This window comes from Cryptotermes secundus, unplaced genomic scaffold, assembly GCF_002891405.2.
Source record: "Cryptotermes secundus unplaced genomic scaffold, Csec_1.0 scaffold6, whole genome shotgun sequence".
In the NCBI taxonomy this organism is placed as follows: domain Eukaryota; kingdom Metazoa; phylum Arthropoda; class Insecta; order Blattodea; family Kalotermitidae; genus Cryptotermes; species Cryptotermes secundus.
The window spans coordinates 898,484-1,042,662 of record NW_019725001.1 but is presented as its reverse complement, the minus strand read 5'-3'; the positions used below and the strand labels follow the sequence as shown (position 1 = coordinate 1,042,662).

Genomic DNA, 144,179 nt, shown 5'->3' with positions numbered 1-144,179 from the left:
CATCTCATCTGTTCTTCCAACATGTCAGAAGTGAAAGTGAATTCTGGTTTGCACCACTTCGCAATACAGGGTCATAACTTCTGAGCAACATGGTCAGTCTCCTAAGCAGTTGAGCGCAACAATTTTGGGATTGATGCACGCCATCTTGCCCATGTCAGCGACCAGAAAACAGCTCAATTACAACCTGTAGAGATATTTCGAGTCTGCTGTGATACAGCCAGCATCCAGGTAGCGGCACGCCGGCACGCCAGCACGCCAGTACGCCTCATCAGCTATGCACACCGCGTGTGTCCATCAGTCTACTGTGTGTCAGCTGCCTGGGGCTCTCTGCAGGCACCAGACATCATCATTGAGAAACATCTCACACCTGCATGGTACACGAGTTCAGTGTTGGAGCATCACCTCTCGGGACATGAACCAAGGAAATACTTTTTTCATTATATATTGCCGCGTATTTTAATTACTAGTTACGGGGTTTTGGTTGGTAATTGAATTTATTGAACTCTGATAAATAGTAACTGCAAGTAATTCTAGCGATCTAGCTAATTCCACACGCTTTTCCGTTCACAGTATCACACACTGCTTCTTCTTAGTTTGCCTTCACTAGTAGTTGTCTGGTAACGGATCCCAACAATGTTTTCTGATCGCGTCGTAACCGGGTAGCGACTCTCTAGAGTCTGACCAATGGTGACAAGCAGTGACTGAATCGCTGTAAAACCTCGGCACGGATCCAGTATAAAACACTGATTCCAACGGTTCTGATTAAGCTGGCATGTCCGTTGCAGCAGTAGCTTGTTTCACTTTCCGTGGAAACGTGTCTATTAAAGTATTATTAAACTATTCATGCTTTGAGCTCTCATGTCAGAATATGTTAAGTCTTGCATCTGCTGTGCTCGTGAGGGCACGTGACATTCTAGAGGCAACCACGTGGGAGAAGAGTGTTTCGAGTTCGGGATTTTGTTTCCATCCTACGTTGCAGATTGAATTTCGTAACTTTCAGATTTTGTAGCGATCTACTCCTCTATCTGCTGTTAACGGACATTGAGAGATGTTTTAAATCCAGGATATAAACTCATTAAATCGAATCTGGAAGGTTGTGAGGCGTATATTATTCATGGGAGAAAAGAGAAATGCATAAAGCATTGTAATCTAAAAACTTATTGGAAGAAGAATTTTTTAAATGCTAGGCTTATATGAGGGGCCAATTTTAAAATCTTTCTTAATGTAACTGTGTGGAAGGATGTGGTTCAAGGTAGGGTCCAGTGTTGGAATCTCGTGAAAAAGGAAATTGGACCTTCGGGGTTTCATACAAGGCAGAGAACTTCTTGGGTACAAGCGCAATTATTATCATATGAAGATGGACAATTCTCCGCGGAGACAGTAAGTTAGTTGGTTGACTAATCTCCTTGTTGCACTCTTTGTCAAATATTATTATGACTATCAAACTCAAGGATAGTGATGGGCAGGGCTATGTAGCAGACATGGGAGAGACGAAAATGCATACCACGTATATATTAAAAACCCTGAAGGGAAGAAACCACTTGCAAGACGTGAATATAGATGGGAAAGTAATATTAAAGTAGCTTATAGAACAGTAGAATGTGAACTCATCTGGTTCAGAAAAAGGCCCAGTGAGGGATTTTGTGAATGCGGTAACGGATTTTCGATTTTCGAAGAAAATGGATATGTTTTAGGCCAACTGATTCGGCATTGCTCTTATCCTGCTGTTCGTTACATTCTGACGGCTCACCAAATTGAAGTTCTTACGGTGATCACATAAGGAAGATGATGGGTGAGGGCATTCAGAACCCATTGGAGAGACAAGAGGTGCATACAATTTTTTTTTTTTGCGAGAAAACCTGACATAAGAGTCCACATGAATAATCAAGAAATTCATGACGTTAGATCTTAAAGAAACACGTTTGAGGATGTGAACCGGATTCACATGGCTCAGAACAGGGTGTAGTTCTGAGAGGATGCGGCACTTGAGGTTCTGGTTCCATAAAAGGCGGACGGCCTCTTACCTATCTGAGAAACTGTTAACTTCCCCAGAACTCCTCTAGATGGAGATAGATACCACTTACATATGCCGGTGGCTACGTTTAGGATAAATTTATACTCGTCAGGTAAAAAAGGTAAAGTTGTCACTGTGTTTAACTTATTAAGCACTACGCCAAGGAGGCGTATTGGGGAGAGAATGTATAGATCCACCTTTTCTTGACCTCGACACTAGTTGAAGGTGAGTGTTCAAATTCAATCTCCCGCTGTTTTACCTCAGGAAAAAGAAATTTACTCGTTCCGTTGCTGAATGTAAAGGATTGAACGGCGGTAAGAGTAACAGTAAACTGCATCCGAGAATGGCAGAAACTTGTGGAATATGTTACCGTGCAAGTTTGAGATCTCCAAGACACGTTAAGAATCATTGCAGGCTAAGCTTCTTGTTATAATACAGACTTCAGAGTGATCACGAGGTTCGGGATTGCATACTCGAAACTGATTGCAAATCTGGTGCATAGCCGGATCTGTCTGTGTTGTTGCCTTGAAAAGGACGGGTCCTTCATCTCAAGACTTTATACAAATATCAGGTATATTAAATAATGTACGAGTATATAAACAGTACATAAAACGTATAAGGTAAATTGTTTCCTGTGTTCAAATAATTATGCACGAAGTCATGATAACGTAGGAGGAAGATGAGGTATAACTTCACCATTCTTGACCCCGGCACTAGATGTAGGTGGTTAGTTTCACGCTACGGCCGGTATACCCCCAGTGAAAATTCCGCCGTTATATATGGGATAGGAGGCTGGATGGGAAACAAACCGGTCTGGACGCAGTAGAAAACAGAAATTGCCTCTACCGGAAATCGAACCCCTGTCGTCCAGCGTGTAGTCCGTCGTTATACCGACTGAGACATCGCTGTTCCCTAAGTATAAGTAAACATCCTAAGAAAGTTTAGGCTTACTGTGTGAATGAGCCTAATATATTGTCAAGTGTTTCAGTGACTAAGGCGCGGGTTTGGTTTGAATTGGTCAATCGGTGTATTGGATCATCAGTAGTCGTAACTACAGTCTCTTCTTACACTCTCAAGATTGCTGTAACTACAGCACATGTAACGTCACACAGCAAGTCTTCTGCTTCTTCTTCTGGCCACATTGCTCTTCCCTTGGAACTTCAGAACTCAAGCGAAGTCAATTCTCATGCCGTATTCTCTTATATCCTCTCGGCACGGACCACACACAGAAAACACAGCCCCTCTATTGTTGCGTAGCGTAGATCACACAAGAAACAAATCACAAGATAACTATCTCGCCAGTGAATTGGTTCGCTGTCTGTTGCCTAACAACAACTTTCTTCTTCTTATTATTATGTAACCTTACACGAGACAGTGTTATCGCGCCGTTGCCTAGCTATATATGTTACCATATGAAACGAATGATAATAGATCTAGATCTATACTTAACAATACCTCTCCCGTGTTCTCTCCTTAAGATATACTGCTCATATTTTTTTGTGGACTAGTTCTGTCAAGAATTTCACCCATAAGTATAGAAATTGCTACAAACAATTCCATGCGCAACATACAGAAGCTGATACACCAGTGCACGCATTTCTAGCTCTAAAGATACAGTAAAACTTGGTTATAGCAACATCGGTTTCTGCGACACCTTGTCTATTGCGTCAAATATTCAATGGTACGAACTAATTCCTCATAAAGCAACTGTTTTTATACCTTGCTTAGTATGACATGCACAAATGCATCAACCTCGTATGTAACGTCATTTTCATTCCTGAATTTCTCTGATATGGACATTGAACGTAATTTAGAAAGTGTGTATTGGGAAAGTAACAGGAAACAGATGAAGATAACTGATTACTGTACTCGTATCTAGGTACAGTAAGGCACAACAATTGATGTAATCTACTGTAATTTGGTGAGTAGGCCTACCTTTAATATACAGTATTAGTGCGGTGTGTATTGTCAGTGAAAAGCGCTGTAATATGTCTTTGATATTACACATTTGGGCAATTCCACGTTAATGTTACGTTAGTCTGTACTTAACTACGTATTTCACTAAAAAATGCAACATTTTAACTCGGTTTTTGGTAGATTTTTACGTGACTAACATAAGGCTACTGTGGAAGTGCCCATTTCGGTTACAACGACATTCGTTTATAACGACACTATTTTTAGGTCCCTTTGATGACGTTATAACCAAGTTCTACTGTATATTTCTGTTGTTATTGATATTGTACTTTTTGTGAAGACCTCACTATGGCCTCCTTATTTAATATATCTTTCTTACCTCAGTCTGGAGGCTATAGGAACAATCAGGAGCCAGGATGGCTCAGTCGTTATAGCGACTGGATACGGGCTGGACAACTGAGGGGTCGGAGTTCCAGTCCCGGTAGGGTCAAAAATGTTCTGTTCTCCAAGTCGTCCGGAGCGGCTCTGGGGCCCACCCAACCTCCTATCCAATGGGTAACGGGGGCTCTTTTCCAGGGAGTAAAGCGGCTGGGTCGTGAAGCTAACCACTCACCTCCAGCTAGTGCCGATGTCAAGAAAACATGGACCTATAAGTCCACTCCCCCATATGCCTTCATGGCGTAGTTCTTAACTCGTTAAGCAAAGGGACGGCATTATAGGCCCAACCTAAGGTGCTCGCATCGTCACCACGTGTGTCACTGTTGAGTTACGAACTACATTTCGTAAATAATTTGCGCCTATGCTTATGGTCTCTCTCACCAGATTTCACATGTATAGTCGCAACAATATATTAGTTATTTCATAAGATTGTTATTGAAAGACGGTTTCATGCTCTAGACAGTTTAGTGCATATAACGTACTGATGAATGAACGCGGAGCACTTATTCCATCCAACCAACAACAGGTCAGCTATATTTTCACAGCCACAATTTGGTATTTTTCATTCTAACAAAAATTTACTTTGATCAAAATATCAAATTTTTGGAAGATTTTCAGGAATCTAGATTAAGCGATACTAGTGTTGTTCCCACCTAAAATTTTGCGCGAACTCCGTGTTGTTCATATGGATAACAGGAAATTAATATGTACGACGGGATCGAATTGGGAAGGTGAGGGACAGACACACATAAAGACAACATGAGGATCGCGTACGAATTTTGAGTCCAAAAACAAAAGAAGTCTAAAGACTGTAGCTGCTATGGTGACCGGCGTACAAGTCAGACGTGTTAACGCTGTTATAACCTGCTTCTCGTTGGGGAGCTGTTCTTCCTAATATCGCGTGTGATGAAACCAGACAGGCGTTGCTGTGTTACCTTGTAACGACCACTGTCCCTCTTCAACTGTCTTCATCTTGAGACGAGAGAGGTCACCACCTGGTTGGACTACCCGCTGATCCTAGATAAATAAGTGACAGTGATCAGTGGCGGATCTTTCCTCAGTCTTCTTTCGTTTACCATAAACTTCAGGCTGTTTCCAGTTTTCAGTTCAAGTAATGATTCCGTATCAAATAAGTGACAGAAAAACGCGGAAAACTGCGCAGTGAAGGACTTCATGTACGTATTATACTTTTCGTCAGATATTAATACTGTCACAGGTTTGGAATGGTGATGGGATTTATTGTCAACTTACCAATCGTAACTGCAAGTAATTATAACGCTCTCCCTAATTCATGAATTCGTCTTCTTACTACACTACAGTCTCCCCAGCTTCTTTTCACTAGCCGCGTACTGGTAACGGATCCTAACAATGTCCTCTGCTTACGTCCTTACAGGTTTACGAATGTCACTCTACTGACTACGCCCTAAGATTTGTTCCGTTTACAGCATCTCGGCACGAGCCTCGCAGAAAACACTGTTCCTCTGTTGTTCAATTTTACATGTTAGGAATCTGTTGCCTAGCAGCGGGCGTTGTTTGGAGTGTTATTACTTATCAACGGGTCTACATGCTACAATACGATGAAATAAAGCGGAATGATGGGAGGGATACAAAGTACGTATGGGAGAGATTAGAAATGCATATAAAATTTAGGACGGATATCCAGAAGGACATAGAATTTAGAAAGATGCTATTAAAAATAATCTTAAAGCTTTTTGGTTGGAGGATGTGGACTATATTCAGCTGGATCAGTGCTGTATCTCCAGAATATGGAAAAGTCGTACTCCAACACTTCCATGTCTTTCAGATGGGTCACACAGCTTCACCGCTCAGTACTTTGTCATTCTAACAAACTAAATTGGGCAGCACCATAGCTCAAGCGGTTAGTCCCTGGCTTCCCACCGCGGTGGTCCGGGTTCGATTCCGGGGTCTGGTCAAGTGGGATTTGTGGTGGACAAAGTGGCGCTGGGGCAGACTTTCTCAGAGTACTTCGGTTTCCCCTGCCAATGTTCATTCCACCAATTGCTCCACAATCACCCTCACCTATCATCTAGGGCTGGTATAATAGGCCAGAAGTGGCCGCAGTACAAGGGACTTAGTCCCACCCCACTGGCAATAAAATAACTAAATTTATTCTGTCTTACAAACGCGACTGTTTTTCCAGAAATATTTCCGGTTACTGAGATAAGGAATTTATGAAGAAGGTTGTTTTTAAAGCTAACCCTGAAACAGGCCGTGAAGGTCCATAGGGTTGTGAGACGTCGAGGTTCCCCATATTTTCTTTACAAAATCAGCTCACAGATGGCGGTAAGGCTGTCAGCCTTAGGAGACTTCCGCCCTTTACCCACAAGGAAGATTCCTTGTACTCGTTTTTGTTAGAGGCTGAGTCGAACCCAGGGCCAAGGTGCGGCTGGAAGGATTAGGTAAATCAAAAAAATACACTTCGTCGGGACTTGAACTCACGACCTTCCGGCTTGTAGCATAGTGCCTCAACCAACTACGCTGCCGCTTGCCCACAGAAGGTTGTTTTCGCAAGCAAAAATGTACACTTGCACATACATTGTTTGTCAATATATTGTGTGCTGCAATTTCATTACTGATATTGATAACTTCAAAAATTCCAGCTGAAATACAAATGCAATTTATACTAGTTTCTCAGTATCTATTTTTAATATTATTCTCCTGTCTCTGACTGCTTGTCTCAAGTGGTCCCATCCCTTCAAGTTTTCTTATAGCAGTTGGATACAAATTTTTCACACCTGCATTGCGTGTTATATTCGTAGTCCATTCCTTCTTGTTCATTTTATTTGCAATATTATATATATCTGTCAAAGACAATAGAGCGTGTGTATGTTCATATTCAGCAAGAGAATATCTGCCCCCCCCCCATAATTACTCGTATTCTTCGCATGGTACTACACGTACTTAGACATAGAAACACATCGACGCTTTGTGTGCTTAACCTCGACTTTCTTTGCATTTTACCCACGAAATAAAGCAAGAGAGAGAGAGAGAGAAGGAAAAGTGGAGGGGAGATAAGTGAAAGATATTTCGTTTCACTTTAAGGAAACATAAAACATGACATTTACCCGCTCTCAATATTCATTCGACTTACGAACGACAAAAATTCAATTTATAAATTTAATTTAAATAATAATTAAAATTTAAATTTCTACGTAACAGTAAACACACTACGTTTCCTTTACAGAAACCGACTGGTTAATTTTGTATAGTGAAATAATCACTTTTTATTCACAGAATAATACGAAAAACCCAAATACAATATGTGTGACTAGTAGAGGTTTCTGAATTTTCAAATCAGTTTCCACTACGCTTTCAAGTGTTCAGTTTGTAAATAGTACATTTTGAGATACAGAGTTGCAGATTTGAGAGACAACAGACACGTCGTTTTTATGATGCATACTTGAAGCGTCTCAAAAAAGGTCAAATAATTGAGACAATATTGTGAAGTTGGCAACAGTGCAGGCTCTTGTAAAGTTTAACATGACAATGCCCGGATTACATTAAGCCTAAATCGAGCTGTCTGGGGGAACAAAGAACTCGTTCTGACCCTATTCATTGACGCTGTCCCCTCTCCGTGGACCAGTAATAGAGGCTGGAGTTGGATAACACTGCTTTGTGTTAGCGCGCATCGGTGTCTCGTACAATGCGTTAGTACCAGCTTCCAGAACGCTCCGTCCACATAATTTGGCACATGAAAATTTCGTACACATTTTAGAAACATTCGTGACCCTAAAGACTGCCTACCAGTTTGAGTAGTTCCCTTCTTCGGTCTGTCTGTTCGTATGAACTGATAAACGCTTTCATGAAGACTGGTATTTGGGAGATTTAATAAAATCTTGCCGAAATATTCAAATTCAGATCACAATCGGTAAAAATAAGACATTGGCGTGTGTTCTCTGGACGTGCCCTGAGCGTAAGTGATGCTATATATATATATCTATCTCAGAGGAAAATAAAACACATTCCATGTAGATTCTGTGAGCCGGTGTAGCGCGGTCGGTAATGCGACGGCCTACGGACTGGAAGACAGAGAGTTCGGAGTTTGAGTATAGGTAGGGTCAGAATTTTCTCTTCTCCATACTGTCCAGACCGTCTCTGAGGCCCAGCCAACCTCCTATCCAATGGGTACTGGGGGCTCTTTCCCCGAAACTAAAGCTGCCGGGGCGTGAAGCTGACCACTCACCTCCAGCTAGTGCCGAGGTCAAGAAAATATGGATCTATACATCAATTCCCCCAGACGCCTTCATAGCGTAGTGCGTAGTTTGTTAACAATTTGGACATCTTTGCCTTTGTTTACCAAGTAGATTCTAAAGGGTTCTGACAGTGGTGTATACCACTCTGAATTACTGGATTTCGGACTTTGCTCTTTGCCTGTTATTCTAAAAACTAGAAAACACAACGTTTCGAAAACTGATGTCTCTCAGTCCTCAAGCGAGAGGGGAGACACCTGCCTTTAGAAAGAGCTAACTTCAATTACTGGTCCAGTGAGTAGATGTCTCCTCCTCACCTGAGGAAGGAAACAGATCCAGTTTCCGAAACGCTGTGTTCTCTCGCTCTGTAGAACACCGGACGATGGACAAAGACAGGAACCCAGTGATCATGAAGTAGTCTGTACCTTATACACATTTACAGTAAGTCTTCTGTGGTTGAGATAATTGAACGGCAGTAGTTCTATGCATACATTTCATAACTTGTGTATTCCGCACTCAACAGAGGTCTCTCGAACACGCTCTGAGACTGCAAAGCAATCATTAATCTTCTCCGAAAAATACCCGATGCTTATCGAAGTATACTTTTTCTACAGCAATCAAACAAAACTTTCCTCCGTCTGAATTTATATGATTATATATTTATATTTAATTGAAGTATTAAATAAGTGATTGTGGAGCGGAAGTATTGTGTTCTAGATCAAAATATGTGACCTGAATGTACAAGAAAACAAACGTTAAAACCTATTTCGAATAATGGCTGTAGTCAAGAGGAGCAGGGTGCAAAGCGACCGGAGGGTGAAGCTGACCACACACTTCAATCTAGTGCTGAAGTGAATAATAGCGAAGCTATACCTCCACTGCTCCCTACGTCATCATGGTGTGGTGCTTAATTAAGTACAGGAACAATTTCCTCGGCAGAGTGAGTAGCTTTGGACTGGACTAAAGCGGTTCAGTTCCTTACAGGGTCAGCCACGTCGGCTCTACTGGCTCAGTTGGCCTTCTCTAAACCTGTAAAGGAGTAACGGAAAGCGGAAGGAGAACATTTAACTGTGGCCGCCGCGTAGATAGAGCGGAGCTTTGCTACCTCACGCCATGTCGTACTGCTGAAGCGCGGTGTCAGTTTTATGTTAATAGCATTTTCATGTCATATGTCATGGGGAGTCGGTTTCTGGAGAATGCATAAAGAGGAGTTTCACAATTTCTATTCTTCACCAATTATTGGAGGCACTGAATCAAACAGGATAAGGTACAGAGAGAATGTAAAGGTTAAGGAAGGCAAAGATCTACAAACATTAGATACAGAAATTTGAAAGAAAAAAGAAGAATCCAGTGCACTCAGAGACCGTTGGTGGCAAGGCTGCTTCCATATTTATCTGGATTAGGACCGGATCCAGAATTTGGCTTGTGAACACGGTAATGAATATTTGGGTTCCATGAAACCGGGGAATTTCTAAACTTAGTGACTACTAACTTCTCAAGAAAGGCTGTACTCCATGGAGTTAAGGTACTCCTTAGAGAGTGCTTATACTGGGGGAGGGAGGTGTCATTTGACGTGTCAGACGAATTCTGATAAGGTTGAACCGTGATGACCATGGCTGAGCTTGTAGCCTGAAGCGACGAGAATCCCTTCAAATATTCGCGGTATATATATATAGTGTGACGTGCTGCGCTATGGAGGACACCCTCCCCCCCGCCAGCGGTTACCTGCCGAGCGGAGCCGAAGTGAGCAGAATCCCAGCACACTAGTCGCTATGCAAGGCGAGTAAACAGCGGTGACGCAACACGGGACGCAGCGGTTGCTATGCAGCCGTAAACAACTCCCGACAGCGTTGCTAGGCTTTCGGTAAACACGGCGCCAGACAACAGTGGTGCCTATTACGTAACTGTTTTCCCGTTGTCCGGCTGAAGGTTTGTAAGGGAACTACACAGCCGCCGAAGACAGTTCTCAAGGCAGCAGTTACGAGTTACGAGTTACCCAGCAGTGAGTCAGTCACCAGTTAATTGCAGTCCAGTATTTGTGATACTGCCAATGGCAGAAAAGTTGAATCTGTAAATTGTGTGATTGTAAGAGCGAATGTGCAACAAAATTCGTTATATCCAGTAAGGCGTGAAGTTATTTGTCGCATTATACACCCAACACGTGACAGTATATACTGTATTGCTTCTTATACCCGTCTCAACTTCCCCCCCCCCTTCGAGTTCATACGTTCCCGTCGAGTAATGTTACCAGATTCATTTTACACTCGGGAGGTCCCGGGTTCAAGCCATATCCCAAAGACCGTGTATGATGATAAAATTCTTTCCTGGTTTTCCTCTAGTCAAATGTCGGGATAGGACCTCAAGTTAGACTTCGTTCTCTGTCTTCCACGTTCTTTCTATCTCATTTCTCACTACTCATCCCAGGAGCCGACACTGTGTAATATGAGCTGCTGAGATCATCGTTAACTAAACCACAAATACATATTGCTTGAGTTCAAGCCTTCCTGTCTGTCATGATGCTGTAGTTCTAAATGTTCCTTATGTGCTAACAAGTGGAGCAGAAAATGGCAGTTGTGAAACTTAGCGCTCGAGTCGGTATTGCGTCATCCGCTTTAGCCGACAGAAACTTCCCTAACAAATGAACTCCCTCCTGAGAAGCCGTCAGTTGCCCAGCTACTCAAGAATTCGGCAAAATTTTATGGAACACGAAGGTTCATTCCCGCATTAACAAGAGCCCTCCACTGCTCCTTGTCCTGAGCCAGATGAATCCAGTCCATACCACCCTATCTAATGTCTCTAAAATCGATTTCATTATTATCTACATACCTACATCTTGTTCTTTCTAATGCTTTCTTTTTATCTGTTTTCCCACTTAATCCTACATGGATTCCTCTTCACCCTCATGCGTGCTACATGGCATGCCGTCTCATCTTCCTTCATTAGACCATTCTAATTATTGTCACGTGTAGAGGTGACTATAGGAGTATATGGGGTTTTGGATTGGATGATTCGATTTATTGACGCCTTATACACAGTACTCGGGACAGCGCTATCGCTGTTCACCGTTACACTCGCACTAAGGTTCTGAGTCTTCACTAGTCGTATCCTGGCAACGGATTTATAACTGTCTCACCGTCACTTAAAATCATACATTAAGTCTTCTTTACGCCGCCTTCTTTTCTTGATATTTTTTATCAATCTTCTACTGGCATCTAAAGCACTCGACCTAATTCTTGACCNTCACCAGTTAATTGCAGTCCAGTATTTGTGATACTGCCAATGGCAGAAAAGTTGAATCTGTAAATTGTGTGATTGTAAGAGCGAATGTGCAACAAAATTCGTNGGTTCAATTTAGTATAGCAACAGGCGTGACCAGAGTGGTTTGAACGGCTGTTGTACTGCGATGTGGAAAGCAAATGGAAAAACTACCACATTATCACTTTTCCTGGATAGTCTCTTCCCAAAAACAGAAGATCGCATTAAGTGGAGGAACTGTTTAGGAAGAGGCTGTGGACCTGTCGTCTGACAGATTACTCATGAATGAATCTCACTCACAGGACTTTCTTTGACCCTTCATAAGCCCCACTGTACGGAACACGCAGAAACACAACTTCTCTGTTGTTGAGAAGACTTGTTTACTGATCGTTGTCTAGCAATGAACGTCCTATTATTGCGCCCTTACGCTTCTGCGGGAATATGTTTACCGTGTCGTTGCTTAGCAATAGATCTACGTGTATATGTCGCATTATTTTTGGCAAAAAGTACAAGTTATGAAGCTCCTCATAATGCAGTTTTCTCCAACCTCCTGTCACTTCATCTCTCTTCGGTCCAAATAGTCTCCTCACCACCTTGTTCTCAAACACCCTCAGTCTATGTTCCTCCCTTAATGTCAGAGACCAGTTTCACAACCATTCTGTAGTTTAGTATATATTTTTATTTAATCAAGTTCAGTACCTTCATAGAGCAGTTCAAGTTACTGATGTAAGGCAGTCTGATGAACTTTACTTCTCACAGTTTCCTTTTGATATTTGAAAGGGCTTCATGCCAAAAAAATAAATGTGCTATTTTTTACAGTAGCTGCAGCAACAAATAATACCAACATTGCGAAAGGAACACTAACTCAGAGCATGAGAACAAAGTCAGGTAATGAACACGCAACGTAACAGTTTTGCTGCCTTCGATGTCTTTAGTTTCACTGCCTTGAAACTTACGGAAAAGCACACTGAGAATAAAATGTGTATTCTATTTTTCTTGCTAAACTTTGTTCCAAAAAATGTTTTGCTCTTATATTGTTTTTATTGCTAGTGGGGTGGGACTAAGTCCATTGTACTCGTACTGCGGCTATTTCTGGCCTATTGCACCAGCCCCAGATGATAGGTGAGGGTGATTGTGGAGCAATTGGTGGAATGAAGATTGACAGGAGAAGCCGAAGTACGCCACTTTGTCCACCACAAATCCCACTTGACCAGACCCGGGATTGAACCCGGACCGCCGCAATGGGAAGCCAGCGACTAACCGCTTGAGCTATGGCGCGGCCTTTGTCTGATAAATATTTAACGATTTAGGCGCGAGTTGAGCTGAAATTTGTGTAGATCTTCATAGTGTAGCAGTTACTGTTTTCCACTTTCAAACAAATCTGGAATACACTGACAAATTTTACTTAAATTAGACAGTATCAGATATGAAGAAAGCAGTCTTCTGGGATGTGGTGCCGTGTAGATGTGGTGTTAACCGAAATTTCGGAAGAACTTATCGCCTCCATCTTCAGGGTAGAAGGAAAATATGAGGGAATCCGCAAGCGAAGAAACAGTGAGAGCAGGTGCAAGAAGATGGAGGCGATACGTTCATCCGAAACGTCGGTTAAGACCACATCTACACAGCGCCACATCCCAGAAGACTGCTTTCTTCATGGTCACCTCAAATCTTATATGTATGTATGTACGACGGCTAGGCCTTCTCGGCCCTTGCACCGCGACCTACAGTGGTCTATTGTGCTTTTCAGATCTAATATAATATCAGATATGTTTAAAAATTATTTGACGTTCTTATCTCGTTACATTCAGACAGACAGACAGACAGATAGAGTGAGCGTTTTTATTAAGAACTCAGCAATGATGCGAACAAGCCTAAAACCGTTTCTAGGATAAGTTCCCACGCGGCGTCCCTGCGAGCGTTTTATCCAGGTATTAACAATGAAAGGAAACAAGGAATAATCTCATGTTCACATATTTGTAATTTCATTAGTCCGACTGCCAGCTAAATTGTTTCTAGGCTGAGGGGAGGCCACAAAATGGGGTCGGTGGATTTGTCAACACGATAACGCAGTTTCCTCTGGGTTATTACACAAGGGATCAACAAAGCACCCCCTCGAACATTTTAGAGTCCACACCAGATGGTTCTGCGTACTCAGTCCAACCACTAGCCAGCCCTCAGGAGGAAATCATCCCCTTTATACAACCTACCACCCCCCGCCGAATTATCCACTAGTCACGTAACAATAAGCAGTTAAGCGCGTGATTCTGAACTGATTAGGTAACAAAGAAACGTGTTTGTAAGTGAATAGACGTCGTGAAGCCGACATGATGTTCTGAATCAAAAGAGAGACTCTTTATTCTTGTGATTTCTTTCTGACCGAAAGGCAGAGTCAGGGAATCGAACTTGTTCCTACAGTACGTTTCAAAAGTTCATTCATCTTCTAAATGTCCTTTGCCAGGATCAAAGAAATCACAGGGAATAACTAGACGTAGGTAGGAGGGGAGAGAGAGAGGGGGAAAGTGTGGACTGGATCCATCTCGCTCAGCATAGAGACAAGTAAGTGGCTCTTGTGAACACGGTAATGAACCTCTGGGTTACATCGAATTTTGGGACATTCTTGAGTAACTGAGCCACTGGCTTGTCTGATGACTGAGGTTCTCATCATGGTGGCCATTAAGATTACAGTCTTCTGGGATATTACGCCGTACAGTCTTACAGAATTTTGCCGACATTTCGTAGAAAAGTGCGTCTTTTATCTTCATTGATACAAGGAATCAAGCAAACAAAACAAACAGCAAACAGACTGTGATATCTTTGGCTTGTCTTTTCACGTCTGAAGATAGGAGCGGTACGTTCCTCCAATACTAATGTAAGCTTCTGCAAGACTACACGGCGTAACATGCCACAAAATAGTAATTTTCGCTGAGGAGGGAATAGCTTATATTGTGCTGTGCGTCAGTGTAGCCGGTTCGAGTGCGCCGCTGCCTCCTGTACAATGAAGAGAGACGCAGCCCCTTCGAAATATCGGTAACCACTTACAAATTAGTCTTAGTTTTGATCTCAATACTCGCCACCGTAAGAACTTAAATTTCTATCATCAGTTAAATTCCTTAAATTTCTAACATTACTAATTCTATTTAATTTGAAAATGTTTTAGTGTACGTTTAGTTTTTTTATTGCTAGTGGGGTGGGACTAAGTCCCTTGTACTGCGGCCACTTCTGGCCTACTGTACCAGCCCCAGATGATAGGTGAGGGGTGATTGTGGAGCAATTGGTGGAATGAAGATCGGCAGGGGAAACCGAAGTACTCGGAGAAAATCTGCCCTAGCGCCACTTTGTTCACCACAAATCCCACTTGACCTGATCCGGAATTGAACCCAGGCCGCCGCGGTGGGGTAAATGTAGTTAAGATGTAGTTTATTTGTAGTTTTTATTATAGCTTTTGATGCCTCTGTGGTCTAGTGGTCAGAGTTCCTGGCCACAGATCCAGAGATCCAGTGTTCGATTACCGGCACTACCAGATTTTCCGAGACGTAGTTGGTCTGGAACGGGGTCCACTCAGTCTGGTGAGGATAACTGAGGAGCTATTTCAAGGAAATAGCAGCTCCGGTCTAGAAAACCGAAATTAACGGCCGTGGGTGTTCGAAGCCCTGACCACGCGACACTCTGTATCCGCTAAAGTCGGCACTAACTTCGTGGACAGGCGGTCGTCACTCGGTCGGTATAGTTCGCTTGCGGACTCAAACTACGGATATTTTTTTCTTTTTTCATTATTTTGTTTTACTACAGAAATTACTCCCTGGCTTTTTTCCTTCAACAGGTATGAAACCAAAGTTCATTTCTTAAGAGCCCCAACACAGGTTAAAGAAACATGACTAATTATATCATGTTATCTTTGCAGATAATGAAGCAGTAAGGCAATATCAATCATATGGTAGATAAGATCTGAATAAAAGAATAACACCGATAAATGCCAGAACGTCCACAAAATTATATGTCTGTCTGTACGCTCTCCGTTGTATAGATGTAAATGTAAATGTACAGCTAAAAACTTACGAAAGCCTCTGCCAACACGTAGATCTCTGGTGATAACCCTACACGGCCGAAATATATGACATATTTTAATCAATAAACAAAACGTCTAACTACTAAAAGTTATATTTGATAGATAATCTTCTTTACGATGAGTGAGGGAGCTGTTTCCGTTGGAATAAAGCGACCGGAGCTTGAAGCTGAACAATTATCCAGCACAAGCCTAGTATCAGGTTAAGAATACGCGTTGTTATACTTCGCCTCTTCCATACTGGACTGGTCCTTTAGCTCAAGGACATCTTTATCCTTACGTGTTTCGACATGTTAGTGAATTCAATCCACAGGTTCTCTTTGTCAGGCAAAATGATATAGAAGAATGTTGTATAATTAAAAGAAACTTATTGCAAGGCAGGCAACAACTTCAGTTACAGGATAATACTGCGAACAATTTTATAATAAACTAGCAACAGAACATATTTTATTAAACATACGTTACTCACTTATCTGGTCTTTTGATGTGCCCCTGAATGTGTAAGAGATCCCCATCTGACATGTAGAAGATAACAACAGAAAGAGTATATATTCTATCGGAAATTTGAGATTGGTTTGTGGATACGGCCCCCTGTGGGGAATGTGGCCAGCCATTGTGCGAAACTTGTTACCAGTCACTTAGTTCGGGCAGTGATATTCAGTCAACCAGTCATACAGACTGACGCAAAAATGTAAGTAAATGATTTTCGTTCTTCTCTAGGGAGTCGGGACAACACAGTATAGTCAGAGCTACGGGATGGGGCCCTAGTTCGATTCCCGGTAGGGCAAGGTTGTTCTATTCCCCACAGTTTCTAGATAGGCCTTGGGGCCACCCAGACTCCTAATCAATGTTTATCGGGCTCTTCTCCAAGGAGGTAAAGCGGCGGTGGCGTGAATCTGCTACTTCATCTAGTTCCGAGGTCAAGAATGGTGGAGTTATACCTCCACTTCCCCTAAGGGCAACTTTGCCTAGAGTTGGAATGTTTTACGTAGTTTAGTTGACAAAGTCATTGTATGGGGCAGGTTAGGTCTTGAGAAACCGGTGCCCAGTTGTTGCTCCGTTCCGTCAAGTATGTCCTCTCTTTCAGGGAAACCGAAATTCTATTACCGTGTTTACAGTACTCCGTTCTGGAGCTTACGTGACCCCGCTGCGCTCGGTCCACAGCCTCACGCCACGCTATGTTTCCTTAAGAACTGTTCCAATGTTGAAAGAAATTTCTCTTCTGGAATGTGACGTCATGTATTCTGATAGGAAATATCGACGTTTCGGAGGAAACAGCTATGCCCACCTTCAGATAGAGGCTGCAAATTCCTCCGAAACATAAGAAGTTTCCTAGTAGACTAAATGTGAATATTAAGCTTCACGCCCCGGCAGCTTTACTACAGGGAAAAGAGCACCCAGGTACTCAGGTGGGCCTCAAAGCCGGTCTGGACCCAGCAGAGTGGAGAAAAATCTCTTTCAACTGCCGGGAATCGAACTCCAGCCATCCAGCCTTTAGCCCGCCTGTGTACGGGCTGAGATATCTCGACCTCAAATTGTTATAAATATGAAATGCAATTACAGGAATTAACAACTGATGAAATGTAAGAAGTGAAGTCGTAATTCCACCTACGGACAGACATGGAATTCCTGGGACACCCGGAATAGCCGAGTTTCCTCTTTCCTCTTCGCTCCCACTTCGAGGCATAAGACTCATTTCTCAGTCTCTTGACCATTTTATAAAAATACAGACGGCGGGACTCCTGGACGTGTAATCAGGAATATTTTTCACACGATTTTGCAAGACTGGGCAAAGTTCAGCACCTGGTTGTTGCAGGGTGCAGTTTTTTTCATGTGTAAAATAACTCAGTTAGAAAAGTGATATGAGGCTGCACGACAGGGGTTCAATTCCAGGTGAGCACAAGGAATTTTATCTTCTCTACAAAGTTCAGACCGGTTCTGAGGCATACTCAGTCGTGTACTCAGAGTTTGAAACCGACCTCTCACTTTCAGTCATGCAGAGGTAAACAATGTTTCGAGAATTATCAGGACTCTGTTACGAGTGACGCAATCTTATAAGCCTTGGCGCCTCTCACAGAAAACTCACCTTATCTTCGTTAGGGGATATATCCACTGCATTTCCAGAGACTTGCAACAAACACATAAATGCACCTCGTGTTTCTGAATATTAAATCATTTGGTATATATAGGTAACATTATAGCAAGAATATAACAATTATAACAAGAATACTTTGCAATTAATTTTGGAAAACATTTCTGAAATCAGCCATCTGTTTTATTTGGGCATGACGTATGATCATGAACCTGCATTTAAGTAGTAAAATTATGAAGGATGCCAACATCAAATTCGTAGGGAGAATTCATGATACAAAGAATTCCTTAGTTTAAGGATATACGTTCAACAGCGGTGTGGGCAGGACGTTGGTCAGAGTTGTTCGGAAGGAGGGGGGCAGTAAAGCTCTGTGGGACATCGAGAATTCGACACGCCGGTTGTAGAAAAGTGGACAAGTCCGTGAAAGGAATCTTTACAACACGGAGAGAACTGGCGGTTGTTCTCTTTCTCTGCTCTGTGAATAAGACGGAAATCGGAAACAAAAGTTATACAAGAGACGTTAGGTCCCATGGATGTTGTTTGTTATGACCTGAATTTAAGGAAATTGCCCCCTGTAGTGGTGGTAAATCAAAAAACACCCTGAATTATTGAGTTTTTGAAACTTGTCCCCCTTCTCTAAACGATGAACAAAGTCCAAAAACCCAGTAATTCTGAGAGTTGTAGATGATCTTCACAACCCTTTAAAATCTACTCCCATAGAACAAACTTCAGCGTTCGGAACCACAATAGCTACACGTGACACAAATCAAAGGAAAAGCTTTCGTGGGCAAGTTCCTTACAAACGAAACCGTCATCCACTCCACTGCACGTCTTCATGGTACAGTGCATAAGGACTAGACACAGGAACAACCATACCTTTATTTTCGGCAGTGATGAGGAATTCGCCATGACGGATTTAATTATGATCCGTGATCACAAAAGTTGGGTGGAGAGCATTTTGAAGTGCCCTATGCTTTGAGATGAGAAGGCCTACCGAACTACACGGTTTCATGTTCATCACCGTGAGTACATCATACCCAAATTGCAGGCAGCTGCAATAATTAGGTTGTACGTGAAAGATCTTAATTATACAGGTATAGTGAGCAGGAATCATTAATGACAACAAGTTAAATCACAATTTTTTATGATGAACTTATTTTCACACTACATATTTCGGTTAACGGCAAGAAGACAAAAATTACAAAATGAAAGATCTTTCAGAAGGATACGTGAAGATGATTTTGAGTATATATTTATTTCATAAATGATTAAAAGAATGTTGTATGAAATTATTCACCACTAAATAAAACCTTTAGGTAAAAAGGTGCATAAAATTTCGTTTTAATTTTAGCAGATATTTCACCTTATTATCTGTAGTGCAGAAAGTTTTTGTCTTAAATAAATACATAATTTAGTCTGTTTTTATATAAATTTTGACTTTTTGGGCGTTATCCGTCTATCTTTTTTTTATTCAGAAGCAACGTTTCGGAGACTGGACTCTGTCTCCTTTCTTAAATAAAGGCGTACTCAGTAGCAGAGTTATCTGTGGTTGGGGCAAATAAATAGATCTAGTCCGTATGTTCGGATACAGGGATCAGCTCCGAAAATTGCCCCCAACTGGATAGGCCTTTATCTGAGGACGGATACAGTCTGGTCACCGAAAAGTTGTTAAATCAAGGCGATGAGTGATACCCTAGAAATTAGTAAATGTGTTAATATATCGTCACAAATTTTACATCTGCTTTTGTAGCTTATATACCTCCATATGCTAATTAAGATGCTACTAATTCTGCAGCTACTCAAGAATTTCCAAGCATTTTATGGAACCCGAAAGTTCATTACCGTGTTCACAACTGCTCTCCACTGGTCCCTATCTTGAGCCAGATCAATCCAGTCCATACAATCCCATCCTATCTCTCTAAAATCCATTTTAATATTGTCCACCCATCTAAGCCTTGGTCTTCTCAGTGGTCTCCTTCCTTCTGGCTTTCCCACCAATATCCTATACGCATTCCTCGTCTCCCACATTCGTGCTATATGTCCTACCCACCTCATCCTCCTTGACTTGATCATTCTAATTATACGTGGAGAAGGGTACAAGTTATGAAGTTCCTCATTATGCAGTTTTCTCAAACCTCCTGTCACTTCATCCCTCTTCTTTCCAAATATTCTCCTCAACACCCTGTTCTCAAACACCCTCAGTCTATGTTCCTCCCTTAATGTCAGAGACCAAGTTTCACACCCATACAAAACCACAGGCAGAATTATAATTTTGTATATTCTAATTTTTTCTAATCCCCTAAATTTTCAAGTAATTTAACATTACTTGAAATGACGTAGTTATATTATATGACTAAGTTCATCTATAGCGCTCGAGCCTTATTCATTCATTCATCCATCCATCCATCCATCAACAGTTCTACAGCCCCATGTCGGGTCCTGGCCTCTTCTTCAATATCGTAATTTTTTTACACAGACGGTAGGACTCCTTGGACGAGGGATCAGCCAGTCTCAAGGTCGCTACGTACACGCACAACAACACAAACACTGAATAAACGGAAACACAGAGATCCATGCCTTGAGTGAGATTCGAACCCACGATCCCAGGTTTCCAGCGAGCGAGGATATTTCATGCCTTACACAGAACGGCCATTGTGATCGACCGGAGCCTTATAACCACGCTGATTATACAATTCATTGTGTGACGTTCAAAAGCATTAGCAGTGTTGTAACAAGGTACAAGTTTCTTTGACTTCTTACCAGTGATACTGGGTCTCATTTCGCGCCTCCTGAAGTCAGTGCGTTAGGCCTGTACAGTCTCATCATATCTGGATTCATCTCAACCTCCACACCTTCACGAAACGCACTCAACCTCTCATAATTATCTAGTGTCATGATGGAGCAGTTTGCAGCCGTGCATCCATTAACGCGGTTCGATAGCTTAAGGGTTTCTATACACGGCACTGAGCTGCAGGCTTTATATACAGTGGAATAGAAGTTTCCTCTTTTGTCTTCTTCTCTTGTCTGATATTCAAGTCTAACATCGGTAGTCAACGGGAAGTTTAAAAGAAAACAACACAAAAAGAATGAACTCTGTGGTTTTAGTCCGCAAACGAACTATACCGACCGAGCGACCGCCGCTTGTCAGAGAAATTAGTGCCAAATTTAGCAGATAGAGGGTGTCACGTGGTCAGAGCAACGAATCTCCACAGCCGTTAATTTCGGTTTTCTAGACCGGAGCCGCTATTTCCTTGAAATGGCTCCTCAATTAGCCTCACGAGGCTGAGTGGACCCCGTTCCAGACTCACTACTTCTCAGAAAATCTGGTAGTCCCAGGAATCGAACCCAAACCTCTGGATCTGTAGCCTGGAACTCTGATCACTAGACCACAGAGACAGACATTCCAGTGATATCACAAGCGGCATTTTGTGGTATATACGAGTATATATATTAACAGTACATATGAAGGTAGATATTGTAGGATTTATAGCCACTCTCTTGCGAAGATTTTTGATGGTCCTTTTACGGGTAGAAATTTAAATTTTATTTCTATACAATTAACATGTGTGTGTTAAGCAAATGCTGGCCCCACATGCAGCTGAAAGACGTTTAGATATAGGATTGTCAGATTGTGGCCCGAGAGTTATTTCCTAATGGCCCTCAATCTGAATATTCATAGAAATTAATTTAATTTTGTCTAATTTAAATATTATTCTTGAGGAAATCGTTGTGTGGGCGGTCATTGTACACAGTGTTGTGTTCCACACTTCTATTAGTTGTACATATAAGGTTCTATAATGGAGATTCTTAATTCGCCATAAAATTATATGTGCCTTCCACTGACATGCTTATTAATTTACTGTGTTACTATTGTCACGTGAATGAGTGACTATATGCCGGTTTTGAATTGCTAATTGAATTTATTGAACTGTTAGAGAACGTAAATACAATAACTACAGCGTTAACACTAATTTTACATGCTCTTCAGTTTACTATAGCACGTAAGAAGACCTTTCAGTCTGCTTGTATCTTCACCGGTTGTCGCCTGGTAACGGCTTGCGACTCTGAAGCTTCCTAACCTTCCGTGCCCACGCCCTTATTGACCGGTGAATATCTCACAGCTAAACTCTAAACTTGTTATGCTTATAAAAACTCGGCACGGACCGCATAGAGAAAACCTGTCCCAAGGAGGCCGCGCCATAGCTCAAACGGTTAGTCGCTGGCTTCCCACCGCGGCGGCCCGGGTTCGATCTCGGGACTGGTTAAGTGGGACTTGTGGTGGACAAAGTGGCGCTGGGGCGGGTTTTCTCCGAGTACTTCGGTTTCCCCTGCCAATCTTCATTTCACCAAATTCTCCATCATCATAATCACCCGAGACAGGCTACAATAGGCCAATCCGTGGCTGCCGTGCTGAGTAGACCCAGTTGGACTCCACTCCCCACTAAGTGAATTAAAAAATACTCTCCCAAAATTTTTATTGTTGCATCACGTAGCTTCGAACGGACCGCGTAGAGAACATCGGTTCCAAGTTACACCATTTCTGCGTGTTTTGAATCTGTTTTCTAATGAATGTCGTGTTTGCAGAGCCGTTCCGTAGCAACGGCTCTCTATGCTAGCTTAATAGTTTTTGCCTTGAACAAAAATGTCACACTATTTACAAACTACATCGGGCCATAATCAGAGTAGCAAAAAACGAGTATTATAGTTTATCAAGGATTTAAATCAGAAGGTATAATCCGGTAATTAGAGTGGGTAAACATTCGTACTTATGTATAATCCTGCAGTCCTTTCAGCAGCAGATTTTAGTTACAATTCTGAATGGACCTGAGACATGTTACGTTTAGGGTGTGTATTGGTAGAATTTCTGGTATCAAAACCTGTAACTGCGAGCACGGATATGGCACGTTAGTTAAAATTAACATAATTGAAGAGCATGTAATTAAATGGACACTAACGTAACTTCGTGTGTCTTAATTAAAATATCAAAAGTCCTCGTTTCTATCTACCGTGCAACCAATTAGGATGTTACTATATTAAAACCACTAACATAATTTTTCTAACCTAATATCTTTGAAACTTTTAAGTATGTAATATGAAACAGCATTGCAAATAAAGGGGCTACCTTAGAACATCTTCATATGCTCCGTGCTTCAAGTTTTGAATTACCATAAATTTAATGACTTATAATGTTATCTTAATTATATTACATGGTCTTTTCAGTGTTTAATACTTTAAATTATATAGAAAGCGAGTCTTTGAAATAGAGCTCTAATGTGTAAGTATTTCTTCATATTCAGTAGTAACGTATTATAAAGTAAAGGCTGCTACTTTTGAAGAAATTTTTAATAGGAAAGGGTGACAAACCATACTTAGGTAGAAGGGGCGTTTTTTTCTAAAATAGCTGCTTCATTTTTGTTCCCACAGACATCATTAAAATTACATTACATATATAAATAAAATGCTATTAACATTAATTACGACATTAGGATTAAAGCAAAAGCAATATGAGACAAAGCGCAGTCCGTCCAGCAGCTTCACATCACCATTTTTTGTCTCGTTCTTATAAAATTTGCTGCTTCCAACTAAAATATCCTACTCGTAACACTTGGTGTCTTTTCAAAAAGTTTTATGTTAGTCTTTTTTTAATAGAAAGCTACACAAAAGGACTTTAGAAATAATAAGAAATTCTGTTGAGAATTTCTGTTTCTCTACAAGCGTAACAGTGGGTGTCACACAAGACAGGGTGCGGTAGTGAACTTGAAAAATCTCTTCTCGCCTGTCATCCGAGCTAATTCTCTATCTCGCTCTGATGTTAAGAGATTTATCCAGCCTCCTTACGGAACAGGGATGTACAAACTCCTCTAATTTATATCAATATCAATTAAACGTAGGATTATTCCTGACCATAAACTTCAGAATATTCTAACCACATATTGCGAGAGATATCAAAGCAAGGAAGACAAGGCGTGTTGCGAAAGTGACACGTGAGAGTTGAGAGATGCTTACAAATTCCTGGATACTTTAAGCAAAACCGGGAAGTAAACGTAGGCAAAATGAAATTAAATGTACACACGGATCTTAAAGATGTTTTATTTGAGTATCTGAATTGGATTCATATCGCTGAAGTTAAGATTTCGTTATTTTGTTCATATTTGAACACGGTACTGAAAATTATGGCTCCATAGAGGCGAAGAATATTATGATTAGGAGAGTAACTGTTAGATTCTTAAGAACGGTTCCTCCACATTAGTAGGTAATTTTAATTTACAACAAACGCAATGTTGGCAGCTCTCATTTTCACCTAGCTGGTTTCCATTGCTATTTGAACAGAGTATAGCTACTGGGTATGGGGTGGACGACCGAGGGGCCGTAGTTCGAGCCCAGGTATGGTCAAGAATTTTCTCTTCTCCACATTGTCCAGGGCGGCTCTGGGGCCAACCTAGCCTCCTGTCCAATGGGTACCGGGAGGTCTTTCCCCGGGGTTAAAGCGACCGGTGCGTGAAGCTGACCACTCACCTCCAACTAGTGCCGAGCTTCAGAAAATGTAGATCTGTACATCCACTCCTCCATACGCCTTCACAACGTACTACTTAATTAGTTATTTCAAGAGTGGTGAAGGAATGGAGGAGTGGCTGCTCTGCTGATAGACTGCACCAAAGAATAACAGCAATATCTGATTCATTTTTGCAGTCAGAGAATGTGAAAATTGATTAAATGTATGTAAGAACAACGATAACTTTATGAGCCAAAAGGAAGCTACGAAAGAGTCGAAAATTTTATGGAGGCTGGCAAAATGTCAATGGCGCACGTTTATTGCGGTCTTCGACTATAATTTATGTTCAGGTTAATCAGCATATCCGGAGCAACAGAAGAATAAGAGTCGTTACAATTTCGTCAGTCGCTGTGCAAGAAAAGCTTGAAGACCAGAAAGGATTTGTGTTCTGATGGACTAAGGGTATGTATAAAATATCAGAAAAATAAAAGGCACTTAAAGTCAAAGCGATTGTGTAGGCAAAGAGGATGGCTCTAGCTGCTGTGTGGGGCACGCGATATTGCAGATGGTTGAGGCACTATGCTACAATCCAGAAGGTCACAATTTGGATGCCCGATGAGGCATCAGTTTCTTTTCAATTGACCCAGTCCTTCCAGCCGCACTATGGCCCTGGGGTCGACCCAGCCTCTAACAGAAATGAGTACCAAGAAACTTCCTAGGGAGTAAAGAGCGGCCGGCGCGTAAGGCTGACATTCTTACCGCCATCTGTGAACCGATTGTCTAGTAATGTGGAAGCCTCGACGTCTCACAATCCTACGGCCTTCAGAGCGTGTTACAGAGGCAGCTTTACCTTTACCTTTTTTATTTAAATGAGTATTCGAGATCTGGGTTTCTGTCACAGGTGAATATTAGGATTATGGTCTTCCTGCAATGGTACGCCATGTAATTTGGTAGGTAGATCTTAACGTTTTATAGGTACCAGCTGCCCCTTTCCATCGGCCTACAACCATCACGAAGAAGAAGTCAACAAGTTCCTATGAAATATAATATATAGTATACTATAAACTACACGAACTTACATCCCACGTGATCGTCATCTGGCTGTATGATTTTGTATGAAATGCATTAACCTCTATAGTTAAATTTTTACTTAACTTTCTATAGAAGAAAAGGTAAAGCTATCCCTGTAACAGGCCGTGAAGGCCCATAAGGTTATGAGATATTGAACCTCCCACATCTTCTACACAATCGGCTCACAGATGGCAGTGAGATTGTCAGCCTTAAGTGTCGGCAGCCCTTTAACCCAAGGAAGTTTCTTGGTACTCATTTCTGTTAGAGGCTGAGTGGCCCCAATGCCATAGTGCGGCTGGAAGGATTAGGTAAAATGAAAAATCCAATGGCTTTATCGGAAATCGAACCCATGACCGTCCTGCTTGTAGCATAGTGCTTCAACCAACTACTCTACCGCGTGCCCCCCGCTTGTCTTCCTATGCACCGTGTAAAGATCATAGGAGCTCTTTCATTGCTGCAGGTACAATAGCACGGATAGTGAACAGTGACTTTGCATTCTAATTCTAAGTCATCAAGTAAAAACCATTTCCTTTGTGTAATAACATTAAGCTCATTTTAATTATCATAAAAATATTTAAAGTAACAAAAATCGTCCAAAGTACTTGACTTGATTAAATTGATAGATTTTAGGAAGACAGATATATGCAAATTAAGATACTAAACTTGACAGAATAACACTATTCACTAAGCGGTGCTGCTGTCTAAGGGATTTATTTCGGCAAAGCTAAACACCGCAGTAACGACCCAAGCGAAGATTTCAGTGTTGCCGTTCGCAACTGCTTGCTAAGCTCCATGAGGAGAGAATAATTAGAGAAATGAGCTTTTGCCTTAAATATATAAGGCTGTAAGAACACAGGAGCCTTGAAAACTGCATTTGAGATTTTCAGAACGGTATTCATGAAAATTTCTCGCTCCTAGCCAAGCAAGAATCCAGCGTAATGAAGTTCGAAAGCAGAGCTAATTACTAACTTCTTATTTTCGTTTCTTCCTTCCATTATTTTTGACCCTGAAGACATGTCCCTCGGAAATGTTGATTGACTTTTAACATGGAGTTATATCCCAGCTCTTAGGCCTGAAAGTTCTGCCCCCCCACAAAACAACAGAATTTTGTGACTTAAACGGGATTTAAAACAAAATAATTTACATGGGATTCAAGGTCATCACAATGGTGGCTACAGAGAGTTCTATCTCTGTGACATATTCGCCTGTATGAAGGTGAAAGTCGGTTGACCTTTCTAAGGAACACTCGTCTCCACCATTAGAGTTCAAGGACACAACATATAAACCAGCATGAAGCAGAGGTTCTGATAAGCAAGAAATGCACTTCTGAGTTCCATAAAAATTGGGGAATTCTTGAGTGGGAGAGTAACACTGGCTTCTGAAGAAGGCCCCAGCCCTGTGGAGTTCAGTAGGAAGTGTTCAAACGGTTAAAGATAAGTAATTTTTTAAAGTAGAGTTGGCCCACTATAAAAAACGAACTTTGTGACTAGTTGTCGAACTAACCTAGTATTCAGAAGGCTCCATTTTCGATCCAAACTGTTGCCACTAATATCAGAGCAAAAAAGTAAGGTGTAATGTCTGCTTAGCGCAACAGTTCTGGCGAGATCGCTTTAAGTTGTTCGATTGCTTTGTAAAGCATAAAACTCACTAGAAATTTACATCGGTTATGAACTTTGTGTGGGAGATGGGATAGCGCAGTCGGTATAGCGACTGGTTACGGGCGGAACGAAGGAGGGTCTGGAATTCGAGTCCCTGTAGAATTAAGAATTCTCTCTTCTCCACGCAGTCGAGACCGGTTCTGGGCTCCACCCAGCCTCCTATCCAATGGGTACCGGGGACACTTTCCCAGGGGGTAAAGCGGCCGTGGTATGAAGCTGACCACTCACCTCCCACTAGTGCCGAGGTCAAGAAAATTTGGGTCTAAACAGCCACACTCCCATACGCATTCATATCATAGTTTTAAATAGTTAAGCACAGGGACAACTTTACTTTGTTGAATTTCGTGTTTCAGTTCTCTCTACAAATTTTTCGAAATATTCCGCCTCTTCCTCCCTCCCCTCCAACACCAGCAAATATTCAACCGAATCAGCGAGGTACACTTGACATGCGCTCGGCAACTCATGCAGTTCTTCATGTAAAGTGTCCGTTATTGTATTCGACCGTAACGGAAAATATAAGTTTCTGTTATATAGTTGCGAAACTCTCCAGCACCAAATTTCATGAAAATCCGTTCACCTGCTCTCAGATTTCTGTTGTACAGCAATGATTAAATTATCCCTGGCGCCGTTTACTTGTGATGTAGCGTCCCCCCAGTTAGGGATGAAGAATATTAGGTCCTCAGTCCAAGTCGAGACCTCTGAACCTAGCTAATGGATCCGGAAAACGTGTAATGCAGTGGAAGGGTGCTCAGTCCAAGTCGAAAACTCTGATTCTAGTTAATGGATCCAGAGACGTTGTAATGCAGTGGAAGGGTGCTCAGTCCAAGTGGAAACCTCTGATCCTAGCTAATGGATCCAGAAACGCTGTAATGCAGTGGAAGGGTGCTCAGTCCAAGTGGAAACCTCTGATCCTAGTTAATGGATCCAGAAACGTTGTAATGCAGTGGAAGGGTGCTCAGTCCAAGTGGAAACCCCTGATCCTAGTTAATGGATCCAGAAACGTTGTAATGCAGTGGAAGGGTGCTCTAGACTAAAGGGACATGCTTCTGGCCAACTTATGGCTTTCGGCCACTGCTCTTCAGAGGCAGACACAGTCGCTGCTTTGAGAGCGAATAGAAATGGGGGTCGGATAAGAGGGCTCACGAAACAGCGCCGAGAGTGAAGAAATGTGAACAGATGTACAAAGGGGCAGAGCGAAGCCCATAGGCTCTGTTTTATAACTTCGTTTTGCGGTCTAGCCAAGAGGCAATGAAACATCTGTCTGTATACTGACAGCCAATCATATAAAGATGGACATTTCGTATATATCCAGTGTTAAGCTACGCCAGACCGCAGTTACCTCTCTTCCCTGCGGCTTTTGGACACCTCTGGTACAGTCTTTAGCCCTAATGACAAACAGACAAACTTCAGGGTGGCTACCGCCTAAGAAGTGGCATTCAGAAGGCATCTCTCTCTCTCTCTCTCTCCTTCTCAACGAAATGCAGAAGTTGTTTAATGAAGGCTGATTGCTGGTCACCTCAAAGAGAAGGTAAAAAAGGGAGCTATTCATTTTACCTTTCTGTTTTGAGATGCCAGATTCAGTTAAGGAGAAAAGAATATATTCGCTAATTAGAGACGGCAATTCGAACAAAAGTCTTTGAATTTAAATTTGTTTCCCTCTCAAGAATAAAACGCATGAAGTGGATTCAGGCTAAAGAGAGTAAAAAAGAGAACTTCTATTTGGGTGGCTTCTAGTAAAAGCTCTGACTTATATATGTAGAAGGGGTGATGTGGGGGGAATTTTCGTGGGTTTGGTTGAGTGGCATTGAGAAGTTCAAACAGTTGGCAATCCACTAAGTGTGAGGTATTAACTCCAGGTTCAACACTTTTGCTGCCTATATAAAAACTTGGTGGAAACTTCAAACAAAATTGTATTGTGCCTTTAGCTACTGGCCATAGACATTATACCCCTCACAATTCACTCCTTCCCCTTTCAACAGAAAATAAGAATCAGGGCCTTAATTGAAAGTTTATTAAGAGACTAGGGACAATAGTTTCGTGGGAAATGCTTTTCGACTCTCTCAATGCTGAAAGGGTTCCACGTTTCTTAGCAACAGTAATTTAAAAGCTGAAAAGACGCAAGATTGGGTTATGTAGTCTCAGAGAACAAACGGTATAACTGAGACATTCACGAATTGAACTGAATGCAGTGCTTCTGGTCTGAACTGAATAAAAGAAAGATAACTATATAAAATCTTGTATGAAGCTTTCAGCTACAAGGCAAGCAAAAATATAGAAAAAAGTTCTGGGTAATAGTGAAGCCTTTCACAAATTGTTACAATAAACCGAGTCAAATGAACACAAGAAAGAAAATAGGTCATTCGTATTTGGCAGACGCTAGCAAAAGGGCAGCATTAAACTATAGAGACCACAAAAGAATTGAATCCGTGGGTACTGCAGGAATGGCTCGTCATTAGGTTCACCGTGGCAGAACCTTAATTAAATCATTATAGACCCATTATTAACAAATAATAAAGCCACGGAGAACAGCCCTGCCTGACAAGCTTACGGTCGCTTATCTAGTCAAGAAATGTAACGCCTTTTTCAGACACCGAATCTTCTTCTGGGTTTAAGTCCGTGTAGACGGCAACGCCATGTTGCAGCCTAATTCCAGTGGTTTGTTGTGTGGCTTACTGCTCATACCTGAAGGTGGATTTGGTATGAACCTCAAAATGCCCGACTCTACTCAAACTACATGACGTTACAATGCAGCAGAGGGCGTTTAGTTCATTACTGTGAACAGAAGAGAACATCACTAGATACTCTCCAGTGCCAGATGAATCCAATTTATGTCCCTCACATACTCTTCTTCTTCTTCTTCTTCTAAAATTCACTTAGTGAGGGGGGGGGGGAGTCCAACAGGAACCACTCAGCACGGCGGCCACTGATTAGCCTATTGTAGCCTGCCCCTGGTGATTATGATAATGGAGAATTTGGTGAAATGAAGATTGGCAGGGGAAACCGAAGTACTCGGAGAAAACCCGCCTCAGCGCCACTCTGTCCTCCACAAATCCCACTTGACCAGACCCGGGATCGAACCCGGGCCGCCGCGCTGGGAAGCCAGCGACTAATCGCTTGAGCTATGGCGCGGCCTCTCCTTCTTCTAACTCAAGGACTGGGTGTTAGAGAAAAGGTTAAATGCTCAAAAGCTTTAAATATGATCTTGTTATTTACCTCTTGATCTTCCCACGTCTCTCTGTCCTCTGTAGTGAGGCTGCATGAACACTAACATGTCAGTTCTGGTAGTCAACTACCTTCTAACCTATTTAAGTACTGTAGGAATTGAGGTTCTTACAGTAGTGTCTATGAGGAGTTATATCCCTTAGGATATGACACAGTGTAGTCCGCTGAAAGTCAACTGACATTTTAGAAGAGCATGTCGCCTCAATCTAAGATGGAGGACGCAATATGTTCTCCCGAAACGTCAGTTGAATTTCAATGGAAAACACTGCTCTATATCGTAGAAGGCAGAATTCTTCTTACTTACAAATTGTTTCAAATGTAATTAGTATTTATTTAAGTCTACCGCGTTCTCAACTTGCCGAGCACAACGGCTTCGCGGTGTAAATCATGAAATGTCTTCGCCTGCACAAACACTTGGATCGTGGGGTCGAATCCCACTCAAAACATGATGTCTCTTCATGTTTATCTTGTGTTTATGTTAGGTAGCGGCCTTGCTAGAGGCTGATCCCCCGTTCAAGGATTCCTACCGACTGTCTATAGATTAAGGAACGGAAGTGAAACAAAGCGTTTCACGGATGTCCTATGGTCCAAGTGGGAGAAACAGGAATAGTAGAGAAGAAGAAGAAGAAGAAGAATATGTTATCAACGTACAGTAGATTATCATTTTTCAATAGGTAATCTGTCTTGTGAAACTGGTTCCAGAAACGATCTTAAGATACATCGCATGAGCGGCTTCTGTTCTTTGCAGTTTTCTTCCTTTCCTTAAAGCCAAAATTTTCTTGTTTCATATGTTTTAAAGGGCCGGAATAGGGCAGACTGGCTTCGGGCTGACGCATGAGGAGTCGGAGTTTGAGTCCCGGTAGGGTAAAAAATTTTCCTGTTCTACACGTCGTCCAGACCGGCTCTAGGCTTCACCCAACTATCTATCTAATGAGTGACGGGCACTCTATCCCCTGGAGTAAAACGGCGGAGCTTGAAGCTGACCACTTAGTTCCAACTAGTGTCCAGGTCAAGAAAATATGGATCTATACATCCAATCCCCCATACGCCTTCATGGCGTACTACTTAATTAGCTAAGTACAGGAACAACTTTTCTTTTATACTTTTTGAAATCAGTTTTAAGTCCGAAATTTGTAAACCTAAATATAAATTTACACTATTGGTGCCTTTCTTCACTCTCTCTGAAAGAATTCGTTTATCATAAACTTTCCTTTCGAGGAACTATTCACTTTCTTGAACCGAACTAAATTGAATTGTTGCTTGCAAAGCAGTATTCTGCTTTTGGTTGCCACGTGGCTTCAACAATATACGACCTGTCATCCCGTTACAAGGCTTTTGTTGTGATGGATGAGGTATGTTTTTGTTGTTATATTGCCTCCTGTTTCCCGATAAAGTTCTCAAAACATCTCCTCTCTCTGTAAGGGTCAGTAAGGCGCAAGTGCGTGTCGAATTAGGAACATGAAGCTGTTCCGAAGAAAGAAAGGCTGTTTTCACCGTCGAGAGGAGCACCGTAAATCAACCTTTAGCTCTCCAATAACCCAAAATAAAGTTACTCTATAATAGGTAATAAAAAATGGGGAAACAGAACATCTAAGCCAAGCTATTACCGGCCTTTACTGGTATTTCTAAGAGCCATTCTATTCTGAGATATCACCGTAATTTTGTCCACCATTAAGTTTTATTACACAAAGTCCACTCGGGAAGAAGGCGAGAGTGAAAGCTCTGTATTGCTTGAAAAATCTTGTAACAAATATTTGTATAGGCCTAATAACTTTCTGGACATACGTAAGGTAGGGTAAGGAGCCGGGCTAGCGTAGTCGGTATAGCGACAGACTATGAGCTTGACGACCGAGGGGTTGGAGCTCGAGTCCTGGTAAGGTCATGAATTTGTGCTCTTCGTCCAGACCGTCACTGGTGCCCATCTAACCTCCTATCCAATATGAATGGGGGTTCTTTTGCAGGGGTAAAGCGTCCGGGGTGTGAAGCTGGCCACTTAACTCCAGCTAGTGCCGAGGTCAAGAAAAATGTGGATCTATACATCCACTTCCCAACCGCCTTCATGGTGTAGTGCTTAATTAGTTAAGCACAGGGACAACTTTACCTCACCTTATGTAGTGTAGGGTTGAGGCACTGTGCTACAAGTCGGAGGGCCGCGGTTTCGATTGCCGATGTGCTCATAAGTGTTTGCAATTACATAATCCTTCCAGCCGCACTATGGCTCAGGGGTCGACTGAGCCTCTAACAGAAATTAGTACCAAGGAACTTCCTGTGGGCTAAAGGGCAGCCGGCGTGTAAAGAAGGCTGATAACCTGACCGCCATCTGTGAGGCGACTCTCTAGAATATGTGGGAGCCTCGACGTCTCGAAAACCAGTGGATACTCAAGGCATATTATAGCGACAGCTTTACTTCTTACTAACGACTTTCTTGAAAACCTGTGACATTTGGTATTTTGTTACAGAAGCAGATCTTCTGAATCAGTAGGAATTGGTCGGAATCGAATGGCACAGGCTGCAATATTATGTGAAGTGTTGCAACACGCAGCTGGTGGGCTTCTGGGTTATGGAACTGTAGCTTTCGTGGAGGTTTGCCGATGTTTCAGGGGAACCTTCGTCTTCTGGGTATCCTGCCAAATAAACTAATTCAATTCATATATTAAAGTGCTTGTCAAATTCTATTCCTCCTCCTACTACTGCTAATTAAATTAAATTAAATTAAATTCTTTACTCATTTGCATGCTTACTTAGCAGCCCCAAAGTCCAATTACAAATTAAGCAAGAGCAAAGGGGACAAAAAATAATCACAAATAGGAGACGAAAGAAAACAACATGTTTATTTAAGCAATAAATTTCAGTCAGTAAAACCATGCCAAGAGTTAAGCAGCGAGAAATTGTATACACACATATGTATGTACATTGAATATATTTAATATTTTAGTAATTTCGAAGTTGTTGTATGCTTATTGTCACGTGTTGAGTATGTCATGCGACAAATAACTTTACGCGGGTCTCGGATTTAGCGAATCTTTATTGTGCTTCACTTATACAGTCACACACTTCACAATTATTATCACTTGCAGTATCACAATTGCTGCTTCCACTGTATCTCGGCCAATACTAGACTGCTTTCGGCTGCGGCCTTCTGAAGACTGACTCGTTACGGCGGAAGTGGCATTATTCTGGTTCAGCAATCCGTTGCTTAGGAAGTGCAGTATTTCCCGTTCTTACTCAACGACAGTTCGTTACTACGATCTGTCGCTGCGGGAACTCTACAGTTTCCACGAATTCGTTGCCGTGGAAGTGTCCGTTCCGATTGTAGCGGTTGTTGCGGTGATGGACGTAAGGCAACGCGTCACAATATTATAAGATATGATTAAAAAAAATTTGGTTTCCAAATATACCAACTTCTCTACAAATGAATATTAGGAGCTGAAACCTAAGTAATTCAATTCAAATCCTTGGTTTGAAATTTACAATAATATTAATAACGTGAAATAATAATTTCTGTTTACGTATAATTTTAATGATTCCAGATCAACGGCTGGATTCACATAACTGTCAAACACTCAAACGAATTTTGTTTGCATATATTTTGACTCGTCTTGTCGCTCCAATGCAGGGCTCGAACTTCAATTTATACATTGAACCTAAATTTGTAATCTTTTTTCTTCCTCCTACTGTACTTGAAGCCCTTTATCCTGCACTTTTCGTAAGGACTGTACCGACGAAGTTATTAAATAAGTTAATTAAGTTCATCTGTTCCCTCGTTGATTCGCTAGCGAGCCGGGTAGTTTGAGATGGGTCTGAGAACAAGTGGAACCACACCTTCAACATTCAGTGTGTTTTATTGAATGCAAGTGTCAGTCTTGTAAGTTTTATTGAAATCAGTTTCGCTGCTTGACAAATCAGAGCTCAATGGTTAATACAGAAATCAGCTGATTTAACATTTAAAATCATTCCCACAGAACACATGTATGGGTTTCATACGATTCTCATATTAAAAATCACTCATTTCCTTGTACACCATTAATAAACTTGTCTTTGTAGTGTTTCCCGTGATGTAGGTACAGAATTTCTAAATATAATTTAGACTAACATAGGCCTGGGAGTATCTGAGGTTTCAAAATCAAAATATCCACGTCTCCATCAGACATTCCGGGCCCCAGTAAGGCCCGTTTCAGTTTCAAAGACTCTCCGTGTGGAGGCAACTCAGTTTTGACGTTCTCATCAAAAGCCGACCTTGAGCATTGTGTTGGCGGCTGTAATCTGGGGAACAAGCCATGTCTGACGTCATTATAACAGGAGGAGACGGAGCTGTCAAGGGTTTGTAGTGGCAACGAGATTGTCAGCCCTCGAAGCGGAACCAATTCGCTAGATTAGCTCCAGAAAAATATTCACGTGTTGGAAAATCGTCCAGTTTATTCACTTCATATTGTTAGCCCATGAATGGCTTCGGTATGTCGTGGGTTGAGGGGCAGATCAGAACCCGTCACTTAGACTGAGGCTGCTAAAACCATATTAAAGCAAGAGACGTTTAGCATAGAAATTCGTAGCAGGAATGTGTTCCTCCTCACACTGTCCTCATTGCAGCTGATCGCTTAGATATCAGGACTGGAATGTTACTGATTTTGTGCACGTTTATATTCGCCTTCAATCAGTGTAATTACTACTGCTACTACAACCACCACCACTACCATCACTACTGCTACTACTACCACAACCACCACCATCACTACTACTACTACTACTATTATTACTATTACAACGAACACTACTATTACTACTACTACTACTACTTACTACTACTTACTACTACTACTACTACCACCACCACCACTACCATCACTACTACTTCTACTACTATTATTACTATTACAACGAACACTACTATTACTACTACTACTACTAATAATAATAATAATAATAGCAATAGCAATAATGTAGAACGTAAGGGAAACTGAGTCCAAATTTGACCTCTGCTTCATTAAGCATAAGGGTTTGAGGTGTATGAGGCAGTGGAGGTAGAGCTCCTCACATTATTAACCTCGGAACTAAATGGAGATTAGTTTTAGCTCCACATCTTGGCCCTTTGATCCGCCATGGGAGGTCCCCAGTTTCCATTGCATAGGAGGCTGAGTGGAACCCATTTTCGTTCTGGATGTCGTGCAGAAGAAAAAGATTCTTTCTCCTGTCGAGAATCGAACTCCGATAGTCTAGCCTCAAGTCAGTCATTTTGATGGCGTTATGGTTTACATTTTAATCCCTTCGAACGTAAATCCCAACTAAAGCTAGGTCTATATAAGAGTTCAGTTCTTATCTCACAGAAAACAATGTGCCTTTATTTCAAATAACAATGAATTAATATTGCTGGGGTGAATAGCGGTTGTTCAGAATTACAGGAAACACATACTAAATGCATAATGGGTAAAACGCAGGGGGTCCGGAGTGTAACGCAGATGCTAAATTCAGTATAAATGTGTTTTGAAGAAACATATTTGTCGTGCAGTGCTAAACATTTCGATCTTTTCGTCAGAATGTATAAGATCACAGTTAACAGCTTGCAAATAGCTGAATACGTATTTTGGTATTCGGAATTATGACAGCATGTGATCTTCAGATGACTAAAGACAGAAGTACATTCCTGTAAATCGTTATTAAACTCCTGCCAAACTACGTCCTTCACTGCAGTGAAAACCTCATGCAGCTGAACACGAATCCCTTTGTTTCTATTTCTGAGTGTTCAATATCTCTGAACTGAATACCACTGAAACAGTAGAGATAGTAATGAGCTTTTCTCAAGCGATTGAGCTTACCAGAAACAAATTTGGAATTTAGTGGATGAGCAGAGTATAACATTGAACCAAATGAAACAGAGTATGAAATTGAAGTGTGGACAATGAGATGATGGGACAATGCAGTCACCAGGGAAGACAAAATAACTTTTGGGAGTAAAGATAGAAGAATACGAGAAAATGTTGAAAGAAGGGGAGTAGGGTGGATTTGAAAGATAATACTGACATTGTTTGTCCACATCAGGGGGTGGAAGGCGTAATGTTAGAAGTAGAATGAGACAGATGGACTTCAATAATACCAACATGACTCCGCAAGAAATGTTGTGTTCGATTTTTGTGTAAGGCTTTTGTTCAGCATGGAAGAACTATTGTTCCATACTGTAATAGAAGCATGGAGGATACAACAAAGGACTCCTACAATCTTTACAAGGACCACTTGTTACAGTTGGGCAGTATAAAGCACAAGAACCAATAAACACTTCATCCGAAGAGCACAAAAATCCAAGAAATAAAAAGAATTGTAACAGATCTTTCTTCATTCCTTTTACTCGAAGCTCTAATTGCCAAATGTTCTAAATTATCTTCTTTTCTATGCTGTGAGTTACTTTGGTCAGTGTTGTTATTGTTGGGAGCAGATCTAATCACAGAAATGTGCAGTACTTTTGTTTTGTCATTTCGTGCGGCCTTCTTGAAAGTGATACGAAGGTTTAATAAGAATTTTACAGCTTGTCCATAAAATATTGGCAAATGAAATATTGTCATAGAATATTTTTAGAGGCGGATCTGTCATTCCGATGAAAACTGAGCATTTAATAAGTCTCGGAAAAATTACTGGGGTTCTGGAAATCTCGGAAAGTATATGAGTTTCAGTAAATCTTTGGAGAAAATGCCCTTAGAAATTGCAGTTCGCACAGGTAGCAGAGAAATTCCATGCCTTTTCGGAACCAGAAATTTTATGACACTGTCCTCAGGGGCCCATAAATTTTGGGCCAGGTAAATCCATCCGCGTCCTGAAGCGCTGTTTACTTAATCACTTTTGACATTAGTACATTCTAAAGGGTTTGGGCTATGGTTTATAATACTTAGAATTACTGAGTTATGAACTATAGCAATCGTCCGGTATTCTAGAAACTAGACAATAATGTTTCGGAAACTAATTCTGTTTCCTTCCTCAGATAAAAGGGGAAGGCACCTACCCTGTTGGGTCCCTTAGAAATTAGGGAGATAAGAGGAAAATCATCATCATCATCAGTAATCTGTCAGACGACAGGTCCACAGTCTCTTCCAAAACAGTTTCTCCACTTAATGCGATCTTCTGTTTTTGGAACGAGACTATCCAGGAAAAGTGATAATGTGGTAGTTTTTCCATTTGCTTTCCACATCGCAGTACAACAGCCGTTCAAACCACTCTGGTCACGCCTGTTGCTATACGAACTTGAACCATCTCGAGCATCATTTGCTCTGTGCTTCAAGTCGCTGCTGATGACGCTGCTTCCGACATCAGTTTTCGGTGTCTCTCTTCGTCTGATGCCTACCCTTTGATCTGTCCAGCAAGGGAGGCCCTGCCCGTAGCTACGCTACCGCTGGTATAGCTCTCAGGGACCTTGGCATACTCAAACCCCCTCACCACGATAAGGTGGAGACACCAAGGAGGGGGAGGAGGAAAATATGAAATAAAAATTGCGATAAAGCTAGCACATGTGGGAAACTAGGATAGGTTTGTAACATAAATTTCTACCACTTTCCTAGTATAATTCCATGAATGTGCCTGCTTTATCAAAATTTTTATAGCATATTTTCTTTTTATCTCTCTCTGAATTAGCCTGGTTTCAGGTAATTAAATAGCTGTTGTAAATTTGACAGTGGTTGTCCTGTGATTGAGGTTAGCTATTTCTAAGGCACTCAACAGAGTAAATGTCTACCCCCTCACCTGAGGACGGAAACAGATAATTTCCGAAACGTTGTGTTTTCTAGCTTCTAGAATACCGAACGACGGACAAAGTCCAAAAACCCAGTAATTCTGAGTTTTGATATTATTTTTCTTCGTACGTTAGGTTTCTGTCTTCCAGATGCACCGATTGCAATTTTACACACATCATCGCCTTCCTCGTGCGGTCTACAGGCCCGCTCATCTAAGTGCCCCTTCATTTGATCATGATGATAATATTTATTAAAGAATTCAAAGTATGACAATCTAAATTACGCAGTTTTCTCCATCCGTCTATTAACTCCTCTTGGGATCACATTCTCAATATTCTTCTCCGACGCCCTCAGACTACTTTCCTTCCTTTTGAGAAAGGGGCCAGTTATATATCGGTGTAAATACGTACAATACCTGAGCCGGGAAAGTTCAGTTGGTTTAGAAACGGGCTGGATGGCCAGAGCAGAGCAAGCGATATTTCTCTACTTCACAGCGTCCACATCGATTCTGGGGCCCAACAGTCTTATATCCAATTGGCAACTTAGGTTCTTCTCGGGCGGTAAAGCGACAGGAGCGTATAGCAGACGACTCACCTCAATCCAGCGCCAAGGTCAAGAATGGTAGAGCTATACCTTCACTCCCCCGTATGATTTCATGAAATAGTGCTTAACTAAGAACAGGGAAAATTTAAGATTTTAATTTTTTATACAAATGTAACACAGTAAAATGAAACATGAGGCACGCGGTAGCTTAGTTGGTTGAGGCACTATGCTACAAGCCTGAAGGTTACGGATTTGATTCCCGCTGAGGTGATTGGATTTTTAAATTGACATAATCTTTGCAACCACGCTATTACCCTGGGGTCGACCCAGCCACTAACAGGATTGAGCACCAGGAATCTTCCTGGGGGTAAGGGGTGGCCGGTGCGTAATGCTGATATCCTCACCGCCATCTGTGAGCTGATTTTCTAGAAAATGTGAAAGCTACGATGTCTCAATAGCCTATGGGCCTTCGCGGCTTTTTTCCAGGGAAAGCTTTACTCTTTTTAAACAATAAAACTTAATACAGAACTATAGTTTTTGTGTTAATATTTGCGTTTTTCAGTGATCTTCGCTGCCGTGTCACTTGCTAATGCTTGCCTACTGTGTCGGCTAATGAACGAATGGCTATGAGTTGACCTAGAAATTAGGAAACTCCTCATTAAGCAAATTTCTCCTGCTACTTTCACTGCCGTAGATACAAGTAGTAAGATTGAATGAGATTATTCTGTTTCGTTTTGCAACTATTTTGTGATGCTTATCTCAGCAGTGATAAATGATTAGGCGATAATGAATTGTGAACCTTGAGGGGTACATAATGGATTGGAATTCCCACATTCTTTTATTTTATTCTGTCTTAGTGAGACTGTCCCGCTACCTGAAGCCCGTTCCTCACGATTATGATCCCATGATAGAAAATGTCTTTCTTTTTAAATCAGAGCCAACACTTTGTCTCTACTGAAAGGTAATTGTCTTGCTACTGGTCGAGGCTTTCATTCTTCTCCGAAAGATATTGAAAAATAATAGAGGTCGGCCGGCTATTAAGCGGCGCATTACACAGTAGCTAATTTCCTGGAGCTCCTTGCTGTGTTAAGAACACGTGTTCCCGAACTGCCTATGCAAAGAACAGAGAACAGAATCATATTTTGCTCCATAGGGCAAAGTCTTTCTTTTGAAGCTGGTAGTATCTAAGCTACTGACTGCTAAATTGCTGCTGGTTCTCGCCAGCACAATCATCATTGGTTCCGAGTCCCACTGGGATCACGTTCTCACGACTCTTAAAGAAATTCCTCGCACTTTATGGTAACCTAGGTTTTATTAGCGTTTTTACAAACGCCCGCTGCTGGTCCCCGTCCAGACGCAGGCGGATCTAGTCCACACCCTCTCGCCGTGTGTACCTGAGCTCTAGTTTAATATTATACCCATTCTACGTATATATGCTCCAAGATGTATCTTCCTTTCAAATTTAAGAATTGTTGCCATATTTTTGATCTCTCATGTGCGTGCTTCATGCACAGCCTCTATTGCCTTCTTCCATTTTATCTGCTTAATAATAAACAGCTTCGACTTCTGGGATATAACGCCGTGTAGTCCACTGAAAGTCAGCCGACGTTTCGGAAGAACATATGGCCTCCATTTAAGTTTCAAAGAATAAGCCAAGCATGGAACGAGCGTGAGGAAGATAAGAGGCAGGGGTCCTCCGAAGCGTCGGTTTGCTTCCAAAGGACTACAGGACATTATACCCTATAAGGTATAATTGCTGAGCGATCCCTCTAATGTTTGGAGTAGGGTAAATTAAAGACAAAGTTATCTCTGTGCTAAATTAATTGAGCGCCACGCCATGAACACGCGCGGGAGAGCAGAGGCTTAGCTCCAGCATTCTTAACATGGTATTAGATAGAGGAGAATGTTCAGCTTCACGTTCCTGTCGATTTACTCTCGGGGAAAGGAGCCCGAAATTCTCACTGCATAGGAGGCCGGACTAGCCCCAGGGCCTGACTGGACGCTGTAGAAAAGAGAACAGGTATTTGGTGCAGAACCATATTATAAATGCTCCTCGTTATGTAATTTTCTATAATCTCCTCTTCTTCTATTGCCTTAGGTTCACATATTCCTCAGCGCCCCTTTCTCAGATTTCTTCAGTGCGGGAGACCAAGTTTCGCACCCATGCGAAGGGATAGAGGGAATTACTGTGCTCTCCACTAGCACAAATATTTGAAAAAATTATATGAATGTAGGTCTCATTCAGTACCTCGTAAGACAGAAGATCATTATAATATTTCTCCCTTACGGAATATGACGCCGTTTGTTTTGTATGTATTTTTTATTGCTAGTGAAGTGAGACTTAAGTCCCTTGTACTGCTGTCACTTCTGGCCTATTGTACCAGCCTCAGATGATAGGTGAGGGTGATTGTGGAGCAATTGGTGGAATGAAGATTGGCAGTGGAAACTGAAGTACTCGGAGAAAACCTGCCCCAGCGCCACTTTGTCCACCATAATTCCCACTTGACCAGACCCGTGATCGAACCCGGGCCGTCGCGGTGGGATAGCTTTGCAGGTAAGTTCCGAGGTTACTTGAAAGATCTGCTCCCACGATTTCGCAGGTTTACCCTGACAATGGATAGAAAAGACACTTCTCACGTTGGCAGTTGTGCTGTCATCTGTGGTGTAACGTCCTATACTTCCCTAGATAGGTGCGAAGATTTCGGAGTTGCATACTACTTCCATCTTCAGGGTAAATTCTTCCGGAACGTTGGTATCTATCTACCAAACGACAATGTAGAATATTCGAGAAGACAATAACTTCTAAATTCAAGCCAATGTAAACTTGAAATATCACAGAATATTACAAATTCATCATTCATATCCTGATTGAGAATGCCTCATTAAATAAGCAATGAACGAAGTCACCTCGAGCAAATGCGCTTCTGATGTTGAGCAGTTCAGTATTACCTGCTCCAGTCGGCCGTTCGTCTTCACCGCGGGATGGATAGAGTAGGCAGTCCTCATTAATCTTCCTCCATGTCTCTGTGTTGAGGCGACATTTGGCAGAACAGATCTCTTGTTCCATCCATGAAAAGACCCTCTTATGTCCCAGCAGCTGAATAAAAAATGGGTCCAACTTCTGGATATTCTTTTTTCAAAACATCATTTCTTCCTTTCATATTATCTCTTTTATAAGCGTTGAGGACTGTTGTGGGCCTACAAAGAAGAAAGTTGCTCTGCCTTTGTGCTAGACTGGAGCACACGGTCTTGTAATTTATCCAGACACTTCCCTGGAATCTCTGCGCAATCCTGTGATATTGTCATTGAAATTAAGAACAAGGAAGGCTTGTCTCATTTAGATTATTTGATATTACTTGAAAAATTATTTAGCTGATAATCAAAAATTCAAAGCGGAAGGATCCGCGCTTTGCCTGATACGTGTATATTTGCTTTCTTTACAAACACCACAAAATACATGGCGTGTTCAGGATCCGTTATGACTCATTTTTTAAAGTTTTGCCCTTGCACTGCCATCTGTTGGCGAGTTAAATATTTACGTTGCCAGTCCATTGGCGAGCTGACTGTTGCCTAGCAAACGAGCTATCAACATTCGGCCCACTGTCAAGTGCGCTCAAGCGATGTGTTTATCGCGCCGTTGCCTAGCTATACAGGTTACGATATATAAATAAATACATGTCCGTCTTCCCTTGAAAAACAGTCTCTTCCATTTATTGTTGGGTCTAAGAAATTAGTGTTTATTTGTGTAATTAAGAAGAATTATTGTGAACCGGAGAATGGATCACATCCAGTTCTCCTGCAACATGTTCACATCAGTGGGTACCAGACGTATCGGAAAGGATACGCAGTTATTAGAGTCTAAAGGGTTTTTAGTGATTGGGGTCAGCTTATCCTAAACAGAAGAATCTCCCAGCAACTCATGGGAGAATGGAAACAGATCCAGTTTCTAAAAAGTTGTGTTCTTTAGAATATCGGACGATGGAAGGAGTCCAGACTACTGAGTGATTTTCAAATCTTTGTTTTGTCTGCGCTGTGAAACTGTATACTGACAGCCACTAGGTCAGCCGTCTTATATATATATATATATATAGTATATACATATACATATCAGACATGATATGAAGTGGTATAAGAGGAAGAGAATTGTGTGAAGAAAACAAAAAATAAACTCCTTTGCTTTAGTCCGCAAGTGTACTATACCGACCGAGCGACCGCCGCTTGTCGGCGAAGTTAGTACAATCTTTAGCGGTTAGAGGGTGTTGCGTGGTGAGCGCAACGAATCTCCACGGTCGTTAATCTCGGTTTTATAGACCGGAGCAGCTATTTTCTTGAAATATCTCCTCAATTTTCCTCACGAGGCCGAGTGGACCCCGTTCCAGACCCACTACTTCTCAAAAAATCTGATATCGCCTTGAATCGAACCCGGATCCCTCGATCTGTAGCCCAGAACTCTGACCACTAGACCACAGAGGCAGGGGATTGTATGAAGGAGAAATTATTGAGACGATTATATTAAGAGGTACATTTATATTTGGATAATAAGTTCAATGAAAATAATGTTTCGCTCGGAGAAATATGAGAAGTCCCGTCAAGAGATTTAGGCACTGGTTGGAGAAACATAATGCAACTTATTAAGGAAGTGAAGAGAATTATCTTCTGTTGTGCGGCAGAAGTGCATCAAAGTTTCGGAAGAATTCTGTCAGACTACACGATGTCACCTTACAAGACACTGCCGTGCGGGTAAGCATGGACAGTTTCGGCGCGTTGGCTGTTTGATCAGGCCAGGCACTTCCCTCAGCGCACCCTTGTCATCTTGGTACCAAGCGCAGTTTTGGTTTGCGACCAGAACGTGACAGAGAGCGAGACATGCGCAGTGAGGGCTAAGTGCAGCGAAGACCTGCTGGCCCTGTGACTGCAGGTAGCTTTTCACAAAAATAGCGAAGTGGCTGCACACCGCGGTTGACCGTAGTCTCTTCGTGATACACAGAGCAGTGGTTACTGGGCTGTGTTTGTCTGCCCTATTTCTGATGTTTTCGCAGTCCTACCACCGGTAGTGACCAATGGATTGGGGGTAATGGACTCTGTGGCTGCTACCCCAGGTTACATCCTCCTTCATGTTAGCTGTTTGGGTGTAGTGTTGCGGCCACTGCGGACTTGATGCCCAAAATGCCAATTCCTCTTTCGGTGGTCCCTCTTTGCGCAGCCGCGGCCGCTGAAGCTCTTGGAATGCTGTTCTCCGCAGTTGCGGCATTTACGTATACTCTCTCGCTCCTGGTCACCTGAGGTTGCCGTGGTCATCCTCTTACCAGAGACATTGTTGGGGCTACTTGCATTGGAACGCCAAATTTTGATGTTCGTTTACATTTTGTCCAGTGCAGTACGCTTTAGGATGGCCGACAGTTTAATTTGTACTTGTAAATACGGCGTAAGTACGAGTATAATTAGAATGACCAAGTCAAGGAGGAGGAGACAAGCAGGTCATGTAACACGAATGGGGGCGAGGAGAAATGTATATAGGATATTGGTGGTAAAGCCGGAAGGAAGGCCAAGACGTATAATGTTTTTATTGCTAGTGGGGTGGGACTAAATCCCTTGTACTGCGGCCACTTCTGGCCTATTGTACCAGCCCCAGATGATAGGTGAGGGTGATTGTGGAGCAATTGGTGGAATGAAGATTGGCAGGGGAAACCGAAGTACTCGGAGAAAACCTGCCCCAGCGACACCTTGTCCACCACAAATCCCACTTGACCAGACCAGGGATCGAACCCGGATTGCCGCGGTAGGAAGCCAGCGACTAACCACTTGAGCTATGGAGCCGCACAGGCCAAGGCGTATGTGGGTGGACAATATTAAAATAGATCTTAGAGAGAGAGAGGATGGGATAGTATGGATTGGATTGATCTGGCTCAGGATATGGATGGCTGGAGGGTTCTCGTGAACACGGCAATAAACTTTCACGTTCCATAAAATTCAGGGAAGTTGTCGAGTAGCTGCACAATTGGCAACTTCTCAAGGTCTCAGCTCCATTAGTGAGTGAGTGAAATACAGCGTCAGCCTGCAATACTCGTCTTTCCAAACCCAGATATGGGAACACGGGCAATATTTGAGTCTTCTAGCCCTAACGGACACTAATTGATCCTAACCGACAGTGTTGATTGCTCGACAAAACTTCATTCTTGACGGCCATAACATAAGTGGCGCTGTGCAGTTTTCTAGAGTCATGTAACAATTCCGGAGCAGGCAGTGTAAATGCCGAAACCAAAGCTGTATAGTACAAAAAACCCGCCCAAATAGAGCAACAGTTGAGGCGGCCATAAATTTGGTCCTCAGTTTAACTGTAGAAACACATCAAAACACGCGACACTGTCAGTTCTGCACAGTTTTCTCTCAGATGAACTGTGGGGAGAGAAGTGGCGGTTGCTAGTGCGCTGTGCGTGTAGGTGGCTCTGTTTTACACTCCGAAAGAAAACATGCTTTGTTAATATCTGCGCAGGATGAATGCTTTCTGTTAGGTAGATACCTGCCGCATTTTACCTAGTTCTGACACTATTTTTGTTCCATGTATAACCATTTAAATAATAAAACATTTGTCACTTCCGGTTAAGATCTTTTAGAAGCGTCTAGAACCCATGCTGACCTTGTAAGAAAATGTGTTCTGAACACAACAGACCTAAGAAGATTTGTGTCTTCGAGTCTCCCAGACATACCACTGCAGCGGAATGGCTGCCCTGTCGTGGTCCAGTTTACCACTGGCCCTGTTCAACTCAGTTCTCTGTGTTGAAATTCGCAATGCAGGTTTATGGTGTGACCTGCTCATTGTCCAGCCCAAAACACGATTACTGCGAACTATAATGTGTTGTATAGATGGTTAGATCCCGTGGGATTCGCAAGAACAAGGCGTCCATTGTGAAACCCGTAGCTGTCATTACAATAGTGCATTCAACTAGGATTGCTGTGGGCACTGTATTTATTGTGCAGGATGAAAGGGAACTGCGTAGTGTGAGAGGATTTCCACACGTACAGAGATGGATTGGATACAGCCACCGCTCTGCTATAAATGTCATGTTTTGAGTGAAAGCCAGCATGTAAAGGTAGCCTCTATCACTACATGGCTGGATGAAGCTAACCAGGGCTCTGTGGCGTCGAAGCATTATGCAATGTATGTACACCGCTATTGTGGTGTCAGGGCATCTCCATGCTCCTGATTATATTCTGGGTGAGCGTGTAAAGAAGACTGCTCCGTGGGTCTACGAGACGGAACTAAACTAGTCCTGATTTGGTTGTCAGAGTATGGTAACATAGATTAAATTATACAAAACTATAAATTTACCTATTGTTTTGTATGGATCTGTACCAAAAGTCAGTTAACATAAAAATATTGTAGTATTAACGGGAATGTTCAAGTGTAAAAATGCCAGTCAATTTGTTGGAAGGTTTCACAGTGTTGTCAGCTCTGTGCTTAACATGGAAGATGTCATTTGAAATAATTTCTGTAAATTCAACGAGTTACAACCAGTACTTAAGTACTTAACAGCTTACGCACGGAGGCAAGTTTGCCTTATTTTATAGAGTAATTACTCATAAAGTGCCCAACACTACAGCGTAAGAGCAGGGCAGCAGTTCTTATCTACAATCTTAAGGCGCGTCCACATTACCCGTGCTCGTGCTCGTGTGACTAGCTATGGTCGCGAGTAATGTGGACGATATGACAAATCACGAGACAAGCAAATTTTAAATTTAAAAACTATAGCCAATTAATTAAAATACGACTACAGCCTATACACACTACGCGTAAATATACGGATCCTCACGCGCCGAAGCCTGGCGAGCAACTGAAGTAGTGTGGACGAATATTTACGAGCACAAGTAAAAGTCAGACGAGTCTCCCGATGAACACAAGCCTGACGAGCACGAGCACGAGTAATATGAACGAGGCTTTACACACCCGATGATGGCAAGTTAGGCCGAAACATGCAGCGTTAAATAAATAATAAGAAGAGACAATGAGTCTCCGAAGTATGAATTTTAATATACGAACGGACTTGCACAGAGACGGTGAATCCTAAAACTGGAATTTTTGAAGTGTAAAAGGTAAAAGGATAAATCTGTCTATATGCTTAACAAAATTATGTACTACGCCATGAAGACGTATGGAGGAGTGGAGGTATAGACTCACATTTTCTTGACCTTGGCACTAGCTCTAGATAAGTGGTCAGCTTGACACTCCGGCCGCTTTACTCCTTGTGATAGAGCCACCGGTACCCATTCGGAGCCAAAAAGTCGGTCTGGACCACGTGGTGAAGAGAAAATTCTTAACCCTACCGGGACTCGAACTCCAACCCGTCGGTTGTTCAGCCCGTAGCCGGTCGCTATACCGACTGCACTATCCCGGCTCCTCACGTCCAGACCGTAGCCAGTCGCTATACTGACTGCGCTATCCCGGCTCCTCACGTTCAGCCCGTAGCCAGTCGCTATACCGACCGAGATATTCCGACTCCTCACGTCCAGCCCGTAGCCAGTCGCTATACTGACTGCGCTATCCCGGCTCCTCACGTCCAGCCCGTAGCCAGTCGCTATACTGACTGCGCTATCCCGGCTCCTCACGTCCAGTCCGTAGCCAGTCGTTATACTGACTGCACTATCCCGGCTCCTGACGTCCAGCACATAGCCAGTCGCTATACTGACTGCACTATCGCGGCTCCTCACGTCCAGCCCGTAGCCAGTCGCTATACTGACTGCGCTATCCCGGCTCCTCACGTCCAGCCCGTGGCCAGTCGCTATACTGACTGCGCTATCCCGGCTCCTCACGTCCAGTCGCTATACTGACTGCGCTATCCCAGCTCCTCACGTCCAGCCCGTAGCCAGGCACTATACGGACTGCTCTATCCCGGCTCTTCACGTTCAGCCCGTACCCAGTCTCTATACTGAGTGCGCTATCCCGTGTCCGATTTATGACGTGCAATAGCGTATAATTTTCTAACAAATTAACTAATTTTGTGCCCTGCTGTAGACTATTTGAGAGAAGAGCGTGTGGACAAGAAGAGAGAGAGAGGGGTTAAATGAAGATGAAATAATTTACATATCCAAGAGTTTCGCAACTTTTATTCTTTACCGGATACTACAAAACGAGAATAATGAGGTGGACGGGAACTTTAGCATGCATAGGAAAGATGAGAATTGCATATAATAGTTTACGCATAAGAACTGAAAGGAAAAGATCCTTAGGTGTATAGAAGAGTATAAATTTAAAATAGAACTTTAAGAATATGTACGCGCTGTATTCATCTGTCTCATGACAGAGCAGATTGATGGTTCCTTTTCGGAAGAGCAATAAATCTTTTGGCTTAATAATACGCAGGAATGTTTAGTTTTACGACTGTTAGCTTCTCGATATTAGTTTTGCTTCGCCGACTTATCTACTGTACATCTGTTCCTTCACAAATCACGCCATGATTAAAACGAATTAAAATATCCTATGTTTCGTTCATTCACTGGAAACAAAGTATAAGCAAGAGGAAATAGTTTACTGCTTATCCTACCTCCCACTTTCAACGCCCTGGTCAACGAATTTTATTGTCGTGTAAAAGTGTCAAGACATCTCTGCATTCAGGCAGATACACGTGCTACATATTTGGGCTTGTTATGGACCGCAGCAATTGCCTGGAACTTGTTGCCTCGTATTTCTCCTTGGCTGAGGGGGTCACCTGCTGATAGACCACTTCCACTCGAAGAGCAAATTGCTTTGTTCCCACTACAGCCCTCTAACTCGCGCATACTCAGAAACAATGATCGCGGATTTTCTTCTTTTTTCTTCTCCTGCTCACGCTGCTTCCCTGCTCCTGGATTTTCTTTTTTTCTACCCTGAAGATGGAAGCGATTCGCTCCTCCGAAACGTCGGTTAACACAATATCTAAACGGTGCCGCATCACAGAAGACTGTCTTCTTCAGGAACAACAAAGTTCACGAGTCTTTTGCAATATTAGACATAACTCCAGGCAACTCTTTAAGTCGTAAGACTGCAACAATATGTTATTTAGTTCATATTGTAGAGTACAGAACCGTTGCCTTGCAACGACTGCGAGATGAACGGATATATCAGAGCCGTTTCTGGGCAACAGCTATGTAAAATCATTCCCGCAGCAACGGACACGAGCACAATAGAACAGCTGTGTTTTCTATGTTGTCCGTGCCGAGATATTACGAGAGAGGGACAAGGATAGACTCAGTCATTTTGTACGGAAATCTGTGAAGAAAGCACTTGAGCCCGAAATCAGAGGAATGGCCATTGTTGGAGCCTTTACGAGGAAACGTTTAGTAACAGACCGAGAACATTACACTGTGTGTTCTAGTGAACTGTAAAGTGTGAAAATAGTGATTTTGTTATGGTTATTTTTAGTCACGACCTGAAAGTGTGTAACCATTCTATTCACCAATGCAAATCTGGTCTTTAGGCACACATACTGACTGGCGATATGTAGGAACAATTGTAAAGCTTGATATTAATATCTGAGAGCTCTGACTATGCCCTTGCTACGAGACCATGCCTAACGTAAAGTCATCGCACCAATCCAAAGCATGCCTCACAGTAAGTGTCAGCGATGACTGGCAGTCAGATTGCAGGCTGGGCAGAAAGGAAATGTTGCCCCTGTGCTAACTTAGTTAAGCACCACGTTATAAAGACGTATGGAGTAGTGGAGGTACAGCTCAACTACACTTGACCTCAGCAGTAGATAGATATGAGTGGTCAGCTTCACGACATGCCCCTCTTTACTCGCGCTAACACTTTTATAGGAGGCTAGGTGAACCCAGAGCCGATCTGGATATTGATGAGAGAAGAACAATCTCTTATACTTGTCGGCAATCGAACCCCGGCCTTTCAGCCATTAGCCCGCCGTTATGTTCACTGAGCTGTCCCACCTCCTAGACTCGATAGTGCAAAACACTTTTGTAACCCTTGTCGCACCCCCACCCTAGCTGAGCCAATTTCAGATTTTCGTATTGGTTCAGGTACTTTGTGGACATAACACAAAGTGTTTTGTTTCATGTGGGTTTGTCTCTTCTGGGCCATCCAAAGCGACGTACTCAGAAAGGTCGGTGCTACTACAGCGCCTGCTGACTGCAATGACAAGGGCCACAACAGGCATTTCCGCCTCAGCATTCTGTTGCAGAATTGGCGAAAGTAACAGGATGTGAAGGCCCATAGAGTTGTGAGACGTCGAGGCTCCCACATTTTCTCTCAAACAATAGGCTCACAGATGGCGGTATGGTTGCCAGCCTTACGCGTCGGCGGCCCTTTACCCCCAGGAATATTACTGGTATTCATTTCTGTTTGAGGCTGAGCCGACCCCAGGGACATAGTGCAGCTGCAAGGATTAGATCAATTGAAAAACCCAATGACGTCATGGGGCATGGAACCCGCGATCTTCCGACTTGTAGCACAGTGCTTACGGAATTTGTTTCCTTTCGTCACAAAGTCCGAATCAGACGTAGAGTCAATTACCTTTTTCATCCAGTAGGTACGTAAGATCCTTTCCGTAGAAATAAAGCAACCGGAGCGTGAAGCTGGCCATTTGCCTATTTCTAATACCGAGGTTATAAATACTTAGAAGTATACTTCCACTTACACGTGTTCATGGCGTGATGAATATTTAAACAGGTATGAAAAATTTGTCTTTTTGAGCTCAGGGGTTTTTGTTTCCACGCCCCTTATTCTCCTGTTAGGTATGATAATTAACCAAAGATTTAAATTCCTAGTATATGTGATTTTAGTTTCTTAGAGTGGAGAACCTAAAGATTACTGTCTTCTGGTATGTGACGCCGTGTAGTCTGTTAAATACGAACCTTTTAGGCCAACCTAAAGCTTCCTTCTTCAGGTTAAATGAGTAATGTATCTTTCTACTTAACTGCATGACGTCACGTACCATAAATCAGCAATATTCAGAGTCATGTGACTCTGGTAACATTCCGTCAGTCACGTAGATGAAGGATTCTGGTCAAGTCACAACACTTTTACGAGTCGGTGTCTATCAAAGAACACTTGAGAAATGTTTGACGAGTTACGTCACAATGGTGATGTGACCTGACTTGCATACAAGAGTACAGCGCTGGCCAGGTGTTTTGTAAATCCTACACATCATAAAGTGTGTCTCTCAGAAAAGGAAGCAATAGAAGAGAACATGTCGGAAGAAAAGGATTGAATGGAAATGTAATGTGTGTATGAGTGATTGGAAACTCGTGCTATTGTTTACTTGTTAAGATGGGCCTAAACATAAATTCACTACAAAGGGCGCAATTTGACTACTTTGAATTAAAGTTAAGGTACTGTGTTGGTATTTTTTTAATTTCGAGGGGTGTGGAGAGACTCAGTCCACTTGCCACTTTGGTCACTAACTAGCCTATTGAACCAGCCCCGGATGATAGACAAGTATGGATCGTTTAGAGGAATAAGAATTGGGAGGGGAAGCCAAAGAACTTGAAGAAAACCTGCCCCAGGGCGAATTTTCCACTACAATTCCCCAATTATCAAAACCCGCGTACACCGCTATGGAAAAGAGACGACTAACACTTGATCTATGGCAGGGACAACCGTGCTGTTAGGACTAGATGTAACACTTTTAAAGAAGAATGGTAACTATACGTACCACCTAAATTATCATTAAGATAACTCTACAATTTGACCACGGAATGCATTTATGGGAAACCTGTTCTCTTCTCCAAGTATAATTATTATGTTCAAGTCAAGGAGAATGAGATGAACAGGGTATGTAGCACGAATGGGGGAGAGGAAGAATGCATGTAATTTATTGTTGGGAAAGCCGGAAAGAAGGAGACCATGAGTAAGACCAAAACGTAGGTGGGTGGACAATATTAAAATGGATGTTAGAAAGAGAGGATGGAATGCTATGGATTGGATTGATCTGGCTCAGGATAGGGACCAGTGGAGGGCATTTGTGAATACGGTAATTGACCCTAGTGGTACAAAAAATGCTGGGGAATTCTTGAGTCGCTGCGCAGTTGGCAGCTTCTCAAGAAGGACTCAGCTCCATGAGTGAGTGAGTGAGTGAGTGAGTGAGTGTATTTATGGGATTTTTATGATTCTCAGGATAAACAGCGATTATTTCGCTTAACAACATTAAGCCTGTGGAGGGGCAGCATGTTCTATGGCAGGTAAGAACTAGATTTGTTAATATTATTTAGTTAATTATTTTTAATGCTAGTGGAGTGGGACTCCATGTTAGGTGGGTCCCTGTCACCACGGCATGGCGCGTCCTCAGGTTGTGGTTGGAGGAGACGCCCTGCAGTTTTTGAGGGAATCTGCGAATATATTGAATAAACAGTCGCGGACAGAAAACAAGGGGTGGCCCTCCAAGTTGAGGGTTGGGCGTGAGGCTTGCAAACACCTAACAGTAAAAAATCATTATGTTACGAAAATGAACACAAAGCCTCGGACCTGTGGATGAACGACCTAAGCTAATGAAAATGGATATGAGATTTGGCACTTGGAATGTACGAAGTTTGTATAGGGCAGGTTCGCTCAGGGCAGTGGCAGAAGAAATCTTAAACATAAGTTAGATTTAGCGGGAGTACAGGAGGTCAGATGGGACGGAGGTGGCATCGCACCAGCAGGAGACTATACATTTTTCTATGGAAAGTGGAATGAAAATCATGAATTAGGTACAGGCTTTTTCGTACATAAGAGAATGGTATCAGCAGTTAAGAGGGTAGAGTTCGTTAGTGATAGGATATCATATACAATACTAAAAGGTCGCTGGTGTGATATCATTGTTATGAATGTTCATGCCCCAACAGAAGATAAAATTGATGACATAAAGGAAAGATTCTATGAAGAACTGGAACATGTATTTGATAAATTCCCGAAGTACCCTATGAAAATTTTGTTAGGAGATTTCAATGCCAAAATAGGGAGGTAGACATTTTCAAACCAACGATTGGGAATGAGAGATTGCATGAAATTAGTAATGATAATGGAGTTAGAGTAGTAAACCTTGCAACATCAAAAAATCTTACTGTCAAAAATACAATGTTCCCACATCGTAACATCCATAAATTTACTTGGACATCTCCTGATGGGAAGATACACAATCAAATAGACCATGTTTTGATAGATAGGAGACGGCACTCAAGTATACTTGATGTCCGATCATCCAGGGCAGCAGATTGTGATACTGACCACTACCTGGTGGTGGCAAAGGTTAGGGAAAGACTGGCAGTGAGCAAACGAACAGCACTCAGAGTTCATATGGAGAGGTTCAACCTCAAGAAATTAAATGAGGTAGAGAGTAAAGAGCAGTATCGTCTTGAAATCTCAAATTGGTTCGCAGCTTTGGTAACCTTGGAAACTGAGGTGGATGTTAATAAAACTTGAAAAACTGTTAGAGAGGATATAAAAATGTCTGCCAAAGAGAGTCTTTGTTATTATGAACCGAAGAAGCATAAGCCATGGTTCGATGAAGGATGCTCAAAATTACTAGACCAAAGAAAGCAGGCCAAATTGCAAAGGTTACAGGATCCAAGCGAGTTAAATAGGGATAATCTGAACAATATAAGACGTGAAACCAGTAGGCATTTCAGGAATAAAAAGAGGGAATATCTGAAACACAAAATTGATGAGCTTGCAATGAACAGTAAGAACAAGAATATTAGAGACCTGTACAGAGAAATAAATGGCTTTAAGAGGGTTACCAGCCTAGCAGTAACTTAGTGAAGGATGAGAATGGTGATCTGCTCGCAGATTCCCACAACATTTTGAATAGGTGGAGGAACTACTTCTCTCAGTTATTGAATGTATATAGGGTCAGTGATGTTAGGCCGACAGAAATCGATACAGCTGAGCCCTTAATATTTGATCCTACCCCTTTTGAGATTTAAACAGCTATTGCAAAATTGAAACGGTATAAATCGCCAGGTAGTGATCAAATTCCGGCAGAATTTATTCAAGCAGGAGGAGAAATATTACGTTGTAAGTTCCATAAGCTAATTACTTATATTTGGCATAAGGAAAAATTTCCTGATCAGTGGGAAGAGTCTATTATTGTACCAGTTCACAAGAAGGGTGATAAAACTGACTGTAGTAATTATCTGGAGATATCACTTCTATTAAATTCGCATAAAATTTTGTCCAATATTCTTCTTTCAAGGTTATGTCCATATATACATGAAATTATTGGGGATCATCAGTGTTGGATTAGACGTAACAGATCAACTACAGATCAGATCTTTTACATTCGTCAGATACTGGAGAAAAAATGAGAGTACGATGAGACAGTACATCAGCTATTCATAGACTTCAAGAAAGCCTATGCTTCAGTTAGGAGGGAAGTATTGTGTAATATTCTGATAGAGTTCGGGATACCCATGAATCTAGTCAGATTGGTTAAAGTGTGTTTAAACGAAACGTACGATTATAGTAAACTCCGTGTAGGTAAACATTTGTCTGATAAATTTCCTATTCAGAACGGTCTAAAACAAAGAGATGTTTTATGGCCACTCCTTTTCTACTTTGCTTTAGGATATGCCTTTAGGAAGGTCCAGGGAAACCAGGTTGGACTGAAATTAAATGGGACACATCAGCTGTTGGTCTATGCCGATGATGTGAATCTACTGGGTGATAATGTAAATACCATAAAGAAATGACACAAACTTTAATTGACGCAAGTAAAGAAGTTGGTCTAGAAGTAAACACAGAGAAAACTAAGTATATGTTGCTGTCTCGTCACCAAAATGCAGGGCAAAATCATGACATAAAGATAGGAAACAGATGTTTTGAAAATGTGGCACAGTTCAGATATTTGGGAACAACGATAACAGATCGAAACCTGATTCAGGAGGAAATTAAGAGGCGATTGAACTCGGGTAATGCTTGCTACCATTCAGTCCAGAATCTCATGTGTTCTCGTCTATTGTCAAAAAACATAGAAATTAGAATATACAAAATTATAATTTTGCCTGTGGTTCTGTATGGGTGTGAAACTTGGTCTCTGACATTAAGGGAGGAATATAGATTGAGGGTGTTTGAGAACAGGGTGTTGAGGAGAATATTTTGATAGAAGAGAGATGAAGTCACAGGAAGTTGGAGAAAACTGCATAATGCGGAGCTTCNGGAAATTCTTGAGTAGCTGCAGATTTGGCGGCTCCTCCAGAAGTGCTCAGTTCCATGAGTAAGTAGGTAAGTAAGTAAATGGGGTGGGACTAAGTCCCTTGTACTGCGGCCACTTCTGGCCTATTGTACCAGCCCCAGATGATAGGTTGGGGTGATTGTGGAGCAATTGGTGGAATGAAGATTTGCAAGGGAAACCGAAGTACTCGGAGAAAATCTGCCCCAGCGTCACTTTGTTCACCACAAATCCCACTTGACCAGACCCGGGATCAAACCCGGACCGCCCCGGTGGGAAGCCAGCAACTAACCGCTTGAGCTATGGTGCGGCCCTTGTTATTTAGATAAGTCCCGCTTAAATGCATGAATGGCAGTGCTGACGTGAGCCGACAGCAATTTACCCGACCGAAAGCGTAAAGACTTAAGCCTTTAGTGTTTTGAAAAGAGATGGGAATGTGCACAATGAGGACATAATGTTTCCGTAAATAAAAATTGACAACGCTTGACCTAGGCCCTTCTCACAGAGCAATAAATATACTGTAGTTTGTGTCAGACCTTCATATAAGTTGTACAACTAAATTGTACCCTACAAGCTAACTTATATTTGAAGGTTTCTTATGTGTTTTCGTTTTCTTTCCTTCGGGGCGACAATAAAATTACCTTTGCAATAAGTGTACATGTTTATTGGGTGTCCTTCTGTTGTTTATATGTCTTTAAAATAATAAAGATACATATTTTTTTTACCTTGGCACTACAGCCCCAGTGGGTCTAGGCCTACCTCCATGTACTGCGTTCACTTCGGTTTTTCTAGAGCTTACACATTCGGTAGGACTCCTTGTGCGGGTGATCAGCTCGTCGCAAGCCCTCTACCTGTACACAAACACAGAAAAACGCACACGAACATCCAAGCCCTGAGTGGGATTCGAAACCAAGATACCGGCTTCCGAGCGAGCGAAGACAGTATATGCCTTAGTCCGCTCGGCTACCGTGACCGGCTAAAGAAACGTATATAGTGAAAATAAATAAGATGGACGGTGCAGTATATTTTATTATTTAAACATTTCTATTTGTGCAGGCGAGAAGAAAGCGTTCGATGGGGACATAAAAATAGATTTCGTCTATAGGCCCTTGTTTATGACAAAAGAGAATACATTTAATATTCATGACACGTGATACTGAGGTGACCGGTAATGTCGTGACCTGTAATTGTGGCAAATTAGAATTTCATATGCTGGTAGTTAAGAATCTAGCTACCATTCAGCCCAGAACCTTTTGTCTTCTCGTCTGTTGTCCAAAATCATAAAAATTAGAACATACAAAACTATAATTTTGCCTGTGGTTCTGTATGGGTGTGAAACTTGGTCTCTGACATTAAGGGAGGAACATAGACTGAGGGTGTGTCAGAACAGGGTGATGAAAATATGTGGACCGAAGATTGATGAAGTGACAGGAGGTTGGAGAAAACTGCATAGTGAGGAGCTTCATAACTTGTACTCTTCTCCAAGTATAATTAGAATGTTCAAGTCAAAGAGGGTGAGGTGGGCAGGGCATGTAGCACGAACGGGGAAGACGAGGAATGCTAATAGCATATTGGCGGGAAAGCCAGAAAGAAAGATGCCACAGGGAAGACCAAGGCGTAGGTGGGTGGACAATATTAGAATGGATCTTAGAGGGATAGGATGGGATGGTATGGATTGGATAGTTCTGGCTCTGGATACGGACCAGTGGAGGGCTCTTGTGAAAATGGTAATGAACCTTCGGGTTCCATAAAATGCTGGGAAGTTCTTGAGTAGCTGCAGAATTGGCGGCTTCTCCAGAAAGGCTCACCTCCCTGAGTAAGTAAGTAAGTAAGTAAGGAAGTTATGAATCTACTTGTACGGTCACCAAAACCGAACAAAGTGTTGTCAGATGAGGGTGCTGGCCTTGTGGCAGATGGCAGAGAAGCAAATTGCTACCTCACTTGGCGGATCAAAATTCTTTCAGGTGAAGTTGTCCCTGTGCTTAATTTTGCACCATGCCATGCAGTCGTGTAGCGGAGTGGAGTTATAAGCCTGCCATTCTTGACCTTGGCACAAAGTGGAGGGTAGTGATCAAACTCACGCTCCTGCCGCTTTCCCCTGGGGAAAGTACTCAAGGTCCCCTCTGTGCGGGAGGCTGGGTGGGTCCCAGAGCCGGTATTCACGATATGGAGCAGAGAAAAATCTCTTCCCTCTGTCGGCATTCGAACCCTAGCCTATTGACTGTAGCCCGTCCTAATAGCGACTGAGCTATCCCGGCTCCTTCATACGCGTAAAACCAATAAAGACAACACTCTTCTTGTAACTGGCCGTGGAGGCTTTTACTTATGACACTAGAGCAGTGTTGTCCAACGTTCTTATGTACTCGGGCACAATTCACTGATGCCTATGGAGGTGCGGGCGCCACCACACACTACTACTACTAGTACTTCTACTACTAGTAGTAGNTTGAAATAATATTAAAAATCGGCTCAATTATATGTGGTTACGGAGGGCGCCAGAAAAATATACCGCGGGCGCCATGGCACCCCCTGGCGCCGTGTTGGACAGGACTGCACTAGAGTATTCAAACAGATGAATAATTTTTTCAATACATAATTTTTGTTTTAATGCTTGGTGTGTCCCTGCAGTTTCAGTTCTGATTTATTTTCCAGAATTCCATGAAGGGGTACAGGCCGCGCCATACCTCAAGTGGTCAGTCACTGTTTTTCCACCGCGGCAGCCCGGACTCGATTCCGGGTCTGGTCAAGTGGGATTTGTGGTGGACAAAGTGGCGCTGGGCGCTTTCTATATTTTTAGTCATATTTTCAATGCCCATGCAAGCTAAAAACTTTATGTTCTCCACTGTCTGCTGTTTACATTTGTAACTAGTACAAAATCTGACTGATAACATATATAATGGCAAGTTTTAGCCTTTTAGAATTATGAATACAAAAAAATAAATTATTAAAGAAACATGAAAAGCGACAAAAATTAGTATATTTTTAAGGACTAGTCCCAGGGCACCTCACACAACTGTGAGTTTGTGTTTGCGTCCGGTCACTTAGCCACTCCTGCAGCAAGCAGTTTCTGTTTTCATTACGTCCCACTGTACTTGTGTTTGATTTGTCCTTCCGTCTAAACACTTGTGCTAGCAACTTCTTTCAACTCAACCAACTCATAAACGAAGTTCTCTCTGCTGCTTAAGGAATCTGAAAACGATCTCGAAAGACAAACAACGAAGGCCATGTCAACAGCTTCCGGTCATTAGCTGGATGATGGTGACATGGATATGTCATCCTGAACTGCACAATCCCAATGCTCAGGAATATGTTAATTATGTTTCAGATCCTTATTGTACCACAGTAGTCGGAACTGATCCAATTATTTATAAACACAGTGTTGACAAATGTTGTAGAAGCTGCAGAAGAAGAATAAAAGTAATCATATATTAGACAAAGGTAAAGTTATCACAGTGCTTATTTAATTAAGCGCTTTCCGTGAAGACATTAGGAAGAGTGGAGGTACAGCTCCACCATTCCTGACCACGACACTGGATGGAGGTGAGTGCTTAGCTTCACCTCTCAGCAACTGTATCCCCAGGGACATATAATTTAGGAGGCTGGGTGAACCTCAAAACCTGTATTCTTGTCATTGAGAAGAGAAATATATTTCCGTTGCCGGGAATCGGATGTTATATTAGTATTACTTATATCATGTGCATTAGTATTTTAGGGCTGAGAATATTATAGCTGTAAAATAAATCACAGTTCTTTAAAACATTTCGATTTATGATTATTTTATTATAAAAGTCACAGTTTTTCCGTACTGATTTAAGGAAAATTTATGTAGGTCTATACAAACGACTGTGTTCTGTTCTCTCTGTGGATATGTCAGCAAGTGATTCAGCATGGGGCCAGAAGATGACAGCAACAAGCTCCACTGCATCATTTACTGAGCCAGTATTGCAGTGTTCACATTTTCAGACAAGGTTCATGTACCGTTCTTAATAGCAGAACACTTCAGTGCATATTTCTTTATTCCATCAAGTTTAAGAAGTACCTTATTGAAAATGTTTGTCCTTCCATCCTTTAATAAAAAGGTAAAGCTATCCCTGTAACAGGCCATGGAGGCCCATACGGTTGTGATTTGTCGAGGCTCTCACATTTTCTGGAATGTTGGCTCACAGATGGTGGTGAGGTTGTCCACCTTACGCGCCGGCCGCCCTTTGTCCCCAAGGAGATTCCTTGTACTCATTTCTGTTAGAGGCTGAGTCGACCCCATGGCCATAGTGTGGCTGGTAGGGTTAGATAAATTGAAAAATCCAATGACCGCATCAAGAATTGAACCCGCGACCTTTCGGCTTGTAGCACAGTACCTCGCCAACTACATACAGCTTACCACTTCCACATCTTCATAGCGACCATATTCAGGGAAACTGTGATTTTAAAGAATTCATCTACAGCTGTGTTTTATAACAATGATTTGCCACGAAGTTGGTTCAGTGTGCCAAGTATGGTGCTGACAATCGCAGAAATATCCCTTGACCTTTCAACGGACCTTATGCTGGTATAAAACTCAACTCCATGGAGACGATTCATTCTTGAGAAGTCACCATTCACTGAGCTACTGATGAATTTCCCAAAAAGGTATGGAGTCCAAAGTTTCACTACATTTATAACCAGAGCTCGCCACTTGTCACTGTCCTGAGTCACATGAATAAAGTTCATAGACCAACCTGTTTCTCTAAGGTCCATTTTAATATTATCTCTCACCTACTTCCAGATTTTCATAGCGCAGAACAATCAGAAATGACTTTCTGTAACTCACCTTGCTCTTTGATTCTTTTGCCCAGTGTGGACTGAGCTCATGGAGCATTTTTCTTCTTGGGGAGCTGATAGTAGCCCAGCACTTCAAGGAATTTCCTATACTCCAATGAAGCCGGAGTTCATCACCACGTTCATGAAAATCACCCTGACGCCTTCAATATGTTCTGCTTCATGTTACTTAAAGACCCACCTTCATGTAGTGACACCCGCTTGTCCTGTGTAGTATCTAACTTTCATGTTGTTGGATTTCCGCCTTTGTTTTTCTCACCTTCTGCGGTAGCGTAGTTGGTTGAGGTACTATGATACAAGACGGAAGGTCGTGGGTTCGAGTACCGATGAGATGGATATTTTCGATTTGCCTAATACTTCCAGCCTCACTATGGTCCTGGGATCGAACAAGCATCTAATAAAAATGAGTACCAGGAATTTTCCTGGGGGGATAAAGGCGGGCCAGCTCGTAAGGCTGACAATCTCACCGCCACCTGTGAGCAGATTTTCTAGAGAAAGTGTGGGAGCCTCGACGTCTCACAACCATAGGGGCATTCACTGCCTTTTACAGGGATAGGTTTACCTTTACTTTCTATACGAATGTCAGAACTACAAGTCCGACCCAACTGATGGTACTTGATTTGGTGATGTGTACAAGTGATGACGCTCCTCAATGTACAGTATTCTTATCCTTCCGATGAATTGTCTCACCAGGACCTCGTTATTAACGTCAACCAATTGCAAGCTAGGGCTCGAGTAAAATATTCATGCCATTTAAATATTTTTTCAATATTTAAGTGTGCGCATAACGTATTGTTATCAGTTGCTTACTTAAACTACGTAGAGAGTACGAGAAAAGTATCCGAAAATTTAGTCATTATAAGTGATTCATCGGAAATTCGAACCAAATGCGTTATGGTTACGGTGTATATAACGTCATAGCTTCGCTTTTAGTTTATATCAACAGGCAGACAGATGTAACTCACACCATTCTTCGTAGAACAAAACTGTGATTCTTTTCACACCTGCCACATTTGGTCGCAACTTCTTTCAATAAACAAGTGAACAAACAAGAAAGATATATGAAGAAAGCAGTCTTCTGCCGACCGGGCCTCACGGTCTCTTCGCTTGCAGATTTCTTATATTTTTTCTTCTACCCTGAAGATGGAGGCGATACGTTCCTCCGAAACGTCGGTTAACACCACATATACACGGTGCAAAATCCCAGAAGACTGCTTTCTTCATAGTCACCGCCGTGAAAGCCTCAAATCTTACAAGAAAGATATATTTCATTCGACTAATATGAAAAATAATATGTACTATTTTTGTTCTGAGATTTCAAATTAATTTCCTGCTGAAGTTGACATCCGTGTTAGGTGGGTCCCTTGTCACCACGGTTGCGAATACAGGAGACGGCCTCCAGATATAGCGGGTAGCTGAGAATATATTGAATAAGCAGCCGAGAACAGTCGACAAGGGGTGGTTCTCCAGCTTTTGTGTTGGTCGTAGGGTTAACAACTACTCACCGTAAAAACATAATCTTGTTACTGAAGATCAGAAGCACAATAGACCACTGTAGGTCGGGGTGCAAGGGCTGAGAAGGTCCACCCCTTATACATTCATTCATTCATACGGAAGATCAGAAGAAGCCTCGGCCCTGGACCTGAGCTAAAGAAAATGCATGTGAGGTTTGGTAGTTAAAATAATAGAAGTATGTATAGGGCAGGTTCGCTCAGGGTAGTGGCGGAAGAAAATCTCGGACATTAAGGGAAGAACACAGACTGAGGGTGTCTGAGAACAGGGGGTTGAGGAGAATATTTGGACCGAAGAGAGATGAAGTGACGGGAGGTTGGAGAAAATTGCATAATAAGGAGCTTCAGAACTTGTACTCTTCTCCAAGTATAATTAGGATGACCAAGTCAGGAGGATGAGCTGGGCAGGGAATGTAGTACAAATGGGAGAAAAGAGGAATGCATATAGGATATTGGTGGGAAAGCCTGAAGGAAATAGGACACTGGGAAGACCAAGGCGTAGGTGGATGGGCAATATTAAAATCGATATTAGAGAGACAGGATGTGATGATATGGATTGGATTGAACAGGCTCAGGATATCGACCAGTGGAGAGCTCTTGTGAACACGATAATGAACCTTCGGATGTTATAGAGTGCTGGGAAGTTCTGCAGGATTGTCGGCTTCTCAAGAAGGGCTCAGCTCCATGAGTGAGTGAGTGAGTGAGTGAGTAAGTAAGAGTTAATATGTAAGTCGTGAACTGCAGAGGATTAGGCAGCCTGTGTGGTAACGCCGTGTTTGACCAAATAATCTTGTAGAAGTTAGCTATGTTGCTACCACCATTACGGCGACAGGCGGAGACAGCTCTCTAAGACTGTGTAACCTGTCTACTTGTTTGTACACAATTAGTGAGTGATGCTGCTGGAAACCATCAATTTGTTTCAGTCTTTGTTTGTTCCTACGTATATGCATCACTCTCGTATTCTTTCACGTGTTATAGCAGTGATAACCTCGTTAAAATGAAGCTTTGCAAACAAACCTAAGTGCTGTGGAGACTTTTAATGCTCCCGTAGCAGAGCCCAAAGTTCTAACACCGCCAATGCAGCGGCTGCTACTGGACAGACGACTGAGTGGTCGGAGTTCGAGTCCCGGTATGGTCAAGAATTTTCACTTCTCCTTATTATCCAGAGCGGCTATGGGGCCCCCCAAGCCTCCTGTCCAATGGGTACCGGGGTCAGTTTACCCGGATTGAAGAAGCTGGTGTGAGCATCTGAACATTCACCTCCAACTGGTGCCGAAGTAAAGGAAAAAAGTAAAGTTGTCCCTGTGCTTAACTAATTAAGCACTGCACCATGAAGGTGTATGGGGGTGGATGTATAAACCCAAAATTTCCTTGACCTCGGCACTAGTTCGAGGAGAGTGGTCAGCTTCAATCCCCGGCCGCTTTACCCCTGGGAAAGAACCCCCTGTAGCCATTAGATAGGAGGTTGGGTGGACCCCAGAGTCGGTTTGGACGATTGGAGAAGTTAAAATATTTGACTCTACTGGACTCGAACTCCGACCCCTCGGTTGTCCAGCCCATAGTCGGCCGCTATACCGACTGCGCTATCCCTGCTCCACTGAAGTAAAGAAAAGCGGCTTTTACATCCACTCCCCCATACGTCTTCATGACGTATAGATCAATTAGTTAAGCATAGGAACGCAGTGCCAAAGCATGGACTCGATACGAACCTGAACCAGTTACTCTCACCTCCCATACTCACAAAATTCTCCCCAGCGTACTTTGTCTTCACTTCCTGCTCTTTTGGGCTTCTGACAGGGTGTCAGTATATATATCTGGCAAAATCATGACATAAAGATAGGAAACAGATGTTTTGAAAATGTGGCACAGTTCAGATATTTGGGAACGACGATAACAGATCGAAACCTGATTGAGGAGGAAATTAAGAGGCGATTGAACTAGGGTAAGGCTTGCTACCATTCAGTCCAGAACCTTTTGTCTTCTCGTCTGCTGTCCAAAAACATAAAAATTAGAATATACAAAATTATAATTTTGCCTTTGGTTCTGTATGGGTGTGAAACTTGGTGTCTGATATTAAGGGAGGAACATAGACTGAGGATGTTTGAGAACAGGGTGTTGAGGAGAATATTTGGACCGAAGAGAGATGAAGTGACAGGGGTTGGAGAAAACTGCATAATGAGGAGCTTCATAACTTGTACTCTTCTCCAAGTATAATTAGAATGATCAATTCACATAGTTTGAGGTGGGCAGGTCATGTAGCACGAATGTGGGAGATGTGGAATGCGTGTAGGATATTGGTGGGAAAGCAAGAAGGAAAGAGACCACATGGAAGGCCAAGGCGTAGGTGGGTGGACAATATTAAAATGGATCTTAGAGAGATAGAATGGGATGGTATGGATTGGATAGTTCTGGCTCAGGTTACGGACCAGTGGAGGGCTCTTGTGAACACGATAATGAACCTTGGGGTTCCATAAAATGCTGGGAAATTCTTGAGTAGCTGCAGAATTGGCGGCTTCTCCAGAAGGGCTCAACTCCATGAGTGAGTAAGTAAGTAGTAAGACCAACGGTGCCTCTGAACAGCAGCACTTAGGAGGAACTTACTGCTTCAGTCTTAATAACTCAACTCTGAATTTATAACCGAGGAGCTGTAAATCAAGCGCTGGCCTATGGAACGTAGATCCGTTAGCACTACGGCAGTCATGCCTTAGCACAGTGGTTCTCAACCGGCGGGCCCCCCTCTCAAAGAAAGGAATTTACCGGTCCGCGGCCTCACAAAGTTTGAGTTCATCTTCTCTAGCAAGTTCTGGAATATTCGGTTCCCGCCTTGCATAGTCCCCAAAGAAATGTGAAGTTTTCACAACAGTAATGTTTTGGACTGTGGTGCTCTGGCTTACGACACCGTGTAGTCTTGTAGCCTGTACACATTTCTTCTGTAACTTTCCTGCCACCCGCCATATATAAAAGCTTCTAAGACATAAATTGCCGAACATCGTGTCCTACAAATGATATTTCTTTTGTTCCAAAGAATTGATTTTAATTCCGATGTCTTAAAAGTTTCGAAACACTAAGGCAATGGATTAAAATTGCAACTAAATACGTCTACAAATAAAGTAAACAGTAAAAGTAAAGCTATCCCTGTACCAGGCCGTGGAGGCCCATAGGGTTGTGAGAGCTTGAGGTGCCCACATTATCCAGACAATCGGCTGAAAGATGGTGGTGAGGTTGTCAGCCTTACGCGCCGGCCGCACTTTCTCCTCAGGAAAACTATTTAATTAATTCGTGGTACTCATTTCTGTTAGAGGCTGAGTAGACCCCAGGGCCATAGTGAGGCTGGAGGGATTAGATCAATTGAGAAAATCCTATGACCTCATCGGGACTTGAACCCGCGACCTTCCGGCTTGTAGCATAGTGCCTCAACCAACAGTAATTATAATATATCTGCGGTCTCTCTGGCAGTATCAATCCACATGCTGCTGGAGCAATATGATTGAAACGAGTAGCCCAGAGGAGTTTTAGCCTTTGACTCTCTCTGGGTATAGGTGTTTTTTTATAAAAATAGTTTCTATCCATAAACCTCTACCTGAAGCCAGAATTTCAATTGATTTAATTTTAAACGACCTGAATACAAACCGTGATATACAAAATACAAAAATAAGAGAGAAACGCTTCAGTCCGTCTCGAATGTTAATATACGTGGAATATGAAATAATGTTGTTTCTATGTAACCAGAAAATAAAATTAAGTTTCGTGCAATGGAACTCACACACGTTCGACAGAACGCAGTGTTTATTATTTGAATTTCCGATGATTTGAACTGGATTTAAACTTGATTAGCACATAAAAATGGAACGAAAGTATATCCACAATTGTGATATTTTTTATTTTATATTCAGTTAGTGTAACCAATTCATCCTCAAACAGAAGTGAATTTCCTGTCTCTCAGTTATATTACAAGTTATCATGTTGGAATTCATATCAGAAAATCTCTCGTGGGGTATATATAAACAGAGAACTGTTGATATTCTGACTTCAGTGTATGGTTGTGTCTGTGTTTAGGACGTTTACTCAACATCAATTGTAAATTGAAACTACTGTACGATCTAATTACTCGTTTCATGCAAGTGTTTGGTCATTGAAACATTTTTATTATATAGGCTCCCTGCCCGTATACATAATGTGTATGTGCTTGTATTGTTAAATATATGATAGGGGGTGGGTCAGGGAAAGGGGGTAGCTAAATCCATTGCCGGAATATGTATTGAGGTAGGTGCCAGTGTGTACGTTGTTGATATAAATTGGCCCTCACATTCATGGAGTAGCGCCCACTGAGGTTTTTTTTTCATGTTTTGTTTTGTTTTTGAATGGCCTCCTGTCCACCTCGCGTGGCCACTATGCACTACTACAACAGGCAGCTTTGGAAGTGAGGCTATTGTTCTATTGTGAATACCACATGTATGTACTCTACCTCTCTCTCTCTCTCTCACACATATTTTTTATTTTTCTGCTTTACTATGCGTTTATATAGGTGTGTGTATGTGCTTTCATTCAATAGACAATATCCCTGTGTCTATTGCTGCAACGCTCGCTTCATGCATGACAGACAAGTATCACAACAACCACGACACCTCCCCGCTTGGACCACTGACGTAATCACAATGGACAACCGCTGGACAATGTCATCCACTGGCGTTTCATCCACAAGTCAAATACAGGAAAGGGTTCCATGCTCTCTACACTATGCAGTTATGGAGGTTGGATCATGATAAAAGGAAAACGAGGTATGACGTTTGTTCCAGCTTAACTATTAGCGCATTTCATACTGCGAAACTGTGTGTGAACCGCAGCCTAGCGTGAGGGCCATGCCCTTGAAGAATATGTTAGTGAAGTTCGCAGCGCTAGTGACTCTAGGAAAATGTGGGGTCAAGAGAAATACGGCCGATTTTTACACACATCAGAGCCTGTGAGTGCTGTACGTTCACGAAAAATATATATAAATGGGACAGTCAACACAACAAATTACTGAAACCGAGACGAAATGGAACTGCAGTAACAACATTCGTTTATTGTAGCAGATGTTAGTGCTACAAGTATCGACACTTCTGTAGGTCTTCTTCAGGAGTACATGAAGCAATAGTGATAATTTCCAGTGAATGCATCCTGTTGTGTATAATATATTATTTCTTACTGAAAACCCTCATAACACAACAATCAATAATATGTGTAAGTAACTCTAGGAGATGCCTTTGCTACATGTTTCGGCCTTCCAAAGGCCATCGTCAGGCAAAAACATAAAACTTTTGGTTACTGAACTGCATGTTAAATATAAGTAACAGTGCTAAACTTCCAAGTATATACAGTGGCATAAAATTATACGAGTAAATACAAGTATAAATTACAATAAAAGTTGAAGTCTTAAGTAACCAGTTACATAGTCAAAAATATAGTTAAAAGTTGTATATGCGATGGTACTTGGAAGTTGGTAGTTGCATTGTAATACTTGTAATACTTATACGGACACATTACCGTATATACACAATGGCTGATGTGGTGTTCGGGCTCCCGTAGGTATGTTGTATGTTATTGCTTAAAATCTGAAACTATTTGACGGGCGACTCCGTTGTGTAAATGTCCGATTTGATGGAGAGATAGATTACAACGTTTAGAGTCAGTGAGCAGAGGAATATCCTACACGAAATAAGAAAACAGAAGGCTAATTGGATTGGTCATGTTTTACGCAGAAACTGCCTTCTAAAAGAAGTTATTGAAGGAAAGATAGAGGGGCGGATAGACGTGACCAGAAGACGAGGAAGAAGACGTAAGAAGATGCTGGATGACCTTGGGGACAGAAGAGGATATTCTCATTTGAAGGAGAAAGCTCTAGATCGCATCAAGTGGAGGAACTGTTTTGGAAGAGACTGTGGACCTGTCGCCTTGACAGATTACTGATGAATGAATATACTTGGAAATTTGGTACTGTATCCTATATTTGTCATGAAATTCAGTAACGAAAAGTTTAATGTATTTGCCTGATGATGGCCTAAAGAAGGCCGAAACATGTAGCAAAGGCATCTCTTAGAGCTACTTACACGTATTATTGATTGTTTTGTTTTGAAGGTTTCCAGTAAGAAATAATACAATAGCGACAAGTTTCTGACTATGTTAACGCATTGATATGTATCCACATTTTACATTAATGGCTCATATAATGTCATAATCCTAAATTCAAAATTTGGTCAAATATTATATACACTCATGTGTATATTAGTGATATTTACGAGTATGTCATTTTCTATGTCATAACCGAAGAGTAAAAAAAAACGAAAATTAAAAATCAAAGTTGTCTCTGTGTTCAAGTAATTAAGCACTACGCCATAAAGACGTATGGGGAAGGGGAGGTAGGGATCCACATTTTCTTGACCTCAGCACTACTTGTAGATGAGTGGTCAGCTTCACGTCTCGGCCGCTTTATTCCCGGGAAAGAGCCCACGGTACCCACTTTATAAAGATGTTAGGTGAACCCCAGAATCGGTTTGGACGACGTGGAAAAGTGAATATTCTTTACCCTACTGGACGTCGAAGTCCGACGTCTCCGTCGTCAGTCTCCATACCGACTGAGCTGTCCCGGCTCCCAAACACCACGTGTGCCCTTATATAACCCGTCACCAGCATATAGAGTCCAAGTATATATTGTTAGTATTAAAATACTGTATTGTTATTAAAAATATCCGTCTAGGAGATGATTGGATCTTAGAGAGATAGGATGGGATGATATGGATTGGATTGATCTGGTTTAGGATAAGGACCAGTGGAAGGCTCTTTTGAACACGGTAGTGAGCCTTCGGGTCCCATAAAATGCTGGGAAGTTCTTAAGTAGGTGCATAACTTGCGGCTTCTCAAGAAGGGCTCAACTCCACGAGTGACTGAGTGAGTCTAGGCGATGATTGCTGCGTAAAATTGAATAAAACTTAAAATTTTAAACGAAAGAAACTCCGTGGCTTGTAGTCCACAAGCCAACTATACCGTCCTCCGCTTGTCGGGGAAGTTAGTGCCAACTTTTGCGGATAGAGGGTGTGGCGTGGTCAGCGCAACGGATCCCCACGGCCGTTAATTTCGCTTTTCTAGACATTTATTAATTTATATTAATGTGACTTATTTAGACTTTCGTGTGACCGCTATTTAGTTGAGTTTACAGTAAATGTGACTGAGGGTAGCTCGCCCCGTTGGGACCCTTCTTGATGTTCTGACGGGTTGCGTAGATTTTGGTACTTTGGTATCGCGTCCTGATAAGACTTTTTCCCGGTTCTCTTAGTGCGGGGTGGAGTCCGACGGCGCCCACTTGGCACGGCGGCCACTGATTGGCCTATTGTATTCTGCCCCAGGTGGTTATGATGATGGGCAATTTGGTGGAATAAAGATTGGCAGGGGAAACCGAAATACTCGGAGATAACCTGTCCCAGCGCCACTTTGTCCACCACAAATCCCACTTGACCCGGCCCGACGCGGTGGGAAGCCAGAGACTAATTGCTTGAGCTATGGCGCGGCCTTTCTCGGGGTTACTTGAACTTTAATGTTATGTAATGTGTACGAGTCTGCCGTGAGGGTAATGATGTTGTCTTGTCAGGCCTTCTTCGCTACAAGGTTATAATTTTAAAATTAATGAATTCCGCTGATAGCGTCTGTTCGCCTCCATCACTGGACCCTGAGTGATGAAGAGAGAAATTATGAAACACGCGAAAAGAGAGACGGGAGTTTGGGCGTGTGACAACAGAACCCGTGAGAGGGTTGAACAGGAATAGGACTATATCTGGACAACGAGACTATGGGATGAGTCACTTCTGCTCAGGGGTAATCTCCCTTCTAGGTAGGGGTGGCCGCTTCTATATAATGTCATAACAGGCGTTTTGCAACAATGGAGGGAATGTGATGGGATTTCATTGTTGATGCCGTGTTACTGTGGCTTTGTAGTGTTAGCAAGTGGGCACTTGGACCGCTAAGCCACTTTTAGTGTCCCTCAGAGCTTACTGGGGGTTGTTCCTCATGTTAACTCAGTTCCCTGTGTAAGTTCTGGAGGCAAGTAACAAATATTGGGTCTGTTATTTGTTTCGTGAAATTATAAACCTAAGTACGTTCACTTTTCTATAAATATATTGGCTGTAATAGGGCAATGAATGCCTTTATGTACATATGAAGTAAGAGGCACGCGGTAGTGCAATTTGACTGAGGCACTAAGCTACAAGTCGGAAGGTGGCGGGTTCCTTTACAGATGAGGTCACTAGAATTTAAACTGACCTTATATTTCCAGCCGCACTGTGGCCCTGGGGTCGACTCAGCATCTGACAGAAATGAGTATCAGGAACATTTTCATGGGGAGGGGGGGTGGAGGTAAAGGTCAGCCGGTACGTAAGGCCGACAACCTCGCTTCCATCATTGAGCCGATTGTCTAGAAAGTGTGGGAGCCTCGACGTCTCACAGAACTATGAGCCTCCACAGCCTGATACATATTAAGCAAGAATTCTGGAACTTTTCTGTGACATTGTTTCTAGAGAGCATAAAGATAACTGTTTTGATTACCTCAAAACAATGAGACTTGTCCAAAAATTGTATGTGAGATGAAACTTATATTTCATGCATCTAAGAATTTGCGTGAAACATTTTTCAGTCCGATAAGTGCGCAATGAATTATGGCATAGATGCACCCAGGAAATCATTTTGGCCTTCATATAAAGTGTCCATTAATACTATATTACTTTAACTATATAATTACAATGTTATCGCAATTTTTAGCAGAACTCCTCGTTTTCAAATTTAATGAAAATCCGTTTAGCGATTCGCGAGCATTTACATGGGGACAGACAGACAGGTTGTGACGCGAACAGGTGCATAACGATAAAGTTAATGTAATGGTAACGTTCTAGGCAGAGTTTTTTTGTGGGTTTCCTCAGTCTCTCCAGGCAGATGCCGAGGTAGTACCACAGTTAGGCTACGACGTATGACCTCCAATTCAACATCCCTCTGCGATCCTACCACTGAACTCTGCACTGAGACTGCGGTACTGAAAACTTCATTAAATAAATGAAGCAAAAAAAAAAAAGAACTCCGTGACCTGTAGTCCTCAAGTGAACTATACCGACCGAGCGACCGCCGCTTGTCGGCGAAGTCAGTGCCAACATACTGGGTAGAGAGTGTCACGTGGTCAGCGCAACGTATCCCCACGGCCGTTAATCTCAGTTTTCTAGACCGGAGCCACTAACTTCTTGAAAGAGCCCCTGAATTATCTTCATAAGGCTGCGTGGACCCCGTTCCAGACCCACTACTTCTCATAACATCTGGTAGCGCCGGGAATCGAAACCGGGACCTGTGGATCTGTAGCTAGGAACTCTGACCACTAGACCACAGGGGCGGTCCGAAAACTTCACTAACGCTCCACAAAAGGAAGGCAACAGCAGACAAACGCAAAGCCAATAATGACGATGTATGGCGTCTTTGTTGAAACTTGTAAAGTTTGCACTCCTAAAAATCGGCCACTGTCATAATTGGCCTCACTTTTACGGAACTAACAAAGTCCTATGAATTTGACCCTGGAAATCCCTCTTTAATCTGACCACCTTTCAATGTTTTATTACGTCCACGTTCTAGAATTTCAAGCTATAGTTCTGTGAAAAAGTAAGCCTTTCCGTGATGGCACACAGAAAGACAAGTTTCTGGAACCACTGTGTGCAAACAGAAATCTCTTCAGGAATCTACAATTTGTACCTCTCTGCTAAACCTCCTTTCTTCATTTTGTTTGCGATAGACAGACAATGGAATTCTCACAACTAGATGCAGCCTGCATAATAACATGAAAGCAATGATGAAAATTTTTTAGGGTCTTCGGCCGTTTATACCATTTTGCGATAAAAATTTCAGCCAGCTCTTTGCGTAAAGGATTTTTGGATTTCCAAAGTAAATTCCTGTCACGTGTCTAGTTCAGGTAGGGAGCCGGGGTAGCTCAGTCAGCACAGTGACTACCAATGAGCTGAACACCGGAGGATTTGCGGTTCGATTCCATACAGGGCAAGATACTTTTCCACACAGTGTCCAGAGCAGCTGTGAGGCCCACCCAGTCTCCTGTCCAATGGGTACCAGGGACATTTCACCCAAGTATAAACCGGTCGGGGTGTGACCCTGGACAATCATCTGTATGTCGTCCTGAGGTTAGCAATACTGGAGCTATATATCCACTCCCTTATTTCTTCATGGCCTGGTGCTTATTCAATTAAGCACAGGTAAATTATATATTTTATCTATTTTGTGATGTTATATCACGTGATTTCTTCCCTAAATGTCCACCCACGTTGCCACGACAATTTATGCAACCTACATTAATTAATCCAATTTTGCAATGTGCTCAGTGCAAATGGAGTTCCAGCGAGTGAGATAAAGAAAGTTTGTTTATAAACAAGAGCACCAAGTCCATTGGTCCAGAGCTGTGTGTTGCAAATGCGCCTGCTGGAAACACAGCAAGGACAGGAGTGTGAACCGGGGGCTGGCAGGAGATACACGGCAATGAAAGGACACAATATTTTGTAGAACAAGCAAAGAATTCTTTAACATTCTCAGTCTGATATGTCTCCAGAAATTTAGCCCAAAGGAAATGACCTTTATCGGGGCAATAGTATAGGCCTGTAGCTACAACAGCCGGTCACGGTAGGCGAGAGGTCTAAGTACTGCCTTCTCTCGCTCGGAAGCCGGGATCGTGGGTTCGAATCCACACAAGGCATGCGTGTTTGGTGTGTGTATGAATTTATTCTGTATTTGTGTTGTTCTGTGTTTAGGTAGAGGCCTCGCGACGAGCTGATCACCCGTCCAGGGAGTTCTATCGTCTGTAAAATGATCATGAAACTGAGAAATCAGTCCTGTGTTCCGAAGTGGGAGCAAGAAAAAATAAAAAAATAGCTACCACACGCACAGAAATGTGGCATATAATTTTTCTTAAGTTGGCTGCCTGCTTAAGATTGCCGTATTTTATATGAACTCTAAATGGTTGAGGTTTCGCTGTATCAGCGACGTCAAAAAAAAAATATATATAGAATGGAATACTTTTAGTTAATGGGGCATTTTTGCAATGTTCAGCGATACGGGCTTCCAATCTGTCTTGTATTGAAGTAAATTCTGTAGTTAGGCCAAGTCGATCTCATTTCGTATCCTTGCTCGTGCTTCATTATATTCTCGTTACATTGAACTCCGGAAGTGCAATTTCTGCAACGTTTAAGACTATTTATTTGCACTTTTGCCATCGTAAAAATTCCTTAAAACCTTGAATGTTGTTAGTCATATCTGCAGCTGCAATATTATTGTTAAGGAACATAGAATTGTTCTGACTTGGAATAAGAGGTCAGATAACATTAATGGCAAATACTCTACCAACTTCAAGGTTTCAGTCTCTTAGGCTGCCATTCTCCAACCATCTCTTGAATTATACAGATGAACACAAATTATCTTCGCAAATTGAAGTTTAGCTAACAATTTGTAGAAACGCAATTCACGTACTATGCTTGTGCTATCTGTGCGTGAAAATCCTAACGTTTCATTTAGTATCCGTTAGTTGTCACTGCACTACACTAATCTTTGTGAATCATTACAATGTCAGTCACTCGTCAAGTCAAGGAATTAGTCGTGAAAAGTCAATCCTTGGCCGGCCAGATCACCAAAAATCACGCCATATGACGTTTCTCTATACGGTTGTGTACGAAACTGTGCCTACGCACCTGCAATGTGAACGTCAGCAATTAAATGAAGGATTGGTGCTGATATTGCAGAAGTAGGCACCGAAAACTTCGAGTTTACGTGGGACGAATTAGAATATTGTTTGAATATTGTACGCGTCACATATGGTGCCCATCTTAAATGTAGTTAATGTTTAGTAAAACTTCATGACGTTCCCCCATAAATATCCCAGATTCAGTAGGTGAATCTAGCCTTTAAATTCTTCTGTTTGAGGTCCGGGTCACGAAGAAAATTTGTGTTCAGAGCGTAGGTGGTTCAGGCACTGTGCTACTAGCTGTAAGGTCGCGGTTTCGAGTCCCAATGAGGTAATTTTTTTTTCAATTGACCTAATCCTTCCAGCCGCACTATGCTCTTGGGGTCGACTCAGCCTCTAACAGAAATGACTACCAGCAATATTCCTGGCATGTAAATGGCTGCCGGCGCGTAAGGCTGACAACCTCACCGCCATCTGTGAGACGATTGTCAAGAAAATGTTGGACCCTGAACGTCTCAAAACCTTATGGGTCTCCAGGGTCTGTTATAGCGATACCTGTACACTATATATTCAAGAAATTTTGTGTTCACCATGGCAACAAATACTAAAACCTAGAAATCCTGGAATGTGACAACTGAGTAGTAGCGGCTTCAGATTTCCCAACCAAAATATTGTGTTCTCTAAATGGTTATCACCTGTTTCGGTTACACCACTCATTCGTCGTTTCTGTCTTCAGTGTACTTAACTGATGCAGCCCAGTGTCTGTCCAAAATATCCTCAATCTCGCGTCATATCCTGCGTAGGTAAACTGTCATGCGTTCAGCGAGATTTCCGCTATGCGGGTGTTGTCAAGAGCATCTTGTAGTTTCAGTGACGATGCCACGACCTGTAGCACTGCGTCATATAAAGCAACTTCAGAGATATTTCAGAAAGTGAAGGAAAGGCAGATTTATGAGGCATTTTGGTCCGGTCAATGGCGAAACTAAAAAACCCTCCGTGTTAAAATTGAGGACAGGTTATTTGATATAATGTGTATCAGTGACTAACGACAGGTTTCTGATTGGTAATTGGATTTATTGCTCACTTACAAATCGAAACTACAATTAATAATAATACTTCCAAGATTACAGTACTTATAACACATAAATAAAATCTTCAAAACACAAGTCAAGACTTCACAGGCCGACTTTAATTTTTTTCTACTACGAACTTTCCGTGGCTATCTCCTACTGGGATCTGACTGACTCGTAGCGCCGATTGTCTTCAAGATAACTCCTCTGGACGGGCTCCATGGAGAACACCGTCTTCTTTACTTATAGCTCTAGTACTTAGAGCTGACAGTTGACGTCTGAAGAGCTTTCTTCCTTGTACAGCCAAATTAAAACGTTTTCACTCTAGGAGTCGTATTTGAATGTATTATTCTCTAATTGCTCTATTAATATTGTGACGCGTTACCTTACGTCCATCGCCGCGCAACGGCTACAATGGAAATTGTTGAGTTCCAACAGCGACAAGTCGAATACAAACAGACTGTTGCGAAGGAGCGTTCCCGAGGCAACGGACTGCCGAACACGTCAGTTTGGAATAGGCACTTCCATGGTAACGCAAAGAACAGGGAGCCGTTGCGTAGACAATGCAGAAGCAACGAACGCGTCTCCCCAGAAATGTACAGAGAGTTCGTTGCGCCCGTTACGTAACAGCGGACAGTAGAAACGAAACAGTGAGGAATGGTGTCTGGTATCCAGTCCGCAGAACACCGACATAAGCCAAGAGCTACAGAGACAGAAGACAACAACAAGACAACAAGAAGTCAGTATTGGGAAAGCCGTCGCCGAAGGCAGTTGAGATCCAACCACAGCCAAAGATAGTTGAGACGTCGCATTGAAGTATTGGGCCAGAAGTCAAGTGGTGACAGTGACAATATTTTATAATGTTGTATTTTGGCGTCCTGTTGCACTGATTTTCATCCATGATATGTATACAGTGGCCGTCTTGTAGTGCATTCAGTTTCACCTGTTACTTCACGACATGTTTCGGCAACATAGTGCCATCATCAGGTGCCCTAATTACGCTAATCTATTTCATTGCTTGCCTTTATATGTCCTTATAAAAGTATTTAAAAAGTGCGTATTTGTCAACTATAATAAATTTAAAATTTACACACACTAAAACTTGTTAAGATTATTCATTTTATGTGTCTTAATTAAAACTTGCGTCTGGCTCTTCCACTATGGGGGTCGTTTTTCTTATATTCTGTATAAACCATGTCTTGTGCTCGCCATCATACATAGTCGAAAAACGGAGACCTACCCTGAAAAATGTTCACGAAAAGTTTAAGAAAACGTTAGATTTTCAGGGATGCATCTCCACATTAAAGAAAATTATTTTGAAACGAGTTCCGCTGGAAGGAAACAAAAAATAATCGGACATTGCCGGTGTTGCCCCTTTAGAATAGGCCCGTGTAATATGTAAATAAACTCTTCATGTATATAACAGTGAAAGGTCTTTAATAGTGTATAGTGCATAATAGTCTGCCATTCGGCACTTAAAACTTCATATTGGATGTGTGAACATCAACGAGACTAAACCACCATCACTATGCAACACAATGAGGTAAGAAGTTATTTCCTTTTGCAAACGCCTGTACTGCATTCCCCGCCACTCTTGTCGGCATGCTGGAGCTCTCCCCGCCACGACCAATACTTCCCCTACTCCGCGTAGGAGGACTGTCACCTCTAATTACTAGAGCTACGATGAATGATGCATGCTTACAGCTTCGTTGCCTAGCAGTAGACGTCCTATTGTTCCGTGCGTTTGCTTGGCGCAGGCCGCATATAAAACACAGTTTCTCCTACATTTTTGTCACGTCTTAAAGGGGGGGGTTACCGGCCGCCACATAGGAACGGCAGATCTTCTATTGTTGCTTGCATTCTTTGCTGTGAGAATGTTTACGGACATGCCCTATTGTTATAGAAACGGCCCATATGTCACTATATATATATATATATATATATATATATATATAGTATAGCAGTAGTTGTCTGAGGCACTATACTACATGCCGAAACGTCGTGGGTTCTATTTTCGAATGGGTCATTGAATTTTTTAAATTGATATAAGCCTTCCACTAGTCCTGGAGTTCACTCAGCCTCTAACAGAGAAGAGTACCACGAACGTTTCTGAGGCCGAAAGGAGACTGATAACTTCGCCGCCATCTTTGGGCCGATTATCCAGAAAATGTGGGAGCCTCAACGTCTCAAAACCCTATGGGCCTTCACGGCCGGTTAGAGGGATAGCTTTACTTTTTTACTTTTTGGGTCTCCTAATTTAAAATTATTATTTCTACCGTTAGGATGTCAAGAATCTCCACTCTCGCACACATTTCATGACACGGTGCTTAATTAATTTCGCGCGAGGTCTGTTTCACACTTTCCCGCTAGCATTCGCTAAACGCGAAGGACGCAATAATTGCTTGATTGGACGAGCACACAGTGGAGGGTCTTAGGTTGCGTAACCAACGAATGTACGAAATGTTACGAAAGCTTAGCAAAGGTAAGACCGGTAGTGGGGACGCGCCTTGCACGAACAGTCATTTACATGATTAAATCGGCACTTCAAAGGGATTGCAGGCTTTTGCGGTTCGTGCTTGCAGTCAGTGGAGACGATTTTTGGAGCCTGTTTAGTCATTCTTCCTTGCACTGACACTTGTTTCCTTCAGCTTTTTCCTTTTTTGGCATATGGTGACCAAGAAGCAAAATCAGAAATTCACAATCCTCTGAGGACTTCCTGATGAAATTTTTAAAATAATGACCTCTGACTTGTGCCCTTAAATCACTCAGTAAGTCAAGAATTTTCTATTAATGTGATAACCAAAATCGCTATTTCCTGTTCGCTTTCTCATCTTCCTGCAACGGTAAATACGTAACAATGAAATTCTGTGCTATAAATTACACTTCCTGGAAGCATATTGCCTTCGGAACTAATCAGCCGCAAATACAATAAATAAGATTTAATTTTGTAACGATGATATATTAATACATTTATTGTGTTCCTGGACATACCCATTATCCTGTTTTATTTAAAAAACATTTCGGACACTGGGTTCTCTTTCCGTCATCAAGTAAAAGTAGAATTCTATCTGATGACGTAGACACATTCCAGTCCCGAAGTATTCGTGTGTTTTAAATAAAAAACAGGACCATTGTTAATGTCCTGAAACACAGCAACTATACAAATACTGCGTACTATCGGTAGTCCAAACCAATTAAAGCACTTGTGTTTTTGAATATTGGATCATTTGGATCACAGGATTTCAAATTAAAAATCCAAATATCTTAGTAAAATATTTTATTAGAAAAAATTATGGATAAAATTTCTGTATATATATTACAAATTTTGTGAATTACTGTACTTTCCTCATGACGTCGATATTTGATTACACACCGTGCTCGAGGCACGTGATGACCGGATTATGTGTTTCACAACCCAGAGAGCTAGGTGCGTTGACACACCGTGATTCACAAGAATTAATTATTGCTCTAAACGATATAAAATCTGAAGTTGTTCCTGTGCTTAACTGAGCTCTACGCAATGAAGGCGTATAGGAGAGTGGATGTATAGATCCACATTTTCTTGACCTCAGCACTAGCTGGAAATGAGTTGTCAGCTTCAGGCCCCTGCCGTTTTGCCCCCGGGGGAAAGCCCCATACACCCATTGGATGGGAGGCTGGGTGAGCCCTAAAGCCGGTCTGGACGACGTGGAGAAGATAAAATGCTTGTTCCTAACGGGACTCGAACTCCGACCCCTCGATCATCCAGCCCGTAGCCAGTCGCTGAATTAAACTGGATAGAATAAATTCGTTTCATTTTGTAGATGCCATCTTTTTGTACTCGTACTGGAAGTCGGTCAGTTCTGATTACTGGGAGTTCTAAATGCCATGGGTTCGAAACATGGAGGTTCTGCTGTACCCAGGGACATGCAGTGGGAGTAGACGTTTGTCAGGTCGGTATGCACTACACACAGGCTCATAGTGAGTATCAATAGCAAAAGTTTGCAAACCTTTGCTGAGAAATATTTGTAAGAGAATTCACAATTTTAGGAGGCTGCGCGTAAGACTGATAGCCTTACCGCCATATTTCAGCCGATTGTCTAGATAATGTGGGAACCTCAACCTTTCACAACTCTATGGGCCTCCACGGCCTGTTACAGGGATAGCTTTACTTTTGACCGCCTCTGTTATCTAGTGGTCAGGGTTCCTTGCTACAGATCCAGAGGTCCGGGTTCGATTCTCGGAGCTAACAGGTTTTTCGGAGAAGTAGTGGGTCTGGAACGGGGTCCACTCAGCCTCGTGATGATAATTGAGGAGCTATTTCAAGGAAATAGCGGCACCGGTCTAGAGAACCGAAATTAACTGCCGTGGGGATTCGTTGTGCTGAAACGCGACACCCTCTATCCGCAAAACTTGGCACTAAATTTCGCCGACAAGCGGCGGTCGCTCGGTCGGTATGGTTCATTTGCGGACTCAAGTCACGGAGTTATGTTTCATGGAATATTAACAAATCCATTGTTTCGGTCTGTAGACGTGGATTATAGATGAGAAAACACGTGCAGTTGTTACCTTTGTGTGAACTACTGTTGATGCAACTGGGACAACTACAGTCGGTGCTACTGGTGCAACTACAGTTGGTACTACTGGGACAACTACAGTCGGCGCTACTGGTGCAACTACAGTTGGTGCTACTGGGACAACTACAGTTGATGCTACTGGTGCAACTACAGTTGGTACTACTGGGACAACTACAGTCGGTGCTACTGGTGCAACTACAGTTGGTGCTACTGGGACAACTACAGTCGGTGCTACTGGTGCAACTACAGTTGGTGCTACTGGGACAACTACAGTCGGTGCTACTGTTGTAACTACAGTTCGTGCTACTGGGACAACTACAGTTGATGCTACTGGGACAACTAAAGTCGGTGCTACTGTTGTAACTACAGTTCGTGCTACTGGGACAACTACAGTTGATGCTACTGGGACAACTAAAGTCGGTGCTACTGTTGTAACTACAGTTCGTGCTACTGGTGCAACTACAGTTGGTACTACTGGGACAACTACAGTCGGTGCTACTGGGACAACTACAGTTGATGCTACTGGGACAACTAAAGTCGGTGCTACTGGTGTAACTACAGTTGGTGCTACTGGGACAACTACAGTTCGTATTTAGATGTTTCCATCCGACGTCATAAAAAGGCTACAACTTTTGTCAGTTTTCAAAACGGTTTCCGCTCTATAAAAATTTTAACTTATTTTTATTGGGATTTTCTTTATATGTTATTTCTCTCTCTCTCTCTCTCTCGCTCTCTTGTTATTCCTCTCGGTATAAGGAGAACCTGCTGCACTATATAATGTGTTGAGGAAGCGCGCTGTCTGCAGTTAGAGCAGGCTTCTGACATAGCATCTCTTGAAATACAGCGTGTTCCATAAATTTGTATCTTTATCAACATTACGCTATAATGAACGTTCACTTATAACCCGTTTACTTGCATTATTTCAATTACTGAAAACATATAATATTTTATGATTTTAGGAATGTTTGTTTCCGTTAATATAATAATTAATATTAATATTGTTATTATTATTATTATTATTATTATTATTATTATTTCAGTCTTTGGACTGTCGTGTAAATATAAGTAAATAGGGAACTGGAGTGAATTATTATTGTTGTTAGGTGTTAATGCCTCAGTGACTAATAATAGCGGATTCTGGATTGGATGATTGGATTTTTTAACACATTATTTTACAATCTCCGTTATTCACAATCAATTATAGAGCTGTCGCTATTTACCCATTTCACAAATCACTACGACGCGTTAAGTTTTCTCAGTGTTCACTAGTCGTGTCCTGGCAACGGAATTATAAGTCACACTGTAACCACAGCATACATCACACCTCACTCCGTTTTACTCCTTTGTTCCCATTCAGTAATTCCATGGTTACTGTTCTGTACTCCTTCGGAACCTGAAACTCTTATATCCACTCTTCACGGATCCCAAGGAAAGTACCGCCTCTCAGTAATTTGTTGGAATGTTTACCGCCCCATTTCCTAGAAGTGGACATCCTATTGCTCAGCGGTACACTCTTGCGGGAATGTGTTCTAAGAGAGAGAGAGAGAGAAAGAAGAAAGAAAGAAAGAAAGAAAGAAAGAGCATCGATTTAAGAAGGTTCCCAGGCTTTGCCCGCTCGTCTTTCTGGTAAGAGTAAAGTGAAAGTGTAGGCGTTAAGATGATTAGAAGCAACGACTTTAGAGAGTTGAGAGACAGGGGCCGCGGAGCTTTAAATTTCAAAAATTAGAGTTTACGTGTATAATTTGGTAATTTTGACAGCACGGGATCGTAATTTTGAAGAATTTAAATCTGGAGGGCTGCATGAGAAGCATTCGGCAGCAACTTGGAATTTGGGAACCATCTCAGCATTTGCTTACAAGACAGAGGAAAACCAAGAAAACCTGTGTCGAGATGGCCGGTCGCAGGACCTTCCGGATACGCACTGACTTCTAGCCAGCGGTCCGGCAAACAAAACAGACGGGCGATTCCCTAACGTTTCCCTAGCATGTGTGCTTAATGCTTTAGTGATAAAGTTTACATTGCGTACATGTCATCAATCACCAATCACAATACACTGGTTAATTTACAATTTCAATACATTTCGAAATACAACAAAACAGTTTGTGTGTCTATCATCTTGATCCACCGCAGTCGTCACCTCTTCAGTTGGGCTCTCATGTTGGTCCAGCGTCCAGCGTAGAACTTAGCTCTTGGTGCTGCTAGAAGACTGAGTCCTCCGGTATTCCTTCTGATGATTAGCCGCCTGCAATGAGGAGCACTCCGCTCATATAAGTGATTCAGGGTATTTTTTTATGGAAGATGGAGGGTGAGTGAGTGTGTGTGTGTGTGTGTGTGTGTGGGTGTGAGGTGCGGGATGTGTTTGGCGACCCAGTGTCTAGCAAGGGAATGGCGCGGACGACATAGAAAACAATTCCTGCAATAAATTTTCTATTGTTGCGTGAGCGTATTTCGGGCGTTGCCTGGGAATGGGTCTACATGTCACATTATTGTATACCTACTCATAAATTTAAAACTTGAAATGTTTCTTGATGTCATATTTTATCCTAGCCATGGTTGTTCCAGTCATTAAGATATTAAGTGACTTCGCTGTTAATATATAAGTTTTTACTTTTCTTGCTTCTTGAAGGTAGTTTTGATATTCTGTTAATGGAATTATTAATAATGCTATTATTGCTTTTTTAATTATTTTTGTATATTTCTATGTACTCCTGCTAACTTTGTAATTGGCCGTTGTGCTGTTAAGTTTGTTCGGCAATAAACACAAAGACCTCGCCATAGCTCAAGCGGTTAATCGCTGGCTTCACACCGCAGCGGCCCTGTTTCGATCCCGTTAAGGTCAAGTGGGATTTGTGGTGGACAAGTGGCTTTGGGGCGGGTTTTCTCCGAATACTTCAGTTTCCCCTGCCAATCTTCATTCCACCAAATTCTCCATCATCATAATCACCCGGGGCAGGCTACAATAGACCAATCAGTGGCTGCCGTGCCGAGTGGATCCAGTTGGACTCCACCCCTAAACGAATTAAACAAATTGAATGATATTATTATGTTCAAATTATATATATATTTTTTTAATAATGAACGTGATCAGCAATCAGAATACAGTGCATTCTGTAAGCTAATGTGTTGATCCGTGCTAGGTATCCTAGCTACAGCTGAGGTGTTTTGAGGTTAACGTCAAGCGATGTTACCTCAGAGTTTTCAATTATTATCTGTTGGCCACTGTCTCTTGAGTCTCCTGTTGACTGGTTGTAGTATTTGGCTGAGTAGTGAATTTGGGTGATCTTCTATGTTTTGTATGTGCCTGGCAGTTTTTGTTTTGATGACTTCTTGGATTGTAGGGATACGGAGGTCATTGTGAAGTGTGTAATTTGTTATATACCACGGGGCGTTCACTATTTGTTGGAATATTTTTGACTGCTGTCTCTGTATGATGGCTGTGTTGGTATTACTGGCACATCCCCATAGTTCAATGCTGTACGTCCATATTGGTTTGATTATAGCTTTGTAAATTAGGATCTTGTTTTCCATTGTCAGTTTTGACTTCCTGCCGATTAGCCAGTTTAGTTAGTTAGTTAGTTATTTAGAGAGGGTGGGTTTCCCCATGCACTTAGACCAGTATTGGTCCATTGTGCTTCCCTCTATGATATTCTACCAGTCTCTATACCCTACCGATATTGGTGCGTACCATCAGTCCCGACCGAGCCAGCGAGTTCGGCCTCTACTGGCTTGGCGGTATCTATAATGCTTCCCCCATCTATCAGAGGCCTTAGAGACTATCGTTGGGCGGGAAACGTCCTGGAATTTGGCTCAGTGATCCCCTTTGGGGATATGAGGTTCTCTTACGTGCCGTAAAGTTACGACACAGTACACACAGCTCAAAGTCCCTCCCGCAGGACTTGTTCCCTGAATTTTTCCTCCCCTTAAAAATTCAACGACCTCCGCCGGGTTTTTGAACCCGCGTACCACGAGTCATGAGGTGGGAACGTTACCTCTAGACTACGGAGGCCGCTGATTAGCCAGTTTAGTTCTTTGTTTTTCATTACTCTCTGGTTTTTCTTTTTTTGCATATGCTCTCTCCAGTTTAGTTTATTATCCATGTGTAACTCTAGGTGCTCTTTTGTGGTATTACGATATTGCTGATTCGCACTGTTGGACTGTCCCCATGCTTCAATCGAAATATTACATGCGTTGATTTAGCCTCATTTACTTTAACCCTCCATTTTGAAGTTGATTGAGGTGTTCTTGTATGTAGGATGCTGCTGTGACTTGCAAGTATAGCTGTATTGTCACGGAATGTCCCCATTACAGTTTTTTGCGATGTTGGTAGTTCGGATGTGTATAGTATGTAGAGAATTGGTCCAAGTACACTCGCCTGTGGTACGCCTGAAGTAATTGTATACACGTAGTTTCTGGAAGTCTTGTAGGTAGGACTTTACTATTCGAAAATATGATATTGGGAGAAGGTTTTTAATTTTATGCAGCAGTCCTTTGTGCCAAACTTTGTCGAACGCTTGACTGATGTCAAGAAAAACTGCAGAGCAGTATTCTTTGTTTTCTATAAGTTTGTGTAAGTTGATTGAACATTGACTTGAACTGATTTAAGAATTGTGTTAGCACATTGTTTGTTTCTTGTGGTGTTACACTGTCATTCATTTTGTTGCTGACTACGTTAGCGTAACTGCTGTATTGTTGACGGAAGTTGGTTAGTTGAATGTTAGGAATTTCGTATATTGTTAGTGGTTTTCTGACACTGGTCTTCTTTGAGTTATACTCATTAACGAATTTTTGATAGTGTTCACATCCTTTGTAGTTTGCCTTGTGGCTTCCGCCATATAGGGCGTATATTGCTGGTGTGTCCTTACTCTTTTTGTAACTGGTTTTACTGCGCGGTCCTCCACATTTGATGCATATGTAGGGTCTGTTACAGGAGGACCTGGAGTGGCCATATTGTTGACATCTCATGCACTGGACTATGTTGTTTTTCCCTTGTGTGGAGGTTCTATTTTTATTCTTACATTTTGAATATTTTCGACTTTATATATTTCTTTGTTGTTGCTGGCTGGTTCCAGATCTACGAACAATAGATTTAGTGGTTCTTTAGTTATTCTGTGTTTGGCGTTTGTGATATATCTCACTTTGTGCCCTAACTTAAGTAGTTCTTCTGTTATTTCATTTGAGTCTATTGTATGATGCAATTGTTTTATTACGATTCGGTAAGCCCTGTCTTCTTTTAGTTGGTAGGTGTTGTAAACTGTGTTTTCTTCCTTGAAGTATCTAACCAATATCCTATAGCTTTCAGGAATATTGCAGTCTATTTCTACGGTACTGTTTGCGAAACTTTTGGTGTTGTACTGTTCGTCGTCAAGTTGCTCACGTATTTGTGTAATCATTTTGGGGTAATTCATTACTCCATACACGTAGATAGGAGGAGGTCGACTGGGTTTTGGACTCGTGGATTCTTGTGTTTGGTTTGTGGTTTCCTCGATTGGTAGGAGATCAGATCTGTTGTTTATCTCTACTTCATTAATTATGTCTGCTTTCGCTTGCCCTCTTGTCACATTTTTTCTTTTGTTGCTTCGCACTTGTTGCCACTGTATTTTATTGGTTATTTCTTCTTGTTCGTCTTCGCTAGTTGATGATAACCTTAAGGTGTACCTGCTTTGTTGATCACACTGCATTGGCATGTTTGTAGTGTTTTGCGATGGGTTGATGTATGTTTGGTTCACTGGAGTCAAGTAGGGAAAATTACTTACTGTTAGTTGTGGTGATACTTTTTGTGATGTACCATTGTAGTTCATTGGTTGCATCGGATTTGGTTCTTGTTGTTGGATGATTGGATGTTGTCCATGTGGGCTCTTGTAGTACACCTCTGGTGTGGTGGATGACGTTGGTTGAGTGAACATCGCNCCTCACTGATGACTACCGTAACCCCTGTAGACACTATTCGCAGAGCGATGTACAGGACGCCCGCTCTGCTCGGTGGCCCAAGCTAAAGAAACCATTCAAATGATATAAATTGACGTGTTTTTTTTTTAATTTTGATAGTGTGTGGTTTGTTTTTCCGTCTCTGGTCTATTAAGTTTGTACGCAAATAAAGAAGAATTGCATTGGATCGAACTATTATAGGTCTCGATACTCGTATTCCTTTTGATTTGTGTGAAGAGCTGAAGTACATTAACATTGTCAGATACAATCTCAGAGTGTCTTACCCACGATGTATTTATAATCTTTTAATTTACAACTAATATTTCTTACTAGACCCATTCTGTGGTCTAGTGGTCAGAGTTCCTGGTTCGCTTCCCGGAACTACCAGATTTTATGACAAGCAGTGGGTCTAGAACGAGGTCCACCCAGCCTCTTGAGAATAATTGAGGAATTATTTCTAGGAAATATCGTTTCCAATCTAGAAAACCGATATTAACGAGAGTGGGAATCCGTTGCGCTGACCACGTGACACTCTCTATCCTCAGAAGTTGGCACTAACTTCGCCCGACAAGCGGCCGTCGCTCGGTCGGTAGAGTTCGCTTACGGACTACAGGCCACGGAGTTTTTATATTTCTTACATACTTTGTAGATATATTTGCGATTTATCTCCGATACCAAGTTTATTATTTCTAAATACTGGGCCATTTCTATTGGCTAGCAAGAGCCGTGCCGTCACCTCTCACTAACAATCTATCGGCCTGCTGAAACTACTGAGCTCCCAAGAAATGTAACTGTAAATCACAAATCCTGTATACATTCATTTCTTTTAGAAGCACTTCTATTTTTGGAGATAATGGAAGGTGTTTACCTTGTTCAGCCGAAGGGAATGCTTCCTTCAATAGAGCCAACGGTTCATTAGTTGTAGCTTTAAAACGAGAATACAAAGAAAAATTTCATATTTACAATTTCCGTAGATAGTTTATATTTTTATTCTGTAAAATTTAATATCGCAGTAAAACTTCCCGTTGAAAATTCAACGGGTGTCATGTTAATAATCAATATAATTTTATTGGAAGAATTTCTTTGCATGGTGAAGTTCTTTACGAAGCACCATATGCCTGTAGCTAACGGCCGTATTGCCCCCGGAAGGAAGTCAAAAAACAGTTTTCTAAAGAATGTGTGTGGGTTTGTTGAGAAACTGAACTGCGAAGGGCATTCTGCTGCCCCTCTCTTTCTGGATACCACGGAGTTGCTGAAATGAGTTGTAGTAGTGGTTCTCTGTACGGTGGGAAATTTATACCCCAGCATTATAGAGACAGGGACTAAGGACTTTTTCAGACAAACCCATTGTGAACTTAGTGGTTATGTTACCCTCAATACTTCATTTCATGCATTTAAAGCTATTCCGTTTCGTTTGGGAATTTATTTCCATAATAGCTTGAAGAATTTTTGGGAATCGATTTCAGGTACAAATTCTATTTGTCTTCACACAAAACACATTATAATTTTGTATTATTTCACCTTACGCATTTAAACAATTCGATTTTATATGAAAATTTATTTCGATAATAACCTCAAGAGGTATTTGGGGAGCAGTTTTAGGTATGAGCTCTATTTGTCTTCGCACAGAACATATTATAATTTCGTGTTGTTCCATTGTCAAAATAAAATATTTAGAATAATTTTACGAAATTGAAGGAATACCAAACGTCAAGACTAGTACCAAATAGGGCCTATCGAAATTAATCGATTTAATATTCTCTTGTATTTAATAATTTCAAGTAACTGTGCGAGGGCTTTCTGAGAAGTAGTGGGTCTGGAGCGCGGTCCACTCAGCCTCGTGATGATAATTCAAGAGCTATTTCAAGGAAATAGCGGCTCCGGCTTAGAAAACCGAAATTAACGGCCGGGGGGATTCGTTGCGCTGACAAAGCCTCTATCCCCAAATTTGGCACTAACTTCGCCGACAAGCGGCGTTCGCTCGGTCGGTATAGTTCGCTTGCGGACTAAAATCACGGAGTGAGAATGCTGTAAATATGAACCTGACAACTTGCAGAATAGGAGTTTCTTACAGACAGGTTGACCCACAGTGTTAACATTTCTCTTGCAATTCGTTACAGACCAAATATACGGATTTAAAAAGATTATGGAGATCATCAGAAAGGACAGATTAGCCAGACCTGGTTTCAACATTATCTATTAAGGCCGGAAGAAGAATTTTTGTTTCCATTTGTACCCATCTTTCTACCTAAGTCCTTTAAAGTAGATTTCGAATTCTGCTGCGTGAATAGGAGCTTCACAATTTGCACTCTTCGCCAAATCAAATTAGCGTGATCAAACCGAGGACGATAAGAACAAAGCCCACGAATCATGTTCATGAGAAAAGTGAAATGCATGCAACATTTTTGGTTGAAAAGCTGAAGGCACAAATTTGTATACTAAAGTTGGTAATAGAGAACAATATTAAAATGGATTTGAAGGACATAAGGTGGGTGGGTATAGATGGAGTCATTTTGCTGTAGATAGGCTACTGTGGCTTGTTCTTACGGACATTTTAATATGCTTTTCTTTATTCCCTCAGTGTTGGGGGGGGGAGAGTCCAACTGGGTCCACTCGGCACTGCGGCCACTAATTGGCCTATTGTACCTGCTCCGGGTGATTATGATGATGGAGAATTTGGTGGAATGAAGATTGGCAGGGGAACCGAAGTACTCGGAGAAAACCCGCCCAGCGCCACTTTGTCCACCACAAATCCCACTTGACCAGACACGGGATCGAACCCGGGAGGGCCGCAGTGGGAATCCAGCGACTAACCGCTTGATCTATGGCTGGGCCACTTTTAATAGACCTTCAGGTCCCATGTTTTTTTTTCCCCCTTGGCACTACAGCCCCAGTGGGCCTAGGCCTACCTCCATGAACTTCTCTGTTCACTTCGCTTAGTCTAGATCTTACACATTCGGCAGGACTCCTTGGGCGGGTGATCAGCTCGTCCCAAGGCCTCTACCTGTACACAAACACAGAAAAACTCACACAAACATCCATGCCCTGAGTGGGATTCGAACCCACGTTCCCGGCTTCTGAGCGAGCGAAGACAGTACATGCCTCAGTTCCCATATACAAAAGGAAATTTCTTGATGAGTTTGAAGACTAATTGTCAGTGAAGAAGGAGGTAATTACGTCTAATTTTGCAGAGGCTGGACACACGATCGTTATTTTGGAGTATCAAGACAAACAACGTGTTTTATAAAAAGACAGTTCCATATAATGAAATTGTTCAGCAGATTAACTGCTGGTTCGTGATTTAAGTGACAGATATTGATTTGTTCCCAGGTTGTATCTTTCGGAGACACAATGGTGGATATAAGCAAATGGGTTGAAGGGGCTTGAGGGTAGTGAGGAATATAGGCAAACACTCTGCGGATGATGGAGTGTGCTTCACACAATAAAGTGGCTTGCTACAGGAGAATTCTCCATCAGTTCGATGACAGAGGTGGACGTAAATAAAAGACGTGAAATTTCATATGAAATTGTGTAACTACTTCTAATCAAAGAATTCACTCTTCTCCTGTACTTAATGACAAAATATCTATAATAAAATCCTGCTTTTTGGTGCGTTCGCAACTTAAATTTTCAATTATGGCCCCTCTCCCTGTCTGTCTGTCTGTCTGTCTGTCCGCTTATAACGACTCTACAACTGCTGAGCGTATCTTCATTAAGTATGGTATCCTGGAATTTGTCGATACATTCCAATTTTGGATAAAAATGGACAATTTCATGAGGACCTCCATGCGTTTCTACACGCATCTTAACGTAGCTCATACGTAACACACTAATATTCGCAGAGAACATAATTGTTGCAAATGAACATTGTCGACAGAAATAAAACACACATTATAGGTAAAATGTTATTTCCGTGAAATTTACTGCTTTTGAAATAATTAATCAAATGTAAGAGCACGCACAAAACTGTTACGTTAGGAGTATATTTTCTAATGTATTAAAAGTTACATATTATGACATGTATACCCATTGCTAGGCAACGACTCTGTAAACACATTCCCGCGCGAGCCAAAGCACAAATAATAGGACGTCTGTTGCTAGGCAACCGAGCAATGAAAACACTTCCTTAACAATAGAGGCTGTATTTTCTGTGGGGTCCGTGCCAAGTGGTTACAAGGAAGTGTTCGGCAGCATAGAGCAGGACAAAGACTTCATGTGTGATGTGTAGTGTCGGTGAGACTGTTATAAATCCGTTGCAGGAATACCACTAGTGAAGACTGAGAAACTTAGTGCGTCTGCATAGGTGAACTATAAATTTTGTAGACCAGAAGTAATGCTGTTTTACCTACAATTCTGAGTACTATGTGAATAAGGTGGTCAATAAATCCAATCTGCCAATCCAAACACCGTCTATAGTCACTAATACACGTGACCATATTTCCTTATTTTGTCACGTGATAGTATTAATGACGTAAAATGATTCACAAATGAGAACGCTTGTTTGAAACTGACGAAGAACCTTCCATTTTAATGCATTTCATTCAGAGAATCTGCAGATTTGAACAGCTAATAGCAAGGAAACGTTCCTAAAAATGGCAGAGATCTGCAGAAACATGTTCAGTGAAGTACAGTGGTTTGTTTAGTTATATAACAGGATTTCATCAAGTTAATTTACGAATCCGCATAATCCCTGTTTGTCATCACGCAGCCCGCTCATAATCTCTATACACACAAACAAAGCAATAACATAACCAGCCCAGCAGCTTCGGAAATTCACAAGTTACTTTAACATAAGTAAGCATTAAAAGTAAAGTAAAGTACACAAACAATGGGCGTAACATAATTGTTACACATCACAGATAACATTAATGTAATAACACGTCTCCATATCTACATGAGATGTGTAAACAACACACGTAATTACAGCGGCAAACAACTATCAAAACATACAAAACTAACAAAAACAACAAAAATATTACATAACACAACACATTATTGACAACAAAGGAACGAGGCGCTACAATACTCAACATCAGCAGATGTACTTGCATATATATTTCAGTGGATAGCTGGCGACCACAATGAAGAATAACATTCAAGAAGTTTTTTGGGGCCACGCCATAGCTCAAGCGGTTAGTCGCTGGCTCAGCACCGCGGCTGTTCAGGTTCGATCCCGGGGTCTGATTGAGTGGGATTTGTGGTAGACAAAGTGGCGCTGGGGAGGGTTTTCTCCGAGTACTTCGGTTCCCCTGCCAATCTTCATTCCACCAATTGCTCCACAATCACCCTCACCTATCATCTGGGGCTGGTACAATAGGCCAGATTTGGCCCCAGTACAAGGGACCTAGTCTCACCCCACTAGCCATAAAAAACAAACTCTAATTTTTAATTGTAATCTTAATTTTTAAGTATATTTTATTAATTATTAATAACCTCATGATAGGTGGGTCCCTTGTCACCACGGCATGGCGCTTCTCAGGTTGCGGATGGAGGAGACGCCGTCCAGTAATGGAATGAAACTGCGAATATATCGAAAAACCAGTCGCGGACAGTCAACAAGGGGTGGTCCTCCAGCTTGATGGTTGGGCGTGTGGCTAACAACCCATCACCGTGAAAAATAAATCTGTTACGAAAATGTACACAAAGCCTCGGACCTGGGCTGATCCTCTGGATAAACAACCTAGGCGAACGAAAAAGGAAATATACAAAACTATAACTTTGCCTGTGGTTCTGTATGGTTGTGAAACTTGGTCTCTGACATTAAGGGAGGAACATAGTCTGAGGGTGTTAGAGAACAAGGTGTTGAGAATATTTGGACCGAAAATATATAAAGTGACAGGAGGTTGGAGAAAACTGCAAAATGAGGAGCTTCATAATTTGTAACGTTCTCTAAGTATAATTACAATGATCAAGTCAATGAGGATGAGATGGGCAGGGAATGTAGCAAGAATGGGGGAGAAGAGGAATGCATATAGGATATTTATGAGAAAGCCCGAAAGAGAGGCAGCACTAGGAAGACCAAGACGTAGGTGGGTGGACAATATTAAAATTGATCTTAGATATGATGGGAAAGTATGCACTGGATTGATCTGGCTCAGGATAGGGCCATCTGGAGGGCTCTTGTGGCCAAGGTAATGAACCTTCGGGTTCCATAATATGCTGGGAAATTCTTGAGCAGCTGCAGAATTGGCGGTTCCTCAAGAAGGGCTCAGCTCCATGAGTAAGTAAGTAATCATTAATAATCAACACGGCGTCCACACACAATATGTAATTTTAACACAGAATGGAACAATTTTGGAAAGATAGACGTGCTCCTGATGAAGGCCGTATACGGTCGAAACATGTAGTGGCAGAGAAGTAGAACAAGATAACAATTTGCATTTCAGACGGAATTGCACGTGTACGTATGAAAATAAGATAAGAAGTGGAAACGCGTTGACTATAACTATTATCCTTTTCAAGGATTATTGCCTTTGCTAAACATGTGTAACCACCGCCTTAAATGCATCACTTATTTCCTTTTTTCATTTGTCTCATTAAACCATGTTTCGACCACCCTCGGCCACCCTCAAGTGTACACGCTCTTGCTAATGTAGTTGCACTGTCATCTCAGCACGTCACATGTGAACGCGCACTTCTTTATAACTTAAAATTTTAAGAGCTTTAGAAATTCATAAATTGCTGAATCAGCAGCTTCTCTCCTGCGTGTCAGAAATGAGCGTATCAAATGTCTTTATATGAATAATATAATGACTTTATGTGTTATTTAATTTATGTGTATCTAACGTTAGTTGCAGTGATGTGTGTATATCAGGTCATTGCTAAGTTGGTCTGTTCTCTGTATGTGGAGATTATTATTGTCACGTGTCCATGGTTCTGTTAACAATAATGATAATGGATTTGATGATTGGATTTATTGGTACTTTTATTAAAATTCCACTCAATTATTCCCGCTCACATACACTGGCTGCCTACGCCTCGCTCCATTCCTTACTGCACTACGAGTGTCTTCTCTTCTGCGTGACTGACTCGGTTCTGATTTACGTGTCGGTCACTCCTTCAGCTTAGGCTGTCAGTTCAACACTCCACAGCTGAACGCTGAACTTCTGAATTCTCTTACGAATAAATTCACAAATGAACTCTCTTTTGTAATTCGTGGAGAACAGAACAGTATATCTATTATTATTGTGTTCTTTTCGTTACGATGAAACTTGCCTTGCGACTTACTATCCAGCGACCAGGTGCATCCACTGTTGACTGCGTAACCTCGGGGATGTGTTTACCGAACCGTTACGTAGCAATGGTCATATTTTTCACATTATATTTTAAGATGTAGTCTGGAGGATATTTATTGACGATCTGGAGGAAGGTGTTACATCCAACTGCCCTTTTCAGGCACATATCTGCTCTTGCTAGGGTCTCCTTCCTCTTCTGTTTCTCCCCCCCCCTCCCCCCAGGATTTTTCCTTCATTTCCTGTTAATGTTTATGTTTCCTCCGAAGTATTCTGTCTCGAGGCAGGCTCCTTAGGGCTAACTGTCCATGCGTCAGCTACTCCTGACTTTCGTCTATTCCTCACAGCCCTTATATCGCCAATTTCTCTCCTCTGACCTAAAAAATGCCCTTGTAAGGGCCTAAGATTTTTCCTATTTCAATTCAGGTCTTTTTCCTCGGCCCAATCTGTCCCTATATTCGTAACGTTTCTCCACTCTACGTTTACTTAATCTTCTATTCTGAAAATGGAAGCAAGTTCCTCCGAAACGTACGTAAATATCCACCAGACTACGCGGTGTAACACCAGTAAAACAATTTTCACTTAAGCATATTTTTTTTTTCTTCCGAATAATTATAATTCAGTTAAATTCGATTCAGTGTTTTCTTTATGCATCTAGTCAGCAGCTGCAAGGCCAATTACTGATCAGCACAACGTTGATGCTAACAGTTACATCCCAGAGAGAGAAAAGCATAAAGACAACAGCCACAAGGCCAGGTAAGGATGTAGCACAGAAGAAAACCAATATAGCTATCTTACACGACAAAAGAAAACCATAAGTGCAATAATAAAACGGAAAACAATGGCGATAAACAATAAGGTAGGTATGGGGGGAAAAAAGTGATAATTACAATAAGAATAAATTTAAAGTTAATTTCTGTTTACATGTTAATTCAGTAGGACAAATACATACGTACATGTATGTACATTAAGATATTTATATATCTTCCTTGCCGCAGAAAGCATAAGATATGTTAAGGATAAAATTCATGTCGTTAAACAGAGATATAAAATCAGCATGACTTTGGGCACTTAATTTTGAATCAGAGAATGATGATAATAGTAAAACTGTAATAATTATTATCCTAAAAATTTATCACCATCATAATCACAGGCAAGGTCACTCAAATCTTTTATATTTACTAAATATTTTTAATGGCCCTAAATTTGTCCGTGCCGATCACAGTGGCCGTGCGGTCTAGGGCATGAACTGTTTTTGCACGCTTGAACACCGAGGTGGTGTGTTCGAATCTCACTCGAGGCATTAATATCTGCTTTTATTCTGTTTGAATTGTACGGCTTATGTGGAGAGCGTGCGACGGGCTGATCTCCCTTAGGGGGAATCTATGAGGTTAAGAAACTGAAGCGAAACGGAGCTTTTCATGGATGCCCTCTACGCCCCCCCCCCAGAGAGTAACAGCAATTAAATTTTTTTGTGCTTAATTAATGAATTAAATAATTAAGTATGGGGGAGTGGAAATATAGTCTCATCATTCTTGGTTTCATCACTAGATGTGATGAGTGGTCAGCTCCACGCTCCAGTAGCTCTATCCATGGGAGAAAGAGACCCCGTTACCCACTGGATAGGGGGCATTGTGGGCCCCAGAACCAGCCTGGCCTCTGTAGAGAAGAGACCGAATTATAATTATTAAATTTGCAAGTAAATAAACACGAAATGAATTACTACTACTACTGGCATATGCTATGCACATGCCCACTCTTAAGTGTCTGCTTTTTGCTGACAATATCAAAATTTCCCGAGCCATTAGTTCTCCTCAGGACTGCTATCTACTTCAGCCTGACGTTAACTCTATACGAGGTTGGTGCATTGTTAACTGTATGAAACTCAACATCAGTAAAACTGAAGTTATATCCTTCTCCAGGAAAACCAACGTACTGATCTACGGTTATAAACTTTATCAATCCCCAATAGCCTTGACCGATTCTATAAAAGGCCTGGGAGTGTTTAATGATGCTACGCTATATTTCCATGAGCAGGTCAATTACATTTTCTCTAACTGTGTTAAACTGTCGGGTCTAGTTCGTAACATTACTTTCAATTTCTCATCTCTAAACTGTGTGTTCAGATTGTACACTGCATTAGTTAGATCTAAGCTTGAATATGCTTCCGTATTCTGGAATTCCATTACGTCAACTGATGCCAACAAGCTGGAACGCATCCAGCAGAAGTTTGCGGCCCTCTGTTTAATCGTTTCTTTCCTCAAGTTCATTACAATTATTCTCTTGCTCTTGAGGAGTTAAAATTGTATACTTCACGTACTAGGAGATATCGCCTTGATGCTCTCTTTCTTATTCACGTTTATTTTGGCTCGAAATTCTGCCCTTCTGTTCTGGAAATTGTTGGGCTCCAAGTTCCTGCTCGGTATATCAGAGACTTTGCATTGTTCAGTGTTTGCTCCTCATGTAAAAATTGTCCCTCTGCTAGATGCGCAGCAGCTGCTAATGCTGTCTGCAGGGACGTTGACGTATTCGGAGCCAGGAATGTTCTCCCCAATCATTTTCATAATGTGCTATAGTTATTATTATTTTTATTATAGTTATTATTATTTTGGTGTCGTGTTAGCACACAAATAAGTTAGAATTGATTCAGTTATTGTCATTATTATTAACTTCTATGTGTGTATGTATGAATATAATCCTTTCTCGCCACAGAAAGGCAAAACCAGTGGATATGTACATCCCCCCCCCCTTGGCACTACAGCCCCAGTGGACCTAGGCCTACCTCATGAACTCCTTTCACTTCGCTTTTTCTCAATCTTACACATACAGTAGGACTCCTTAGGCGGGTGATCAGCTCGTCGCAAGGCCTCTACCTATAGACAAACACAGAAAAACGCACACAAACATCCATGACCTGAGCGGGATTCGAACCCACGATCCCGGCTCCCGAGCGAGCGAAGACAGTGCATGCCTTAGACCGCTCGGCTACCGTGACCGGCAGTGTATAAGAATAATATATAAGAATTCAGTTCGTACCTCACAGGAAACAGATCCGAACCCACGATCCCGGCTTCCGAGCGAGCGAAGACAGTGAATGCCTTAGACCGCTCGGCTACCGTGACCGGCGGATATGTACTTACCTTACTTTATTTACCTCTTAATGATTACTTAAATTTTTCATAGAATAATTATTAAGTTATTGCAATTATACAGGCTGCCTTAATTTGTATTCTGTTTATTAGTTATTTTGTGTCTTCCTACGTACTGCTGCTAACTTTGTAATTGGCCTCTGAGCTGTTAAGTTTGCACGCATATAAACAAAAATTTTTTGAATTGAATTATTATTATTCTTTCTAAATATTTTACTTTACATTTCTCAGTTCTGAATAACAACTTAGATTTGTGTTAATGAAATTATTATTACTTTGTTTGTTTTTACACTTCTCTGCATTCATGTGTTTTCCTCCAGTGCTTGCTTGTAATTTTCCTTTGACTTCATGATGTGTTTGTTCATATTGTAATTACTTTTATCTACACTGTGCTGTGTCTGTATTGGCCTTGTGGCCGTTGACTCGGCACATAAATAAAGAAGGATTGAATTGAATTGAAGAATTGAATTATCACCATCGTCACATTGGCTGCGGGGGCACGCGGTGGCGTAGTTGGTTGAGGCACTGTGCTACAAGCAGGAAGGTCGCGGGTTTAAGTCCCGATGAGTTCATTGGATCTTTTCAATTGACCTAATCCTTCCAGCCGCAGTATGGCCTTGGGGTTCACTCAGCCTCTAACCAGGAATATTCTTGGAGGTAAAGGGCGGCCAGCGCGTAAGGCTGACAACCTTGCAGCCATCTATGAGCCGATTGTCTAGAAAATGTGGGAACCTCGAGGTCTCACAACCCTATGGGTCTCCATTGCCTATTACAAGGATGGCTTTACCTTTACTTACACATTAGCTGCATAGAAACAACTTTAGCACTGAACTGCCGCAGCTTTAACATTGCTCGTGTAGATCTCTGAAACGATCTCCAAGAATCATCTTCACCTAAATCCCACCTCTTGAAAGAAAAAAGAAAATCCGTTGCCACAAAAGAGTAGATGATAAAGGTAAGCAGCATGTAGTTCAGCGCACGCGCGTGTGTTTGTGAGAAGGGAAGGCCATGAATCAAATTGCCTTTTAGATAAGTCGCGTCCAGATACAAAGGATTTCCACTAGATGGCAGGATACAAGAATTTATATATACATAACCAAGCCCTCCTCATCAGAATCAGAGTCCTGTGTGTGATGTCAGATATGTACGAGATGTATATATATATTTATATTGTAATATAATAACAGGTTAGGGGCCAACATCATGGTTATAAAGTCACTTACGTTGTGTTGGTTCGAGGAGTTGGTTTGTTGAATCTGTAAACTGTAACTTAACCATAGGCTGTGGCAGTTACTGAATTGTTATCTCTTGTAGAGCCTACCTGCGGCTTTGGAGTAAGATAAGCCAAAAATGTGGGAGCGCCGGCCCCTGGGGATAGTTTTGCCCCCCCGCTGCAAAAGAAAAACTCGATGATGGTGAAGCAACTGGATTGACTAGCACCTTGACAGGGAGCCGCTCGGGACGAGCGCCTTTGAGAAGGGAACAGTGGGAGCGGTTGGCGAGTAGTCAAGCAGGAGAAGAAATAAACAGTCACGAGCAGAAATCTTGCAGAAGGGGGAACGGTGACACACCGATAGGCTATTCGGAACGGACAGCCTGAAGGAGGGAGCAATGTGACGAATATGACTATTGCTAGGCATCGGTTGGTTAATCAGAACCTGAAAGCCTGATTAACGGGGACAGAACGGAAATCTATTGCTAACCAACGGCTCGCCAAACACTCGTTCTCGATGCAATGAATAGACACAAAATAATCCATTGCTGAACAACGGTTTGGTAAGCACGTCCCACGACAACAGAATAACAGACGATGTGTTCGAGGTGATCTCTCGTCGGTTCGCCCCAAGTTATAAAAGATACTTCATTAGTGAATTAATTGATTCAGAGTGCCCCGTGTGGAGGCGGGGTCGAATACCTCCACCGTAGCCCTGCGAGTCGTAGGAGGCGACAAGAAGGGAAGTCTCGAATCTGAGACAATAAAATATGGTCGCGAGTACCATGGGACTAGGACCCGGGAATTTCTACGCTGGCGAGGGCCAGCGGTAATTGTAAACGACAGACCTGCCCTCTCGTCCGAGAGAGCGCCCACATCAACAAACCCGAAACTGTCTGACAGTAATGAATATCTGGTGCTTTATTCCGAGACAGACTGGCCGACTGACCGTCGGTCGTAACATTAGACTCAGATTGGTTCGTAAGAGAGTCCTATGAGAGTTCAGCGTTCAGCTGTGGAGGGTTAACCAGCGGACAGCAGAAGCTGAAGAAGTGACGTATTCGTAAATAAGAACCAAGTCAGTCACGCAGAAGAGAAGACACTCGTAGTCCAGGAAGGAATGGAGCGAATCTTAGGCAGTCATTGTATGTGAGCGGAATAATTGCTTGTAATTTTAATAAAAGTACCAATAAATCCAATCATCCAATTCAGAACCAGTAATATTCGTCACGCGAAACCCCCATACGTGAACTTTTGTTCTACGAGAGCCTTTACGGGAATTTTTTTTAGAAAATATTTTTGAAAGTATATATTTAAGTTAGTCGATACAAACAAATATCTGCTGGTAACTCAATCATTACACTTATCAGTCCTTTAAAATCTCCAGACAGTGATATTAATATTTATAAAGCCAGTTGCGACGTCACAGAAAACACAAAGGCAATTCGATTCTTGCTGCGCAGGAAAATAATCCCTGTTTTTGCTCAGAATCAGAAGAAACAGGCAAATTTACTCAGTGCCAAATGCAGAGTTTTAAATATTAAAGCAAGTAACACTTATATTTGCCACTGCATTTCAAAGTTTGATCATTCAACCCATCTCATTAATTACCGTTATGTGGCTGCTTACTTCCTAAAAGTGAGAATTAGCCCGACATTTCCATTGGCTAGAAATATGTGAACGTTCTCGAAACACTAAAAAAAATTCTTCCATAGCGATAGTGCAATTAGTTGAGGCACTGTGCTAAAGTCGGAAGATCGCGGGTTCAAGTCCCGATGAGGTCATTGGATTTTTCAATTTACTTAATCTTCTAACCGCACTATGGCCCTGGGGTCGACTTTTCCTCTAACAGAAATGAGTACCAGGAAACTTCCTGCGGGTAAAGGGCGGCCGGTGCGTAAGGCTGATAACCTCACCGCCATCTGTGATCCAATTATCTAGAGAAAATGTGAGAGCCTCGACGTCTCACAACCCTATGGGCCTCCACGACCTGTTACAGGGACAGCTTCACGATTATTTTATAGATCAAATTTATTTACAGAATTTTAAGTTTATAATGACAATTCCTGAATTGCAGAAATCATATAAATGGGAGGATAACATTAAGGAAGATTCTTTGTTAGGATAGCAGGTAAGTGGATTTTTTTAGGTAAAGGAAAATTGACTCTTTGCTTAATTAAGGGCCACGTCGTGAAGGCAGAGTTGAGAGTGTGGGCATAATATTATGCATTCTTAACCTCGCAATAGATTGACTTAAATTAGTAGCTTTACGTTCCGACCACCTCATCTCCAGTACCACTTTGAGAAGCGGCTATGAGAAACACAGGTTCGGTCTGGCACGGTTGGGAATCGAGCTTCAACTTTTCGACTGTTGTTACGAGCCCGACGCTCCGGCCGAAACTACGTTGAGAAAGCCTCGGAGATCTGGCAACACTGCCTTGGAAGACGCTTGGCAGCCCTGTATCCGCGGCCCACCCCCTACCGCCTGTGGAGGGGGGGGCTAGCAGGATGGACCGGGTAGCGATAACCAGAGGAGGCAGTGGGTAACGAGACATTGGAGAGAGGTAGTGGAGGCTCCTAGGGGAGCGACGACGCCGGAGTACAAGGAACCGCAGGAGCAGTCGGCCGGCCCCCAAGGGCCCTACATTGGAGGAAAGAAAGGGGGGGTTTCGAATGTGGGCCCAAATGGCGGTAAGTAACGGAATACGGGCTTACCGAGCTGTTTGACCCCACTCAGGTAGGGTGAGGCCCCTACCTTGCCAAATTAACTTCCACCAAACAAAAAGGATACGGCGGAACGGAGTTTGGGCCCCTCCGGAGTGGACGTGGGTAGTGAGGACCTTCCACTAGCTCCACTGTATTTTATTTATATTATACCAGCAATAAACGCAACTGTATTTTATTTATATTATATCAGCAATAAACGCAACTGTATTATGTGTAAACTGAGATGGGCAGTAATGGCCTACCCGGCCCATTAGGATCCCCCACCCCCGTAGCAACCAATTCGTAACACTGTTGATCAGGCAGCCTGGTTATTAATACTGACTGAGCTACCCCTGCTCCCTTATATGTTTTTCTCATGACTGTCCTATGGAGGGCTTTGGTTTGCTGATCCTTGTTCTTCTATCACAGTGCCAGTAAATTTCGGCAATGCTTCCATAAATTCCCTTTGGAAGAAAGTAACAAATTGTTCTCTTTCGTAATAGTTAGGACGCTGATCACCTCAAACAAGCGTTCTCACCCCTCCCAAATATCAATGGAAATCAAGAAGAAATAATAAACTTCCTAGACGTGCCTTGCCAAATGGCACCACCAATCAAACCGTTCACTCCAGGAGAGACACAACGGGTAATAGAAAACCTAAACGAGCACAAAGCACCCGGTTACGAGCTCATCACAGCAACCATACTTAAACAGCTTCCACGAAAAGCGATAGTGCTCCTAACAATCATCTTCAACGCTATGATCAGACTGTCGTACTTTCAGCCCACATGGAAATTTGCGCAGATCATAATGATCCACAAACCCGGCAAACCACCTAATGAAACAAGCTCATATCGCCCAATCAGCCTCTTGCCAATCCCGTCAAAAATATTTGAAAGACTGCTACTAACCAGACTCGAAAAAGATGTAGACTTATCCACTATCATTCCTGATTACCAATTTGGTTTCAGGAAGAAGCACTCAACAATACAGCAATCCCACAGAATCGTAAACACAATAGCAGCTAGCCTCGAGGAAAAAAAGCTATGCACAGCCGTATTTCTGGATGTTGCCCAGGCCTTCGATAAGGTCTGGCATGCTGGCCTACTATACAAGATCAAGAAGGCCCTTCCTGGCCCGTATTACCTCATACTAAAGTCCTACCTAACGGAAAGACATTTCCAAGTCAAATTCAACCATGACTATTCACAATGCCACCAGATACGATCAGGAGTACCACAGGGCAGTGTTCTGGGCCCCTTACTATACCTAATATATACTGCAGATCTCCCCACAACAACCAAAACAACAGTGGCTACATTCGCGGACGACACCGCAATCCTAGCAACAAGTAACGATCCAATAATAGCCTCGGAAAATCTCCAACAACACCTAAATCTTCTGCAGCACTGGTTTCACAACTGGCAGATCAACATAAACCAGAACAAATCGGTCCACATTACCTTCACAACAAGACGAATAGTATGCCCACAGGTATCGATAAACAACATTCCCATACCAGTTAAAAACGAAGTGAAATATCTAGGTCTACACTTAGACCAGAAATTGACATGGCGTAAGCACATCAAAACCAAACGACAGCAGATAAACCTAAAACTAAAGGAAATGTCTTGGCTCCTGGGACAAAAATCTAAACTATCCATGAACAATAAACTACTCCTATACAAATGCATCATCAAACCAATATGGACCTACGGGATCCAACTGTGGGGTTGTGCTAAACCGTCACACACAAAAATCATACAGAGAATACAGTCAAAAATCCTACGAGCAGTCGCAGATGCACCCTGGTATGTGTCCAACTTAACTCTTCACAACGACCTCCAAACTCCTTTCGTCAGTGACGAGATCCGCACACTGTCGAGACTATACAGCGCACGACTAGATGGACATAGCAACAAACTCATAGCGGCCCTGAATACTCCGCCAAAGGTGCCAAGGAGACTAAAACGGCAATGGCCTACTGACCTCCCCGAAACCGCTGAAGACACGGCAAACAATATCAACCATCTACAGGACTTATAGGAGATTCATCAGAGGATGAATGCCCCACTCATGCCACTCACCCACAGATTTACTCAATGCTCCACAAATAAGAGAGCAGATTGTAAATACGCAGTTAATTAAAAAAAAAATAGTTAGGACGGAACGAGAATCGAACTAAGTCCTTCCTGCAGTAGCAGTATGAGCTACATCATAATGTTATGTAAAGTTTGAATATTCAATATATTACTAATAAAGACTTACGACTGTAATATCACAGAACTACCATTACACTATGGAAATGCACTATTTGAATGGCAAGTGGCTTAATCTGGAGACAAAGCCTAGCACTGTTCGTTTCTGCGTGACATTTAGCAATAAGTTCCTTCCCTTAATGTAGCTATAGCTATGTTTCTCTACAATTCTGCACAACGCGATATATGACAGGAGAATCCAGAAGCAAGGGGAACGTATTCAACTGTCAGTCAGCCCACGTACACATATATATACATATATGTATATACACTGTATATACGCGTACATATGTACATTGTAGTTTATAGTAAAGTGGTCTATTTTACAATGCACTGGTATACTCATTCATACATTCATGTTGGTCTCACATCATATTACAAGTTGCTTTCCATTTCTCCTGCTCCCAAAAGTAGCCGGGATAGCTCAGTCGGTATAGCGACTGGCTACGGGCTACACGGCAGAGAATTCGGAGTTCGAGTCCCGGTACGGTCAAGAATTTTCTCTTCTCCACGCTGTCCAGACTGACTCTGGGGCCCATACAACCTCCTATCCAATGCGTAGAAGGGTACTTTCTTGAGGATAAAGCGGCTGGGGCGTGAAGCTAATCACTCACCTCCAAATAGTGCCAAGATCAAGGAAATGTGGATCTCTGCAACCACTTCCCCATACGTCTTCATGGCGTAGTGCTTTATTAGTTAAGCACAGCTAAGGTTTTTGACGAGCACTCAAAAGTACGTGGTTCAAATCTCGCCTGATACACCTCCTGTTGTGATCGAGATTCATATGGATTTCCTTCGTCTCTCGTCATAAATGTTGCGATAGTACCTGAAAGTAGACAACAACCGCTTCCTTGAGAAACATTTGACGTATTTTCGTAGCATTTACGTTAGACTAAATTATTAGTTGTCTTTATACTTTGTCGTGCATTCTGATACATCCTAAGATATGAACTTTGCTGGTATATTTATGGGCTGGACGGCCGGGTTTCGATTCCTGGAAGAGGCAAATGATTTTCTCCTCTTCACAACGTCAGACCAGCTCTGGGGCAAACCCATTCTCCTGTCCAATTGTTACCGGGGTTACAAATCGGCTGGGACGTGAAGCTGATAACTCGCCTCCGTCTACTGCCGGGAATAACAATGGTGGCGCTATACTTTCAGTCTCCCATACGCCTTCATGGTTTTTTCTTAATTATTCACAGAGATAATTTTACTTTTTAATTCAACATTTGGAGCATATGAAGATTATAGTCTTCTGGGATGTGAGGCCGTATAGTCTGGCAAATATTCTTATCAACTTTTTAGAGGGATCTGCTGCTTCCAATGAAATAGTAGCCTGAAGATGGAGACAATATGCTCCTCCGAAATATTTATGTGCACCTACAAGTCTTCTCGGAATGTTTGGTAACTAGAATTGTTTCTAAATCTGAGAACGCATTCTAGACAACGCCAGAGAATGTTAGTTGTTTACTCGGAGGAGGGGCTTGGACGTAGAGTTCTGAAGCCAATCGGTGTGGCGAAGTGGAGGTACTGCAATAGGAAGAGCTGACAGCATCTTCATGACTTAAATTTGGGAGCACGGGAGAGGAATCTCTTAAGGTGTAAAAAGTAAAGGTAAAGTTGTCCCTGGGCATGCACTGTCTTCGCTCGCTCGGAAGCCGGGATCGTGGATTCGAATCCCACTCAGGGTATGGATATTTCTGTGCGTTTTTCTGTGTTTGTGTACAGGTACAGGCCTTGCGACGAGCTGATCACTCGCCCAAGGAGTCCTACCGATTGTTTAAGATCTAATAAACCGAAGTGAAAAGTAGAGTTTCATGGGGGTTGGCCTAGGCCCACTGGGGCTGTAGCGCCAATGGAAAAAAAAGTTGTTCCTATGTTTAACTAATTAATCACTACGCCACGAAGACGTCTGCAAAAGTGGATGTAGAGACTCACGTTTTCTTGACTTCGGCACTAGTTGGAGGTGAGTGGTCAGCTTAAGGCCCCGGCCACTTTACCACTAGAAAAATAGTTGCCAGAACTCATTGGACTGGAGGCAGTGTGGGCCACAGAGCCGGTCTGGACGACACGGAGGAAGGAAAATTCTTGACTTTACCGGGGCACGAACTCCGATCCCTCAGTCGTCCAGCCTGTAGCCAGTCGCTATACTGACTGCTCTATCCCTGCTCCTCTCTTAAACTACTCAGTTGCCAACCTTAATCAAGTACTGACTATACCTACAGCATTTACAGTTCCTATTCAAGGCACATAAAAGCTTTCAACAATAAACTATTATGAACGAGTACAACCGTGCATGAGTTCTGGGGGACAACTATTAAAAGTTTTGCACCTCCACTTGTGTGTTGCGTTTGTCATAAGTCATATTTTGCTGTTACATTGTATTGTGACATGAAGACAGAAAGCACGACAGTTCAGTTTGAATACATCACACAACACGGATGCCAAGTCCTTGCTGCCGCCGTTATTCAACTGCGTAACGTTTCCAATTAGAGAAGTCGGATTGTGGGCTGTTATTATGTTTTCTAACAAACAACTCACATATACAATGCAAAGAAGCGAAATTGTTTTATGTAACTCTACTGTGAATATTAATGTATTTGTTAATATTGTTATACAAATTAGTTTTCAAAAGAGATAATTTTGTTTCGTCAGAAAATGCAAATAAAGACGTGGAGTGTAAGGCAGAAGAGTTAAAAAGCTTGGAAATATGTTCTTTGTTTCTTCTTGACATTTTATTGACTCCATGGAGCTGAGTCCTTCTTGAATCCGCCAATAGCTCAGCTACTGAGAATTTTCCGAGATATTATGAATCCCCAAAGTTCATTGCCGTTTACGCAAAAGCACTCTAGTTTTCTGTACCATCAACCAGATGAATCCAGTTTATACTAGCCCATTCTATTTCTCTAACCTCCGTCTCTTGTATTACGGCATGACGTAATTCCGTTGAGTGCAAACCAGCGATAACGCCTGTAGTTCCGTTGCTGTGTGAATAATGTGTCAATAAATCCAATCAATCAATCCAGAAACCATCTATAGGTAACGTACACCTCCTACACGAGACAATATTAATCTCCCAACTACGTCTAGGTCCTCCTAGTGATCTCTTTCCTTCTGAGTTTCCCACCATAACCCTGTATGCCTTCCACCTCTCTCCAAGAGCGCAAAATGCCTTACCAGTCTCACCCCTTAACGTGATCGTTCTAATTGCATTAAGTCGCTCCTCGTTATGCAGTTTTCTACAACTTCCTATTATTTCATACATCTTCGGTTCAGAGCACCACGTTCTCAGTACTCTTCCTTTAATGTCACAGACCGCGTTTCACACCCATACAGAGCTACAGACAGTCTTGATATTCTGTCTTACATAAGAACCGGAATCAGCAAGGCTCAGTAGGTATTGAAGGTTACAGGTTTGACGACTGGAGAAACGGGATTTATAATTCAGTAGGGCCAGACATTTTTCTCTTCTCCACAGCTTTCAGATTGACTCCGAGGTCCACTTAACTCCCTTGTCTACTAGAATGTATGGAGCTTTACCTCCACTCTCCCATACCTCTTCGTGGCAAAGTACTTAATAAAGAGCAGATTCATCTTCATCTGGTGCATTACCTAAATAACCGATTACCCAATTCGGATCAGAGACTTTCTTGATGAGTAACAGTAACTTACTCCGTGGCTTTTTGCCCGCAAGCGAACTATACCGACGTAGCCACCGCCGCTTGTCGGCTTGTTAGTGCCCACTTTTGCGGATAGAGGTCACGTGGTCAGCACAATGGATCTCCACGGCAGTTAATCTCTGTTTTCTAGACCGGAGCCGCTATTCCCTGAAATAGCTTCTTGGTTATCCTCATGAGGATGAGTGGACCCCGTTCCAGACCAACTATTGCTCAGAAAATACACTAGCGCCGGGAATCGAACCCGGACCTCTGGAACTGTAGCCACTAGACCACAAAGGCGTTTCAAAAATTCGCAGGAATTCTGTCGAACCCAAAGATTCATTACCGTTTTTACGGCTCACCAATGGCTTCTGTCTTGAGTCATTAATCTAGTCTAGGTAATAAAACATTCTTTCTTCTATATTCAGTTTAATGTTTTTCTTTTATATACGTCTCGATATGCCATATGGTTTCCTTATATTCTCCTGCTGAAATATCGTACGGATATCTTCTTCCCCGCGCTTATTACATGCTTCAAATATCTCATCGTCACTGAATTGATCAAGCTACTAATGTTACGTGAAGAGTATAAATTATATTTCTCTTCGTTATAGGATATTTAAATGTCAGATATATATATATATATATTCTCCACCTTCATGGGATTTCTCATGCAGTATACACCTACCGTAGATAATTATTCAAATTTTAATAGGGATTGTCACTTATAGCCTTATATATTAAACGTCTTCAATTGAGGTCGAAGCACTCAAGCCTAACTGCACTGCGGACGGTAGCTCGTAACGTAGTCTTGCAAACAGATGTTTACACTTGAGTACACTCTCTGAAGAAGATTGGGAGTGAGATGGAAAATACAATAATCTTCTTTATAACTTCTAGGTGTGCATTACACAGTTCGAAAGGCAATGTTACACGAAGTGGAAAACATGGTTATATTAAGCCGTAATATTTAGCCAATCAGTTTCACTTTTGTTTGCTTTCTTTGGTAACAGGGTTCAGTAGACGAGAGCGAAATATCGTACAGCACTTGGATGTTACAAAACCCACTCCAAGTTGTTCAAAGGAGTTCTCTAAAGACTTGGTTTACAGCCCACTCCAGATCAATTCATGATATTGCTTTCAGTTTAAAGAGCATGGCGCATTATCTGTTTCTCACAACAGTAGGTCCGCATATGCCACACAATTTCCCTCCACATCAAGAGGTCTGAAGATTCAAATGCATGCTGATACTCCATATTGTGAGCTGCACTTTAATAAGTTGGATACTTACCGCTCTACACGGAAGTCAGGAGAGCTCAGCCGGTATAGTTGCAGGCTAGACGGTCTGGTTTCGAGTCCCTGTAGGGCCACTACATTCTCTCTTCTTCATAGCGTCCAGAACGGCTTTGAGACGCACCCAGCTTAGTATCCAATGGGTATATGGGGCTTTTTCCCCTGGTTAAAGCGGCTGGGCTGGGGCTTGAAGCTGACCATTCACGTCCAACTAGTGTCATGGTCAAGAAAACGTGGATCTGTACATCCATTCCTCAATACGCCTTCATGGCGTAACAGGGAGAACTTTGCTTACGTTAGAATCTCGGCGGTGATAATAGCTATGTTGACTGAAGTGGTTCGTGAGTTTCCTCTTTCCCTCCCGGCAGATGCTGGTATCAGAGTCCTGGACAGCTTTTCCATTTCCGCCAAATCATTCATCAGTCACTCCACAATTCGACGCTACACGCTAACAGTCTACATTCTGAGACCCTGTTAAAACGAGGCATATAAAGCTTTGTCTCTTGTCGTGCTGAAGAGACAATTTTACCAGAAGGGGAGGTTGAAGTAACGTTTTTTTATTGCTAGTGGGGTGGGACTAAGTCCCTTGTACTGCGGCCACTTCTGGCCTATTTTACCAGCCCCAGATGATAAGTGAGGGTGATTGTGGAGCAATTGGTGGAATGAAGATTAGCAGGGGAAACCGAAGCACTCGGAGAAAACCCACCCCAGCGCGACTTTGTCTACCACAAATCCCACTTGACCACACCCGGGATCGAACCCGGGCCGCCGCGGTGGGAAGCCAGTAACTAACCGCTTGAGGTATGGCGCGGCCCTTGAAGTAACATTACTGATGGCGATCTTAACAATTTTTATTTTTCACCAGATTGCTCGAATCAAATAGGATGACGTTCAGTTTATTTAATTCATTAAATTGGGTGAATAATGCAAGAGGACATTCACTTCTAACCAGTAAGTTTATTACTGAAGTTGCAAATATGGTCAGTTGTACGTTATATTAACAAGCTTATCAATTCAATGCAGTCAGCTTCCTTTAACGGTTACAATTTATTTTTGAATCATTATCTGTTTTATAAACTTTGTGACGTATGGACCCATTGCTAGGCAACGACTCGGTGAACACATTCTCACGGAAGCAGAAGCGCTTAACAATAGAACGTCCAATTTAGACAACGGATCAGTAAACAAGCCTTCCCAACAATAGAGAGGCTTTATTTCCTGAGTCATCCCTACCAGGGATTATAAAGGGACAATGAAGGTCGTTTGAATTAGTTGTCAGAAGTTGAGAGAATCCAGTTGAAGAATAGTTCATGTGTTGTCGAGAATTTGGTCGCGTTCTGGACATGGCAGTCGAAGGCGATTGAGAAGAAATGGCAAGAAATGAAATAGACCGTGAGTAAAATACCATGTGTGATTTGAAGTTACAGTAAGACGATTATAAATCCATTGCCAGGATACGACTAGTGAAGACTGATAACATTAATGCGTGTGTAACGGTGAACTGTAAAGTGTGTAGATTAGAAGTGGAGCTGTAATTGCCTGTAGTCCCGGGTTCTGTGAATAGGGTGTCAATAAATTCAAATATCTAATCCAAAACCCCGTCTACAGTCACCCCTACAAGTGACAGCATGTTTCTCCTATTCTATTCGTAATTTATAAGAGTCACTTCCAGTATTTCAACTAGATATTAATTAATAAAATTTATGAATTCCAAATAGCAGCCAATCTTCAATAGGATAGTGTGCGTGACATTCACAAGGAAGATAAATCCTTATAACATTTCAGATGTGAAATTGGTGGGAAGGAGTTAGCTACGTTAACTCTCTGAACAACCCAGCATTCAGCAACTTGGGAGCTTCACAAGTTGGCGGGAAGTTATGTGGGCGGGGTGTGGAAGGTGACTACGCATGCGCACTGTGCTGCTACTGACGCTATTCCTGCCTCAGACATAGACCGACTTCAGGTCGTTATCGTGGAGGTGTTTCTGCATCTAAGCAGTGACTAATATTGTTAGGATAAGATACAGTGCAAAGTTGGAGCCCGAATAGCGTAGCCCAGATACCGACGGACTATGGGCTGAATGTCAGAGGGGTCGGATTTCGAGTCCCGGCAGGGTCAAGAATTTTCACTTCTCCAATCGTCCAGACCCAGCTCTGGGGTTCACCCAACCTCCTATGCAATGGCATCCGAGGCTCTATTCCCCGGGGTAAAGCGGCCGAGGCGTGAAGCCGACCACTCTTCTCCAACTAGTGCCAAGGTCAAGAAAAATGTTGGTCTATACATCCACTCCCCCATACGTCTTCATGGCGTAGTGCTTAATTAGGTAAGCACAGGGGCAAATTAACCTTGTACCCACAAAGTTGGACCCGCCCTGTCTGTCCATATCAGGCACAGGCGCAGCCGTGTCTGCACGTACCTCATTCTGTTGTGCTTCGTTGTAGCAACTCTTCATGATGTTTAAATCTTTAGCCTTCAAAAGAATTCTGGCAGCTGAATGGGTCTTTGCGTCCAGCCATTATGTTACCCTGGTTGCAAGGGAGGGGAGGGCAGTTTCTGTTGTAAAGAACCTCTATCTTTAGTGTTGCAGAATACTGAGGTGTATGAGGAAACCTTGTATCGATATAAGTGGTGCTCTCTTGATACCATGTGACGTGGAACTAACCGACCCATCTGCTAGGTCACGATCGAATTGTAACGAAGCTCGTGTGTGCGCGCGCATGTGTCTCAGCTCTCGATGAGGGGTTAGGAGGGAGGTATGACACAGACTCTGCTGTATCAAACAGATTTTAAATTAAATTTTACCTTCTGTTCATTGTAAATATGTGACATGTGGTATCTTACTTTAGGCAAATAAGTTACAAGCTGCTTCAAGCAATAACATTTCTGACTTATGCTCAGGAGGTGGCCGCGCCATAGCTCAAGCGGTTAGTCGCTGGCTTCCCACCGCGGCGGCCCGGGTTCGATCCCGGGTCCGGTAAAGTGGGATTTGTGGTGGAAAAAGTCGCGCTGGGGCGGGTTTTCTCCGAATATTTCGGTTTCCCCTGCCAATCTTCATTCCACCAATTGCTCCACAATCACCCTCACCTATCATCCGGGGCTGGTACAATAGGCCAGAAGTGGCCGCAGTACAAGGGAGTTAGTCCCACCCCACTAGCAATTAAAAAAAAACGGTATGTTCAGGAGGTGACCATTTGAAGTCTGTCGGCACACCTAATTTTCTGACCTAACAGTTCTATGGTTTTCTCAGTTTCCTCAAGAAAATATCGAATTAGTACCTCATAAAGGAAACAACTGCTTCTTTCCAAACTCTTCCTTTCCTTTGGAGTAAGGCGGCCGAAGTTTCTAACTGAACACGTGTCTCAATCTATTGCCAAGATTAAGAATAAAAGGAGATATACTGCAATTCGTCCATATATCATCAGGGTCTTTTGCTTAATTACGTCTTTTATATTGTCACGTGTATTAGACGGGGTTTGGACTGGTGAATATATTTATTACAATATTATATTTAAGCATCCTGTTGCACTCCATACGATAAATGATACAATGATAAAACTCCGTCTCAAGTGCAAACAATATATTTTGTGTCTTTGATCTTGTTCCCCTACACTACATGTTTCGGTCTCAGACGGCCATCATCAGGTGTATAACACTCACATCGCTGTCACACTGCGTGTAAAGTAGTGTAGACACACGTAGTAAAGAATAGCAGCGGCACGCACACAGAAAGACTACACAGGATAACACCTGTACAGTGTGGTAACAAGAACTAGCCGCTGCAGCACTTTAAACATAGGGCGAATAACCCTAACAATTTTAAAAATTTTAAAATTTAGGAAAGAATTTTAAAGGTTTTTAAAATTAGAACTAAAGATTTTATTATAGTGCTATTACAACAAAGACAAAATTAACGTGTGTAAGATAAAATAATCTACAAACCAGACAGTTATCAACGAAGTGAAGTTGATAATAACAAGGAAAGTGTTTTAAATGTTAAATTTTGAGCCGGGTGCAGTGTGACAGCGATGTGAGTGTTATACACCTGATGATGGCCGTCTGAGGCCGAAACATGTAGTGTAGGGGAACAAGATAAAAGACACAAAATATATTGTTTGCACTTGAGACGGAGTTTTATCATCGTATCATTTATCATATTTATTACCACTTACAGGTCATAACAACAAATAATTATAATATTATTGCTGATTCCCACTTTACAAACCTCTCAACACTAAGTTTTCTGTCTGCTTTCACTAGTTTCTACTTGGTAACAGCTCCCAACAATGTCCATTCCTCTGCACTGTCTTCACTAGATGTTGGCCGCTGGTTAATACTTCAGAACCGAACTCTCGACTCTCCACTACTCCACTGAAAGTCCTCAATTGACTGTAGCGTCAATGTTTTTCATGATAAATCCTCTGCACGGACTACGCTTAAAAAACAGCTCCTCAGTTGCATAGCAGCAGTCGCGGCGAGGACCACATAGAAAACACCGCTCTTCTATTGCGTGTGTCTTGCGGACGTTACCAAGCACGATCTGTCTTGTGATCGTTATATAGCAACGGTACTATAGGTTACAAAGTCTATTATCAGATATGTTATTTAGAGCTGCTCGACTTAATATGTAATTGACGTTGCTGTCAGTCTGTCGCAATGATGAGCAGATGGGCGGCTAGTTTCAGTCATTTCAGCTGAAGGGAGCGAGTGACGTCACCTGCGCAGATCATGCTGCGAAGCAGACATCTGTAATGGCACTTAGCAAAGGTGAGTACGCATACACCACTCTTTCATCAGGTAACCTTCTTCAGTGAAAATGTACAAGAATCTAAGTGACACGAGTAAGCTCTCACAGAAATGTGTATATAAGATTTCAGATTTACTTGTGATTTTCTCTCCATAAATTCTGGTTTCCAGTCCGTTTGGAACATGCATTTTCCGGGTTGTTTCTTCATGGCTGTGATGAAACTTCAGTATAGGAAAAAGTTCTCTCTCTACTTAAATAATTAAACGCTGTGACGTGAAGACCTATGTGGCAGTGGATGTATAGATCCACATATTCTTCACCTCGGCACTAGCTGGAGGTGAGTGGTCAACTTCACGCCCCGGCCGCCTTACTCCCGGAGAAAGAGCCCCGGCACCTATTGGAGAGGAAGCCTGTCTAAGGTCTCCACAACGTGGAGAAGAGAAATTCCTTGACCCTACAGGGACTCGAACTCTGACCCTTCGGCCCTCCAGCCCGTAGCCAGTCGCTATACCGAATGCCTTACCCCGACTCTACGTCAGTATGGCTTATGTCTGAATTCAAGGAATGCTGAAATTTCTTGAAATGTCCATCATTTCAAAAGATAATCTTAGCTGGATGTAGCAAGAATGGAGAAGAGAAGGGAAAATAATAATTGCTTTAAAATGTTAAGCATATAATTCACAGAGAATTTCTCTCGTGTTATGTAGGCAATTTACGGTAAGCCGATTTTGTTAAAATTGTGGTATTGTTTGTCCAGGACGTGAGTCAGACCTTGAATAAAGCAAGCAGAGAATTTTATATATAGGCCTAAGAAAACTCTGTGTTCCGTTACGTTCTATAATAGTCTCTTGTTTTTCAGATTTGTCATTTTCATCATCATCATCATCATCATCATCATCTAGCAATCCGAGTCACATGCTGACTTTCCGGCCTCATTCGTCCTTTAATCTTCCAATACGTGTTTCACGCTTCTTCGATCATAAAAAAAAACTCCGTGGCCTGTAGTCCGCAAACGAACTATACCGACCGATCGACCGCCGTTTGTTGGCAAAGTTAGTGCCAATTTTAGGCCGCGCCATGGCTCAAGTGTTTAGTCGCTGGCTTCCCACCGCGGCGGCCCGGGTTAGATCACGGATCTGGTCAAGTGGAATTTGTGGTGGACAAAGTGGTGCTGGGGCGGGTTTTCTCCGAGTACTTCGGTTTCCCCTGACAATCTTCATTCCACCAGATTCTCCATCATCATAAACACCCGGGGCAGGTTACAACAGGCCAATCAGTGGCCGGCGTGCCGAGTGGACCCAGTTGGACTCCACCCCCCACTAAGCGAAATAGTGACAATTTTAGCAGATACATGGTGTCACGTGGTTAGCGCAACGAATTCTGACGGCCGTTAATCTCGGTTTTCTAGACCGGAGCCGCTACTTTTCCTTTCAAGTAGCTCTCAATTATCCTCACGAAGTTGAGTAGACCCCGTTTCAGACCCACTACTTCTCAGAAAATCTGGTAACCCCTGGAATTAAACCCGGACCTCTGGATCTGTAGTCAGGAACTCTGACCTCTAGAACACAGAGGCGGTCTTTCTTCCATCTATACATTTTTTAATTTATTTCTGTTGTACTCTAATCTCTTTATAATTTGAATTCAAGTGGATTTAAATATCGAATTTATGTGAAGTACAGGGCAGGTCACAATCGCCTTAAGGTTTAAGGCTCGCTTGTTCGAAAGGTGGGGTTCGAATCGTACTCAAGGCATGGATGTCTGTGTTTGTGTTGTCCTATGTGTAGGCAACGGTTTTGCGACGGGCTGATAACTTTTGCAAGAAGTCCTGCCAACTGTGTAAAACAGATTGTGACACCGAAGAAGGGGCCAGAGCCAAACAAAGGCCTGCAATTAAGGGATGTATATTCTCTATTTGTAATTCTGTTAATAAATATTCATTTCGTTTATGATCCGAGGAAGGAAATTTGACCCTTAAGGCCATAACATTTATTTAAGCGACTTTAATTTGGTTTCTGTCTCTTGCTTACTTACTTACTTACTCACGGAGCTGAGCCCTTCTGGAGGAGCCGCCAACTCTGCAGCTACTCAAGAATTTCGCAGCAATTTATGGAACCCGAAAGTTTATTACCGTGTTCACAAGAGTCCTCCACTGGTCCATATCCTGAGCCAGATCTATCCAATCCATCGAATTCCATCCATTATGTGTCTCTAAGATCCATTCTAATATTGTTCACCCACCTACGCCTTGGTCTTCCCTGTGGTCTCCTTCCTTCTGGTTTTCCCACCAATGTACTATACGCATTCCTCGTCTCCCCCATTCGTGTTACATGCCCTGTCCGTCTTATCCTCCTTAGCTTGATCATTCTAATTATGCTTGCAGAAGAGTACAAGTTGCGAAGCTCTCATTATGCAGTTTTCTCCAACTTCCTGTCACTTCATCTCTCTTAGGTCCACATATTCTCGTCAGCACCCTTTTCTCAAACACCCTCAGTCTGTGTTCCTCCCTCAAAGCCAGAGACCAAGTTTGGCACCCATACAGAACCACAGGCAAAATTATAATTTTGTATATTCTGATCTTTATGTTTTTGGACAGCAGACGAGAAGACAAAAGCTTCTGGGCTGAAGGTAGCAAGCATTACTGTTCTTATTGGTTGCAGACCTGGACACAATTTCATGGTTTACACACTGCATACAGATTCTTCAGGGATGACTTTCAGCGAATTGCATGGCATTACCATTTCTTACCTGGCAGCGTGCCATTGCACTGTATAACTGCATATTAAGAGTGTTGGCTCCTTTCTGTTCAGTTGGTAAGTTAAAATGCATTGACTCTCCTGAATGGCATGTTCGGTACAGCCACATCTGACAGCATAACCACGTCAAATAATGAGTTGTAATACTTAACGAGGGGCATAGGGTTTGATGTGGGGGGGGGTGGTTTAGGGCGCTGCAACAGAGTGGCAGAATGAGTGACATGATAGTATCCCTGTCCCCTCCTTCAAAATATTGGGGGCACGATGTGTTTCCAGTTCAACAGACAACCAAGAGTCCTCGTCATTGGACATACAACTGTGTTTTTCTAGACTGCCTAATCACGTATGTGACGCACTGAAACATTTATTTTGAAATTCTTATTAGATAATGTAACCGAGGAAAATATTTTGATCTAAATGTGAGATGGGTAGCAAGAGACTGGAGAGACTTACATAATTGGAAGGTTAATTTTATTTCATTTTGAGAGATCCAATTAACAAGGCTAAGTCCGGAGAACGTAACGCGTATGGGACAGCTGAAAAGTACGTATAAAATTTGTTCGGAATCCATGAATGTAAAAAGCTACTTCGCAAACTCGGAAGTAGATAGGAATAGTATTAAAATATATCATATAAAAAGGGGTGGGTAGATGTGACTGGTTTAATTTGACTCAGAACAGAGAACAATGGCGCCCTCTTTTTAGAGTGATAATCAATTTACGTGTACTCAGGGAATTTTTCTTGACGGGCTTCATCTTGTCATAGAGAATTGTACCCCGTGATATTCTGTTTCTTGGTTAGCTAGAATTAAACAATAGAAAATATATACATACTACCCGAAACACCCAAGTCGTCTAGCCCTTTCATGTTTCCCAACTAATTTCTTTTTTCTCGCTGGCTCTACAGGCCCCTTGGGCCCTGGAGTCTAGTTTTCAGTTTCATGATCATTTTACAGACGGTAGGACTGCCTGGACTGGTGATCAGCTTGTCGCAAGGCCGCTACCTAAACACAGGACAACACAAACACAGAATAGACACATACACATACCAAACATTCATGCCTTGTGTGGGATTCGAACCCACGATCCCGGTTTCCGAGCGAGCGAAGACAGTACAAGCCTTGGACCGCTCGACTACCGTGACCGGCCAACAAGACTTTACTAATATAAATTTGTCATCGCACAAGATTAAAAAAACTCCGTGGTTTTAGTCCACAAGAGAAGTATACCGACCGAGAGAACGCCGCTTGTCGGCGAAGTTAGTGCCAACTTTAGCGGATAGAGGGTGTTGCATGGTCAACGCAATGAATCCCCATTGCCGTTAATCTCGGTTTTCTAGACCGGAGCCGCTATTTACTTGAAATAGCTCCTCAATTATCCTCACGAGGCTGGGTGGACCTCGTTCCAGGGTTCTCAGAAAATCTGATAGCGCCGTGAATCGAAACCGAACCTCTGGATATGTAGCCAGGAAGTCTGACCACTAGACCACAGAGTCGGCTGCTACAAGATTCACGAATATCATATTTTAACTACGCCTGCAATATATATGTATATATACACCGTTCAGTATGCCGAAAACTAAAGCCAGATGGCCTGTTTCATTCTGGGGTCCCATATTCGAATCTAATACAGGAGACTTGTTATGTCTATTTCCTTGAAGGAAAGTGCAGTGGAATTGCTTAAATAATCGCCGACAGGTTGCTCTTGGTTTCGTTTATGAAGTAAGCAATGTGAAGTGATCCAAGACTCAGCCATGTCGTGGGGGAACGACCCACTGTTTGGAAACCTTAGGCTAGGCAGTGCAAGCACTGCCGTTCCCCGATGCAGCTACGTGTACTGCGTGATTAATGACTGTAGCTAATGACACTACTCCCGACATGTGTGCATTTAACATGCAGGGGAGGGCGCGGGTTGCTTTATTCTGATGTTTTACAACCTCCATTATTGTCAATAATAGGCCTACCGATATAGATGAGCATGCGCAGATGTTTCAAGTGTTATTAAAATTATACAATTATTTACACTCTGAAATAAGGGACTAGAACTCATATATAATATGATATTTCAATGCGAGATACTGTACACACGGTGCTTATAACGATATATTTTCTATATATCGAACGCGAATAATATTGATGTAGTAAGGAGTTCACAGTAGAATTAAAGCACAGATTTAGAGCTGTACATATATAATTATTATTACTGTGTCTGTTAATACTACTTTTGTTTTTTAAGGAACGTAGTGCCTGAGTGTCTGCTTTAAATTTATAGGCTACAATTTCAAATTTTCTCACCATCGCCATGATTGTATTCGTTTTATTTGTAAACATTATTTCACGCATGTAAACATGTGTATGATCTGTTTCTTTGCCGAATTTTTTATGTTCAGCACCAAAGGTTCATTAGTTACCGACACCAGGTTGAAACCTGTAGAAAGTTTTCTCAAGGTCCCCATGCTTTTGTTACATATTCTGCAGAAGATTACATTAGTCCAGTGATCGGAAGAGATGATGAATCACCAGCAACGATTCCCTCTTCTTGCAGGAACGATTTGTTGGAGATCCCCCGGTGCTTGTAATACCTGTATAAAAAACAGGAATGAATGGTTAATCTTGTAAGATTTGAGGTTTTCGGATCCGTGACTATGAAGAATGCCGTCTTCTGGGATGTGGCGCTGTATAGATCTTGTATGAACTAACGTTTCAGAGTAAGCGTCATAGCTCAAGCGGTTAGTCGCTGGCTTTCCACCGCAGCGGCCCGGGTTCGATCCCGGGTCTGGTCAAGTGGGATTTGTGGTGGAAAAAATGGTGCTGGGGTGGGTTTTCTCCGAGTACTTCGGTTTCCCCTCGCGATCTTCATTCCACCAATTGCTCCATAATCACCCTCACCTATCATCTGGGGCTGGTACAATAGGCCAAAAGTGGCCGAAGTGCAAGGGACTTAGTCCCACCCCACTAGCAATAAAGAAATAAAAAATAAAAAAACCGTTTCGGAGGAAGGTATCGCCTCCATCTTCATGGTAGAAAATTCCGCCAGAGAGGAATCAGCGTGAGCAGCTGGGTGTAGTCTGCGGCCACCTGCCCACAGTTGGAAAATGAAAAGCATGATCCTTACTCTCTTGCGATACATGACACCGTGCAGTCTACCAGACAAATGCCAACAATTAGAAATACGCATGAATAGTAAAGGTAAGGTTATCGCTGTGCGTAATTAAGCATAACGGGGAATGAAGTTGAGGATCCACGAGTTCTTAACTTCGGTACCGGAAAGGGACGAGGGGTCAGATTCGTTCGCTGGCCAGGGAAGAACCACTGGCACCCTCTGAATAAGAGGCATGGTGAGGCCATGAGCCGGTTGGAAAGACGTGAAGAAAATAAGATCTCTTGCAACCCCAATTTGCTGCTTGTTCAATCCCATGTCTAGGCCCTACATTCAAACTGATAGTATGTAGGCCTTCATAAAAAATATCTATTTTCCGATTTCAACCAAAATTGGAATGAGTCCTGAAATTTTGACCGCTTCATGGTCTAGTGGTCAGAGTTCTTGGCTACAGATCCAGAGGTTCCTAGTTCGATTCCCGGTGCTACCAAATTTTCTGAGAAGTAGTAGGTCTGGAACGGGGTCCACTCAGCTTCGTGAGTATAACTTAGGAAATATTTCAAGGAAATAGCGGCTCCCGTCTGAAAAACCGAGATTAACGGCCGTGGGGATTCGTTTCGCTGACCACGCGACACCCTCTATCCGCTAAAGTTGGCACTACGCCAACAAGCGGCTGACGCTCTATCGGTATAGTTCGCTTGTGGACTACAGGTTACGGAGTTTGCTTTCTTTTATTTTTGTTTGTCCTCAAATTTTAATGAAATTCTTGAGTACCAGTTTTTATGGAATTAGTTAAGCGGTTATCTTGTTACATGAGGATAGATGGACAGACGAACATGGTTAACCATTAGGTGCATGATTGCAACATTTGATTATTGAACAAAAAATATCCTTTGACGTGAATCGAATGACGACCATCCGGTTCGCGTGTAGGCACTACATTGACTGAGCTCATATGTCTGTTTTACGAGAGAACGGCCCTCACTCTATTTGTGACACCCCCTCAACCACGTGACGTTACGTCTCCTATCGTGGCAGCATTGCAGAGTGTTTGGTTGACAAATATTGCATGTGTGAAGCGCGTTGCATATGGATGTGTTGGATACAATTGAAAAATAAACAGAATGGGAAATGGGGGAGGGGGGGCTGGATTCATTGTACCCCTATCCACGTTATTCTATTCAAATCCGAATGCAAGGAACATGCAACAATACCTTATTCTGCTGCATCGATTCTAAAAAGATCGATCGAGGAGAATGTGAGAAGGGGAGTTAAGAATAGGAACGAGTCCAACAATCGATATCTCGCTTCAAACTGATCATAGTTCCTAACTTCCGACTTCTGAGTACGTAGTCTGTTGACTCAACCGGTAAGGCTTCTGACTTGTATTCGGAATGTAAGCGGTTCGATTCTTGGAAACGAAACCCATTATCCTGTGGGTTACTCTTATTCTCAATCAATCTAGACAAATGTCTAAGTCATACCTTAAGTTATGCCACAAGTGCTTCCTCCCACATCATTTCCAATTCATAATTTGTTTCCATTTAGTCGTTTTTCTTAAATGGTCTGGGTTATTGGAAGTGTACAGCGACTGGCTGCACAGCTGGGGTTCGATTCCTGAAAGGGACAAGAGATTTGCTCCAATTCCACAGCGTCCAGAAGGGGTCTGGTGCTCACCCAGCCTCCTAACCGATGCGTAGAAGAGGTTCTTCCCCTCTGCGGGTAAAGTGGAAGGGGCGTGAAGCTGATTGTTAGTTTCCATCTCGTGCCGAGTTTAAGAATGTTGGAACGACACAATAACTCCCCCATATATCTTCATGTCGTGGTACATATTTTATTAAACATAGCGACAGGTTTAACCTTATATTTACTAGAAACGTCTTTAAATAGTTTCCAAGAAGTAAAATGATTCTCTTAGTGGGGGGTGGAGTCCAAGTGTGTCCACTCGGTACGGCGGACACTGATTGGCCTATTGTAGCCTGCCCCGGGTGATTATGATGATGGAGAATTTGGTGGAATGAAGATTGGCAGGGGAAATCGAAGTACTGGGAGAAAACCTGCCCCAGCGGCACTTTGTCCACCACAAATTCCACTTGATCAGATCCGAGATCGAACCAAACCGGGCCGCCGCAGTGGGAAGCCAGCGACTAACCGCTTGAGCTATGGAGCGGCCAGTTCCAAGAAGTAACAAAATTAAGGAATGGAGAGGCAACCTGTAATCTCATATGTCTTAAAGGTGAAGTTCTCCATGTGCTTAACTAATTAAGCATTACACAATGAAAGCGTATCAGAGAGTGGATGTATAGATCCATAATTTGCTGACCCCGGCACCAGTTGAGTGTGAATATTCAGCTTCACGCCTCTGTCCCTTTACCACCTGGGAAAGAGCCTCTGGTATACCTTTGATAGGAGGCTGGGTAGGCCCCAGAGACTGTCTGGACGACGTGGGGAAGAGAAATTTCTTGACCCTACAGGGACTCAAACTCCACTGCTCGGTCGTCCAGTCCGTACCCAGTCGCTATACCGACTGAGCTATCTCGGCTCCTAATCTCACGTGTTTTAGCGTAGGTATTTCGAAAGGATCTGGTTCATGAAAGTGTTTATCCGATATCGAATTCGAATTGTCAGCACTTTTGCTTCGTACTGGGAAGATCCTGTTTTCAAATATCTGAACAATTCTCTATGTATAAATCGCTGTCCCTTGTGCTCTTCAAGTTGCCGCGAGTTGTTCCTTTGGGGGATAAAGTGGCCGGGGGGTGAAACTGACCACTCACCTCCAACTAGTGCCGAGGTCAAGAAAATGTGGGTCTATAACACCACTCTCCCATACGCCTTCATGGCGTAGTGCTTAATTAGTTAAGTACAGGGACAACTTTATATTTTTGTCCCAAAATATGTGTGACGAACTCTGAAAATTTTCGAGTATTGTAGGAATTCTGGAAAAGGCTATCCGGGATATCCAGATAATGGAGCAGGAATGTTGCCCACAAGACCACGATTAATTATTGATAATGGTGTTATCGTCAATTATACAATTTCCAGGCGCCTAATTAAGTGTTGTATCCCGAAGTTCCTCGCTGGATGCCCGGCGCTGGCGTATCGTGGATGTTACCGACGCACTAGTCACGTCTAGGTCTGGTGCTCCCTAGGCTGGGGCGCGCGTGGAAATCGCTGGGTATGTGGGTTGACAGAGGAGGATCGTTTGGTCCGACAAGAGTGGTGTAATCAACAAATTGAGTTTATTAACTAATTTCTGTAGATTTCACATGTACGCTACACCTGAGGACTGATAGCTAGGGTTCCAGGGAGGGAAGGCTGTCTTGGCTCTACCTAGCCGCTATCTCGGTCAACGACTAGTCTCTCGCTCCGTCTGCATCAGACTGTCTACATTCTTTGTTTTAATAACACACCAGTCGTAAGGAATATTTCAGAGCAGGGCTCTCTTAGTTTGCTTGCTTATGTCTGGCCTCTTTTTTGTGTGGGCTTCTCTCCCTGTACCCTATGTTACGTGCTTTTTAGCAGCCACAGCTGCGTGAGACGGAGGTCACGCGTCTGACCCCCTTGGTTATCTCGACTGCATACTTTCATCCTCATGTGTCGCTACCATTTCTGTTACATTTCTATTAAAATTAAATGCTAATGAAATAACATATTAAGAGTAAATGCAAATGAAGTAACATAGCGTATACAATACCTTTACCAAATGAAATAGTTCTTATACAACAATAACGCATATACAACATAAGCGCTTAGTTTTCGCCCTGGCTGGAAGTACGTGATTGGATTCACGCCCCTGTCGCTCAATCTCCGAGGCAAATCCCCGGTACCCAATGCAAGGGAAGAGTCTGGGTGATTCCCACAGGGGTCTGGTTCGAGGAAAGAATCACCTTACTGGTACACAGAATTGAATTGCGGTCTCTCCAATCCATAGCCCAGTCTCCAGCCTGCTCTTACTGACCAAGCCCAATGATGACGAACGTGATAATAGAAAACGATGTAAAGGTGACGTTACCTTTGTGCTTAATGAAGTAATCACGCCATGAAGACGTATGGGGGGGTGGAGATACAGCTCGACCTCTTCTCCAGATGGAGCTGAGTGACCACTTTCATTCATTACTTGCACCATTTCCGGGGAATAAGCCCCCGGTACTCATCATGTAGCAGGCTGGGTGGGCTCCAGAAGTAGGGTGTCCTTGCCGGAAGTCGAACCTCTGCCGTCAAGCCCCGTATCTCCTCGCTACACAGACTGAGCTATCCCGGCTCCAATAATAATATAAATAATATTCTGTAACCTGACGTGCGTCGCCTTCTGGAATCTTTCATAAATAAAGTCGAGGGCAGGGGCTGAAGGGTGTGCCATTGTTTATCTAATTGTTCGCACTTGTATTCAGGACAAAGCAACTTTCTACGTCTTCCAGAAATCTTCTTTTGCAAGATGGAAACTGTCTTTATTTCCAGACAAAACAGTGAAACACAGACCCACCGATAAAGGGGAGGAGAAGGGAGAAAAATAAGTCTTTCCCCTCTTTGTAGTTCTCGCGTCTTTTATGGGCATCTATAGAGTGTAAGGAAAAGAAGAGGAATAAATTTGTAAAGGGCACCTACTCCTAACCCTTACCCTCCCGCTAAACATACCACACACTTCTCCCCCCCCCCCGCTACTCTTCTTTTTAACGCCCGCATACCTACAAGCAAAACAGCTGCTGGCTGCTTTACCAACTTCATTGAATTCAATCTCAAAGGCACAGGTTCCAGCGTTCCGAGCGAACCCTCTTCTTCACAATTCCTCACCTTTCAGTAATATTTTCTTGGGCCCTTTCAAAGCTTTAAGTAACTGAAACATGAATACTGTGGCTTTTAGAAATAACATTTTTCCTCTTAGAAGTGAATCCTAATTTTATTATCTTAAGCAATGATCAGCTGTGACGCTGTTCACACAACTTTCTTATCTTTCTTCTTGTGCTCCCTGCATCAGTCATACAGCACGGGAACGGCTACCTATCTTTCTTCTTGCGCTCACTGAAACAGTCATACAGGACGGGAAGGGCTACCTATCTTTCTTCTTGCGCTCACTGAAACAGTCCTACAGGACGGAAAGGGCTACCTATCTTTCTTCTTGCGCTCACTGAAACAGTCCTACAGGACGGGAAGGGCTACCTATCTTTCTTCTTGCGCTCACTGATCAGTCATACAGGATGGGAAGGGCTATGACCAGTTGCCAGAGTTGTGTAACTTGATTCAGGTAGGGCAATGCTGAATTTCTACACTTTAGCCATGATGGGGAGCCCTAAAAGAGAGCGAAGTTTTGAATACTGGACACTTGGGTCCTCGTGTTGTATGATCGGAAGACATAGAGCTCGACCCGATACACATTGATGTTCTGGGTACAGAGATTGAGACCAGCTGTACGTAGTGGACCCACATGAATATATCCCTCACCAGAATGCGAGGGATATCCCTCTATATAGTTATGTAATTAAGCACTACGCCGTGTAGACTTATGGAGGAGTAGATACATAGATCCGCAGTTTCTTGATTTCGGCACTAGCTGTAGTTGAGTGGTCAGTTTCACGCCCCGGCCGCTTTACATCAGGGAAGGAACATTTGGTACCCATTGGATAGTAGGTTGAGTGGACCCCAGAGCTGGTCTGCACGATTTAGAGAACAGAAAGTTCTTGACATTATCGGGACTCGAACGCTGACCCCTTGGTCGTCCATCCCTCAGCCAGTCGCTATACCGACTACGCTACCAGGGCTATGAAAACTTATAGGGGAAGGGAAATATAGCTCCACCAGTCTTGACCTCGTCACTATGTGGACGTCAGTGGTCAGCTTCCCGTTCCTGCCGCTTTACCACCCGGAATGAACTTAGGTCTCCCGGGTCCTATTGGATAGGAGGCTGTCTGAACGTTGTAGAGAAGGGAAGAACACCCCTCCCGTTACCGAGAATCGAACCCTGGTCGTCGAGCCAGTAGCCTAGCCGCTATACCGACTGAGCTATCCCATGTACTAGTCGGCTGTGCTTTCCTAAGAAATAGTACTGAGAGAGAGAGAGAATATAGAAGCAATTAATTTCTGTGCAGTACATACACAATCCGAATGAATGCCGGGTACTTCCACCTGTTCAGAGCGGGCATTATCTTATCGGGGATCGAATTCCGGTCATCTGTCTAATAGCCAGTAGCTGTACTGATTGAGTCAGTCAGTCTATGTACTGGGCTAATGAAGTTCACAAAGAGAACAGCAAGCAGCATTTTAACATGTTGGGGCCAAAATTGTTCTTCCGTCACAACAGACACAGCAGCTCTATTGAGAAGAACTAGTTCTCTTTTTTTTTAATAATTAAGAACTGCGCTATGAAGAAGTGTTCGAAAGCGAGGTATAGCTCCATTAGTTTGGCCTTGGCACTAGATAAAGTTTAGTGGTTATAGACAGTGTGACGTAACTTCGAACTAGGCCCCGCATTCCTAGTCAAATCCCGCGCATAGCTTGTGGTGGGAGCAGTTTCTTAACACTCGCTCTTCCACTGGCCGCCTGTCACTTCTCACTCCCTCCGCCCCCCTTGTCTGAAATTCTTCTTCTGTGCATTCAAGGTTACTCTTGGTCTTCTTCGAAGTTACGTAACACTTGCTATAGCTACAAGCCCCGGCTTCTTTACCCTCGGTGCCCATTGGGAAGGAGGCTGGTTGGGCCCGAGGGCCGGTCTGGTCGCTATGGAATAGAGGAAAAATTCTTGTCCCTGCTGGGAATCAAAGCTCGATTTTTCAGCCAGTAGCCCCTCGCTAAAATGACTGGTGAACCAATTACTAAGTCTTTTTTTATGGGTAGTACACATAGCTAAGCCTGTTTAAAGAGTTAAACACCCCTGCGATATCTCGATTCTTTTGTATGTTGTCTAGAAACCCATACGCAGCCAGGCTTCTCCTCGTCATATCATGTGTTTGTGTACCATCCCATTTCTTTTGTTTAGAAGAGTACTCTGTAATTACGCTGATCCTCACAAGAACACGGTCGAGAGAATTAATCTGCATATATGTGAACCTGACTTAAGTGGTTTTATTTTTAGTTGCATTAAAGTTCACTCACGACTTATACAATATGTATACAACTTCTATCCAAGCGTAAAGGACCGGCTTTTATAAGACCCTCACTTCAGTCCCCTTAAATTTGGGACGTATGAAGAGCTCTTTTTGTATTCGGCAATGCAATTGACTTATTCATTACTAGCAAAACGCGCTATAAAAATAGTAGTTTTTAACATCCATTCACATGATAGGCCATACGCTCAACTTATGTCATTAATGTGTGAATAAAAACGTCAAAAGCGAAAGATTTAATAAATACACGTACACAGTTGTCGCTCTATAAAGGCGTGTGGAGGTACTGCGGCACTAAAAGTCAATGAGTGCTCAGCTTCAGGTTCGATCCGCTTTACCCCCGAGGACACAGCTTTTGTTACCCATTGGATAGGACCGTGGATGAGCTCCAGAATAGGTCTGGACTCTATGGAGAAGCGAACCCCGGATTTCTGGTCCGTCACTTTACTAACTGAGCTATGTTGGTTGCACATATGTACGTCTTATATTACATGGAAAAGTACCAGGGTCAATTCTGTTTAGGCCCAACAGGTTTAGAACAGAGACAGTAATATTTATGTGCTATAGGGTGTTTCAGGAATCAGTGTAGCAAAATTCTCATCGAAATATAAGGAGGAGGATCCTTCTCGTGAAATTACTCGTGAGTCACCGGGCAAGACAAGAACTTCACTGATTACTACTGAATGTGGAGGTTTATTACCTGTTTCTTTAAGACCCATCTTAATACCATCCTGTCATCTCCAGTTAGCTCAGTCAGTATAGGGTTGGACGTCCGGTGTTAGATTCCGGGTAGGGACAAGAGATTTGCCTTTCCCCCTAGCGTCCAGGCTGGCCCTGGGGTCCAACCAGCTACATATCCAGCAGGTGTATAGGGCTCTATCCCCTGTGTAAAGCGGCCGGGGCGTGAAGCTGACCACTTACATATGCCTAGTACTGATATCAAGAATGGTGGATCTATACCTCTACAACGTCATGCGTCTTCGTGGCGTAGTGCTTGTATTCGAGCACAGAGACAGCCTAACTTTTACTCTCACCTACAGCTGTGTCCCTAGGGTAGCTTGGCGCTCTCCTTTGGTAAAAGGCTATCCCTGTAACAGGCCATGGAGGCCAATAGCGTTCTGAGACGTTAAGGCCCCCACACTATCTAGACAATCAGCTCATAAATGGCGGTAAGGTTGTCGGCCTTACGCACGGTCCTCGCTTTACCCCAGGAAGATTTATGGTACTCATTTTTGTCAGACTCAGTCGACCCCAGGGTCATAGCGCTGCTGGAAATATTAGGTCAATTTAAAAAGTCTACCTCATCAGGATTCGAACCCGCGACCTTCCGGCTTGTAACTTAGTGCCTCAACTAACTACGGAGTGACCCAATACTTGATGAATGGTGAAATTATGAAGCTTCTCCTTATGAAGTTTCTCTGATCTCCTCTTGTTTCCTGTCTCTTAGGCAGCAGTTTCCCGAAATGTTGGCACTTATCAACCAAATTACACATAATCATACACAGAACACCGTCAGGAGCCAGAATCTCATTATCAGCGAACTTTATTTCCCATTAGATTTTCGGCAGATATTTTGTATAGAAAGTTCAGCTGAGATAAAGGTAGTACATATCTGTACATAATTCCTTAAGCGCTACGCCGTGAAGAAGTATTGGGGAGTGGAGTTATAGCTCCACATTTATTGACCTCGCCGCCAGAGTGGTCAGCCTCTCGCTCCGGCCACTTTATCCTCGGAAAAACGAGCAACTGGAACCAGTTATATAGGTGGCTGTGTGCGCCCCAGTGTCGGTCTGCACGCTGTTGAGGAGAGAAAAGACTCTTTCCCTTGCCGAGAATCGAACCCCGGTCCATAGGTCCCCTCTCCTAAGCTATCCCGGCTCCAGAATGTTCATTTCCCATTTAGTAATTCAGTACTTAAAATCTACTGCGACACGTAACGAGCATTATGTTCTGAAACTTTTATTGAACAGGAATTTCACAGATGGCCGCATCTCCTACTAAAGGCATTTAATTACCTGACAGTAGAATGGATCAAACTGTACTTTCAGTGAGGTCCAAAATGATATAGAAATTAACGCTAAGATGATCTTAACGTATATTACTGATGTACCATTTCTTCCGTCAAGCAAGCGTGTTATTCTCAGTGAATACTTAAATATCTGATGCCAACAAATGCAAATTTTATTAATTATACACAAAGCCTATTCATTTACGCGGAATAGTGGATTAATATTTCCAGTGAGTTTGCACAAAGGGATGCAGTTAACTGGAAGAAATGTGACCCGACCACAGACCCTTCCGAAATGTATGTTGAGGAAGACACTTATTGTTATCGCAATTTTCCGGCCAGTAAAGAGAGTTTACACGAATATCGGTGAACAGTACATGGTTTAATTAAAATATGTGTGCGCCTACCTGACGGGTAGGGAATAGCACATCCCTTCACTTAGAATTCAATGAATAAATAATTTAATGCCGCAGATATCAGATTCTGTGATGTTCCTTCATTGGATTACGCTGGCTTAGCATATGGCTCAGTGGCTGGTTTTTATGAACAAAGTAATGAACCTTTGTGCTCCTTCAGGTGTTGTGGAAGTAGACATTGCCGTAAACACAAGTTTTGTTGCTATAATACCTTAGTTAATATAGACGTAGACTCACAGATGGCGGTGAGGTTGTCAACCTTACGAGCCGGACGCCTTTACCCCCACGAAAATTCCTGGTGCTCATTTCTGTAAGAGGCTGAGTCCATCCCAGGGCTATACTGCAGCTGGAAGGATTAAGTCAACTGAAAAACTCAATGACATGTTCGGAAATTGAACCCGCGACCTTCCGTCTTGTAGCATAGTGTCTCAACCAACTACGCTACCGCGTGCCCCACTAGTGAGTTATGATTGAAATAATTTTTAAAATTCACTTCCATTTTTCTGTACTCTCTTGAAGAAAGTTTAACTGTAATTAAGTTCAAAAGGACTGGACTAAGCCGCTTATCTCTGTACTGTACAACTGTTGAGTGTCAGCCTCCGATACTTCCGTTTCCTTCGAAACAGCACAGTTATGCTTACTACGACGTTTGGAAAAATATCTTGAGTGGTTTTATCTCCGTATTGTTCAGCTATTTAGTATCTTTTGATAGTGTATAAACTTATCGGACTTCCGTTTATCTGTTTGTTTCTGAACATCTCACCTCCATCTACTATAACCACCCACAGAAATGTTTACACTGGGATTGCGCACCTCCCTGTTTAGGCATCCAGTGTTCTCTCAAAGCGAATGTTTTGTCTCTGCTTTTTGCCTGATGTCTTATATTCTAGTATCACGAAAATCTGCCAAGTGTTGTTTATGAGCCCCCATCAACGGAGATAGAACCAATTGAGCCGTATTCACGTTAAATTAAATAGAGGCCCCACCCTGTATAGAACAGTCCAGTTAACATCGCAGTTTATGCTGTCACTTGATAACAGATCTCGTTAGTAATGATCGTAGATACATTCTGTTTCGAAACCGTGTTCATTACAAATATTGCATATATGGTAAAATTGTTCCTGTGCTTAAATAATTAAGAACTACGCCATGAAGGCGAATGGGGGAGTGGATGTATAGATCCACGATTTCTTAACCTTGGCCCTAGCTGAAGGTTAGTGGTCAGCTTCACGCCCCGGAGAACACCCCACCCCTACACATTGCTTAGGAGGTTGGGTGGATCCCAGAGTCGATCTGGACGGCGCTGAGAAGAGACAAATTCTTGACCATACCGGGACTCGAACTCCGACCCCTCGGTCGTCCAGCCCGTAGCCAGTCGCTATACCGGCTACTATAAATATTGCATACAGGGATCAGTAATGAAAACACACTTTTATAATCACTGTATAAACATATATTTTATTAACAAAACTGTATTACAATAATCATATGAACACTCTGCTTTGACACATTAAGCAGCCATTTGCGCTATTCTGAGATCTGTATTTCTAAACCTACAAAGTCCACAGCTGCTGCTGGGCAGTTTCTTGTCGTGAAGCATTCACCACAGCGGGCTTAAACGAGACATTTTATGATACGAAACTATGATATAAATCTGCGTAAGCACCACATTCTGTTTGGGAATTGAGATATTTCAAGCAACAGAAGGTCCAGACTGAGGTAACTGGAGCACGAGAAGATTATGCTGAAAGTGGAGAGTTGGGCAAAGAGGGAAACAATATGAGGAACTCGTGTAAAGGAGGCCAAGTTCGAAGAGCATAAAGCCAAAGAGTGATTGAGCGTACACTCTTTCTTTAAGCTACGTACCCTCAGTCCGATCGCAGTGGCCAAGCACCCGCTCACTCCAACACTGCGATCATGAGTTCGAATCTCACTCAAGGCATGGATGTCAGGGGTAGGTAGAGGCCTTGCGACGGTCTGATCATTTGTCCAAGGAGTCCTACCGACTGTCTAAGATTAAGAAACTGAGGCGAAAGGATGCGTTTCACGGATGCCCTCTGTCCCAGATGGGAGTGACAGGAATGGGGAAAGATATGTCCTAAAATAAAAACAACTAAAATTATGGAAAATAGCTCCTGTTGAAATGAGAAATGTGTCATTGTCCATATATACACTTCAGCTTCGACTGGGTTACTTAATTTCTCTTGTGTTCACTACTGTATATGATCTGTTAAATTCAGTTAACTGAAATAATTTTGAAAGCTGAAGTACTACCGTACAAATATTGGTTTAGTGCAGACATGTCAAACTCAACTTGTACAGAGGGCCACCTCAGCCCTATAAATAATAGCCCAGGGCCGCACTTCAAAATAGAAATATACATTAGATTTTGATACCAGGAATTTTAATTCTATTTATTATTTATAAATAATTTCAATATAATTACCTACAGTCACATATCCTACAGTTTTAAAAAGCAAGAAAATGCCATTTTTGACAAGTATCAAACAGCTTTTCAATATGTAAAAAGAGAGATTACACAAGAAATTATGTTAGAAATAGCAAAACATTCAATTTCCTGCAGTCTGCTAATTTATGTGTGCGTGAGACTTCTTGTCTTCTGGTTTGTTGGAAAATTGTCTTTACAAATAACATTTCTACTAAAATTTTAATATTGATTTTAATATCAATTAGCTCTAAAAGTTGAGGGGCCGCATGTTTAACACGGCCGGTTTAGTGAGTTCTCTTCTCGTCCGTGACAGCTAGGGACACGGCATATTTAGAAGGAACATGTCTCCGACTTCAACATACGGCCATAAAATCCCGAAATCTTGTTAAGAGATTTCAAAATATCGAATCTGAATGTTGAGATAAGGATCTCTTTTGCCGTGACACCGTCTACTTTGTCACAGGATATAAATCTTAATCAAGCCTCATTTATTTTGTTCTTATTATGAGCTGGGAACTTGGCAGCCGGACGAGTCTTGCCAAACCAACAAAAGCCGCAGCTACACATGGCAAAACGCTCTGCTCCGAGTGCTTCTTCGTCACTAGTTTTAAACAACTGTGGAGTTTGCGGCATCTGATTCACTGCCATCTCTCGCTTTAAGGAACAATAACATTAATTTTATTCGCTAGGACAAAGCATCCTATTGTTTGCTATAGTTAGTTCATATAATGGAATGCCATTAGGAATGATCGCATCGGGACTACATATTGCAATTATCTTGTACAGGTACTTGCAAAAACATTACACACTTAATGGGTCATCAGAAAATTTTATTGCTAAATTAAACTATCTTTACAAACACCTGACAAAATTTAAAATAACCTAAATATAAAATTGACTGTCTCTGCGCCTAAGTACTACGCCATGAAGAAATGTCAGGGAGTGGAGGTTATACCTCCACGCATTCTTAACTTCGGCACTGCTAAATCGCCAGTTTTACGCCTCAGGAGAATGTGAGTGAGCCCTTCAGCCGGTCTGAATGCTGAGCAGAAGAGAAATTCCGCTTCCCTTGCCTGCAATGGAATCCTAGTTCCTCCAGTAGCCTACTCGCTCTGCTGGCCAAACTAGCCGCTGGACGCAGTAAGTAGAGTGAGTTGTTTTCTTTTCTGTTAACACGAACCCACAACTGTTAGGTACTCCGTTCTTTAAGTGGGGTCGACACGTAAGGCCCAAGTTGACCTATTCAGACAAATGTATAAGTTGCCACAGAGGGCAAAAAGCAAGATTCTACGCACGATTTAAATTTATGGACACTGTCTGGTTTATAGGACATAAACTACGTTTCCATTCTAAGAGCCGTTAACCCTTTCACAACGATAACCGTTATATGCCCCGATCAAAGTGCCCACGGTCTTCGCTCGCTCGAGGGTTGGAATCCCACTTGAGGCGTGGGTGTGTGTAGATAGCGGCCTTGTGACCGGCTGATCCCCTGTCTAAGGAGTCCTACCAACTGTGTTCAGGATTAAGAAACTGATAAAACGGCCAAGGTCCACAAGGGCTGTAGAGCCATGGAGAAATTCAATATTATAAATCACAAACTCCCTCTTATTGCTTCTACTTACATGTTTCAGCCTTTCCTCATCAAGTCACGAAGTATCCTAATTGAACCACTGTTAAGTGCACATTTAGTAAAGATCGGTACAGGCCTATTAAAATCTTTCGTAAGTACTTAAAATTTTCATTATGAAATAGGACTCTATCATTATTATTATTTTTTATTTATTTTTATTTTATTATGTATTTATTATCATTACTATGTGTATTCATATTGATGGTTATGAAAGGTTCCATTTTCGGGGATATACCGCCGTATAGTCCGCTGAAAGTGAACCAACGTCTCGGCTTCGCTTTCTTCATGGCAATTTCTTGCTTGACTTCAGGCCTAAAGTTGAAGGCGACATGCTTCTCCGAAACGTCGACGATGAAATTTAAGCGGATTTCACTGTGTTATCAGAAGATAAGAGCCTTTAGTCTGATATCAGTTCGCACGAGTGATTAATCTAGTTTTTGGTTCAGAAGTCAAAGCATTCATTCTGGGGGGTTTTGTTCAACGAATCACGGAACTGGCTGTTGCGAACGCTTGCTTGACCGTTATATTGTGTTGGTGAAATGAGATTGTGCGCAGTGCAGCCACTCTTTGTTTCTAATGCGCTCCTACCGTCTTGTTCTTTTAATTGCGATCCGAAATATTATATTTATAGGTAAAGCTTTCCCCGTCTTTAACTAATTAAGCACTCGGCCATGAAGGCTTATGGGGTAGAGAATATGTATTGATCCACATTTTGACCTCGGCATAAATTGGAGGTGAGTAGTCAGCTTCACGCCTCTGCCGCTTTACACCCAGTAAAAGAGCACCCGTGGTACCCATTGGATAGGAGGCTGGTATGGACTCTTCTTAAGAAAAAATTGACCCTTCTAGGATTCGAACCACAAACCCTCGGTCGTCCAGCCCGTAGCTAGCCGCTGTACCGGTTCCTTAAATATTTTGAACATAATTTTCATGATCCTCACTTCGTTGTACAGAATGACAGGTGACTTGATGCTGAAGGATTTTGTTCCTGATGTCATTTTCAGTCCGAAATATATGAATATAAGTTGACTCCTCAACGGTTCTAACATATTTAATTCAAGATGGATAGCTCACAAATAAATAATTTTCATTAAATTATTAATATACAGTTTAGTTTAATAAATTTCGAAATGTCCACCTTCAACTCTGGGGCACAGTCAGACTAACCTGACCATGGAACTTAGTACAGTATTAGTAATTAATGCGTCATACGTCCGACATTTTTTGAGTTGTTTCATTTGACTTCATATACGACGTTTTTTCACGTAACCTCATACAGTGAAAAAATAACTTAGTGAAGTCCGGTGATTGAGGTGACCAGTCGGCTACTACATCTGTAAACTAATCATTCTGGATCTGCGTCACATGTCAAGTGTCGGAGTTTACCTCCATGTCGGAAATACATGTGTATTTATGTTTGTAGAGCTTCAACTTATAAGGTTACCATTCACTTTACTCGATCCTTATGTAAGGTATATTGACCCTCCCAGCGTTTCTTGAAGTGGGGTGGGACTCAGTCCACTTGGTGCGTCGGCCACTAACTCCCTTATTGTACCAGCACCGAATGATAGATGATGAGTGTGGAGCAGTCGGTGGAATGAGAATTGGCAGGGGAAACATAAGTAGTCGGAGAAAACCTGCCCTAATGTCAATTTGTTTTTCACAAATCCCACATTACCTGGCATAGGCTCGAAACCGGAGCGCCGCAGTGGGAAGTAAGCGACTAACTGCCTGAGTTATACCACGGCCATAATTCCAGCGTAACTTCAGGTGTCCACTGAATCATGTTCCCCCAGATGGGTAGCCCAATTACTGTTTTTGAATGCTTTCGGGTTCCACACTTTTGCCTTGACGAATCCAAACATGTCTCCGGGCAGAATTCCACCAGCCCACCCACATACCTAACTTCTTGAAAAGTTGCCAATTGTCCTACCACTCACGAAGTTACCCTCATTTTATGGGGCCTGAAAGTATATAACTGTATTTACAAGAGCCCTCGTCTGCTCCCTATCCATCCTGTCAATCTAAGAAACATTTTAATATTATCCACCCACCTGGATCTTCAATTTCATAGTGGTCTCATTCCTTCTGGCTTTCCCACCAATATCCTATACGCAATCATCTTCTCTCTTTCGTGCCACATGCCCTGCCCACCTCATCCTCCTTGACTTGATCATTCTAATTACACTTGGAGAAGAGTACAAGTTATGAAGCTCCTCATTATGCAGTTTTCTCCAACCTCCTGTCACTTCATCTCTCTTCAGTCCAGATATTCTCCTTAGCACCCTGCTCCTCCCTTAATGTCAAAGACCAAGTTTCACACCCATACAGAACTACAGGCAAAATTACAGTTTTGTATATTCTAATTTTTATGTTTTGGACAGTAGACGAGAAGACAAAAGGTTCTGGACTGAATGGTAGCAAGCATTACTCGAGTTCAGTCTCCTCTTAATTTCCTTCTGAATCAGGTTCTGAATTTTGCTGTCTCTCCCAAACATTTGAACTGTACTACATTTTCAAATAATCTGTTAGCTATATCTATATCATGATTTTACCCTGAACACTGGTGAGGAGACAGCAGCATTTGCTTCTAGGCCACCCTTCCTACTGTTGCCACACACGTCCCTATGTTCAAGAAAGTGAATTCGGTGGATACGTTACGAATCTGTAGTTGTTATGTTTACTAGAGTCTCGTGCGCCTGACGTGGAAGCGAGCTCAGTCTGTCTGAGAGGTCTCAATCCTTGACATTTGAATAACACTTTCTTCCTATCCAATATTAACACACTGAGCGTTCAGCAGGTGACATGTGAGTCGCTTTTACGCAGCTGTTCATGAACAGTAATGAAATAGCAGGAATCTGGATTCTTCGTCTTGGAAAGCATTACTGATATTCACGATTCGCACTGCAATTGCAATTACATACCTGCCTATTGTCCTTGTCGAAATGTAAAAAGCTTTTTCATAATTTCATTCACTAAGGAAATAACAGCCTACTGTAACACAAGCATACAAGACGACTCTGGCTAGAGCACCGCTAGTCAGCGGAGTTCAGGTTGAAAGCATCTGTTCCTGCCTGAACACGAAACTACATATTGTAGCTTTTTTTTTTAATTTGCTTAGTGAGCGAGTCCAAACTGGGTCCACTCGGCACGGCGGCCACTGATTCGCCTATTGTAGCTTGCCTCGGGTGAGTATGATGATGGCGAATTTTGTGGAATCAAGATTGGCAAGGGAAACCGAAGTACTCGGAGAAAACCTGCCCCAGCGCCACTTTGCTCATCACAAATCCCACTTTACCAGACCCGGGATCGAACTCGGACCGCCGCGGTGGGAAGCCAGAAACTAACCACTTGAGCGACAATGTAGCTTAGTAACGGTTGATAATTGATTAGTGTGCATATGCCGTTTATGACTGCGAATTATTATTATTATTGCTCTACAACCTTTTTGTTGGGCCTTAGCCGCTTTTCCAGTTTCATTATGCCTCCTTGGATGGGCGATCAACCACTCGCAAGGCTGCTACCTACACACAAACGCAGAATGCACACAATACATCCTTGCCTTGAATAGGACTCGACCCCACGATCCCAGCGTTTGAGAGAGGCAGAACGGCTCATGCCTCAGACCGCGCGGCCACTGTGATCGGCCGACCTTGGGTATAGGATCCAGAAAGTACCGAAACAAAACCACCACACGTTTTGTATATTAACTACATGAGCTGTCTATGAAATACACGTATTACAAGTTCTGAGTTTCGAGGTGGATGGTCGTGTGTAGGATGCGCATGGATTGCGTCAATGTTCCATGGCTACTAGTACCATTACTTATGGTCGTAGTGTTGGTATACGTTTCGAATATAGCAGTCCATGAATGTTTATTTGTTTTGTTTTTATTACGTAAAGTATACGCTATTTAGGAATCTACCTTCTTTTGGAGTTTGAGGCTTTCAACATTATTTATATTTCCGTACATATCACGTAGAATTACGACTGTAAGGAACCGTATATGTAGGCATGTACTGATCGATTGACAACAAGGCGTGACGGCGAGGTAAAGTATTTTATGTAGCAACTTCCTCATTTAAAATTGTCATTAGCTAAGAAAGTGTGGCTTGACACTAGTAGCAGTGCTATCTGATACTAGATGTCTTAGTAGGAACAGCTATACCAAGTGCTCTATTTCATTAATGGAGCCAACAGCACGCATTGACTGCACAGCATCTTATTGGTAATGGGAAAGTAAATTTCTTATTGTAAGCATTTGGATTATGATATCGTGTAGTATAGTAAGACAGGGTCATTTTTTAGAACTGACACCATCTATAGCTCTAGTACTTAGAGCTGACAGTCCAGGAAAAGCTGCGCCGTGGATGGGCAGGTCCATTCGTGAAAGTTGAGGGGTGTTGTGATTAGTCATTCGGCTGCATTCAGTGCGAGTTGACGTCTGAAGAGCAGTCTTCCTTGTACAGTCAAATTGAAAAGTTTTGACTCTAGGAGTCTTATTTCAGTGTATTGTTCTCTAATTACTGTATTAATATTGTGACGCGTTACTTTACGTCCATCGCCTCACAACGGAAACAATGGAAACTGTTGAGTTCCAACAGCGACAAATCGAATAGAAACAGACCGTTGCGAAGGAGCGTTCCCGAGGCAACGGACTGCCGAACACATGAGTCTGGAATAGGCACTTCCATGGTAACGCAAAGAACAGGGAGCCGTTGCGTAGACAATGCAGAAGAAACGAACGCGTCTCCCCAGAAATGTACAGAGAGTTCGTTGCGCCCGTTACGTAACAGCGGACAGTAGAAACGAAACAGTGAGGAATGGTGTCTGGTATCCAGTCCGCAGGACACCTACATAAGCCAAGAGCTACAGAGACAGAAGACACACCTGTGTGGAGGCGGGGTCGAATACCTCCACCGTGACCCTGCGAGTCGTAGGAAGCGACGAAAAGGCAAGTCTCAAATCTGAGAGATTAAAATATGGTCGCGAGTCTCAAGGGACTCGGACCCGAGAAAGACTGCGCTGGCAAGGGCCAGCAGCATGTATAAAACACAGAGCCGTCCTCTCGTCAGAGAGGGCGCCCCACAAAAGCAAGACCGTAAACGTCAAACAGTAATAAATATCTGGTCATGAACCCCAGATGAGGCTCGACACCAAGACTTACTGACTGACTGTCAGTCGCAATGTGACTTCGACTCGACAGAAGACAGCAAGAAGACAGTCTTGGGATAGCCGCCGCCAGAAACAGTTGAGATCCAACCACGGCCAAGGATAGTTGAGACGTCGCATTGAAGTACTGGGCCAGAAGTCGTGGTGACAGTGACAATATTTTATCTTATTGTTTATTTTTATTCGTTGATTTTCTTTTCTGTTTATTTATATTTGTACATTTTTCTATCTCCTTTAACATGCCACCTACACGAAGTAAATTCAGTGGAAAAGTGTTGCATTCACAATCAAGAGAAATTGTTAGTAATGTATATAAGTATATGAAAGAGGCTGGGCCAACAATTACAGTGAAGAACTTAGGAGTGGAAGTAGCAAAGGCAACAGGTGTATCGGAAAGTAGTGTCAGAAGAATAATAAGAGAATCAAAAAATATCGAATCTGGGGCTTCCACTTCCTTTTCGACACCCCATAAAAAAGACCTAGGAAATCTTCACTAGTCACTTTGGACGACTTTATCGAGTCTGTGGCGAGAAGAACAATTAATGACTTCTACATAGTCGAAAAACGGAGACCTACCCTGAAAAAGTTCACGAAAAGTGTAAGAAAACATTAGATTTTCGGGGATGCATCTCCACATTAAAGAAAATTATTTTGACTTTATCAGGAGTGGGATTTCTCAAGTTCTGAATTTATTTTTAGGCTACTTTCCTCATATTGAAAAAATTGAATTAGACTTGTGAGATCATCTTACTCAATGTGTTTCCCCCTAAAACTTTAAATGCACGAACCGATCGAGGCACTATGCTACAAGCCGGAAGGTCGCGGGTTCAAGTCCCGATGAGGTCATTGGTTTCTTTTTTCAATTGACCTAATCCTTCCAGCCGCACTATGTCCCTGTGGTCGACTCAGCCTCTAACAGAAATGAGTACCAGGAATTTTCCTGGGTAGTAAAGTACGGCCGGCGCGTGGGGCTGACAACCTTACCGCCATCTTTCAGCCGATTGTCTAGATAATGTGGGACCCTCAACGTCTCACAACCCTATGGGCCTTCACGGGATAGGTTCACTTTTCTACCGATCGGTATGCATATCATGACACCTGAGGCCATGTCAGCTACACATTCCATAAATCCCTCTTATTGGAAACATCACACATGGCTGAATTGAATTTCATGAAACTATGCAAACCTTGCAATATGAGGCAACGTTTACAGTTTATTCAACAGATGCCTCCCTTCGGCAATACTTGGTTAACAGAAGCTCAAATTCTTAATGTGGAAGCAATAAACTTCATCATATCGGAACATCCATCTCGTGGATTTGGTACCCAATTCGTTCCTTCAACGGATCTCTTGAAATTGATCCATACGGGGAAAAGAGCAATGGAATTCTAGTTTTCTGATTTGGTGGTTTGGTATCGACAAAATTATTATTTTTTTTATTTATTTCTTTATTATTACATCAACAGTTAAGGTTCTCAAACCGAGTGTTGCTTCAATGACTTCGCAAGCGTAAATATTTTTTCCTGCTTTTATCAAATACTGAAACTGTTGCGAAATTAATGGAGACTATTATGTCTTCCGAGGACTTCTTATTAATTATTTAAGTATTGTCAGATATTTTGTGGTGTGAAAAAATTTTCGACTACAATAAATATATATATATGCTAATCTTGCGATCATTACTACAAATAGTTTCTGGACATTATCCATCGTCCTGTCTTTATCTTAACACTTTCCTGTTTATTTTTCAGAATACAGCGTTTCGGAGACTGGCTTCTGTCTCCATCCCTATTTCCGGAGATCGGGACTAGCTCTGAGTAGATTTTACCCGAAGACGGGGACAGAATCCAGTCCAAAAACATAACATTTTCACTATTGTAGAATCGTCACAAACTTTTAGATCATGTTACAATCATTTGTTTATAAGTAATTTGTGATACACTGAATTCTAATATAACTTACAATATCTTATTATTAAGTATTAAAATGAGCCTCTTTCAAGATTGATTTTTCTAAATACACAGCGACGCCGTCCATTTTGTTTGGAATCTCGTGTTACTTATCAGGGTCTATGTTAATACACAATGGCGTGGTATATTGTAGGCCTGTATTTATAACTGCGAAACAAGAAAAGGCGCGTGACGCAATTTTGTTAAACAAAAGTAGCAGACATTAAAAGGACGGCGTAATTCAGTCAGAGGATATAATATAATTAACTCAGTGGCAGTGTTTCTTGGAAGACGATGGTCTAATAATTTCTGAGATGTTTGGTCTGCTACGACGTACTACTCCCATGTCCACCGCTAGCTTACCGGTGTATGGCCTTACGGCGATGAAGCCCACGCCCGCCATCTCGAGGTTGCTTGGGCCTACAGCAAGGCAGATTATTTATATTTATCTTAGAATGACAATCCGACAAGTGCAAAATTATTACTGTAAATAATCCAAATACAAATATGGCCTTCCATGTTTCTGCCTTTCGAGGCCATCTTCAGAGGCTCAACATGAAATCACATGCACTATAATTGCTAAGGTCCTCAGTGTAAGTCACGTAGGTTGAGATTGTAATGTTCAGTTACTGTGGACGAAATCAATTCCTATTAGCCTACTCACTTCACGGAGCTAAGCCCTTCTTGAGAAGCCGCCAGTTGTGCAGCTACTCAAGAATTTCCCAGCATTTTATGGAACCGAAGTTTCATTGCCGTGTTTACAAGAGCCCTCCACTGGTCCCTATCCTGAGCCAGATCAATTCAGTCCATACCACCCAATTCTGTCGAAGACCTATTTTAATATTATCCATCCACCTATGTCTTGGTCTTCCTACTGGTCTCCTTCCATCTGGCTTTCCAACCAATATAATGCATGCACTCCTATTCTCCCTGATTCGTGCTATATATCCTGCCCATCCCACTCTCCTTGACTTGATCATTCTAATTATACTTGGAGAAGAGTTCAAGTTATGAAGCTCCGCATTATGCAGTTTTCTCCAACCTCCTGTCACTTCATCTCTCTTCGGTCCAACTATTCTCAACACCCTGTTCTCAAATACCTTCAGTTTATGTTCCTCCTTTCATGTCAGAGACCAACTTTCACACCCATACAGAAACACAGGTAAAATTATAGTTCTGAATGTTCTATTTTTTAGGTTTCTAGACAGCAGACGAGAAGACAAAAGGTTCTGGACTGAATGGTAGCAAGCATTACCCGAGTTCAATCGCCTCTTGATCAAATTTTGAATTGTTACTATTTTTCCCAGTAATATTTGAACTGTACCACATTTTCAAAACATCTCTTAGCTACTGCCTTTTGGTAAAAAGAAAGAAGGCAGCGAGGCTTATGAGACCACTTTTCTTTCCGTGCCCTCCCCTAATTTTTGGTTTTCTATGCGATTCGTGTAGCATCAAAAGAAAGAATTCGGTTAGTTTCTGAGTCATGAGACAGAAAAATATGGGACTCGGGACCAAGGATTGCTGTCCTGGCGAGGTCCCAACTCTCGTACTTCCCAGAACTTCTCGTTTTCTGATTGATACATATGTTAAATGTTTGGATGTCTTGTTCGGTCCGTGTAGTGTCAGAGTTGAACTTCAGGTATGGATTATTTACATTGAACTTGTTTGTCATTCTAACATTAATACAAGTGTAAGGACGAAGATTCCTCATGTTAAAACTATTTACAGCAACTAGATAATTATATTTGATTTCAGATATTTATGATTTACTTACATTGCACCCCCATTGCAAAGGCAGGCCATTCAGAAGTAACAGTTCTTTGTCGCGACTGTTTCCGACTGTGACTCCGTGCTTCACTTTTACCGTACCCCATCGCTCTTAAGTGCGTGAAAAAATTAAAAATTTTCGGCTGAGAAACATAAAAAACAAGCCTAATAAAATAAACTGAATTTACATGAAATACTTAAGTGACATTTAAAATAGACTTGTCTCTTCCGATTTTTTTCTAGACTTTCAAATTTTAATATAGGTAATTTTATTTCTACATTTTAAATTCGCGAATATTAACTTTTCAAATCTCCCAAAAATTGTAAAACAGGCGGGGTGGATAAGCAAGGGCCTCCAATATAAAATTTGATCGGATATATATACTGGAAGCTGGGCCCATCTCAGTTGTGCTTAATAAATCTCCCCCAGTCTGTCTGTATGTGTATCCCTCTATTGTTGCTAGGCAACGGCTCGAAAAAGATTACTGCGCAACGAATATATAAGCAACAATAGAATTGTTTGACGCATGATTTTCTCTACCGTCCGTGTCGTATCGAGAGCAGGAGATTGGTTCTTCTCAGAACTTCTTGTAATAAATATTTGATGTCGACAAATTTTAGTTACATTACTTATCAGATTTTATTAAAGTCTGTTCCATGGTTATGTTACATGCTAACAAGAAAATATGGCTAATCAAATGGTCATTTTTGCAATTCATTGCAAAAGCGCGAAAAAAAACGAATTTCTAAACAGGTCGATGTCATTTCCTTTTTGCCAGTTGGCTAAATTTCTTGTTGCGAAAACATATAGGAATGTCCCAACTTAACGTGACGTTTATAAATTGGTCTACTGTTCATTTTAGACTATTACATTTATAATCATAAACAAATATAATATTTCTTAGCGTAAACTTCAACAGAAATGTTAATTAAACTGTTTTAATGGGACAATTTGTTTCATTTAAACAAAACATATCTTATTAAATAAGACAGTTTCCATTAGTGAAGCAAGCAACAGGATCAAGCTCCTTTGTTTGTCACAAAATTCCATCAATATCTGCCTGTGGCTGTACAGCCCTTGTGGAACTTGGCCGCTATTTGTTTCTTAATGTTATACAGTCGGTAGGACTCTTTGGACGGGGGATCAGCCCGCCGCAAGGCCGCTACCTACACACAGAACAACACGAACACAGAATAAACGCACACACATACATGCCTCGAGTGGGATTGGAACCCACGATCCCAGTGTTCGAGCGGGAGTAAACGGTACATGCCTTAGACCGCGGGTGCCCCGTCATCTCCCCGAGCAAATTACTTTCACAATAATTGATGAGTAGTGGAAATTCGTATCAGAAAAATATTGAAACCTACATGTCCCAAGTTTTGATTCTGCGATACAAATGGGCTTAGAGCAACAGACCATGCGATTATAGACCTGAGGTTCTCACTGAGGCGAAAATTAATATAAATATATCTCGTGGTCAGAATTATGATTACTTGGAATGCGCACATGTGTACTATTCCAGTTGACAGCAATGTTGACCGTGCGATATCGTGCATGGAAGTTTGTATGGCTAAAACACGTGGTTAAGGTTTCATAGGCTCAACCGGTCAGTCACTGGCTTCCCACGGCGGTGGCCCGGGTTCGATCCTGGGTCTGGTCAAGTGGGATTTGTGGTGGACAAAGTGGCGCTCGGGCAGGTTTTCTCCGAGTACTTCGGTTTCCCTGCCAATCTTCATTCCACCAATTGCTCCACAATCACCCTCACCTATCATCTGGGGCTGGTACAATAGGCCGAAATGGTTGCAGTACAAGGGACTAGGTCCCACCCCACTAGCAATAAGAAAAACAAGGTTTCATAGTGTACGGCAGTGTTTCTCAACCACCGGTCCGTGGGGTACGGGAAAGCAAACAGTACGTAGGGCACTGATTTTTTTTTCCTGGCACTACAGCCCCAGTGGGCCTAGGCCTACCTCCATGAACTTCTCCGTTCACTTCGGTTTTTCTCGATCTTACACATACGGTAGGATTCCTTGGGCGAGTGATCAGCTCGTTGCAAGGCCTCAACCTGTACACAAACACAGAAAAACGCACACAAACATCCATGCCCTGAGTGGGATTCAAACCCACGATCCCGGCTTCCGAGCGAGCGAAGACAGTGCAGGCCTTAGACCGCTCGGCTACCGTGACTGGCACATGGCACTGATACACACACAGAATAAAAAGTCTGTGAACTGCTTTTCTTTTAATTCTCTTAGTGGGGCGTGGAGTCCAGCTGGGTCCACTCCGCAAGGCGGCCACTGATTGACCTATTGTAGCCTGCCCCCCGTGATTATGATGAAGAATTTGGTGGAATGAAGATTGGCAGGGGAAACCGAAGTACTCTGAGAAAACCCGCCCCAGCGCCACACTGTCCACCCCAAATCCCACTTGACCAGACCCGGGATCGAACTCGAGCCACTGCGGTGTGAAGGCAGCGACTAACCGCTTGAGCTATGACGTGGCCTCCTCTGAACTGCTTTGTCATACAATTATTCTGTGTTGTCACGAAAATAATATTTTAAATTATTAATAGGTTTCCAAAGCATGAACATCCGTAAAATTTTATATTGCCTTTCGTGCTGCTGTAACATAATTTGATTTTCATTTTAGTCATACAATAAGGAAAATATGACGAACTTTTAACAAATTTATCAGCTTTTCCATAACAGATTTGTGAACAGAAAACGCTTAATAGAATAGACGAAGGCTTCATATCTACTCTGACAATACACATAATAAAAATTGTAAAGTAATTATAAGGTTTCAGATTTTCAAATGGGCAACTGGCTCGATGCCAAGACTGTCTGGTACTCATGAACCTTCGTGCATCCTCACTGTAGGCCTACAGAATGGAGCTGGTTTTGTCCGATGCGTAGGTCATCATCTGCCACAACAAACGCCACATCCATAATTATAGCAAAAATTAAATTAGGGCCTACTTATCCCTGAGCTGAGCAGGCACCAAGACCCATTGCTCTCCTGCAGCTGTCGGAAGATCTATATATCTATGCCTGTACTTTTAGGGGATCTCAAATTATTTACTAAAATCTAATTTCCGGCCTAGGCCTATAAACAAAATATCTAAAAGCTAGAATTTCAAAACGCGGTACCGTATAGGCCCATTTGCAATCGGGGCCTCCAGCCATCTCAACTGGGATTCCTGTGAGACGGGAAGTTTGTCACTGCATTTGAAATAACGCATTTAGGCCTTATGTTTTCCAGTATAGGCCTACGCTAGAATATGATCTAGGTACAGCTATTTATTAAAACATATTACTGTTTGTAATATTAGGCCGCACCATAAATCAGGCAATCAGAAGCCTGCTTTCTACCACTGCGACCTGAGTTCGTTGCCAGGTTTGTAGGACTTCTGGTGCAGGTATTTCCTGAGGACCTCGATTTTCTCTGCCTATTCTAACTCCATAAATAGCTTCATAGTCATTAGTCATCCTACTGACACCGTATAGTTTAGATACAGTGTTGTTGAATAACAATAATATAGTTCTTTATGCTCAGTACAATATATTCTGCATGGAAACAACCTCACATTGCAAACATGGAGTTGGAAGGTTATACGTGTTGACAGTATCCATTCTTTTCTCTGTACGGGGAGGAGCTGCAAAACAAGTGGCAGCGTTTGCAGTCCTACAGTTTCAAGCACATAAAGACCACTGCTAAGTTGATTTGCTCGCTACACCTAGCGCTGTAAAGTAATGAAGAAGGCAGTAAATAGGACCACACCTCTTGACTGGATTAAATAGCAGATATCTGTTATAGACTCATCTAATTGTTTCATTCTCGTGTTTCGAGTAGGATGTGCAATGATTGGTATTAAACCGCGTTTGGCATCACTTTTAACGACTTGTCAGAAACGTAAAATATCTACTATTTGAATCAGTGTCATAATGGCGAACCATGAAATAAATAATTATACTTAACGGGAATGCCTTTATAGTGACAGCAAGTTTAGAATTACATAAAACATATTCACAACCATAAAAAATAGTACGGAAATTATCACCACAGAAAGAAAAACTTCGTAGAGAAAATTGCAGATGGTTAACCTAAAACTTTTCATTCGAATTCGAAATATAAATTAACCTATGTCAAGGGGCCCATACACGTATGAGTCTGGCTCGGCGAGCTTGACTCGGGAGCCGGGCTCGGATTAATTTAACCACAAACGCATGAGCTGACTTCCAACTTTGCGACCCACATACGGACGAGTCTGGCTCATTGGAACCCGAGCAATGTCGGACTTGCGAGCCAGGCTCGTACGTGTATGGGCCCCTTAATATTGAAGATATTAACCCATATGATCAATAGTACCACATTTTACAGATAATCTATAAAACGTAACATAGAAAAGTGGCACGGCAATGTCCAAATATTTTTACACTAGCATAACTCGATTTGCCTTCATTTCATGTTCATGACCGTACGCCTCTTCCACAGCTGGATGCAGCAATGTGTTGGCTGTCGATCTCAGTATTAAATAACAGTTTACAGAATAACTTTGGTAACTTTTAGGAGACTAAAATTGACAGCTCCTTCTGCATGTCCATCGTGTTACTTAACTAATTAAGCACTGCTTTACTAAGACGTATGGGGGAGTGGATGTATAGGTCCACATACTCTTGACCTCAACTATAGTTGGAGGTATGTCCATTATTAATTAAAAGATCTTTACATGCATGGGTAACAAGCCTACATTCTGAATAATGGTTTTGAAGCCTAATTCCGATCTGCAAGCAACTTACTGTTGTCGACGTCAAGGGTGTATTTCACTGACACTGCTCGTCTTAAGGTTGGCATTCCTGACGTAGGAGTCCAGTCACTCAGTTTCCCAGTGCGACTAGAAAATCACTGACACCGGCCTCCTAAGGTGTTCCAGATCTAGTGCGGGCGTTGCGCTGCTGTTCTCGGGGCTCGATCCAGGACTTCGCTGTCCCGACGTCGTGGAGCCACTTAAAAGTAGAGGCGGTGGAGGCGGCTGGAACAGAGCACTGAGGGGCTGTGGGTGAGGCTGGAACGCTTTAGTCTGACCAGACGTCGGATGAGCCAACCCAGGAATGCTCGCAGAGTACAGGGATGAGTAGAAGGGGTTGA

The 144,179-nt window shown here is 42.3% G+C and overlaps 1 protein-coding gene across 1 annotated transcript in view; it reads right to left on the bottom strand.

The window, feature by feature from the left end:
• Nucleotides 1-143,243: 143,243 nt before the first annotated feature.
• The window catches only part of LOC111863140 (SOX domain-containing protein dichaete), a 1,709-nt gene continuing 773 nt past the window's right edge, over nt 143,244-144,179 (bottom strand). Inside the window, exon 1 of the mRNA XM_023849186.2 lies at nt 143,244-144,179. This exon is cut by the window's right edge and continues 773 nt beyond it. Within this exon, the coding sequence (XP_023704954.2) occupies nt 143,926-144,179 (254 nt within the window). The 3' untranslated portion in view covers nt 143,244-143,925.